General features: G+C 40.3%; 7 protein-coding genes across 18 annotated transcripts; 5 read left to right on the top strand and 2 right to left on the bottom strand.

Annotated features, from left to right (window-relative positions):
* Nucleotides 1-2,018: 2,018 nt before the first annotated feature.
* On the top strand, nucleotides 2,019-11,483 carry atxn1l (ataxin 1-like). The gene is made up of 3 exons (XM_029498947.1): nucleotides 2,019-2,131; nucleotides 3,653-4,856; nucleotides 5,400-11,483. The coding sequence occupies exons 2-3, from the start codon at nucleotides 3,771-3,773 to the stop codon at nucleotides 6,888-6,890; spliced, it is 2,577 nt and encodes an 858-aa protein (XP_029354807.1). The 5' UTR covers nucleotides 2,019-2,131; nucleotides 3,653-3,770; the 3' UTR covers nucleotides 6,891-11,483.
* Nucleotides 11,484-12,862: 1,379 nt separating this feature from the next.
* On the bottom strand, nucleotides 12,863-28,622 carry znf821 (zinc finger protein 821). Of its 4 annotated transcripts, none has more exons than XM_029497462.1 (6): nucleotides 28,519-28,622; nucleotides 20,695-20,826; nucleotides 20,434-20,552; nucleotides 19,265-19,363; nucleotides 18,093-18,259; nucleotides 12,863-16,521 (listed from the first exon to the last, which is right to left on the bottom strand). In XM_029497462.1, the coding sequence occupies exons 1-6, from the start codon at nucleotides 28,520-28,522 to the stop codon at nucleotides 15,531-15,533; spliced, it is 1,512 nt and encodes a 503-aa protein (XP_029353322.1). In that variant the 5' UTR covers nucleotides 28,523-28,622; the 3' UTR covers nucleotides 12,863-15,530. The 4 variants fall into 4 exon arrangements, with proteins under 4 accessions (XP_029353322.1, XP_029353321.1, XP_029353320.1 ...); XM_029497461.1 differs by lacking the exon at nucleotides 28,519-28,622 and adding an exon at nucleotides 25,940-26,112 and having other exon boundaries at nucleotides 20,434-20,549; XM_029497460.1 differs by lacking the exon at nucleotides 28,519-28,622 and adding an exon at nucleotides 25,940-26,112.
* ap1g1 (adaptor related protein complex 1 subunit gamma 1) lies at nucleotides 28,575-45,877 on the top strand. 3 transcript variants are annotated; one of them, XM_029497456.1, is made up of 23 exons: nucleotides 28,575-28,773; nucleotides 32,088-32,291; nucleotides 32,415-32,539; nucleotides 32,825-32,966; nucleotides 33,132-33,228; nucleotides 34,893-34,969; nucleotides 36,454-36,549; nucleotides 36,803-36,883; nucleotides 36,971-37,069; nucleotides 37,164-37,219; nucleotides 37,315-37,428; nucleotides 37,543-37,683; nucleotides 38,204-38,258; nucleotides 38,374-38,496; nucleotides 38,585-38,674; nucleotides 38,788-38,912; nucleotides 39,044-39,148; nucleotides 39,279-39,420; nucleotides 39,630-39,756; nucleotides 39,924-40,028; nucleotides 40,209-40,369; nucleotides 40,925-41,023; nucleotides 41,148-45,877. In XM_029497456.1, the coding sequence occupies exons 2-23, from the start codon at nucleotides 32,091-32,093 to the stop codon at nucleotides 41,247-41,249; spliced, it is 2,463 nt and encodes an 820-aa protein (XP_029353316.1). In that variant the 5' UTR covers nucleotides 28,575-28,773; nucleotides 32,088-32,090; the 3' UTR covers nucleotides 41,250-45,877. The 3 variants fall into 3 exon arrangements, with proteins under 3 accessions (XP_029353316.1, XP_029353317.1, XP_029353318.1); XM_029497457.1 differs by lacking the exon at nucleotides 28,575-28,773 and adding an exon at nucleotides 35,386-35,394 and having other exon boundaries at nucleotides 32,091-32,291; XM_029497458.1 differs by lacking the exons at nucleotides 28,575-28,773; nucleotides 39,924-40,028 and having other exon boundaries at nucleotides 32,091-32,291; nucleotides 41,148-41,245; nucleotides 45,469-45,877.
* A 1,996-nt stretch (nucleotides 45,878-47,873) lies between these two features.
* On the top strand, nucleotides 47,874-76,585 carry phlpp2 (PH domain and leucine rich repeat protein phosphatase 2). Its single transcript, XM_029498090.1, has 19 exons — nucleotides 47,874-48,119; nucleotides 49,576-49,868; nucleotides 53,008-53,141; nucleotides 59,711-59,901; nucleotides 60,799-60,924; nucleotides 62,765-62,919; nucleotides 64,584-64,730; nucleotides 65,082-65,312; nucleotides 66,887-67,089; nucleotides 67,201-67,261; nucleotides 68,164-68,259; nucleotides 68,906-69,061; nucleotides 70,032-70,232; nucleotides 70,592-70,754; nucleotides 70,855-70,985; nucleotides 71,221-71,334; nucleotides 71,916-72,110; nucleotides 72,225-72,456; nucleotides 72,562-76,585. The coding sequence occupies exons 1-19, from the start codon at nucleotides 47,913-47,915 to the stop codon at nucleotides 73,846-73,848; spliced, it is 4,323 nt and encodes a 1,440-aa protein (XP_029353950.1). The 5' UTR covers nucleotides 47,874-47,912; the 3' UTR covers nucleotides 73,849-76,585.
* A 2,851-nt stretch (nucleotides 76,586-79,436) lies between these two features.
* On the bottom strand, nucleotides 79,437-81,896 carry marveld3 (MARVEL domain containing 3). 3 transcript variants are annotated; one of them, XM_029498645.1, is made up of 4 exons: nucleotides 81,828-81,896; nucleotides 81,136-81,363; nucleotides 80,853-80,944; nucleotides 79,437-80,509 (listed from the first exon to the last, which is right to left on the bottom strand). In XM_029498645.1, exons 2-4 carry the CDS (start codon nucleotides 81,354-81,356, stop codon nucleotides 79,899-79,901), a joined length of 924 nt encoding a protein of 307 aa, XP_029354505.1. In that variant the 5' UTR covers nucleotides 81,357-81,363; nucleotides 81,828-81,896; the 3' UTR covers nucleotides 79,437-79,898. The 3 variants fall into 3 exon arrangements, with proteins under 3 accessions (XP_029354505.1, XP_029354506.1, XP_029354504.1); XM_029498646.1 differs by lacking the exon at nucleotides 81,828-81,896 and adding an exon at nucleotides 81,505-81,778; XM_029498644.1 differs by lacking the exon at nucleotides 81,828-81,896 and having other exon boundaries at nucleotides 81,136-81,778.
* Nucleotides 81,897-83,577: 1,681 nt separating this feature from the next.
* On the top strand, nucleotides 83,578-106,258 carry usp10 (ubiquitin specific peptidase 10). Of its 5 annotated transcripts, none has more exons than XM_029498659.1 (15): nucleotides 83,578-83,842; nucleotides 93,217-93,285; nucleotides 93,667-93,712; nucleotides 94,129-94,188; nucleotides 95,824-97,047; nucleotides 99,564-99,655; nucleotides 100,323-100,432; nucleotides 100,517-100,575; nucleotides 100,664-100,770; nucleotides 101,035-101,134; nucleotides 101,443-101,623; nucleotides 102,565-102,730; nucleotides 103,238-103,382; nucleotides 104,040-104,105; nucleotides 104,321-106,258. In XM_029498659.1, the coding sequence occupies exons 1-15, from the start codon at nucleotides 83,822-83,824 to the stop codon at nucleotides 104,506-104,508; spliced, it is 2,634 nt and encodes an 877-aa protein (XP_029354519.1). In that variant the 5' UTR covers nucleotides 83,578-83,821; the 3' UTR covers nucleotides 104,509-106,258. The 5 variants fall into 5 exon arrangements, with proteins under 5 accessions (XP_029354519.1, XP_029354520.1, XP_029354521.1 ...); XM_029498660.1 differs by having other exon boundaries at nucleotides 100,667-100,770; XM_029498661.1 differs by having other exon boundaries at nucleotides 95,827-97,047.
* Nucleotides 106,259-111,462: 5,204 nt separating this feature from the next.
* crispld2 (cysteine-rich secretory protein LCCL domain containing 2) lies at nucleotides 111,463-123,190 on the top strand. The gene is made up of 15 exons (XM_029498196.1): nucleotides 111,463-111,576; nucleotides 113,400-113,752; nucleotides 114,859-114,977; nucleotides 115,623-115,755; nucleotides 117,373-117,488; nucleotides 117,933-118,033; nucleotides 118,116-118,295; nucleotides 118,377-118,437; nucleotides 118,526-118,592; nucleotides 118,693-118,823; nucleotides 118,978-119,021; nucleotides 119,118-119,190; nucleotides 119,288-119,363; nucleotides 120,005-120,135; nucleotides 121,602-123,190. The coding sequence occupies exons 2-15, from the start codon at nucleotides 113,492-113,494 to the stop codon at nucleotides 121,651-121,653; spliced, it is 1,545 nt and encodes a 514-aa protein (XP_029354056.1). The 5' UTR covers nucleotides 111,463-111,576; nucleotides 113,400-113,491; the 3' UTR covers nucleotides 121,654-123,190.
* Nucleotides 123,191-142,861: the final 19,671 nt, after the last annotated feature.

Here is a 142,861-nt window from a genome sequence, read left to right on the forward strand (position 1 = left end):
ATTCCACCAAAGCACAGTTGGATATTGATTAGCAGCAGATGTATTTATTCAGTTATGCAAATGTTCTCTAAGAGGAATGCAGTTGCTACTGTACCTTCTCTGTGCCTTTTTGGGAATATTGACCATTTTGGTAACTATATTCTACATCTGATGATTTATTTCAGTTTTCTAAAATTGCTGACTTTTATCAATGCCGCAAAACTAGTTAAATATGGAGGGTACTACACTGAAGCTTTATTTCCTGACAGAAAATTGGGCTCAAATGTGTACCAGTAACCAATTATTACATTATTTTTCACATGAAATTGTGTTCTGGCTTTTATTTTACTGGGGTTTCTTGAAAATAACACACCCCATGACAAGAGATCTTTTTCTTTTCTTCTTTTCCGTCTGCAGCCAAAATAATTCACTTCTCAAAATCAAAGAAGGGCTGTGAATATCTGCCAAAAGTGGCTTGTGTGCTGAGTTGGTACAATGTGAAGTAGTGAGGGAAGCATTATTTACTGCCAAATAATATAAACATGGCTGTGTGATCATTATCACAGGAATAAAGGATTGCGATAAGAAGTAAAGGGAGAAGAAATTATGTCCACTCACTGAATGAACTCATTGGAACTGCTAATAACAAGGCAATTATTATCTTCCAATTTTCCAAATCTACAATGGAATTGGCTCTTCTGACACGAACTCAAGGGGAATTTAAGAAATTGCACAACTGGCATACAAAATGGTGAGCCATATATGAGTTTAAAAACAGCTGTTTTGGCCATGTACTCTTGTAGGACAGACGATTTCCCTTAAATACTGACTGGATGGTGACCGATGGAAATTAGTGATCACAACAGACAAGAAGGAGAAATAATTAAGTGAATGTATATTGCAACCCTGAGTCCTCACAAGAGCATCAATACTGCAAGCACTTCTCACAAACACGCCTGGCTTAAAACTTAAAACTATTAATTCTGCGATAGTTCAATTAGCCACTTTTGCTCCCTGAGATTAAGTGAAATGAATGAATTTGGGCAAGCAAGTTCAGACTAGAACAAAAAAAATGCCAGATACAGTTAAGCATGTTCAGATGAAATCGCACTAAATGGCAAGTTATGCTTTTGAATAAACTCGCTCATTACCACAAAGGTAGATGTAGATGCAGGATTTTCTCACGATATTACAACAGATGATACAACAGTGCGCTTCTCTGTACAACAGCAATGCTCATGGTAACTATAATAGTTTCTAACTCGACTCCAGTGTCACAGAGAAGATAATGACACAAGGAATATGAAGGTCTCATCAAGTCTTTTTTATTACAATACACTTTAGTGACTTCATGCAACCAATCAATAGACTTTTTGCCGCAGACATTTTGGTAGAGCCTTTTAATGGGATGTGATGAAATTTCATAAATTACAATTGTGATTTTCCTGTTTTGACATGTACAAAGGTCTAAGGCTTGATGCCTTCAGGGCTCTCTGCTTCTCAACTGGTTTGATTATTTTTCCTTGTAATTATCTTCATGTGAGTACAGGGCTTTTTTTTAAGACTTAATCGTTTTGGTTTATGTTGCATTCATGGTGCATAAAGGAATAAAACTATAGTATAGTGTATTCACTGAAGAAACAGCCCATTTACTGCAACAAATTATAATTAGACTGTAATGATTGTGAACCAGAAATGGTTAAATGGCCTGAAGGTGTGGTGAATACGCTTCGAACTGCCTTAAAGAAATCACTTCAACGCTTGTGGCTGCAGCGCCTCCTGCTGGGTTAAATATCACAATGGTGTTTTTTCAGCAAGCAGCATTGAATCAGGACTAATTTATCTACAGCATTGCGTTGTTGTTACTAATCATTCATTTCTGCAAGCGGCATTTCCGCTGTGTGGCCACACTTGGTGTTATACTGCTATATTATAGATGTAGTTAACAGCAAAACTGTACAGTTTTACTCCGGACTGACCGATCGCTTAAAAAAAAAAAAAACAGGAAATTAAATACACGTGGTGACGTCATTGGTGAGCGCCTCTGCTGGCCTTCGGAATGGGCTCGACTGCTTAGCCTCGATTTCTTCCAATTGTCCCCCCGCATATGGATATTTTACAAAGAAACGTGTGTCCGCGATGACATTTGGAGGTATGTCTACACGACGAGACGGCGCGGGGGCGTCTGCGGCGGGCTTCGCGCGCGGTGCCATGTCCGCTGTGAGCAGATGAGAGCCGTGTTCATGTAGCCAGGTGTAGCTGTGTTAGCCATGTAGCTAACCAGCCTGGACCTGCCCAGGGAAAAAGGCTTAGGGTTTAATGGTGGAAACTAACTGGGCTCGGTCAACAACAGCTATACTTTAAAGTCCCCGTCTTTGCGTAGTGCCAGTATACTGAGTGTCATGCTGTCACTTTGCTGAGTTCACGCTAAAATGTTGACTCTAAGTCGCTAGCTAACTTTAGCCAAGTCAGCCCTTAGCTAACGGTAAACAGTTTCCCTGTTGTAGTTGAATTGTGGCGGCAGCTGGAAGAAAACGGACTACAAGCGAACCAACTGACTCGTTACTTAATCTGCAACAACATTTGAAAAACAGGCGTCTGGTATTTAGTGCTTCTCAGGGGCATGATTCAGGAAGCAGATATTATAGTCGTCTGTGTGATCAACTGTTTGAGTGAAACCAGGAACCGCTCCAGGTCGTATCTCGATGTAAAGGGAAAGTCAGAGCTCTGCAAAGTTCCAGATCTGCGTTGAATAAGTTGCGTGAGAAAACCTCATGTCTCTGTGTATTTCTGCTCGGGGCATCTGAAAACAGGCCATGAGGACTGCACTAGATCAGCTCTGTCCCTGTGGTGTTATATCAGAAAGCATAAAATCACTGCAAGGCCAGTTGGCAGCACTGAGAGTGAAACCAGTCTTAGTCTTTGCTCATTTTAGAGTCAGTTATTTGTATTCTGGCTGCTTCGGCTCGCTACGTCGTGTTTTATATAAATTGCTCAATGAAAACACTTTAAAGAATTTCTGCCATGAACCTCTGGATAAACGTTTAGTTTTCTAATGCAACGTGGAAATTCAGACATGCAGGTGCAGTTACAGTAAATTTTAACAGCTCTCACTATATGCACAGAACTTGTCAGATTCTGTAGCCACCTGCACTTTTCAACAATATTCAAGGTATAAAAGCCCAGTAATGGACATATAGGGCACCTCAATCTAACTTTGATTGTTGTAGCTGTAGAAAATTATAGTGTCTCATGTGTTAAGGTGGGGAATGTGGGCCTGATGGGCAGATGGTGGTAATTATAAGGCACTTAACAAATATGCTTCCCTGCATTCCATTGATAACCCTGTGATTGATAAATTAGTGAAGTAATTACTTAATTTAAAATAAGATCCACTACATTTGATAATCGATTTACTGGTTTTAGCCTTTTTATGAATCAAATTGTATTACTTTTTAGAATTTCACAGTATGGAAACACAAAAGTCTCTGAAAGACATTAAACAGACCAACATGAACTGTTACTATTAATGGACATAGAAAATCCATCTACAATTTTTTTCACAATTGTTACCTCTAAATCATTATTTGGAAAAGCAGTAATAGGTCTAAAATTAAATTTCACATAATCTGACCTTTTTAATTATCTTTTTTTTTTTATTTTTTTTTTTTAGGTGAATTGGAAGACGAGGTCAGCCGGGTGATTTCAGAACTGGTTCCTATGCAGGCTGACTGGCTTGCAAATTTCAGTTCCTGTGCAGTGCAGTAAAACTACTTGGTCAGAGGATTGCAATGAAACCAGCTCAGGAGCGCAATCAGGAGTGCCTACCTCCTAAGAAGAGGGACCTTCCGATAAGCAACAGCAGTGGGGCTGGAGGAACCGGAGGGACTGGAGGAGGTGGGACTGTAGGAGCAGGTGGAGTAGGTGGCAATGTTGGCGGTGGCGGCGGCGGCGGTGGTGGTGTTGGAGAAGATGAAGTGTTGTCCATTCAGAACTCTGCAGCCAATAATGATGCTCAGGGGGGGACCCCATCTGGAGAGTGGCTGCGAGCTCAACCAGGACTTCACTACGGAGTGGACAACTCTGATGGCATACCAGCAGTGCCCATTGACCAATATAGTATGCTCTACAAAGTGGCTCTTCCATCTGCTACCTACTCACCTACCAGTCCTCACCCAGTGTTAAGCCACATCTCTCCAGCCTATACTGTTCATTCTCCTCTCCTGCAGCATCCAGGCCTTCCCTACCCTCCTCTTGGTTATGCGCAGATCCCTCACTCCTCTCTACAGTTTGTCAGTTCACCTTATGCAGCAGTACCTTATGCTCTGACCCCTGGCTTTGTTCCGGGTTCACTAATCTCTCCCTCAGGCACCATCCCTCAGCCCCACTCAGTGTCTCACCTCGTTCCCTATCCTTCCATCATCCAGGAAGGTGTTGTTTCTCCACCCCCCCAGGCCCAGGTTGCTGCTCATACCTTTGCCAAAGTTGCAGCATCCAGTGGGGTCCCACTAATGCTACCTTCAGAGCAAGCTGCTCCGCAGCACCTTAGTACAGTAGGAGTCCTGCCTGCAGCAGAGCTCAGCTCTCGAGGTATGTCAGTCTTCTACCACCCTCAGAGCACCAGGCCGGCCACTGCCTCCAGAGATCCCCACAATGCCCAGCAGGAAAACGAACCAGAGATGAATGGAGCAGACAAAGATCAAGGAACCAGAGAGGACATATCAGAATCTGCCTTTACAGCCAGAAATTCCCGTCTGCCACAGATGACACCCAGCTCTGGAGTGCTGGAGCATGGCCAGGACAGAGGCCTGGTGAACCGAAGGCTGGAGGAGAGGAGCTCACCTGGTCAGCGCAGCACTCCAGACAGTGACCTGGAGGTAAGACACACTCATGACCTTCTAATGTGACTTACGATTTTCTGTTTTTCAGAATACCCCCAATACCAACTGGCAGTGGCTTTCTGCTTGTCATTCAATTAATTTTCATTGCTTGTTTTCAATCTTAGCATGTGTATGTTTTTTTTTTGTTTTTTTTTTTGCGGATGTACAGCTTATTATTTTAGGTAAATTTCAGAATGCCCGCAAATACCCTCTGCATGGTTGACATTTAATTCCCTAATTGGGATATCTCCAAAAGTAATTGATATCTAAAATTTTTAGGCTCGTTTTCAGTGAAGAGCCTAAGACAAAGTCCTACTTTGACGGCAAAGATATTGCATTCTGTGTTGCAGTGACTTCAAGGCTTGACTGATGAGATTGCTAAAATGAAGTTATTCACAGTCCCACGTCGACATTTCATGTTAAAATGGTGTAATTCACACTAATGTGGGAAAGCAGTTGGATTGCAAATTGGAAATGGTGTTTTCTGATGTTTCAGAAAATGTTTTAATCTATCACTGAACTCCTTCATTCCACTTCCAGGTACAACAGGTGGTCGGTCGTTTGGCCTCTTCCAGCCAAGTGGGAAGTGCAGTGCGGAAAGAGGTCTCCTTTGCTCCATTGAACCTCTCTCAGGGTGCCCAGAGAGCCAGAGATGTTCATGGAGAGAATGCAGGTGAAATTTCCAGTCGGACCACTTACACAGTACAACCCGTGAGTTACAGTGACCCCAGAGTGACCAGTCTCCAGCAGCAAACAGGACAACCAGGGCATGCTGTTGTGCTTGCCAATGGACAACCAGTTCTTATTCCACTGGACTATCACCAACAGCATCAGTCCCAACCACAACAGCAACACTATCCAGGACAGGCTAATGATGTCACAGGCAGCCATGCCTCCACCACCTTGGCCTCTGTAAACCCAAGCTTTAAAGCCTCTGATTCTTCAGCCAGAGTGTGCCTCCCTGAAACAGTGGAACCAACCATAGCTCAGCAGCAGCTTCCCCAGCACCCTCCTGTCCAGCCCACAGCAGATGTGACTCAGGCCTTAGCTTCCAGTCTCGCTCCTGCCTCAGCTCCCTGCAACCCGTCACATTTCATGAAGGGAGCCATCATCCAGCTGGCTACTGGGGAACTGAAGCGTGTGGAGGACCTGCAGACTCAGGACTTTGTACGGAGCGCTGAGGTGAGTGGGGGGCTTAAGATCGACTCCAGTATGGTGGTGGACCTCCGTGCTAGCCAGCAGAGACCAGGTCTTGTGTCGCTTCACTTTACTGTTGGCGAGCAGCAGAGCAAGGTGGCCATTGATGTGCCCCCGGAACACCCCTTTTTTGTATTCGGGCAAGGTTGGTCTTCTTGCAGCCCGGAGCGCACGGCCCAGCTCTATGGCCTGGTGTGCCATCATCTGCAAATAGGAGATGTTTGTGTGTCCATTACCTTGCAGCAGCAGCTTCAGCCACAGCAGCAAAAACCACCACAGCACCATCATCCTCAGCAGCAGCAGCAGCAGCAACAGCAGCAGCAACAACAGCAGCAGCAGCAGCAGCAGAACCTTTCCAGGACTATGAGCAAAACCAAAGCTACATCAGGACCTGGTCACCAGCTAATGGGGCCTCCTGCCCCTCAGCAGTCAAGGTCTCAGTCTCACTTCAGGGTAGATCGCATTCACAGAGAAAGGCAGAGAGATGTGGACAAAGATGTGGTTGATAAGGAGGAAGCCACACATTTGGGGGTTGTTGGGCACACTGAGTTGCCCACCAGACCAAGCAGGACCTCAGCAGAGTATCCAAGGAGCCAGAGCAGTTACCACTTGCACACAGAGGGCTCTGCTCTTGCAGGAGTCGGGATAGGAGCAATGCATGCAGCACTCGGTGCTTCTCAGAGGCGCTGGTCCTCACCCGGCCTCCAAAGATACAGTATGAAAGGAGACGAAGGGCCACGCCCTCAGATTAGTACCTCCAGTCACACAAGGCCCTCTTTCATCCCGCAGGAGGTTAAACTGTCCATTGAGGGGCGCTCTAATGCAGGGAAGTAGCATCACATTTGGTAGCAACCACAGAAGAGGCTGCCGGGCGCAAGTAAGAATGAATCTGACAAGGAGAGAAAGAGGAAAAAATTGTGCGAATGTAGCCTCAGAATTTTTGAGATTTTGCACACCTAAAACATACAGAAATACAAGATCTATCTCGATCTGGTGAGAAGTTCTGGTTTGGTTTGGTTGTCACTCAGCCAAAGGATATGAGCCAATGCTTCCCCAGCCAGCTGAGGTCTGACAGGGACATGAAGAGCTGACTAGAAAGTATGTAGCTGATGAAATGCTTACCATAGTCCTTACACACTGCATTTCTCTTCCTCCCTCCTACATTGCCACTTCCTAATACCCCCACTTGAAGATTACCATCACATTCAGAAGACTCTTGCTTCCTTTTTGACTGAGATTTCTCTCTGGAACACCATAGACTATGACGAATGTGTTTGTAGCGCCATAAAGCTACCAACTCTGCAGGTTCTGATGTCTTTGAAAGATCACAGCCGGTGGTCTTTTATCTTCTCTATTCCTACAATACTGTTCCCTTCGAAAGCCTTTGCCCCAAAAAACCAGTTAAGTTGCTGACATCAGCTGCTCTTGCGACAATGTCTGCACTGTTGATGCTACCTGTCAGTGTATGTTACATTAGGGCTTCTCAGTCAGGAGTCTAAAACCTCTGATGTCAGCAGAGATACTTTCTCCCCTTCTTTCCCTTTCAGTAGGCCGGTCTGCAAGATATTGGATTCTCAGGCAGAATGAGGCACGTCCTGCTTGTCTTACAATCGAAACGGTGATAAATCAATCAGTCTGTCTGTTCAGCAATCAGTTTCCACTCCAAAAATAGTTTTGCCTTTTGTTACACACCATCTTGCCCGCTGGTTCAGGCTGTGGACCCTAACAGGTGTGTGTGTGTGTGTATGTGTGTTTGTTTGTTTGGGTAAATGCCATAAATTGGAATTTGTTTTTGTGACACAAAATATCTTGCATTCCAGTATCATCAGTGAGAATATCCTTAATTTAGTGTTTAACTTTTTTCCTTTGAGAGAATCATTTCCCATCTTGAGCGACTGCCTCCCTGCTTCCTATACCTCAAAACCTTTCTCAACCAGGCTGGTGACATTTGATGCAATTTTACACGGCTTCACTAACTGAGGATCACTGGCTGGTCATCGCCAAAGCCAAATGTGGGAATGGACCACTTTAGAGGAGTGGAAGGGCCCGGTGTTTGTGAGTGAGTTATTGATGAGGTATTTTCTTTGTCATCAACTTGTGTTATACTTTGCTAAATTACCAAATTGAAGCAATAGTTCTCTTTACAGCTTGTGGCTTCAATGCTCTTGTAATCTCTGAACTTTATCTGTGGGCTGTTTTTATTTCTCTGGTCATCTGTGGTCCGAGATCTGACCCAGATTTACGAAAATGAAGCACTAATTACTGGTTTCTTAGGAGTTTTCCGAAAGCAAAGCCTCTGACTGGTTTTTCAAGAAATCAGTGTTGGGGGGGAAAACCAGCTCCTGATTCTCCGTCTCACTGGTGATCTTTTGTTTTACATGAATTTATTCAAGTGCATCTCCAAGAGAGACTTGACTCTAATTAAGTTGTGATACTTATGAGGGTATCTTCTGTCTTTTGTTTGAACATATACTCTTGAGGATGTACTTTATCAAGTGGATGTGGTGATTGTCTCGTGTTGCACATATAAAATGTCACTCATTGATTTCACACTGACCTTGTTAATAAGAATCACAGTGCAGTCGGTCTTTTTCTAATGAAGGGAATATGTTTTAAGTATTGTTTTGGGGTTTGTGGAGAGAGGGAAAAAAACTGACTTGCATTTTTAACTCTGTTTACAAATTAGCCAAGGTGAATGCTGCAGGTTTCCTCCTCAGATTTTTATCCTTGTCACTTAAAAAAATAAAATCCAAAAGGGTGAAACTTAAAGTAAGTGCAATTAGACCACCCATAAAATCATTCAGAGGTTTATAATCAGATGGCATTCCTCATACAGACATTCCCATTACATAATGTAGATATCACAGCATCAACTTTCATTTTTTGTCAAATCTTTGGATTAACCAGACATTGGTTCGTATTTGATTATTTGTTGCATTCCCTATTTGTAATTTCCTCTCCCGGATAGTTACTTGGTTGTCTATTTTGTCCATCAACCTTAACACAGTTTTGTGTGTTTGTTTGTGTGTGAGACCTTAGCTGCTGTCAGCAGGTACAGGGCCCATGGAAGGAGTTTGAGACCTGAACTGGGCCCAGTGGACTTTTTTTTTTTTCCCCTCTGGTTCTGTCATTACAAACTGCTAAAAAAGATAGTCCACATTTTTCTAGCCTGCTTCTAAACTATTGTCAGGTTCCCAACACTTTGTGTTGGCTGTAATAATTCCTCCTGCTCATTCTGGCTGTTTAAGGATTCCTCCTGATCTTATTCCAGTGTGAGATATCAGGCAAAGTCAGCTGTTTTTGTTTTGTATTTTTGTTTGGGCAATAAAGCACTTCAAGTTAATATGAGCCTCCAGCAGCTATACACAAATCAAGTGGGTATCATCCAAAGTTATTTCATGGTACACAATTCACTCTTTATACTTCTGTCTGCTGCAGCCAGAAAACAAACGCCGTCCAGGGAGACACAAAGATGTAATTTCATCCTGAAATGAGCTTTTCAAAAACTCACTTGTGATTTGTCTAACTGTTGAAGCCTTTACACACAAAACATTGTCTACACCATCACTTAAACTGGAGTCACGGCCACTCTGTGCAGGAGGAACAGTTACAAGCGTAACTCAATGTTTGTGTGGACAAACTAGATTTTTTATTTATTTTTTTTTTTTAGCTAGGCCTTAAAAAGGTGAACTTCTTTGAAACTTTGTTAAATGGGAGATGCAGTCATTCAGAAATTAATTTTACTGCAGTACAAGCAGATCATGTCATCTGTAGCTCACCCAGTACAGTTAGTTTTCCATCAGGTAAGCAATATACATCATACCTGAAAACATTTCATAGTCTTGGCATTTTCTACACAGTAAACTCAGTATTGTGCCCTTTGTTGTCTTAAGTACTGCTCTATGCAGCTTTAGGCCGGGTTGGTCGATGCAGTCATTACAGTCATGTCAGGTTATAAGATTTTTATGAACTAATGCTTTGTTACTTTCTGTTTTTTGCTCACTGGTCTCCCCCTTCCTGAGTTAACACGCTGACAAATCAGTGCTCTTGTCTTCTTTTAATGCCGCGCAGTCGGAGCCAAATCACTCAAAACGAGTGTCACTCGCATGTTCTTGCGTATGTTCAGCATTATTTTGGCATAATTGCCATTGTATTTTAGGTCAAGATGCATTTGATGGAATCCAAAATGGTGCAAGCAGCCTCCTGTGATGTTACCTCCTGTTCATTTTCACAGCAAGACCATTCTGTGCAGCCACAAGTCTTTGTTTGCTTTTGCTCTCTGATTTTATTTTATTTTTTAGCAGTGTATGTCATGCCAAGCAGGAAAGTTCAGCTTTTAGCAACATGTCCATTCAATATTATTCACGTTTCCGATAGTCTGTTGCTGTACGTAATTGCACTAAATGCCCTCCTTTACAGTGTTTTAAAATGAAAACTGTTGGTAAATTGAAGAGTTTCAAAATGTAAAGCACACAAAGTCATGGTGTGCGTTTCTGTAGATAGATGTATTTTTTTGTATAGATAATTTTGATGATGCTTGTTGATAATGCCTTAAATTCTGCTTTGTACACTTTGTGAAATTGAAATAACAGAATAATGCTTCTGGTAGACTTGGTGTTCCCTATTCAGGCTGTACAAGAGCACATCATCAGAAATATCAAGTTTGCTTATGAGCAGAAATTCATGTCCAGATGTCTCAAAGGCCATCAGTGAATCTTCTATGCCTGAAACGACTGAACGGTGAAATCTGCAACACATAATTTGGTTTTCGGCTATACATATTTCTTAATATGCTCATATTTTTAAGGTTTGATTCCTACTTTTCTTGAGTCTGGAAGTGAAGTAAATGGAAGCTATTCTTTTAGTCAGGAGTGTCAGCAACAGAGGGCAAGCCATTAATTACACACACAGACACGCAGAGAGAGAGACCTCGCACACATCTGTTGTTTTTTTTATTGTTGCACAACCCCTTAGTGTTTTTGTTTTTGTTTTTATTCCTGGAATTATTGCATCGTGTTAGGTGTCTTGTGTGTGTCATCCTCCGGTCTCTGGACAGCAGGGGGTGAATATTTGATAAAGACAGAGACAGACTGCATCAATCAGATAGCTTTCAGTTGGTGGTCATGTAATGGTTTCTAGTGTTTGGTAACATTGGCAGTGGGGGGTTTACCTCCCTGTGTGAACTGCTTTCTGTGGTTTGATCCAGTGTTGAACTGCAAAGGTTAACTTAGGACAGTTTGGGTGTTGCTAATGTTGAATTTAATCAGGATACGTACGGTTTAAGTTTTAAAGAAGTCTGTGTATTTTCAGATTTGACCTTGTACTTTTTGGCACAGAGTGACAGTTTTTTTTATGTGACATGTAACTGTCTAAAAACAACAACAAACAAACAAAAAAAAAAAAAAAAACTGGGTCTTTTTTTAAAATGCCTAAATCTGCAAAATATATGCAATGATGTAAATGTAACATTCAATCCTTAAATATAATCCAGGTTGTATGATCTTTGTATAGTGAGTTTTAATATCATATGGCTGTACCAATATGTATTGATCTTTATCAGAAGCCTTAGACTTTTCAACCCAAAGTGCTCCCTTAGATTACCCTTCACCTACCTGACTTTAACAAAGCATTAATATCTCTATTTTGTTGCATTTTTATTTGTACCCTTTTTGAATAAAATAGATTTGTACTGTATATTTGTACCTCTCTGTGAACTACTTAGGATGTTTTTTTTTGTTTTGTTTTGTTTTGTTTTGTTTTGCTATTTTAATTCTATGTACTTTAAGGACACAAAGATATTGTATTTTTATTGTTACAGCTAACTTGGAAACATTGCATTTATGTTTAAGTAAACACAATATAATATATATATAAATATATATACAAATATAAATATAAACTATTATTCAACTGTTGTGCTGTTTCTTTTGATGTACTTTTTTTTGTGGGAGAAGACGTTTTGAAATCTTTTACTAAAGTGAAAGTAGCAACACTTCAGTGTAAAAGTTAGAAGTGCTGAAATCAGAACTTTAAACAAGAACAAATTCAAGTTTGTGGTTGAAGTATTAGACTTTATAAGGAAGCAGAATGAACCTTATCAGCATTTTAGAATCAATCAGTATCATTAAAATGACAGAACATTGAATATGTGGCTAATTAAATGGGAACTAATTTAGCTACATTGTTTGGTAGTTTAAGCACCAATCAGATCTACTAGGTGGTTTGAATTCTTTTCAGTTTAGTTTAAAAAAATTTAGATAGAAAATCCGAAACATGACAATCAAAAAATTGCAGTATCTTAATTAGAAAAAAATATAGATCGGCTTATTTTTGAAAGTATCACTTCTTTCTAAAAAGTATATTTACCACTTACAATTATTATCAAAATCCAGAACATAATAGATTTTTGATTCTCAGAACCATGTAAATGCTACAAATTTAGTGATACTGAAATTTCAACTATACTGTGCATATCACTTAAGTATTTCCAACATGTATGCATGCATTCACACATAACCTTCATTGCTAATATTTTCCTGTTTATGTATTAAATAAAACATTTTTGTGATAGAAGTATTCAAAGACAAAATAAAAAAAAAAACATGCCACAGTACAAGCGCCAGAAAAATGTGCCGGTTCACTTTCCACAACAGCCACCCTAACAGAGTACGCTGCCAGATCTGTGATGAACAACCACAACAAGTGGTGAACCTTCTTTTTTGTTGTGGCTTCTATTAGCGTGTCTGTTAAATCAGTGTAGACCAGCATGAATAGGAGGGAAAAGACGGAGGACTCTGCCATTATAGTAAAGTCAATGTTTATTTCCACATTCTTCACCGGGTTATGTCATCTGTACATCTGTTAATCCAGTAACAGAGCGTGTCTGAGGGCCATCCAGTCAGAATGCATCGATACCACAGCTAGCATGAATGTTCTAATTAGCAGTTCAGCTCATTCATTTGGCCTTTTTCAGAGAGACTTATTCTGTAAACATGGACATCGAGAGAGAATCCTGATAGAATTACTATAGAAAGGCCAACGTTAACAACATCTTTCTTTTGATTAAACTGTATCAAACAGGCAGGCATAAACTAACAGTAGAACACAAGCTCATATTGAACCATTCTAGGACAAGTGCAGTTTCATGACATGCAGTGCTTACCTAAGCCACACTGAAAGTACTGCTCATCAAGACCAACATCACCTCAGAGTTCATAGTACTTCAGTTTCCTGTCCCGTTATTCCACCGTAGGACAAAAGGGATCACAGCAATTTGAAAGAGCAACCTCTGAGAATACCCAGTATTCATAGTCTTAGAGAAGAGAGAAATGACACCTGAAGCCTTCGTGGAGAGCACTGATCTGCCCTTGGTGCAGAGTGTCGTGAGAAGGATGGCAGTGAGACCCTGTTGTTTTTGTGTGCTCAACTTGGAGGAGAAAACTGATTTCAGAAAACAAAGTCTCTTGAAAAGTCACACAACTGCCTCCAACTGTCCATATAGCATCGTGTGATAGCGCTATAAATGATTTTTATGGACCAGGGTGTCGTATCGTGGCTCTGAGCCCGCTCACTGAGTTAAATTGCCTGAGAAGCTAAACTCTAAACATTGAAGTCCGTTTAAATCAAAGTCGCATTCTGCATAGTTTCAGTGAAAAGTGAACTAATTTCCCTCACAATAAATAACTGAACTGTTGCATAGAGGTTTGATGCACTCCTAGAAAAGCCTCTGAGGATGTAACAAACAAAAACAAAATATATCCCGATGTTTTATTCTTTGTTACATCTGCTGGAACAGCCAGATGGATCGACTCTTGTCTAGGAGTGATTCAAACAGAACCAGTACTTGCCCATCTCTGATATTCTTTCAGGAATATTTCAGAAATGTGACACTGTAAATGTTTGCATCTGGAGAAGTAAAGTCAAGAAAAACTGGAGGTAACCTTACAGGCAGGAAATCAAAGAAGGGATATCCAAAGACGGCCTCTAATTTCAACATCTGAAACAATTTTATACTGCTGACAGAAATAAAGGAACCCAAACATTTTCACCAAAAAATATATATATTCACATCATATTGCATAAATATGTGCTGGAATGAGGTTAATGAATATAGATTAATAGAATCTCTCTCCCAGTGTGGGCTGTATGTGTCATGCAACTTGCCCCAGTGCTCAGTAACAGAAAAAACAAAAACACAGGGCATGAGTTAAAAATCATTTCCACCTGCTTTACCAAGCAATAAATTTGTTTATGCTGAGAAAAGTAATCAAAGTGGTTCAGTCAACACAATTTGAAGGTACCGCAGCTTATCAAAGCATGTGAATGCTACACAAATTCCTATGAAGCCGAGGTTGCATTAGCTGTGTAAGATGCCCATAATAACACATAATAACCAAACATATCGGTTAGAATTTACGCACAATCAGGAAAGCAAATTCATCTTTGCAGGCAAAATTCAAGTAATGTGACATGTGACTGTTTCATTGCAGCCACTTAACTGAACATTTTAGTGCGCTGAGCCAAAAAAATATACAAGAGGTAACGAATGTATTGTACAGTACAATAAACAGCAGCACAGACTGAGTTCCTATGAGCCAAAGAAACACTCTGAAACAGAGCAGAAAAATGAATGACATTGGCAAACATATTTGGAGTGTAAAGCATAAAGAAAATGGTTTTAAATATTAGCAAAAGGCGTGTAAAGATGCACAACTCAGGAGATGAGGGGGAATGTTGCTCGACAGCAGCCATGTTCAATAGGACAAAACATTCAGGTTTCACCTGTGGATATCCAAATCAAGTACTTGTACTGGTGCGTCTGCAAATCACGTGAATGTTTGTGTCCTATTAAAAAAGCCTGAGTGATAAATAAAAACAAAACAACCCGCATCCTCTGAAGTAGTGTTCAGTACACACAGAGCTTTGGAAGCTTGGCGTTGGAACACAGTTAAGCCACAGGACAGGGGGGGGGGGCTCAATCACGGCACCAGCTGAGGTAGTAATTTGACTGAATATGAACTTCCCAGGGACCCGCGGTGGCAGCTTGAAGAGAGGTGTAGCTACTGGTAAACCAGAGCCGCTGGGCTGGCAGAGTGGACCAGAGAGGAGGGGGCTGTGGCTACAGAGTACCCACTCCTGTCACTTAAGGTCCATGTGCAAAAGATCTTTTTTCCTCAAAGGAAGTTTAACTGCTCCTACGATAATGAACTGTGTTAAATCTCTTTACAACATGCTTTAATTTCATCATCCATACAATACGAAACATTCTCAACCCTGTTTCCAAGGTTTTCTATACTGTAATAAATTAAAAACGGGTTTAGTTTTTGTTGTATTTAACAAAGCAGTTAGTGTGACGCTGTTCCACACAGACTGTGCTGGGAGTGAACCAGCTGGGAATGGTTGGCTGGGACCACGGAGGAGCTTAATGATGCTGGCCAGAAGTTTGTCACCCCAGCTCCCTGCGGACCGGTCCAGTCAGGGCAGCTTCATGAACAGGCCGTTATCAATGGAAGGTACGGGCATCGGACAGGGAAACTGGAAGAGACTCATGTCTGCTGTGAGGGCGGCCATCGCAGCAGGATCATGCTCTATCTGTGTCCTTAGAGCAGGATCAATCTTCTCCAGCCGTCGCTTGATCCTCTTTGCCTCCCTCTCACGGATCAGCCTCGCCTGCCTCTTCTCGGGCGTCTCGTTGGCCCTCTTTAGACGCATGGCTTCTCTGTCCCGCTGCAGTCTGCGTGCCCGCTGCTCCTCCGTTTCCTGCATCCTCTGCATACGCTTGGCCTCACGATCCCGCAGCCTCCTCAGTTCCCTCTCCTCTTCAGTCTCACATGCCCGCTTGTTCTTCTTCGCTGTGCGCTCCCGCTCCAGACGCTGCAGTCGAGCCTCCAACGGTTCGTTCTTCCTACGCAGAGCCCATTTTCGCATCGGTGACTGGGCCACGACTAACTGCTGATAAGCCACACAGCTATTGCACACCAGCAGCACCCCAGCAGGATACACTGGCATCGGGCTCAGGATATCAGGAATGGGAGGAAGGCCTGAGGAAGAGGAGTTAAGAGCATCAGGGATAGATGCAAGCGATGGCCCTTCAGAGAGAAGGCTGTCAGGCAGTGAAGGAAAGGAGGGCCCTTGCTCAGAGCTTGTGCATGGTCCTGGACCCGAGCACGGTCCAGATCCTGGCCCCGTGCCATGACACGGCCGGGGGCCTTGACACTGGCTCGACATGTGGGCAGGTCCCTGGCAGGTGCGATGGCCTTGACATAAGCTGGGGCTGGGGTCAGGTGCTTGACATTGACGTGGACCCTGACAGGAACTGGGGCTGGGGCCTGGCCCCTGACAGGAGTGAGTGCCAGGCCCTGGGCTGTCCATGGGGCTGCTGGAGAGGGACTGGGGCATGGAACACGCATCCCTTTCACTGGTGACATCCATCCTGGTGGTGTCGAGGACTTCTTTAAGTTTCTCCCTATGACAGAACACAGAATGAATCACCTTTGTTTGCAGCTTTACATCTTAGTGCAACATCTAGATGGCAGAAGGTAAACTGTGATAAAGTGTTGTGGTGTTTGACACAAGCACTGATTGTACTTTTGTGAAAAACGAGTGCCAAAAACAACGATTATAACTGAAATCACAATATCAGCCAACACAACGCAGTATTTTCTTTCATCATGCAGCCCGGTCAAGCTGATTCTTTTAACTGCTACTAAATGTTATTACTTCATTGCACTTTCCATTTAAATCTCATTTAATTCTGGAAAAAAAAAAAAAAACATATCTGGCTTAAAGTGCCCCAAACTGCTACCTGCAATACTTTTTCATCATATATTTTTTTTTCCCAACTTCAACACTGATGATAAAATTAAACCACTCACACTTTGCACCTTGCGTCTTCTCTCCATGTTAAAGCTCATCACAGCAACCTGGCCCTCACATCTTTGTTGAACCATTTTAGCTGAACAGATGACTCATTTCATCCCATTCATGTAAATATATATTTAGAATTAATATATTTTTTACTGTCACAAGGTCTATGGTTAACCAAGAGAGCTGAATAGCACACCATCAACAGTCTTAAAGAAGAACAAAACATGTTCGCATGTATGACATGTTTTCAGAGAGTAGCAAGCTGTAAAAACATTAATATCCATTTTAGCCAAATATATAAATCATGATAAGACAATATTTTATTTTTTCCACTTTTTCTTATCACTCCAGTGAAAACTACATTAGTGTTTCTCACAATGTTTGTCCCACTATTTGTTCTGACCTTGTCGGTGCCATTTAAATCTGAGATGTATTAGTAGTTGCTAAGCAACATGCAAGTTTATTTCTATTGAATCTATCATTCCAAAACTAATTTTATTCCTCCCTCCTGTTATGCATCTGGCTAAATCTCACAAAAACTGGGAACCAAGTATGCTGCATTACAGACATATTTTCACCGTTTTTATCATGTCCAACATTTTATGAGCTGACCATGTTGTTTGAGGGGCAGAAAGAAAACGCCCTGCCAATCTAACTATTTGACTGATGAAGAATTAGTAAGAATGTATTTATTTATTTATTCACTCCTGCCAAAATAGGGCTTAGTGAATCTTATTTAATGAATCATATGTGCTGCCTTTGTTTTTTATTTTTTTGATAACAAATAGCTTTGTCAGTTATAGTATTTCTTTTTAATTCCAGTTTTACAATGTGCTTCAAAAAGGATTAGCGTAATATTTAAAAGAAATATGGATATGGCTATCTGCAGCACATCAACTGTCAAAATCTGATAAAAGACACTTTCGTTGACCTGAGGTTTAAGACCAGCTCAACGAAAAGAAAATCAAATGAAACATCTGACACAATGGGCAAGTGCTAAGTTTTCCTACGATGTAGTCTTGTTGTGTGTTTGGTGATGATCTGTCCAGTGTTCCACTGTTCCATGTGTTAGGCATCATGCCACATAAAGAGCACCACTCACGTTCTTGCAGCTTGATAGCATTTTGCATTAGTGACCAAGACTAGAGCTACAGAAAAGATGAGTCCAACCTGTTAAAGTTGTTGGTGTCTGTGAAGCGTGCGCCACAGACAGCGCAGTTGGAGAGGCGGTCCTCGGAGTGGATGAGAAGATGCCGTCCAAGTGAGCCAGGCGAACTCAGGGCCCGCCCACACACTGGGCACACATAGCTCTTGGTATTGCTCATCATAGTTGTGTGCTGTTAGAGACAGCAAAACAAGATAAGAACAAGAACATTGAAGGGAAGAAAGACCCTTTAAAATGGCGCCACCGATATTAAAAGAAAACAACGATCGCTGTCCTTATTTTAGGGGAACACATTTGGAACATAAAACTATTTGTATCAATAACATGACACTGTAGAATTGCCTTTGCACATCTATGTTAATATAGCCAATATACCCAATATAACATTTTAAATTGTAGATTATCAATGAATATATATATATATATATATAAACACTTCGTTGTTATCATGAAGGTATATCAGATTAAACAACTAAAAATTATAATCACAATTGATGATGGGGCATAATGTCTTTCATCAGAAGTGGAGAAAAGTTTAATAAAAAAACATCCTGCATCCAAATTTATTTTGTGTTTGCTCCTTAAATTGAAATAGCACAAAGATGTTGAGCTGTTTTGAAAATAAAGTATGACAGTTAATTTCACATATTACTAATAATTTGAGGAGCATCCCAATGTGTTACTGTGTGAACTACTAAGAGCCAAGAACAATTGCGCCTATTCATTAAGACTGTAACTGTGGAAATAGACCACTCTGTCTTGTAGCATCGCTCATATGGGTTATCAAGGCAGACACTGTGGTAATTTCTCAACATTAAAGTGACTGAGTGCACACTCAAGCTTCAGCAACTTCAAGACAAAAGTGCCTTGTTGACACTGCAAGTTCTGCAAATGCTGAGGTAAGGTATAAATCACCTAGTGAATGTGATATGAGAAATTGGTGAAGAGCCTCGAAGAAAAGGTGAAGCTACAACTCTCATATTCTAAGAGCACCAAAAATCTAAACGAATGAAAATAAAAAATAGTAAATAAAATGTAGGTTGTTTGTTTTTTTGCAGCCAATTTAAGATTGCATTAACTGGTAAACTGAGGGGCCTCATTAGAAACAAACCTGAAACCTGCTTTGTTTTCATGTTCTTGTTCTACGTAGGGACAAACAACCCAATGCTGGTCTCACCTGGTAGACATGAGAGATGAGCTTCTCGGGGCTGCTGAAATCCAGAGTGCAGAGAGGACAAACGAAGCTGTTGATGTGGTCTGCCCCTTCCTCGCTCTCCTGGTTGGGGGGGCACCATTAAAAACACATTTCAGGAACAAAAGCAGTGCTATAAGCAAGTCTAGACATAGCTACATCACAATACATCTGCAGCCTCAGTCCCACTTGCATCAAGTTTGATATTGTTTTATTGCCATTTGTAAAAGCAAATTCTACCATCTTGTTGTCTACAATCAGTTTAACTCTTATTAGTAGTGGATTCACTGTTTTGTATTCAAGTAGCAAACTAAAGCAGGCCTTTGTGGGGTTGCTACTTGCTTCAAACATTTCTAGTTGAACCATTTCTGTCTTGTGTGCTGATGGGTTCAGGGTATAACTGAGCAAAATTCTTGCAAGTCCTGGTGACTCAATTAGAGTGACATGACTGTGTAGTGTCACAGATGTGACTCACACACAAGCTGCAAGGCAGAACATTTTCAAACAGAAGGCCTGAACATAAAACATATTGGTTGCTGCCAGGACTGTTTTGTTGTATGTTGAATCCAATTAAGTGTTTTTTAATCTTTTAAAATTGCATAGCAGTTTATTGTTTTCATTGTGTTTGTGTGTGTATGTGTGGTAAAGTTGATGCATGTTTACTTTGGCAGGTGTTTATGTGTATCTCTGTGTGAGGCAATTTTTTGTGCACCACTCCCATTGCAAGATGGTCTCTATCTGAAATCAGTTTTGTTTTTTTTGTTTTTTTACAGATGAGGACATATCAGTACAACACATATCAGTTCGAATCATTGCTAATATTTCTTAAAACTTGGGCAATACATTGGCTATGAAAACAACACTTAAACTAAATCCATTGAAACTGCAGCAGATTCTACATTACTGCACTTTGATAACCAATATTACACACAGAATGAACATTTAGCTAAATTTACATTAACATCAGTTGCTACTTCATGGAATGGTGGTGGAGGACAAAGAAACAAACAAAAAACCCCCACCTCTGGCTAACCTTATCAATAATTTATCCTTCTGGAGTTGTTTATATGCTCCAGCCATATCGCTGTAGTGTAATACATGTAGGCAGAACTCAAACTCATGAAAAAATAAGTTTCATGAGTTTGATGGGATACCTCTTTGACTCCCGCTCCTTGTAGGCGGCACTGTGTTCTCTTGGTGGTCATGTGGTCGTCAGCTGAAGTGTTGGAGGATGAGTCTTCACCGTAGTTGTCAGGATCACTATCGCTGTCTTCTATGGAGGCAAACACAGCCCTATCAATACAGACAGACAACAAAACACAGAGCAGGGCTTACTCTCACTAAAAACCCTCGGTCTGAGGACGTTCCTAGAGAGTCCATCTGGTTATTCCCTGTCCCGTCCCTCTATCCTGTACCTGAGATGCTATCCTGCCCATGAACCTCCTGGGAGTTGTTGCTGCAGCATTCACTGTCTTCGGTAAATTCGTCCCTGCCATCCATGTTAATAGTGTGCTGAAGTCCTGCGATGCCTGAGGTATGGAATGGCCCTGGAAGTATAGATACAGGAACAAGATGAAGATAAAGATGTTCTGCCTAGAGAGAGAGTTAGGAGTACGTTGATGAGATTTTTTGAGTAACAAGTGAATTGTTACTGCTACATGAACACGTATGGTTAAAACACAAGGGGGAGCTATTTAAACGCAACACATACCATATATTATAGCTACAGGGATAAAAATCCATAAATGATCAGTATTTCAATGATTATTGCATCATAATGATACATTTATTGATGTTTTCCATGTGTGGTTATACAGGCTCTGTCAATTTTACAAAAAATCTATTGCATCAACCATTAATAATGTAAAACTTGATGTGTGGCAGTGAATTAATGCATCTTTCAAAGATTGATAAAATTACAAATGTAGCTCTAAATTAAACCGGTATACTGGGCTTTTGTTTGCAGTTGATTAGAAAGGTGTGAAGCAGAGGAATAGAAGACCAGGCTAATCTACGAAGTTATGCAACATAGCAGACTGTTTTTATATAGCAGCATACTGCAATTTCCTTCATTGTATAAAGCGCAGTGTAGTTGTCTACAGACAGATGCCACGATGACTGTGCACCATAGTGGCAGTTCTTCTCATTAGGAAATGATTTCACAATTATCCTGCTTCATGATATTTCTTATTGAACTAATGTCAATAAATGAGTCAGTGGAAAGCCTTTTTACCTGTACACTCTATCCCAAATTCGCTCCATAGTCTTTGCTACAGAAAGAGCATCTACTGTCAAAGCATAACACAAGAAGGTATGAATTTTTTAACACAAGTGCATTCACGTGTAACTGAGGGTTATTGTTCGCCAATCCTAACACTCTCTAAGATTTTTGAAAGCTGTAAAATGTGTCCAGGTCTCAGAACACGCTGCAATCTGGTTAATGATCTGTGGTTAATGCAACTAGGATGATTATTACAATAACACAAAATAAAACAAAAGTGAAACCTGCAATCAGAAAAGCAGCCAACCAAAAAAAAAAAAAAGAAGAGAGAGAGAGAGAGAGAGAGAGAGAGAGAGAGAGAAAGAAAAAAAAAAAACATGCTTCCACACCTTTCTAAATACTTCTGGGATTCACAAATGAGATGGATCATAATACTTTATTCAGTCATTGAATTGGCTGCTTTTGTATTAGATGTCCGACAGCGGAACATTACGCCAGCAAAGCGAGCTCAACATACGTGTGCACACATTAACTTCATTTGCATCCCAACCCCCATTATTTCACACACACACACACACAAACACACACCCTCAAAGATACATGCTAGCTCTTTTGAGCAGCTATGCTGCAGTCCCACGGGGCAAGCAGCCTGCACTATTTTCCTCTAGCTAACTGCCTTGCAACTCAGTGTGCTTCTATCTCTCTTGCTCACTATCTCAGTACCACCCACACACTGAACAGCCTGGCTCGCCCTCTGTCCTCCCTGCTTCTATGTAGCTCAAACTACCTCCATATCTATACAATCGGTACTGAGGGGGAGGATGAAGCTTCATACCATGACAGCCCATATGTGACTCATTTAACTCCTTGTGATGCTTTTCTTTGTTTCATAGTAGCCTTGGTGCTTGCAGGATTCGACAAAACACCTTCACTTGGCTTATTATTACACTTGGCCCCCAAGCCTACATTTAACTGCCAGACACTGCTTCAAGGCCATTTTGGTTAAACGCTCCTCAAGCATTCACACGAGAGAATGTCCTCACTTATAGATTACTAAAATTAATGATAACTTAAAATTGAATTTTCTTCCCTTGTTTCCTTTCTCCCCATTAACACAGAGCACAAATGGATGAGACAGACTTCAGTTACCTGAGTCTGTACTGAGTAAGTAATTATGGCCCTTGTCACAATCTAAAGGTATTGTGCACACACACAGGCTCTATTTTGTTGTATCCAAGGAAAAATAGAGGTGTAATCTTGAGGTTTGTCGATCTAATATTTCACAGGTATTAGCTACTATTAGCGAGAAGTTGGCATGCAAGCACAGTTTTGGCACTTTTCCCACAGAAACGCAAGGACTCATTTCACTAGTAGAGAGGGGTCCGAGTATTGAACTATTAACTACTACAACAACAAGCTGACTTCACAACACATAGCCAATGATTGATGCAAGAGAGATACCCATCCCCCCACAGCTAGGGCTCTGTCTGTACATCTGCCCCCCCCCCACCCCGTCTCTGCCACTGTGATGTTATCTCTGAGTCTGTGTGTCTGTAGGCAGGAGGTGACGCAGTGTCTGAGCCAGACAAAGAGACAAACTCATCAGCCAACAGACACACAGAAGAGAAGGAGGAGGGAGGGGAGGGAAGGTGGGGGGGGGGGTGGCAAAACAAAACAGACAAAAGATAGAATGCCAAAACTCTACTCAAACAACAAGAAATGGGGGCCCTGTTGAATTCAACCCCCTCCGTCCCCCCAACCCTCCCTTCTTCTTTTCAGCCAGTGTCCCCTCCAAAACACACACTCATGCAGACACACAACACTGTCTGAAACTGCAGGAAGTGCTGGGGCCCCTGTCTTCCATCCCACACACATGCAGAGGAAAAGAAGGATGGTGGACCAGATGTCTGATCAATTCTCTGTCTGATTAACTGATGGCCTAATATTACAAAGAGGAGGCTAAAGTGATTAACTGTTCTCAAAGAAGACTTTCTCTGATTAGTCTGGCACCTGATACTGCTTTCATTTCTCTGTGGTGAATAAGACGAAAAAAGTAATGTTTATGTACTTAAATTAGGCTTTGCAACAAGACTCAAATCACCATGAAAGCACTCAGCTATCACATTTCATCAAGAACTGTTTGTGTTGGGGAAGTACAGCACATGTTGGGGAAAACATCCTTTTTTATACTACACAGACCAAATGTAGATGCTTGAGAAAAACAGGTGTGTGGCACACTGTGCATTTCACCTTCAGTGAACTGCAATTAACAAAAAGTTCAGCGTGCACAGATGTCTCCATTTAGTTAAGAATCTGACATGTTATGAAATAACTTATATAGGAACTCTCATGACCATTTTATAGTCTACCATAGTTTTCCAGGCCTTTTACGGAAAACAGAGTAATACATCCTATGGCATTATACAAAAGTGAAATCTATTTACTGTCAACCTAGAGACTCATCCCACTCACTCCCGAAAGCATGCAACACTTCAAATCCGAACTTTAATACAATACTATTTCTCTCACTCTCTCCCAGTATTGCTGTACATCAAACTCAAGGAAGAAAACAAATAGCAAGAAATACAGTACTGCTATGTTATTGTCTGTAATTCCCTGGGAGGTGTGTGTGTGTGTTTGTTTCCCTGTCAGACTGTCTCCCTACCTGTCTGGGTTGTCAGTCTGTCTGGTCTGTAGCTCTCCGTGGGGACAGCTCTGTGCATGCAACCCAGACCTCACATGAAAAGACTAGGTAAAACAATCAAGGAAAGTCAGAGGGAAGTCATTGTGCACAACACGGTATCTGAACTCACACTCCAATCATATGGAGGGAGGTTTTTGTCAAGTCCAAAGAATGTTGTGTTATTTGTCACAACATGAAGTTCACCAACATATGGCAACATTGCACTGTACTGTAATAGAGCCTCCTGAGCAACATCAGGTCACACTCTTGTAGAAGTGTTGCAGAGCACCAAATGAGCTAATTAGCTGACAAGGATTACCATAGGTGCAAGTGTAAAATGTATTTCAACAGCACGTGAAGCAAACTATGTTTAGACAGGAGGGCTGCACCATACATAACTTGAGTAGATTACACCAACAAATCCCCATCTGCAGACTGAGATGTATTTAAGAGATCAACGAGGTCCAGCAACAAGAAGAGCTAGGTTTAGGGTAAGAAGAGCAGAAATAATATATCTGCATTACCAGATGATGTTAGGTGTTTTCACATAGAAAACTTCATTTTCAATTAACTATCTGTCAATCATCAGATAATTCAAATAAAAGAATAAGAATGAACAGATTAGCACAATGAGTTGTATCATAGGCATCTCATTGTATAAGCAAACACTGCAAGAATCAGCAAAAATTCCCTTCTTAGCCATAGCATATATTTTGTATAGAGCTTTAATCAGTTTTGCTGACTATGTGCTCTCGATTGCATTCCTGCAATCTTGTACTGAAACTGACATGTCAAAGCTGAACTGACATCAAGCAGATCTTCAGAGTGTAAAAATTGAAAGGCTTGTCCCCCTCTGATCACGGTTTACTGACATGCTGTCACAATGCCTGCTTCTTCAAAACACCTACGACACATTTGTGCCAAGCTAATGACAGACATGACAACAAAGCTAATAAATAGTAACATGGTTCACCACGCGGGCTGAAACACACTAACTCGAGGAAGAGGCTTTCAGAAGCCTTTTTGTGAATCAGTCTATTTAGCAAACAGAGAAAAGGTGACATGAATCAGGAAATCTCTCAGCATGGCACACAACATTTGCACAAATGATCAATTTGGAAGGAGAGACGTGTCCACAATTACAATGTAAAACCACACATTTCATGTTTGACATGAGCTCATATTGACAGAATTATTCTACACTACCCTCATTTGACTATTACTGAGTTTGTAAAAGTATTAAGCGCTGCTTTCAATTAAGTATTTAACATTTTATACATGCGGCCTTATTTGTATTTTTTAATCAACTTACTTGTCATTTTCTTTTCTATTATAATGTCTGGACTATTAGTTCAATGAACGTATCACGTATGTCACTCATACTGCATCCATTGAATTCGACAAAACAGGTTAACAATAATAAATAAATACTTTGTGCTCTCACAGTTCAAACCCACATGAAATTAAGATATCCATCACCATTCCTGATGCAGAAACGCTTTCATGCAAACCTATAGATTAAAAAAACCTACAAATGTACATTTCTGCTGGTAATATTATACAACTCAATATGAGACGGCATGTGATGATGATGATGAATGCATTTAGGAAAATATATACACAGTGGAAATAATTCAATACACTCCTATTGTCTAACAGGAGTAGAGACCAAATAATGAACGGATAATGGACGTGACAGGGATAAATAATCTAAATAAGTCAGTGAGGGGAAGAAGATGATTCCTGAAATACCTACAGTTAACTTTGAAGGGGTTGGTCTGTTTTCGCCTGGACATATTACTGCCCACTCCCGGTTAGAGAAAATAACCTGCTGTGTTCCTCAGCCCGGACAGGAAGGCAGAGATCAGTCCAGATGGAAGCCGCGCTGAGGGAGCCGACACTGATAGATAAATAAATAAATGAAAATAAAAAAATCCACTCTCCTCAGGTTAAAAAAAAAAAGATTTTCTAAAGCGTCACATTCTTGCAGCCGTGGAGAAAGCCCCCTCTTCGGTCGACCGAGGGGGTTAAGATCATGTCGGCAGACGCGCCGAGCAGCCCCGAGCCGCTCTGATACAGAGCCGTTGGCACCCGCGCGCTCACTGCAGAGGCGCACGAGCACAGCTGATCACTAACTTAAAGGCAGCGAAGCCACGCCGAAAAGGATTGTGGGATACGCAAGGGGGCAACGGTGGGGGAGTTCGTGTAAAACACAGTCTGCTGCGTTCAAATCTTGTGGGAGAAAAGACGACGACGCGGGCAAACTTCATTTTAAAGAGGCAAGTTATAGTGTGTACATATAAATACATGCTGGGCTACATATGCGTGTATGTATATGTGTGTACATATTTAAGATGTAAGGAGTTCATAAGTATACCATGGGATAAGGGTTGAAATAATCCCTTAGATTTGTAGTGAAAAAATAGCAGTCATACAGCACAAAAGAGTTAAAGCAAAATGAAAAAATAAAATAGTAAAAACGTATAAAACACAAGATTAAAATATACAAAGGACATTACTGTGCATACTTTTGGATGTAATAGCTTTGTGTAATAACTTTTAGATGTTGCTGTCTAAAATTAAATGAAATCATGCAAATGAAATGTCATTTAATTGGAATTTTTATCATAACTCTAAACATGTAAAAATATGATTGTTAAAGACAGAGGCTCTGTTAATCACTCCTGGTGAACTTGTATTGATTTGGAATGGTCTTTTTTTTTTTTTTTTTTGCTGTATGTTTCATGCTTTCCAAAATAACTTTTGAATTACAAATATTCATTGAAGTATATAGAGAAAGCCATGCACACCACAAATATATTTTTGACATATTGACATACTGTAATTTTTGTTACTGGTTTGGCAAAATATGGAATATATATTAATATGTTGTATCCATAAAAGAGATAGTGCTTAATAGTAATAATATATAGTAAAAATATGTAATTGTCTGGGGATCCAATGAAAACAGAAAGCTAAGGTGCAAATTTCTAAAAACCTGGTCATATAAAAACAAAAACATCAACATGCCTATATGCTTCATACTTCATATTATGAAACCTGACTGGTAATGTGCAGGTTCCAAATATGATGCAATTTGCAGCATCAGCATATCTTATTGTTATATTTTTCAATAAACTTGCTTTGTAGTTTGGATAAACAGACCCTTTCCACCTAAGGCACTGTTTTTCAACAGGTTTTGAATTTTACACAGGAAAATGATTCCTACTGCATGAAATATTTCTTCATGCGAGTGAGTGCTGTTGTTTAATCACTCAGATGACAAGCTTATGGAAAAGCAGGTGAACTGTGTAAAAAGTGACTGAATAGGTGTGGGTTTGTATAAACAGTATTTCAAAGTGTTGATTCACACATTCCAAACACATGAGGACTGACAATGGTGCTGGCACTCAAAAAAAAAAAAAAAGCCCTTGCAAGAGCAAGCCCACAATCAGGAAGGACACAGTAACTAATCATGTGATGTTCCTTTTTTGCCCCAACTGGAGCAGGTGAACAACAGGTTCAAGTTGTCACACCAGAACAAAAATCACTTCATCTAAGTCTTGGACTGTCTCTAAATCTCTAAAACCTGGGATCATTTTCATACGTGACACAAACATTGTTTTTTGTTACACCAGCTTGAGGGTTGTCACTTTATCATTATATATATCATACAGCCAGTTGTACGCTATTTCAATCTGACTTTACCTCTGATCGCAGTGACTTGCAATACCATCCCCAACTTGACTGGCTTTATTTTAAGACAACTTTTGTCATCTCACTTACTCATATTTAAAACCACTATCTGTTGAGTCAGTAAAACGTTCATCAGGTCCAACCTGGAGCACACTTTCTTGGGCAGCAGATTATAAACACTAGAGGGCGCAGCAAACCACCGGACAGCTAATGTCATAACATCACATGCAGTCGTCATCACTGACTGCCACGAGTAAACGGACCTCAGCACGACTTTGAAACGGTAAAAAATGTATTCCTCCGCAAGGTTAAGAGAAAATATGCCGTCTCAACAAAACAATCTCTTCGTGCCATGAAATTTACGACATTTGCATGACAAGCGACGGGTGATATACTTAAACGCCAAACCCGAAAGCCATGTTTCCCGCATTTATATGCGGGGCCGATCTGTGGATGAGATCATAAGATAACGTTACCCTTAGCCCACTGGCTAACGTTACCAAGCCTAGACGTTAGCCCTATATTGACAAATCTGACGGTGGAAGATCAGCAGCTTACGAGCCAGGCGGCAGCTAGCAAATAACACACGGTCGTCTAGCTATATCTCTCATGAGCATGAAGACACAATTCGGCTATTACCCATGTTGTCCAGTGGACATATCAGGTGGCAATCCCGGGCTGAGGCGCCGTGTTTCGGGCTGAGCTTGGTGGACGTTGGTGATGAGTCTGAGAGTCCGCGCTTCTTCCACAAACCTCTGGGACATGTCAGTGTAACCCTCCGCCTGCGGTAGATGTGCTGAGGCTGGAGTAGCCACCATTTTGCATGTCTAGTGTGTTCCTCCCTCCATTGCTAATAGAGACGATTCCAGTCATTTTCTGGCGTTACCACGTCTCGTAAGTATCCTCTTAGAGCAATACATCGAGCGGAAATTAATGCTAAATGTCTTAAGGTGCGAGTTGTGGGCCGTGGTTTGATCGTATCTACGCTGACAACTCACTGTGGCGCTGCATAGGAAGTCGCAGCCCTCAGTTCACCGGGGTTGTGCCTGTCAGCAGCTAAGTTGGCTAGCATGATTAGCGTACTCGTTTAGCTTTAGCCCGGCTAACTACTTGCTGTGCTAGGGATGTTAAACTCCAAAGCCATCTATGTTGTCTGGTTGTCTACTTAGTCATTATCATTGTGACAACGCGTAATGCTGAATTTGTGTTTTATATCTTCTTACCGAGGTTAAAACAAGTGTTATTTCCCCATTAGAATTTCATATAGTGATAGGATTAAGGCATAAAGAAACAATCGAGTGGTCAGGTAGCTAGCTAACGCCACAGAGGACTCGCTAGCTTCATAATCCAAATGCTTCAAGAAGGCCTGAACTGCATCATGTCCCGATCAGTCGGCGATCAGATTCAGGTGTCATGCTCAGCCAGTAATGGCCTCTGATTTCGTTGGACAATACAGCACAACAGTGCTCACATTAACTCCAGTTTCACGAATTAGTGTCAGCCGAGGTGAGGCAACTGCTGTAGTGTCATCCAGCTATCCTGTCCTTTCTCTGAAAATACAAGTGTGTGCCACCGTTAGCTCGTCGTTAGCTGGCTTTTGCTAGGTGTCATATGCGTTAGCAAAGTAACATTAAACAGTGGATGTTTGGCACAAAGCCTCGTAATGACGTCGGACTTTGCTAAAATTGGCATTTTGTAAACATTTTGGTCATCAGTCAACCTAACGTGAATAGAGCCGGTAGCTTATCGTGCTCACGACGTTGGTTCATTTTTTCGCTAGTTTCCCCAACTTATCTTCTCAGCACTTTATTCAAGATGGCAACAAATATATTCATGTTTTAATGAAGCATATATCCCTTCTCAGCAACAGCTGTTATTATGGTACATCTAGTAGATCAATGCTAAGGAAGCTAGCTGTATGTAGGAAGTTAGCAAATGAGTGTGACGTGCAGGTTAGGTTAGCAAGATTCCTGAACACCTTTATCAGATCTCTGAATGAGGGGAATTTAAGAGTTTTCAGTATTAGTTGATATTCCAAGACATCAGCTGCCTCACCTCTGGTCTCTGTTTGATGTGTAACAGTTAGCTATAACATATTTACGCATGTTGACGAGATATTCAAGTTTCAACAGAAGGCAGGGTTGTCCTTAGGATTTAATACAGTCAGTTCAGGTGACTTGTTATGGCAATATGGCTGTGACCTTAGAGAAAACCACTTCCCCATTACCTCTGCTGACAGAGACATTGTTATTCACTTTCTGGCACAAGGGCCGGTGCACCAAGTAGAGCCTTACTCTTACTGAGTGATTATTATTTAGGTTGGGTTTTTACAATTATATCTCCACTTTGCTCCGGTCATAGTGCCATTGATGTCGACCCTAGTGGCAGAAGCACCATGTTGTCTGTAGGGGTTAGCATCAATTGTACAGTTGGTTGTTTCGCAACTTACTGGGAAATTTGCAGCCCAACAAAGTCAAATGAGTAACTATTGCTTTAGGTTGGCTCAACCAATATCAACAGCCTGTCAAATTCATTTGGAAAAAATGTTAAGTCCTGTGGTTCCTCTGCATATTTTTCATATTAGAGCCATCCGATGGTCTTTTTTTTTTTTTTTTTTTTTTTTAATTGTTTAACTGTGTAAAACATGACAAACAGCAGTGGCTGTGACATCAATCCAATATAAAATCCTTTTTGATAGTTTTATTTTTTTTTATGTCTCTAGTATGCTGTCTTTGGGTCAACAAGTGTGCTGCTCCCTGTTGGGGGTGGGAGGTGGAATAACCTTGTTGGTGGTTGTCAAGCACTGAAGGCTAATCTAGACTGAGTCACCAAATCTCATGAGAGGAAAAGCTTGTTATCAATATTTCAGGATACATGGAAAGTTAAAAGAAATGTTTTTGTAATTATATTGAAGTACAGTACAGGCCAAACATTTGAACACACTTTCCTATTCATTTGAATGAGAAGGTGTGTCCAAGCTTTTAGCCTGTACCGTAAGTGTTTTATTTTCAATCAATCTTTTTGGTGTGGGATGTGGATCTGCACATATTGCTGTTGTTGCACTTAGGTCAGATATATGTAGCAGAAAGGTTGCTTTTTGTCATTAATGTAAAGCTTAACTTGGTTTTTGCAAATGATAATATTTTTGCCCATTTATTGAATAATTCATGGCTTGTCCATCCTAAATTCCATTAGTCTTTTCCAGTAATGTTGCTGCCACTGTAGTCCCTCGATCTCTGTCTTAAGACCTATGAAATTCTTACTAGGTTTTGAGCTGGCTAATTGCCAGGGCCTCTTACATGGAAAAAGCAACTTGAGCCCCACCATTCCAACATGAGACAAACTCTTAACATTGAATAGCCTTAAGGTAAATGTGACCAGCCAACTTTAAATTAAGCTAATGTCAACTTTGACATACCTGGTGGTACCAATTCCTTTTCCAAACCTATAAACTGTAGAGGTTAAAGAGTTTCCACCTGAATGCCCAATGGAAATGTCTCCTTTTTCTTATCACGCACTCCTGCTGACAGGTTCAAATAAAATCTTTGAAACCACTGTACCAATCTACTGAGGAAAGTAAGGATCCACATCTAAAGAGAATGATGTCATCCTTTCTTGCATGAAGTATTGGTTTGCAGAGAATGTAAGAATTCGTTTGATCTAAGAGGAATCGGGCATGTGGTCAAACAAGGCAACACTTTAATAAAGCTAGCGATCTACTGCCTGTCTTACCACAATTTAAATAACCTGAGCTGAATGGACCTGGTGTTGGGCTCAATGAATCAAGGCTCCTGGTCTGTTGGTGTGCTCATAATCAAATGTGCACACATCAAAGAAAGTAAATTCAGCTTCTACTGAGAGCTGATTACATTGCAGTTCCCTGTTCTTCTAGTATAATGGCACATTCATCAACAATTAGAATGGAACACTTTTGTTATCCATAATTGGCACAAATTTTATTTCTATTCGTCATAGGGTAAATCCCTAGTGAAAGTTAGGAAAAACTGTGACATCCACACATCGTAGGATGGTTTGTTAGATAGGGTTATTGAGTTATAGACATTTTTATTTTAACAGCGCTGGCCCACCATTGCAAGAAACACATTAATCATCAGAAAGGTTATCACAATTGCCTTTATTAGCAGTAAAGCTAATTTTGTTCCTGTGATAGGTGCCAGCCTGCCTAAACTATGCTTTGTGTTCTCCAGAGAATGCCAGCTCCGATCAGACTGCGGGAGCTGATCCGGACTATCCGGACAGCACGGACCCAAGCAGAGGAGCGTGAGATGATCCAGAAAGAGTGTGCTGCTATTCGCTCATCCTTTAGAGAGGAAGACAATACATACCGATGCAGAAATGTGGCAAAGCTACTTTATATGCACATGCTGGGCTACCCAGCACACTTTGGGCAGGTATGACGGAGGTGATGTTGGAGGGAAGAATATTTAGGAAACGCTTTTTAGATGTTCCCATATATATTACTATTGTGGTTATTGTACCATAAACAGTGTTATGACATGAGACTTGTTTTCCAGCTGGAGTGTCTGAAGTTGATTGCGTCCCAGAAGTTCACTGACAAGCGGATAGGTTATTTGGGAGCTATGCTGCTGTTGGATGAGAGGCAGGACGTCCATCTATTAATGACAAATTGCATCAAGAAGTAAGTGGAGGCGCATGTGATATTCTTCACTTGCTTGTTTGCAAGTCATTGCAAACATTTGTTACTGATAGTGAATTGATAACTGAAACTGTATCATAAGCCTTCATATAAGTTATCATTTATAATAATATAATATATATATATATATATATGTATGTGTGTGTGTGTGTGTGTGTGTGTATATATGTCTTAAAGAATCCTTGTGTATTGTAGCTTTCAAAGTTATTCCTTGTATGTATTCCTGTCTGTGTCCATGCCTTATTTGATTCTTCTCTCCCATGCCAGTGACTTGAATCACAGCACACAATACGTGCAGGGCCTGGCCTTGTGCACTTTAGGCTGCATGGGTTCTTCAGAAATGTGTCGTGATTTAGCAGGGGAAGTAGAGAAACTCCTCAAAACATCTAACTCCTACTTGCGGAAAAAAGTAAGCCACATTGATGTCACATTTATATAGTATGTTACTAAAATCTGTGGTTGTGTCTGTGTGGTCGTAGACAAGTACGCCACTGTTTTGAACTATTGAGATAAGATATTGTGGTAATATTGAACCGTTTCTTATTAATTACCCTTGTGTACATATATTTGACAGGCAGCGTTGTGTGCAGTTCATGTCATCAGGAAGGTTCCTGAACTCATGGAAATGTTCCTCCCAGCCACAAAAAACCTGCTGAGTGAGAAGAATCATGGCAAGTGTAAACTCTTTTTTTTAAGTGCTTGCTCCTGGGGAAATGTGCTTGTCCCACACAAATGTAGACTTTGTCCTATTTCCTGCCACTCTCTGTGCTTTTACAACAGCTGGACAGTGTGTGTCCTTTGCAGAGGAGGTTTGAATTAATGGGTTTTTGTCCCCCCTACATGTGAGAAAAATACTACAGGAAAAAGTATGTGTAATTGTGCTTATTTTTGTTATTAATTCACAGTCAAACACTGAACGAGCTAAGTGATAGGAACAGTTTCTTTTACACATTGTATATGTGGAAATGTCAGTCATGTTTAAGTACTGTAGGAGGCAGACAGATATTTACATTGCCTTATCATTTGGTGATGTAGAGCACTCTGGGGAGAAAGTTAAACCTTGCTCATTTTCTGAAACAATTGATCACTTTTTTCACAAATTTTTGTTCTAAAATCACAGTGCAAATACACCTTCAAAATAAGTTAGATGAGCCTCCTTATCAGCTATGACAAAGAGCCAGAATGGGTTTCTCCTTATGTGCATGTCCAGGTGATTTTGAGTACTTTGGTAGGTGTTTGTCGGGGGAAGATATGTTCATATCCTTGTGAGATAAAGTAACAAAACTGTGTTACTGAGGAAAAAAATTAAAGGCAAGTTCATAGATGGGTGTGGTCTGACCTATGACAACTGAGTACATGCAATGTAGTAATGGCATTGTCTACCATTGTGTCTGTGGCAGAAATATTGTTTTTTGCTTTTATAATGTGAAGCACTTTCTGTTACTTCTTTGTATGAAAAGTGCTATGTAAATAAAGTTTGATTGCTTGATAGATAATCTCTGCATAATCTCGGCCTCTAGTTTTGAGTGTATCTAAAATAATGGCACTTCTCATAAATCCCATGTGCAGGAATGACTGACTCACTGACAATTATCAAATTTTGACCATAGGTCAGATGAATTCAACGTCACTCAGCTGGAGTTTGTAGGTGGTAATGAATGGGCAATGAATAAAAGGGAGAGAGCGTGAGACTCTACATGCAGCTTTATTCTGTGTGAGAGACCAAAAGAAAGAGATGCTGTTGCTTCTAACTAAGATTTACTGTAATATTAGACTTCTGAGCCATCATCTTGCAGCAAATATTAGAATTAGGCCGATGTGCAATGATCTGATGAACAACTCATCAGAGCAACTACCAATAGCTTGTGTTTTTGTTGATGTCAAGATATTTGACTTGTTTTCCCATGCAATTTTTTTCCTCAATTAATACTAACTTAAATTTTCCCCAATTCAATTTTATGTAGCCCTAGATACCCGATGCTCCAACTATGACTTGTGTACAAACTCATGGTGTCTCCTGATTTTCACCAAAGAGCTGCTTACTGTACAGTATGTATATACTACAAGATAATTGAACCAAAGAAATCAATCAGTAGACACAACACATCCCTGAGTTTTTTTGCTGCCATGTTTTTAAAAAGAATTTTTAGACAGTCAGAGAGGGAGAACCATGAACAGCTGCTTCTCTTATCATAATATCAATGAGAGTGAAGAAAGTGGCCTCATGCTCTCAGATCACTCTTTTCTCAGCACCCAGTAACAATGAGTGATCTAGAGTACAAAATGAGGGAAACGCAACATAATCATTGATAATAAATTCTGTGTACCCCCCCAGGTGTTCTCCATACATCAGTTGTCCTCCTCACTGAAATGTGTGAAAGAAGTCCTGATATGCTGGCCCACTTCAGAAAGGTAAAAACGGATATTCTTCTCAAAAATGACCATGATTAAATTTCTTATGCATTTGTCTTAAGCTCATGTCACATTTCATTCTCCCTTTGCGTACACATTTCTTTTGACATAGATAAGTTAGTCAAACATATTAAGCTTTTGAGGTTTCGATTGCACTACAGGTGTCTTCTACATTCAAAGTATGTCTCAGTCTTTGATCTCCTTCCACTGTCTTTTCTTCTTGTAATTCAACTGCTGCTCTACCTCTCCTTCTCTAGGTGTAACAAAACTGTGCCTGAAGCACTACTCCTCATGTTCATGATCTAAACATTATTTTGAGCTCTATGAAAGTGAACGATTTCCAGTTTCCCCTCCCTAACATCTACCTCATATTTTTTCTGTCATTTGTCTTTGTTACAATTCCTGCATTGTGTTAGAATGAGAAGGTAAGAGTATATTCTGATCTCATAGCTGGTGCATGCTGTAAATAGTCAATCACTCTACACAGTCACCTCAAATGTAACCAAAGTTTGTGTTGAGTAATGTCATGTGTTTAATTTATAATTTTGATTTCTTTAACTTGCACAGTGATCATTACTATGTCAATGTTTTGAATATTATAAAATTGTTTTTGGTCCATTTGTCAGACACATTTATCACAATTGTTTTCAGTGTCATGCTTAGCCTAATAAGCAGCTCGTTTGATCACTGTCTTTCTACAAGCAGTTGGGTGGGTGTCTTTTCACGATTGCCACAGGCTTGTTCACCAATGTCAGATGATTTTCACTGTCTGTAATCTGTCTTGAGCAAGCGTTAAAGGTTTGGCAGATGTAATACTAGAGTGCCACCTTAAGACAGATGAGTTCACAGGATAAGATTCCTTTTTTTTTTTTTTTCCTCTCTCTGGCATTCTGGGTCGCTTCTTCTGCGTCACCCACATCAGAGTAGAATATTTATCTGTGTTTCATCTCTCAACTTTTCAGACCGGATCACTATGCAGAATATCTGTAATAGCTAAGAAACTGAAAGTTAGCCCACAGAAAATTAGAAAGGCTGCTGACAGCTCAAAATTTCAGTAAGGAAACTAATGTCTGAGAATTCCAAGTGTGCTACCTTTCTTTTCTGCAGATGAACATATCCAAAACCCTGCTAAGTCAGTACGCGGTGCAAACTATTGAAACAATACCAAACAGCCCCCCCCCCCCCCCCCTTTTTTTTTTTTTTGGCACTGAAACATTCTTTGGATTTCAGAGCCAAATGTTTTGATAGTTTTGTATGTTCAAGGGTTTTGTATAAAACCTAAAAATTTTTAATAACTTGAGTTATTTAACTGCTATAGAAATCTGTGTAGCTGGCTATAACTGTAAATGACAAATCACTAGCTTTAACATTTTATTATGAACCAGTTTATACAAGTGATTTAAGAGATTTTAAAAAGTGGAAAACTTGTGAGATCCACACAAATATTTTGACACTTCTTTTGTCCTATGTTGTTCTTTTTGTAGCTGGTTCCACAGTTAGTGAGAATCCTGAAGAACCTTATCATGTCTGGATACTCTCCTGAGCATGATGTGTCAGGCATAAGCGACCCTTTCCTGCAGGTAAATCTTATTCTTTCCTGATGCAGATATTTTCTACTTAAAGTGTAGATTTTAATTTGGCCTAATGCTTGTGCAGTGCTATGGAATGAGAAATCAGATTTCCTGAGGTATGAACGCTAACATTTTCTAACTTTTTTCCAATTATTATTTTTATGTAGTGGTAGGATAACCATTACCACTTATTTAAAGTCCAATAACTTAGGTGTGGGAATGAATACAGAACATCACAACTGGACCTTTTCTTTCTTCCTAGGTGCGAATATTGAGACTACTGCGAATTTTAGGCAAGAGTGATGATGACTCCAGTGAAGCGATGAATGACATTCTTGCACAGGTTAGGTTGAAGCTTAGTCATTGCTTTCACTTAAAAGCTCATGTTATTTTTTTTATTCTGTAGCATTAATTGCGTATGCACTTGCAGGTTGCAACAAACACAGAGACGAGTAAAAATGTAGGTAATGCAATCCTGTATGAGACTGTACTGACAATAATGGACATCAAGTCTGAAAGTGGACTGAGGGTGAGTTAATTTATTCTACGATCAAAAACCTTTCAAGAGTATTTGCATTTTTATTTATTTATTTTTTCCTTGCCTAACTGACTTCTCTTCTCAGGTCTTGGCCATTAACATACTAGGTCGCTTCCTTCTTAACAATGACAAAAATATAAGGTAGTTAATTCACAAAAGTACTTGATCTTGCAGAAAATTATTCATCCTTAATGTTCTTATGAATTCCTGTTGACACTTAAAACTCACTATTCCAGATACGTGGCACTGACATCCCTACTAAAGACAGTACAGACAGACCACAATGCAGTGCAGCGGCATCGGAGCACTATTGTGGATTGTTTAAAAGACCTTGATGTCTCCATCAAGAGGTTATTCAACATTTGGAATGAGTGCATTCCTTTAATTAGAGTGTTACATATTTCTTATTATTCAACCACATGGTTTGTGACCTTGGTGTATTTTTTTTTTCTATTACTATCTAGACGTGCAATGGAACTGAGCTTTGCCCTGGTGAATGGCAACAACATTCGAGGCATGATGAAAGAGCTGCTCTACTTCCTCGACTCCTGTGACCCAGAATTCAAAGCAGACTGTGCATCGGGGGTCTTTCTAGCCGCAGAGAAGTATGGCACTGGCACAGAGACATTGCCACACATTGTAACTGTGCTTAGCTGCTTTGTGGTAATTTTATAGCACATCCTGTGCGACTTTGTCATGTGCAAGGTCGTGACATGTTTTCTAGCTTTTGATTTTACTTCTTAGTACTACAAGCGCAAAGGTCAATGTTGAAAGAACCCCTTAGAAGTAACTGTTTAATCAACTGCATGCTGCCAAATGTGGTTTCTGTCTTTAAATAGGGAAACAAAGGCATCTGTTGAAACTCAAAAAAAGAGTTTAGAACATACTATAATATGCCTCAAACTAAAAGTTTGTACTTGTCCCATCACAGTAGACTGGGGATGGCTTAAACTGAAATGCTGTATGATGATAAAATGAGTGATCCATCGTCTGATAGACCATGTTGTTACCATTTCATTTCTGACAGCATTTGTCCCCTGGTTCCTTAAAGCTAAGATAACTTCACATGTCGATGATTCCTCTGCCATCTTTCTTGAACTAATCAATATGTTCTTTGTGGTGCAGGTATGCCCCTTCAAAAAGATGGCACATAGACACCATAATGAGAGTCCTGACAACGGTACTTACAAAAATACATCTTACAACATATGAATATGTCTTAGTAATGGATTAGTTTTACTGCTAAAATACATCTAAAATTTAGTTTTTGTTGCCATCTCTGTTCATCCTTACAGGCAGGGAGCTATGTGCGAGACGATTCTGTTCCCAACCTTATCCAGCTTATCACCAACAGTGTGGAGATGCATGCCTATACAGTACAGAGACTTTACAAAGCACTGCTTGATGACATCTCGCAGGTCAGAACAATTTTGAATTGCGTCATAATTAGACTTGGGAAATATCCATCTTTAAAGCGTGCTTGACATGTGTTTCCCTGTCCTGTAGCAACCTCTAGTGCAGGTGGCATCCTGGTGTATAGGAGAGTACGGGGACCTGCTAGTATCTGGACAGTGTGAGGAGGAGGAACCCATCCAGGTACAGCTGGAAGATTCCTACATTAGACACATGCACACAGGAGTTGATGACGTAACTCAAACCTGATAGAAACACTAAGTCGAGAAATGTGTTTTATTTCTTTTTAAATCAAGGTGACTGAGGATGAAGTTCTGGATGTGTTGGAAGGCCTATTGGTGTCCAATCTCTCCACACCTGTGACCCGGGGTTATGCGCTGACTGCCATCATGAAGCTGTCTACTCGTTTCAGCAGTGTTAAGTGAGTAATGACCTTTACACTTATTCTTTTCATTGAAGTGTTGCAAACATTGGGTGATGAGCCATAATTAGCAATAATCAAAACGGTTTTTCATTTTTACTCTTCCTATTTTTTTTTTTTTTTTTTTTTAGCCGAATTAAGAAGGTGGTTTCAATATATGGCAGCAGCATTGATGTGGAACTTCAGCAGAGAGCTGTGGAGTACAATGCGCTTTTCAAGAAATATGACCACATGAGGTGAGACTGCAATACTTTGTAGCATAAATTGTCATCACAACCCTGTTGTGCCAGTTAATGAATTTGGGAAAATCCTCAAATGGTTAAGTTTGGTCTCCCTTTGGCTTCATTGCGTGTTCCTTGACAATAGGCCAGCTCTCCTTGAGCGAATGCCCATAATGGAGAAAACTGCTACTAATGGCCCCACAGAGATTGTACAGACAAATGGGGAGACGGAGCCCTCTGTCGTGGAAGCAAAACATCCACCACCTGTCACACAGCCAGCCAACCAGGTGGGGGCATTGCTCTTTGGTTTCATATAAGTAATTTCAAGTAGCAAAATTAAGCTCTTTGATTTAGTTTGTGGATAAGCATTTAGCAGAACACATTTTCCCGACATACGATCTTAAGTGGAATTAGATCAGATTAATGTTAAAAATGGGGTTGAATTTAAATATATGTAATGTAATTTATTTATCGTGTTTTTATGTTGCCCCCCCAGGCCAATGATTTGTTAGACTTGCTGGGTGGTAATGATGTCGTGCCAGTAATCCAGACCACAATGCCCACCAAGCCTGCCTCAGCTGGAGGAGAGCTCCTTGATCTACTGGGCGACCTCTCACTAAGTGGTAGGATGAGCTCTTAAAAGTTCACTAATACCCCATTTAAAGAAAAGCAGGGACTGATGGGAATGCGATGTTACTTGTACAGCTACTTGTATGAGAAGATGCATAAAAGACTGCATATTGAGTGTATCCATGTGTTGTGAAAAAGTGTGTTGCTTTTCCCTTTCCAGGAGCTCCCGCCCCTGCTCCAGCTCCCTCTGTGCCCACTTCCCAACCTTCTTTCCTCTTGGATGGCCTCTCCTCACAGCCCTTGTTTAATGACATTGCAGCTGCAGGTGGGAGTGTGATGCTCTTGTAGACCATAAACTGTGAAATTAGCAGTAGTTTGTGGTTGTAGTGAACTTGTGTTTTTGAGCACTTAGTCATTTATCTTGGATTACCATGACAGGCCAAATGGAATGGGAACAAGAATGTGTCTAAATCTATTGATCTGCTCTTCTGAAATCCTTATAAAGGTATTCCTCCTATGACGGCATACAGCAAGAATGGCCTGAAAATAGACTTTACATTTGAGAGAGCTAACCCCAATCCAAACATCGCAGTCATCACCATCCATGCTTCCAACTCAACAGAGGCAGACATGACAGACTTTGTTTTTCAGGCCGCAGTACCAAAGGTAAGCACACGCGGCCAGGTTTTACACATTCTATTGCACAATAGTGTTTATTACTGTAGTTACTTGAGGTACCACCTGTGTAATTTTCAAACTTATATTAGCTCAAAAATATTACTATTTTTCTATAGCTATATATTTTAAAAGTAGTGGGCTGTTATATTGGGAAATGCTGTTGTTGAAACGACCTAACTGTGTTAGTAAGCCATGATGGGCCTTCCAAATTCAGCAGGTAGCACAAACACCCAGCATTTGTTTGGTGCCTATTTGTCTAGGTAGAAAGACAAGCCAGAAATGTGTCTTGAAGATCGGGCTGTCATGATGGATCGTGCAACAAACTGTTGTTTGTGTTGTTCCTTTTGCTGTATCACCTCTTTTCCCTGATCAGATCATTTAACTTGCAACAGTGTAACTTGAACTGAAAATCTGTGTTTAGTTACCAATCAATAGGTGATTCTTTTTAAATCCTGCTATAATGACCTCATGTCTCCAATGGGAACGTTAGATTATTATTTTTTTTTTTTTCATCTAACATACCATCCAATATCTACTTCTCAGACATTCCAGCTGCAGCTCCTCTCCCCTAGCAGTAATGTTGTCCCAGCACTCAACCAGGGAACTGTCACACAGGTCATCAGAGTCCTCAACCTACAGAAGGTGAGTTTTTCCATTCACAAATTGCCTTTGTTATGAAGCACAAAGAACAAAAAGACATGTGCAACCTTAAATGATTTTATTTTATTTTTTTTTTTTTAACACAATCATCATCATAACATTTCAGCAACAGCTACGAATGAGGATCAAGCTGACGTACACCCACAAAGGTTCACCTGTGCAAGACCTAGCTGAGGTTAACAACTTCCCGCCTCAGTCCTGGCAGTGATGAGCTGCTTCTTTTGCTCTTAAAAGCCCCACGAGGGAACTATGAAAACGATTTTCCTTTCACCTCCCTCCTTTCTTCCAATGGATCCCCCTGTGACGTCATTGCAGGCCGCTGCCCTCAAGTTGCATGGGAAGCAGCAGAGCATCTAAACACAGGAGAAAAATACAGATGTTATGAAGACCCTGTTGACTATTGACATCACCAGAATAATTGGGATGACATATCAATTAATGAACTATCTCTTTTCTTTCTTAATTGGTTTCCACAATCTCTTTGCTTAGTAGTCCTGTTTACCAAACACACCCTCCACCCAGCACCGTTAGCACCCACGATAGCACATGTGCACACTTTCACCATGGTACACTCAGCCACTCCAGTCACAGTAGAGAGAAAGCGTGGCCCACTATGAGCACTGCAGTAACCATTATTCTATTTTTAATTCATAATACATTCAAATACAGTTGAGAACATTTTACTCTAATGATAGTTATGATTGGCTTTGCATTCAAATTTTTTATATGAACCCTTAAGTCTGGTAACGGCAACAGAAAAAGTTTTGAAGGTCTGTTTAGTGCATTCATAAGCTTCTTGGCCTTTTTGGACCCTCCATATCTTGAGTGATATAACTTGTAAGAGAGTTGTATTCATTTTGAATTACATTAATTTGCTTAAAGCATGTTTGAGCATTGTTAGAATCACAGTGACACTTTGATTCAAGTTTAGAGGGGATTTTCTGGTTCTGGTAGTAGATGTCTTTATCCTATGTTTCTATAGGAAGTAGTCTACATTTGTTTTTTTCACGGTGATAAGAGCACGAACAGATCCAAGATTCCCAGTTTGATCACCTGTGGATACCTTCAGAGAACATGCTCAGCCTTTCTTACACAGCTCTCCCTAAATCATCTCATTTGTAGCTTTAGTTTTAAATTTGTATTTTAAATTCAGTAGTTATGTGCTTTGCATAGTTTGAGGATGTTCATTCATTAAGATGGATATAATCCAAGCCTGAAATTTATCTGAAGACAAGTTGATTGCATTTATGTCGGGGATCTATGTTTAAACTTCTGCATCTGAGTCCTCGCAGCCTAGCTTGCCATTTTAGATACATTTCAGATTTGTTTAACCTGGTTAGTCACCATGCACATACATGTAAATGAAGCTTGTTATGAATGTAGTTACATGCACTGAATGCTCCCCTCTCAACTCTTTTTCATGGCTGTCTAATTTGATGGGGACACTCATCTTATTGGCACTATTTTTGTGAAACTCTTTTATTTCTGCAGTAATTTTACTTAATTATTTATGCCTGATATCAAAGTGATGTGCCTTTCTGACTTAGCTAGATAAAAGCCCCTGAACTATCGAGTTCTTTGTTTGTAAGTCTGCTTGTGTGCTGACTGTGTTTTCAATCTGAGAGAAATGGTCCTGATGGAATAGACTTGGTATGTCACTTCAGCTTTTACTTTTTAAATTCTGTAACTCATGCAGTCACAGATTACCTCCACAGGTGTCTATTTGTCTGGTTTTTGACAAAAAGTAAAATTATATCTACATGATCCTGATTTCCCCCCCCCCCCCCCCCAATACTGTGTGGCACACTGTCCATTAAAAATGCCTGTTGGATGTTCGTGATAACATAAAAAAAAAAAATTGTCCTAAAAACAAAGTAAAAGAATATGGCAGCTAATAGATGTAAACTTTTTGTAAGCTGGCATCAGAGTTCAAAGCGTTTTTAAAGGGTATACATGTTCAACTGAAGAGAAATGTCATTAAGATTTCCCTCCCATCAACAGACATTGAAGTGTGTTTCGATTGCTTGGTGAGCTAATGGGACAGGTTGTTCTATGGTGACTGTTAGTTTGGTTTCTTGGCTCTCGTCTTCTCCAAATCAGAATTGTTACCATGCTTTTGGGGACAGTAACCTTAATACCTCACAATATTCTCTCTTTCTGTTTAACTTTAACTTTTAGTGGCAGTAGATTGACAGCTTTGTTTAGTCATGAATTGCAATCAAGGGGAGTGTCTGCATGAGCGAGACTAATGATAGTTTGTACATCTTATTACTTAACAAGCTCAGCAGCCTTATGATGTGGTGAGATCCTCAGATGTTCCAATCGGGCTGTATACTTCTTTTCACTATGCTTCACTATCTTCTAACTTCTGTGACCAAATCAGAGAGACTATTAGCTTTGGAAATATTTTTGAGCTATGATATGTGTATATGGAGAAAATTATTTCAGTTTTTTTCTGTTGTTGACAAATGCTATATTGGCTTTTTCTGTACATATTGAGGGCTTTGACAATTTTTGTCTCTTGTACTATCTTTCATCCTTTTTTTTTTTTTTTTTTTTTTTTTTTTTTTTAGATACCATTTTCTAAAAAAATCCAGTTATTCACAATGTATATTGTCTAAATAGATCTAGTCAACATCAGTCTTGAAGACTTTCCTGTACCATCGCTCATTAATTGTAAAAGGTATATGATCTGCTGCCTGTACATTGTATATAGTTGTAAAACAAACGAAAGCTGATCAGATTAAATAAAACCCACATGAAGAATTAAGTGATTAGCTAGGCCGTATAATTGTATGCATATATGTACAAAACAGAATCTTAAAAGGATGCAACTGAGCTGCATTAGATTTACTATTCATACTTCATGATCAGATGTGTCCTCTTTATTTCTCTTGCAAATATAGTTGGTGAGTCAGAAGATAACTTGTTGGGGTTCCTTTGGATGTTGAGATAAGGGTTGAATCTGTCTGAACAAACGCTGTTAGAAGAATGTACTGCACTACTGAGAAACCTAAGCACAGTGTTGCACAGCAGCACGAGTGGCACCTTACTTCATCTGCTTCCCTGGCCCACAAATGTCTTGCCTATCAATGCCCTCCTTTAAAGAGGAGCAGGTTTCTTGCTAAGCAGTTACGCTACCTTTTGGCCTTTATGGTGTGTTTAGTGTACCGCTCTTTTGGCAAGTCATATCAGAGACCTTCTACATACAAATTGATTAATGAGATGATGCCCCCTGGTCTTGGCGATTTCACTCTCAGCGGTCCCTTGTTTCTCTGCAGTGTAGTACCTACCAAAAGGAGTCGTGTCTCAAACAAATAAGGCTGCTACTAGAACCACACGAGGAGATTTATAACTGCCCTGTGATATATTTTTTTTTCCTCCCTTAAGGCTAGTATCTTTAAATCAGAAATGAGATTTATCAGGACAAGAAAAGATACTAGTACTGTGTGTCCTGTGGTTCCAGATGTGTACATTGGAGCAGTGGTGTCCTTTGAAGGTCTGAACAGTGCAGGGATTTCTATTGGCCTCCTTTCTTTACTTTTGTCCCTTATCACTCATGTTATTTGCCTCTGCATGGCACAGCTTCCAGCTTCACTTTGTAATCTCTGATATGAAAGAGGGGTTGTAACATATTCAGCATAATCTGAGACCTTGCTATTTGGCAGGACGAGGGACGGAGGCAATGGACTATTCTTACTCTGTTAGGGTCCTTTTGATTATATCTTTTATGGAGTGCTGCCTCATCCCTAAATCAAACTTAGGACAAGCTGGTGCTACAAGCTAAGAACCACATGGGGGAGCTGTGCAAAACGGAAGGCTGACGGGAAGGGAAAGGAAGTTTCATACATCTATTCCTGAATGTTTTGTTGGTGTTGTTTGTATTGTCCTATTCAACCAGTGTGTACCCTTGTTAATCAGATCTGATCAGTTCTATCAACGATACTGTGATTCATGCAGTTTTAAATGTATAGATTGAAATGAACCCAACACAAGTGCTTTGGACAGTGTAGCTTAAAAAGGATGAAGAAAAGAAATGGAAACTAGTACCCATCAGCAGTTGAAGATATATTACTGTGTGTGATTGGATGAGTGAGAGAGTGAGTGAGAAAGAAGGAATCATATTTGACAGATGGTGTGTGACATGTCTTTTATCTAGGTAGGACATATTTTTTTCTGTTTGTTTTTTGTTTGTTTTCTGGGCTGCAATTTCAACCTTCAGCTTCTGAGCTGCATGTGAAAACCAGTGTAAATAATGTCATTTCTACTCTTGACCTGAAATTCTTTTTTGAAATGCAAGAAAAATTCAAATGATACAGTCTGTCTCACCACGTTCCTGGGTCAGGATTAACATGTACAATAGGACATTGTTCAGATAGTGCTCACATCTGTCACCACTGTTGATGATTTTTAAGAGGGTTTGAAAGTGCACATCCATCATTAGGATTAATTGGATAGTTGATTTCTTGATTTCTTTTGCCTTTTTGTTGGTTTGAATTCAGACTTGGAAAAGTATCTGAATTGCTACCATGTTCATGTTCCCTGTTTAATCAGAATGTGCATCCATTGTATTTTGAAAACAATCTGTTTGTAACCCCCAGGCCTGTCCTGACTGTAAAAAAAAGAAAAAAAGAAAAAAAAAAAGAAAAAGCCCCACACAATATGGTATCTGATTTGTTGGGGGGAGGGTGAAGGCATAAGGTTCACTTTTTCCAGTCATATTTGACATGTTGAACCCCAGCTCCATGGCTTCAAGGTGAGTGTGAATGTCAGACTGAAAGTATGAAATGATTAAAGATGAGAAGTTGTAAACTATTAAATGGGATATTTTCAGTTTATGCTGTGTATTCTTGTCTTTGGGTTGGCGAAAATGATCAAGCAAATAAAAAGTTAAAAATCTAGTTGAATTATGGTAGTTTCTTTTCTTGGTTTGGGGCTGTTGTGTAATAATTATTTGGGCTTTTCCTAGTGTGAATATGAGGACACACACAATATGAAGACTTGAAACATACACACACACACACACACACACACACCATCCGTAGGGAAGTGGCTGTCCCTTTCAGCCTTTTCAGTGGAACAGACTGTTGTCTGCTTTGGCCAGAAGATCAGTTGGCTTCTTAATTCTCTTTTTGGATTTCTACTGATTTATTTTATTTAAATTTTTTATGTACTAGGTTTAGATAAAAACTAATTTTATAGAGCTTTAATCCACATTACCCACCCCAAATTCAGCTGAAATTATTCCTTGGTAGGAGGGACCCTAAAACCCTTTGATGAGCAAATTGTTTGCACACCACAATTAAAAGTTGTGATACTGATTTATTTTAAAATTAATTGGTCATGAAGTGTCAAAGAGTAAGAGGGTACCTCTTACTGAACATCTAACATCTATGTAACTGAAATCAGCAGTGGAGTGAAGGGTGAGGACAAAACGCATGAACAGCTCCCTGCAGGAATCGAACTGTTATCACCTAGAAAGTGGGGCCATGTGAAGATTTAAAGATTTCAGATAAGAGTCATTTGGATATTTTCACAGAAGAAATTTAAACGCATTGTACAGAAAACATGGGTCAATAACGAATGAATTCTCCAGGCTCCTGTCATTATTGAATACTTGAAGAGAGCAAAGCTATCATTCATCTTCAAGAAAAAGTGCACTAACTGTGACAAGTCAGATGGAAAAAGCCTCTTCCTTTCTGGGAATTCAGAGTTAAAATGGATCATGAACAGGTGTGGTCCTTTTCCTGTCAGGCCTCATTGAGTGACCTCAGTTCATCCCAATGATGCAGCTGACTCACTGAAATAGAGACTAACATTTGTCAGTGTAAGTGTCACTACTGCTGTTGATTATTTTCATTATTAACTTGTCTGTCATCTCCATTTTCTTTCATCCTTTAGTTTACGAAATATCTTAAGAACTGGGATGGATATTTGTCACTATTTTCTGGGTAACATTTTCAAACGTTTTTTGGTTCATCTAAAACCAAACTGATCTTCTGATCAACATTATATATGTCAGAGAAAAGCAGGAAAAGGCAGAAAAGAGCTTTAAGGTGTACAAGTTACGTTAGATTTTCCCATACTCTACATTAGCATTAGATGTTGGTCGTTAATTTCAGAATTATAATATACAATATACACCGTCTAATTATAAAATCAATAGAGTTGTGAAAGATGTTTCGGTTTTAGCACAGGGTCAAGACACTTACCAATTACCTATTTAGTTCATAACTTGGGATTTGGTGTTAATTTAACCAAACAAATGTGCAATTATTCAATGAACGAAAATGAAATGAAAATACAGCTGAGCATTTTCCCCTTTTCTTAGAGCTCTAATGTGCTCTCTGCAGAGAGAAATTTAACCAGAAATCAGATTTCCCCCTCTGGATTCAGAAAATAACAGAACACGAACTAGGTTCATTATTTGCTGAGATGATTTTTGTTGGCTGGCGAATAAAACATTTCACTAATCCGTTATAGTTCCATTTTAATCTATGAGAACTAGTTAACCAATATGTTCATGTATTTAAAAAAAATCCCTCTAGAGACAAATATCATATAAAGCATATAGATATTAATCGCGTTTCTGGCTTAATAGAACAATTTCTTCTTTTTTCCCACGGTGAGCCGCATCCGGTGGTCCGGAATGCTCTGAGGGGGCGGCACCCTCTGAATAATTCATGATGGCCCCGCCCCCTCATGTTTATTGATGGGTGCCCACCCGGCCTCCCTGACAGCAGGCACACTCAGTCTGGATATGGCGTCGCTGCAATGACACAGGATGCGTTTTCACCTCTCCGCGGGAATTTGCCAGTCACGTACGGGGACGGCACCTCCAGCTTTCCGTCGCTGGTAGTCGGGATCATCCATGGCGATGGAGGACGAGGGCATTAACACGGCGGCCGCCGTGATTAACAGCCAAACAGGCATCAAGAAAGGAGGCGATGTCGGAGGGAGCGGGGCTTGCATGCACAGGCAGCCGGACACGGTGGTCCACCAAGCGGGGCTGAACCAGACTGCAGGTCGCGGCAGCCGCGGTGGAGCTCGAGCAGCCACCGGGATCCGCGTGCTGAAGGCGAGTCATGAACCCGGGATTGATTTAATTTAATCTAATTTAATTTAATTTAATTTGATTTAACGTTGTATCCATCGGACAGAGACGGGACAAAGCGCCCCACCAATGCTGTGTTGCATGTCGGGGCTTTTCTGACGCCGCAGCTGGACATGAGAATTAAAAGACGTCCTGGTGATGTTATGTAACGGCCTTAATGTCAGCTGATTGGTAATGTCTGTTTTATGATTGATCTGTTGATGACTGCTATTCAGAGAGGAATGTACCAGAGCCAATTAGACCAGCCACAAGACACACACACACACACACACACACACACACACACAACAGGCAGCAAAAGCTGGTAGAGCTTTTATAGGAAGGCCCACCTCTTAACATTTTAGGGGAAGAGAAATAATATTGGCATGTCAGTCCATTTGGACACCGTGAGACTGACATGATCACAGTTTTTTCAACAGGTTTGGGATTAAAACTAACTTCTGTCCAGTTACATACTGGCCCCTCTATCTACTTATTTAAGCAGTGAAAGTGAAAAGGTATTCCCAGCCTTGACAGAATAAGGACTTGTCACATATTTAAAAGGACAATAATTGATATCTGTTGTGACTGTCTGTCTGTTTTGGCATTGTGAGGTTTTAACCAGGATCCCTCATTGTTTTTTTTTTTTTCGTATGTGACAACTTATTTTCAACACGTTCATGAGCTCACTGAATATCACGATTAAAGATAAAAAGTATTGATGGCATCTTGAAGCCATTAAACTGGATACTATCTAGACGTGTTTTTTATATTGCGTCTAGGATTATTCTGAGTGGGTAGGAGTTCAAGGTGCATCCTTGACAAACTAAAAGCAGTGTACAAGAGATGCAGAGTCACAATAGTAGATTAATATTATTTTCCCTTGAAACAAGTACTGTACTTCCGTGAATCCAATTCATTTGCCCATCCTGTGAATGGTAGAGTTTCAGGAGTGGACAGTGTTATTGCTATTTCATCAATGTGGTGTGACATTTGTCTTTGTGAATGTCAAATTTACATAGATGGATAGATAGAATTTGAATATTAAAGGCAAAACATTAGGCTGCTACACATCCGGCTAAGTAACTAGAGCTAGTGAGAACAGCTATTGTGGCTCGTATCAATAATGCAATCGCATAGCCCACCCTTGCTGAGCAGCCTAATAGAATGGCAAAATGTTTTGTTAAAGAAGGAAGATTGTAGGGCAAAGAATGCAATTGCAAGTGTATGACAGAAATTTCTAGTTACATCGCTGCTAATAAGTGAATATGGATTGCAGATCATTGATTGCTTCTATCCGTCATGTTGAAAAGGGCGTTCCTTCACCACTCATTTTTAACGCTGTATGGAGATGGGGGAAACCCACAGCTATAAGACATGTTGATATATGCAGTATGTATCTGGTGTTGATCTGTGTTTAAAATGACTCTTTCTCTGTCAGCAGCGCAACATAAAGCGGAATGGGAGTCGTGGCTGTGTTGCAAGAAAGACCAGATTTGGCTCACGAGAGCGGGACTGGCTAAAGGGTGATACCCAGCGGGGCTGTGTGTGTCTCTATGGGGCGACAGTGGATCCTCAGCCTCCCGCCACCGGCCCACAGGCCTCCTCCACCCTCAGCCCTCCTCAGACGGACCTACAGTTGGTGCTCTGCTCCACCAGTACCACTGTGGAGGAGCTTTGTGCTCAGAGAAATGGACAGGGACTTTATGTTCAGCTGCATGGAGACTTAATCAGGTAAACACACGTTAAGCCAGCAAAGTGAACTTACACTTTATTTCCAATGCGTTTTAGCCACGCTAACAATTTTGCATAGAACATCCTCAAAAGTAGAAATGGTCATCCAGAAACCAGCTGTAGCTTCCACAGTATGACTTCACTCGTGAATGGCAATGGAAGGAGTGCACCAAATACCCTGTGATGTGGGTTATACCTGCACCAGATACTATGATGGAGTAAATGCATGCCCCCAGTAGCCAACAGCCACAGTCCACAGTCATCACTGTACCTCATCACACAGTACTAATGTGCACTCTAAACCATCTGTATGTATAGTCAGTTTGAATATGGAAAATGGAAACAAGTTAAATTGATGCGTAAAACGATATTCTGGCTTGTTAGTTATGCTAGTATAGTGCAAGTGAAGCATGTGATGCAGCAGATTTAGACAGATGCGCTGGTTCATCTCTTCTGTGAATATACCGGGACACAATGAATAAAGCTGCAATGGGAATAAAACAGGATAGTAGTATTTTATATACACTCTGAATCTGCAAGCATTGCATTTATATAGACATGTCCACATTTCTTTCTCCTTTATATAACATAAGAACCCCTCTCAACCATTGCACTTGCTCCATGTCCTGTCCATGAAGACCACCCAAAAAACAAATAAGCAAAGAAAAAAAAAACCAAAAACCCAGTATGTCACCTTGAGGAAGTCTGTGTTCACAGATGGCAAACAGTACTGAAGACCTACTGCAGCTTTGTTACGATTCCATAGAGTGAAATCCCAGAGGATCTGTTGGTGTGATCCTGGATAACCTCAGGGAGAAGCCTGTTTTCTTCTCTCAGCCACAGAAACACACTGTATGCAGGCAGAAACCCTTTCATTATCTATGAAAGGGAAAAAAAAAAAAAGGCTGGTTCACTGATCTGTGACAGGAAGGAATCTGGACTGTTCCTCCTTCACTCTCACAGGAAGCCTGTGAAGTGAAATTTAGAGTGAAAAAACAATAAATTACGTCTTAAATCAATGTAGTTTATAGAGTATTCCATCAGATGTCACTGGCTGCTCAGTTTTTTCAGATGATGAAGGAAATTAACATAAAAGAACATCTCAAAATCTTCTAAGATGTGAAGACTTGTAAACAGCCTTGTTTTCACACATTGAAGACTAGAAAGTTGTGCTGGAAAGAGAATGAATTGTTAATCTCTTTGGAGGCTGATGGACAACTGTATGTTCAACTAACAGTGTATGAACCATCATCATATCTTTCCTGATTAAAAGCCCTGGGCATTGCAGAGTTATGGTGAATTTTAATAAAGAAAAGGCTTTTGTTAAGCCCGTGGATAGACTGTGTTGGTCCAGTTTATATTCCAGCGGCACGGCTCTTAAATTGCTGTCTACCAGTGAGAAGGACTGGGTGGATTTAAATTCAATATCAAAGTCTTCACCATTCAAAAACAGACTGCTGGAGACTTAAGGATAATATGATTTCTGTTTATTCAAAAGAAATTTCCATTCCCACAGACAGCATATATGGTGAAAGATAAGTCAAGGTGGTATTAAATGCATTAAATTTCCTGCTCATGGAAAATACATGGACCAGAACTTTTGTATTTCACTATAAAAGAACTATTCTCAAGACGTCTTTTAGTAAAATAGTTTTTATTTTCTTTAATAGCTTGAAGTAATGAACTGCTGCGAGGTGACTTGGTTTGGGTTCCTCCCTGCTTAGGGAATGTTTTTTTTTTTCCTTCCCCCTCAGTCAAACAAACTCCCTTTTAGCATGGCTATGGATTGATGGAGGACATCCATCCTTCCATTCATCCAACTGGATGAGCAGAGAGTCCAGTCTTTTCTTTCCCTGCAAAAGGCTGTTCCAAGGGGACCCCTAATTGCCCCCTGGACAGATAGATGGCATGCCCGGGGTTTGCCACACCAAGAACACTTCCAGAGGGAGGTTCCCAGAGACCATGCCTGGCTCCTCTCAGATGAGCCAATACCACGGGCCTCCCAAATCACTGAGCTCCTCACACTGAAATGTGTAATGAAACCAAGTACCCAGTGGAGAAATCTCACTTATATTCTCTCCTGTACATTCTGCATGGCGTTGAACCGGATCAGTTAAAATTCAAGGGGTACTATTTTGGTGCTTCTGAAAGATCAGTCAGAGAAGAATTATGAACATTTGAATGTCTGGTGTCCCCCATAGCCTGTTCAAGTAAAACTAATGTGATGTGTAATGTGGTGATGCAAGGCCTCTTTCTCAAGTGCTCACCACGGACAAGACAAAAGGGAGACACTCAGTATAATATAGAGAGATTATAGATTATACACTGAACATTCGGGAGAGAAAAGAATTGTTTGTTTGGTAAGATTGCATTCACTGCTATGTGACTATAATTGGCAAAGTTCAGATTTGGCAGCACTGCCCACTTACACCAAACATGGATTTATATTGTGTAGTGCGGGTTTTCCTTGATTATAGCATGATCGTTGATGTATAATAGCCTGAGCAGTACAAGGATAGCAGTTCATTATCTTTGGGAATCTTCCGTTTCCTTTGCTTGATTTGTTACCAACTCCCCTTTTTATCTGTTTGCTCCCTATGGTAAGACACTGAGACCTGACTAAATGATCAATGGTATCACTGAGGCAACATATTTTTCCAGCTAATGTAAAATATGTAAAATATACCCTGAGGATAATAAAACACTCTTCTCCAGTCTGTTTTATACCTACAAACCAAGTTTGCACGCCCATTCCCATTTTGATGTATTTTGGATGATCATATTTCTATTCATGTTGCACTTAAGTGAAACTATGTGCAAGCCTGAGGTTTCCCATCTCTCACTTTGAAAACAAAATGTGAGTTGCATTTACTTTCATGTTTTCAAGACTTCAATGATGCAACAGACAGTAAGCAATTCACGCTGCTTCGATGGAGCTGGAGGAACTGGATTTCAGATGTGACAGTCATTGAATTGTAGTGATTACTCTTGAACTGAGATCTCCCTCCGTCAGTTTGTAGCATTGACACAGTGTTGAAAGTTGTAGCTACTTTTACAGGTTGACATTAATGCGTTGTATGAGAAACTGGTGGAAATTATTTGTGGTGGATGTCACACATGCTCTTCTTTTGTCGTTTAGGAGGCTGGACCCTTCTGAGCGTCCGCTCCAGATTCTCTATGACTACCTAGCAGCGATGGGCTATGCAGACCCTGTTCGAGTGCAGCAAGAAGCAGCCAACTCAGACCTCAGCTGTCTGATCCGTTTCTATAGTGGTGAGTATCGATGCGCAGGCGCCATATTCTCCAATTGTCAGTCTCTGCCGCTGTGCAGTGGAATGTGGTAGGAATCAAGCATCTTCCTCTGAAAGCAAAGTTGAAGAGGCTAAAATTAGGTGATATTCGGTCAATGGTTTCAAAACTCCTTTTATCACAAACCTTTTTGAGCTTCTTCCAAGATTGCCTTCAGTATTGAGCGCAGCCTGGCAGACCACAATCTCATCATGTCCTCATCTTGATCCTTCATCCTGTGGTGTTTCTCCTTTCCCATGTGTGCTTCCATTCATCTGCTGCTGTCATCATGTTCCCATGACCACAAATTAATTCAGTCACAGAATGAATTTCTTTGTAGAAACCACTGGCAGTTGGCTACGAACAGTTCACAAGACCTCAAGGGCTGTCCATTAAAGCCTGCATGCATCATAATACAGCTCATGTAAATATACATACATCTCTGGCTGTCCTTGTTTGTTGGTGTGATGATGCTCTTATTGTAGACTTACAGTGCAGGAGAAGCAATTAGGAGATTTGCCACTGAGCGTAGTGAAACATGCGCTGCAATATGTTTCCATTTAATTAACCCACGGATGTTTCTGCTGAGTCAGTGGAATATCTTGTGTTTTGGGTTAATAAGGAAAGAGAAAGAGGACGAGTGACTAGAGAGTCCACATGTTATTTCTCCCACAAAAGTACATAACCCCTTTTACTGAGTGTAGCAGCACTCGAGTGCTGCCGCATCGACTACAAGTTCATGTTCGACACAAACCAGTGGAGTTGTTTTGAGAGTATGGTTAAATGGGCAAACACAGGGAGACCTTAAAAACTTGCGAAAATCGATTTAATTGCTTTGCTCGTTATCACTGTGTAACCCTATGAAGCATCAAGATCACACTCAGACGTTTCTAGTAGTGAAAATTATATAACTGTGAGGAGTCCATTTGTTTCTTCATTAGGGAACACAATTATCTTGGTGTTACAAGATGCTGCAGTGTCCCTCTTTATACTACATTAAATATAAGGAGTTGGGTCATATGAAGCTTTCTTTGTGTTTAGTTTTTCTGACTTTCTTTTGCTAGGCTCTCCAGAGTTAATGCAACTTTGTCTTTTTACTTGCTTGGTAATACAATGTATGTTTGTTTAGCTATCAGATCTCAAGTTCCCTGTGGCCTCAATCTGATTTGTATTCTTTATGTGCCAACTGGACTTGTTGTTTCCCTCTTGCTAACATAAGAACTGATCGGATCTTGGCTACTATCAGTAGTCAGGCCACATTGACCGGAGTCTAGCCAAGCCCCTTAGAGACTTCCTGCCTTCTTTTGTCAACTCATGGGAAAAGACGCGCATGGACCAGGCCGGACTGGTACTCAGGAACTCTTAACTCCCAGCTAAGGCCAAGAAGACAACTTGATTGGCCCAGTGATTCCCACAGAACCAGCTAAGATCTTGCAGCTTGTTGTGGTTTTGTTGAATTAGCTCTGTATGTTCACCCAATTGGCCAATCATTCAGTTTCACCAGTCAGCCTCATGTTTCGGCTGGCACAAGATTACCCTGCTTTTTCATCCCCACCTACCATGCTGCTGTAGCTGTCGAAACACACAACAGAAGCCTTACTCTGAAATCCCTCCTCCAGCTAGTTCCAACAGTAGGCTGTAGTTTATTAGTAAGGACTATATAAACCTGTGGGTATTGTGTGGGCGTTTGGATATCTATCTCTATCTAAACCAGTTGCCCCTGAAACACAGTGGACGTGAATTGGTTTGATCTTTTCCCCTCAGTTTCAGTTACTCTGTGTGTTTAGATTATTATTATTTTTTAAATATTCCCGAAAGAAAGTGAGAAATCTGTTTTTTGCAAATAGCCTGAGCTAAGCTGAGCTACCAATATTTCAGAAGAAAAATAACCCAACACATTTTTGCAATGTATATGCTACATTTCTTTTCTTATTTATTTATTTATTTATTTATTTATTTATTTATTTATTTATTTATTCATTCATTCATTCATTCATTCATAATGAAATAATAGTTTACATCTCTGGGTGTCTAAGACATGAAATTACATCAGTCTGAAGAGGAAATGTGCTCGTTCATTAATCCTTTCAAACGCACTGGCTTCTAAACAGACATTGGCTTGCTTTAATAACTCGGTGGTCTAAAGGCAAATGAGAGGGTGTCGCCTTTGTTTTGTAGGCTGATGTGCTCATTTCTATATTTATTTGTTTGAATGGAAAATTTTAACCAAGTTAGTTTTAATCTTAGAAGCCATTTACAAGTTTCAAAGTGCAAACCAGGTAATTTATTAAACTTCACCATCGCCTGATGTGTTCAGGAAACTCATCTTGAACTTCTCCACCCTCTGCCCTGCTTCCCACAAACACACCCTCCTGCTGTGGTGCACAGATGAGATCAAAACAAACACGTACGAGGGAGTAAACATTTCTAAATGCTGACTTAATAGAAAACACTCCTAGTGAAAACAACTGCAGAGACCAGATGACCGGCGGTTCTTTGTGTCAGCGTATTCAGCTGCAGCGTGGACAACGTTTGCTGTCCGCCGGGCCCTGATCCATCTTTGCCATTGTGATTTCTGTCTTACATCTCAGTCTCTTAGCTTCAAGACCTGAAGCTGCTGTGTTTAGCTTGTGTCAGGCTCACTTTCAGTGTCAGAGCTGAAGGAAATAAGTCATCTCTCAGCAGTGGGAACTCCAGGGAACCTGAAAAGTTATTGATTTGGCTGGTGGTGATTGGAAATGAAATCTAAATGGAGGAGTTTGGAAGCCCCAAGCTGTTGTTGACTAATGTCTTAGGTCCAATGATTTATCATAATAATCATAACCTGGAGGAATTCATGACAAACGTCTCAGTGAGTAATCAAGCACAAGTTTGCATCTTCATTTTATGATTTTAAAGGGAGAAAGTTTTTGTTTAGAGGGACAAAAACTAGAGAAGCAGTCTGACCGAGATTTAAGAGAAAAATAAAATTCTATTCAACTCTGGGTTCTCACAGAAATGCCCCTGAGCTACAGAGCTCTGCAGAGAGTGGGCTCTCCTGGTTTCCTGCCAACTCCTTGCTGTTTCTGTGATGGAGTTCTGTTTTTCCTGAGGATTTCCTCTTTGCCATCTAAAAACCTGCAGACTTTTTTTTTTCTTTTTTTTTTTTTTCTCTCTAGATTTGTGGTTAGCTTTCAAGTCAGAAGGCTGAAAAATATCCAACATTTTCATGGTCTGTTTTTAATGACATCTGTATTCAATAGCAGTTTTGAGTTGTGTATTTTAAATCAGACCTCAGAGTTGTATCTCTTACGCAAAGTTTAAACAGAGGTATAACGTATAACACGGAGAGGAGGCATCTGGGTGGTGGGTTGAATTTCAATTTGTTGCCAAAAAGAACTTGCTGTTCTGAGTCAAATCAGAGTGTGTTTCCGCCTCATCTGACCCTCTACTGCATGCTAACACAATCTATGTGATCTTGAGCAAAGCAAAAAAGCTCTGGCATACAGGGAATTGTGTCTCCGACCGAGTGTTCAACAACTTAAAATGACCTAATATATGTTTGAAATTCATCAAATGTACAAATGCCATCCACTCTTTAGCCCATAATAGACAAAGAATGACAATTTTGTCTGTTGTGGGGTGGATGTAATTTTTCTTATCCCTCCCACATTGATGAATCATTTTTAAACGAAGAGGTTTGCACTGCTCACTTACGCTTGAGAGGTCTGCAGGAGAACAGATGCTTTGTTTGGTGCCGAGTCTTTCTTGTAACCGATGAAGCGCAATGTGACAGTGAATTCTCTGACATCCATACGTGTATCCTGTTAGACAGTTAATCAACAACAGGGAATCAGCAGCTGTTCTGAATGAGCCACCCATTCTCAGATTAAGACTGCAACTACCAATTACATCGGATCATCATCATCATCATCATCATTACGTCGATATCACAACTATTAATGCCCAGAATATTTTCTTGATTCATTGTTCAGTCAATAAAACATAATCGTTTTCCCATGATGTCATTGTTTTGTCCGGCCAATAAAAACAAAAGTTCGGTTTAAAGATATTTTTAAAGATTATTATTTTAGATATTGCCATGTTTGACTGTGAACATCAAATGTTTAGCAGGTTTGCTTGCAAAATAACCTTTATGATAACATAATTTTCATAAAAGTTGCAATTAATTTCAGTTTACATCAAACGATTGACTAAGAAGAATAATCAAAAAAAGTTATAAAAAGTTAAAAATAAGCATGCAAAGAAACACAATTTATGCACACAGCAACAAGGATGGATTACTAAAGTTTATATGCCTGTCTAAATAAATGGGTTTTGAGGAAGAAATATGTTTGTTTTTTTTTCTTTTGTTTTTTTTTAATTGTCCAAACTAAGCTTGTAATAAGCCTCGGAGTGGAATCGAGTCTTTAGGATGACAGGAAGTTCCTGGTTTGATGATCAAAGACATGGAGTGTTATTTTGCCTTTGAAATCTAGAAAATTTTAAGAAAAATTGGCTTGTGAAATGAAACATTACTGGAGATAAAATTTAATGTTATTGTGTATATGCACGCACTGCTTAATATTTCTTTAAATTAATATGATGGCAGTAATAATGAAATATAATTTTGAAATAATTTTTACTATGGCAGGGTATCCTTTGAAATGTGTATTCATGCCAATAAAATTCTCCCAAATTTGGTAACAAGACCAAAATATTTTTTTAGAACTCTAATATAAATGCTATTCTACAAATCTTTTCTTGAATCTTAAATTATAAGGACAACCATCCAAGAAATTTGCCCAAATGCCGATACATTATAATTTAAGAAACTGTAGAGTATGAGCAACTATCCAGTGTCAGCTTTTGGTACTTGTTAGTTTTCTGATATTTAGCTTGATACCAAAAAAGCACTGACCTGTTTTCCTTTTCTGAGATAGTGCTGTACTAGAGAGCACAGATTCTGTGTGCAGGTTGTGTCTGTAGTTTTCTTTCTGAGTGAAAGGACACACAGGGATCAGCCACTGCTATTGATCTGCTTGCCAGCCAGTTTGTTGTCAAAAGCACTTGGCTTGTTCATTATCACTTTCCTTAGTGAGGGAAAAACACGAAGAGGCTTTTGCTTCATTTGGATGCCCTTGTGAAGTGAACAGTAAGGTGGAGGGAAGGAGCGAGTCACAGAGAGAGAGAGAGCAGATTGCCAGCGAGTGGGAGGCAGTATAAACTGGGTTGAGGAAAATGTAACAACAGAGGACAAGAGGCTGAGGCTCTCTCTGCTCTGTGCTTATTTGACCTCTCATTAACCTGGGTGCACATGAAGCCTGGAAAAGACAGCATCTCTCCCATTTGTTGCTTTGCTATGCAGAGGACCCCCTGCTGTGCAAGTTGGCATAATTTCATTGAAAAGATTGAAATTTAATGTGACAAAAGCCTGACTCATTCAACAATATGGCCGATGCTTCCTCTGGATTTGGAGAGCAGAGAAAGGTGAAGGAAAGAGACGGATATATTTTCATGCAGCATTCACAGGACACCTTGGCAGAGTGCCTGCTGTTCTCCTTAGCTTTCTGTCGACTGCGATTTCCCAAATCCCCCAACTCTCATCTGTTAAGACCTGTGAGGCGGGGGGGGGGGGTTTTGTCCTTGAAGCACAAAAAAATCTTGCGTCTTTAATTGCAATAATCCTGTGAGATGTAATAGTTCAGACGACTGACACCTAAAAGCGGATTAAAAGTTCATATGAAAAGCCTGACTGAACCTGATAGAGTGCCACATAAAACGCGATGCCCGGCCAGAAGAAGTAAGCCATAGCTATAGTTTATGACATTCATTACGAACCATTATCTTCTTATCTTCAGTGCTTCAACTACAGTACCTGCTTGGCCCATGCATGACGACCTGTGTGTTCACTGCTTTGTTCTAGTGCTCGGGCTGCTCAGTTGTCACTGACAGGGTTGTTTGAGGATTGTTGATTGTGATTGTTTTGTTGTTCTCTACAGGGATAAATGAAGTCGTACAATCAGAGTCAGAATTATGTTGAATTATGAATTATGTACTACACTATTTCTATTTTTCGCTCTTTGTGAACCTTTTCCAATGTATGACTTGCTGGAGGCAGATCGTTGGAGCATTTTCTCATAGAAAGCTAAAAAAGAAACAGACTTGAACCTGAGCTTTATACAAAAATTACCCACGTGTTGGTTAGCAGCTATATATGCTGACTGCTTTCCTTACTGTAAGATCAAACTTATTTGAAAGCATATATTAGTGTGGGATCTATCAAGACGTACAGCATATGAAATAGCAGGGCAGTGTCCGTCCTAAGGGCTGATGTAAGACCATTTCCAGGAATTACCATGCTGTGGAGTTGACTGCTCCTTGGGTAATATCATGGTGACCTACGAGTATCTATATGACTTCATCTTCTGGAAAACTCCATCTTTAACTGCGCAACATTTGTTGTTCATTAGCTGAATTTGCTCATGAAAGAAGGGGTGGATGCTCTCATGCATTAGACTGATGCTTGTTAATCCTCACTGACCTCTTGTGTGTGGGATTTTTTTTTTTTCCAGAGCATCCAGTGAATGCAGACCAGCAAGAGCGGACTTTGCTGAAAGGCATATTCAGTGTAAGGAAGGGAAAGACGCAGCTGCACAAGTGGGCCGAGCGGCAGGTCATTCTCTGTGGCACCTGTCTAATTGTGGCCTCTGTGAAAGACAGCCTGACCGGGAAAATGCATATCTTACCCCTGGTGGGGGGAAAGGTGAGAGCTCAGCGTTTTGTGGTGAAACAAACTCAAACCGTGTTTGCCTTTCACTTCTCCCTGAGCAGAGGCTGTTACAGACTGAGTGTAGCTGCAACAACACAGCTGTGTTGAAGAGCTGGATAGAGTGAAAAAGATGATGTAAAACTGCACATTCAGAATTGTGTCATCTGATACATCTCAGTCCTTTAGGCTGTTGGTCATTTCTATTGTTTTCACTTTTTGTGAACCGTTTCCAACATATGACAAATTGGAGGCAGGCCATTGGAACATTTTCTCATACAAAGCTAAAAAAAAAAAAGGAAACTGACTTCAACCTGAGCTTCATAAAAAACGTATAAATATTTACAGTTGCTTTATATTTATGTTTTGTAAATTCAATGCACATTCTATATGAGTTGGACAAAAGTACAGTACAGGCCAAAAGTTTGGACACACTTTCTTCTTCATCTGAATGAGAAGGTGTGTCCAAACTTTTGGCCTGTACTATATAATCATATAGTTCAACAAAAAATATTATTGTTAATCATGCTGCTACTTCTGCAAAATGGTTTTTGTTTTTTTTTACTTTTTCACTGATATGTCAGACACCAAACACAATGTTTTTGATGAAGGGGGAACTTTTTTCCTGGAAACAAAATAAAAATGACAGCTGCTAGTTGTTTTCCTGTCGGCCTCATGCTCTCCAGCTGCTATTATATCACACAGGTGAAGTGAACTGTGCGTTTCTTCTTTAAGGGATCTTTGAATTCAGCCATGTAGTGATTACATCTAAAATGAGATAAATGAGATGTGTATAAACTTGGTAATAGCGAATCATGATTCTCATCATTTTGCCTTTGTGTTGTCTCTCCTGGTGCTCATTGTCATCATTTGTATATTGTCTTTTTTATTGAGGTGGAGGAGGTGAAGCGGAGGCAACACTGTCTGATGTTCAGCTCAGCCGGATCACAGGCCCAGACTTACTTTGTTAACTTTGACACACTTGCAGACTACCAGCGATGGCATCGGCAGGCATCAAAAGTAAGTGTGTGTTACTGTCTGTTCAACAGACAATATGTGCCTCCTGTGTTTTCTCTCAACGGTTGTTTGTTTCCCTCACAGCTTGCCCGCGAATCTGAGATTTGACGTTGTGATCACAGTTGCCTTTTGACTTTTGTGTTGTCCTTTCAGAAGCCACCTGTTTGAGTGCGTCTGATTGGCTCAGCGGGGGAAGACTCTGGCAGTGTTTTGTACTGATTAAATAGTGTCAATTCACGTAGTTGATCTTTTTTACTTTTGTTGAGTACACAACATACGTTTTTACAATGGCTCTAAGCAATAGAGAGTTTGTTGTTGTGTCACTGTGTAAACACATTTTTTGTATTTGTGTTGTATACTGTTTATTTGTCAAGTAATCATGCCAGTTTTACTCAGCTGCTCCTCAAAAAATTCATTGTTTCTGTTCTGCTTAGCCCGCTTTGCCTCTAATATCCTAAATAATAATGATTGTGCTGCAGGTCCTTCTTGGAGCTGAACGGCCTCCATGAGAGGTTCTGCTGAGGTAGAGCCAGCATACAATTAGCCTTGGAAGGAGAAAGCCAACAAAACAAATGAAAATCCAATTATTTGCAGTTTCATGCGAAGGTCGGGACCTTTCTCTACAATGGTGGTATGGATTACTGGGTTAGAGCTGCCTGTTAGTGCATTGTGTTTAGGCTGAGGATAGGTTTCTATGGAGATCAGGGATGGTAATGACAAGGGTTTTTTGGTGGATATGGGCCAATGTTTATGCTAGATTTCATAAATTGTAAGAGAGAGGGAGAGAAAGTATTTTTCTATTTTTTTCTGTATGTGAACGCAAATCAACAAGTACATTGGTGCTTGTAAAGTGAGCATGCAGGATAAGACTGAATACTGGAGGTCTGAATATGTGAAATATATCCCCACAGATTAGTTGCTTTTTTAAAACGTATTATGTTATGTTGGTCTTATGGATAATTAGCAATTAGTGCAGTAAAATGAGAGGGAGAAGAAAAATAAATGTTGTTTCCCAAATGACAGTCACTGCATGGGAGAGATGTGGGAAAAGTGACCAGTTGCTCAATTTAAAAAGTCATTATCTTCTCATGTAATTATCTCCCTTATTAGCTGTTCATGTACAAATGGGATTTAAAAGCTGACTCAGAAAAGCTACAGTGTTGACAGGATCTCAGAAAAAAAAAAAAAAAAAATCACACCTCACATGTTTTATCTTCTCTGCATTGAGTCTAAATAAAATCCACAGAATTCTCCTCTTCACACATGAAACCATTAATGCTTTACAGAAGAGGATTAGGGCCTGTATTTGACTTCTGACTTTAATCTTGGATTTCTGACTTTAAACTCAGATGTGTATTTTAAGGAGCTCATAGCTCCCTATTACGCCAACAGCAGTCTGCTCCCTGAATTCAGACTCTCCTATGTTAATTACTAATAGTGAGGATGGAGAGGAGTTGCCTTTTTAAAATTGCTGCTAGGTGAGTTGTTTTGTGGGAGATGAACTGTTTTGTTTTTGACATCTCTAAAAGCAGTAACATGATGTCACGCTCTGCTGAGCAACCGTCCCATTTTCTGGTTTGCTGCACAGTCCGCAGCCCTGTATTTGTAGTCAGGGGTTACATCGGGCCGTGTCTGTCTGGGGCTCAGCCCCAGCCCATAACCATAAACCTGCTCTTCTTATTCCCCAATCTCCTTAAAAGCAGCATGAGCAGATGAGTGCCATCGTTCCCGACACCTCTCATGGCATAGAAATGTATTGAAATTGTGTCCTTCTGTTCTTATTGTTGTTTTTTTTTTTTTTTGGGTATTCATTTCTTTGGCATGTGCTTGTATACATCCATAGGTGGTGTCTCAGACAGTCAGCATGGTGGATCTGTCCTGCTACAGTCTGGAAGCAGTGCCTGAATATCTGTTCTACAGCCAGGACATCACCCATCTTAACCTGCGGCACAACTTCATGAGCCTGCAGGGCCCTGGAGGCCTGCTTCACCTGCCCAGGTAATCCGACACCCTGTGCCTGCAGAATTTAGACTTGGGATGGAACAAAGGAAATGATCATTCAGTTCAAGACAGGAAGTTGTTGGAGTTGTTGTTGTAGAAATTTTCCGTCTTACTGAAATTTTTTTCAATGTTTAAAAAAAAAAAAAAAAAAATCTGCAGTTTGGTAGTGCTTCACCAATGAACTTTACCAACTTTACCAGAAAAAAGCTCAGCAGTGTTTTTATTTATTTATTTTAGTTACTATCGTAGGAAGAAAACATAGCTTCAGATAATAAACAATGAGTTAAAACTCGATGGTAATATTGGATTTCTTCATTACGACAGTGCTGAGTTGTAAATGCGGCTGTTAAGCTGCAGTATGTTTCTCACATGTATTCTTCCATAATCACCAACCAATATTCCAGCTCCTTAGCTGCTTCAGGGCGACACGGTGACATGATTTTTCTGATGGTCTTTATGTAATCATCACATCTCTTGCCCATCACACAGCTTTTGATCCTCTTTGGTTTATGCCAGATACATTTATACAGATTTAAGCTTCATGTCCACTCCTGCCCAGGAAACTTAAGCTTATTCAAACAAGCTGGATTTATTGGTAGATGCAGTGCTTTTAAGTATTAATCATTATCATTAATAATCCCCAAGCCCTAAAGTTCAAGCGTTAATGGTTGGCTAGTTGTGTGTGCTATGGTATTACTGAATATATTACTTTATGTAATAGCCAGTTGTACTGCTTGCTAAGAAGAAAATTTCCATTTTTGTGTGTTGCGTTCCTTTGTCTTTGGTGCTCTTTCCTTTTTGCTTGTTTATTTAGTAAGAGGAAGTATAGATTAAAACAAATGGCCTGTGTAAAGGTCGAGGACAGTGCACGTTGAGGACAGTCTCATAGGTAGAGGACAATGTAAGTTGAAGACAATGTCATAGGTTGAAGACGGTGTAAGTGGCAGACAGTGTAGCTAGTGGACAGTGCCACAGGTGAAGGACTTTGTAAGTGGAGGATGGTGTCGTAGGTCGAGTACGCTGTAAGTCGCACAGCTAGACATCAGGCGGACAGGAAGTGAGTGATCTTCATCACACACAGTGAAGCAATCCATGACAACGCGAACACAATCGTTTCTTATCTTCTGTTTTGTTTTTGTTTTTTTTGAGGTGCTTTTTAAAATGTCTGGTGTGACTCATGTCAACACTTAGAAGTCCAAATCCCAAATAAAAGCACACATTTCCCACTGTGGACCTGCAGGGAATGGATCTACAGTATCTGTTCACCTTCAGTTATTTATGATTGCATCTTCTTTTCTGTTCATACTTTATTCTCATACATTATCCAGCTGTGTCTCCTGAGGCTTAAAGACTGCTGCGCAGCTGAATGAAGCTAAATTGCTAGTGCTCTTCTGCCTAACTGAATATTCTACCGAGATATATAAAGAAACCTATTTACCTTTTCTTTGATACAGGCACAGTGCCACATCAATCAATTGTTGTCGGATATCAGAAGACTCATTCTATAACATCAGACTAAGTTATATCACAGATATTATACTGTCAGTTGTCGTAAATAACATGGGTTGAAAAAAACAAACCAAAAAACATGTTTCTATTTTTTGATTTTTCAGACTATTTTAGGCGCTGCAAACCCATCGAGCTGTTCTCTCTTTGTTTAGGTTTTCCCAGCTGAGGAGCCTGAACCTATCTCACAACCGTCTGGGAGTCTTTCCTGAATGTGTGTGTGAGATCCTCACATTGACTGAGCTCAACCTCTCCTGTAATAATCTCCACACTGTCCCGGTGCAAATAGGCAACCTTCAAAGGTGCGGCACAGTGACACTCAGTATGCATCCACAACATGCACGTTTAACACAGCGCTTAGAAGCCCCCTTGATGTTGTGTCTGCACAAAGTAGATAATTATAGCAGCGCATGAAAAATAATGAGTTCTTGAAACAAACCAGACAACATGAGAAATGAACAAAAAAATAGATAATTTGAGAAGAGTGATATTCGAAGATAAGTTCAATGAGAAATAATAACATTTTATGTTTTGGAATAAGATTTATTCAGGAAGCTAAATAAACTGCAGAATGTTGCTCAGGAGACAATGGCCACAAATGCCAATAGACACAAGCTCTTTGAAGTAAAGAAATCCAAACTTTCATCCTGCAGCTTGCAGACTCTGTCCTTGGATGGGAACCATCTCACCTCACTGCCTGAAGAGCTGGGTGGCCTGTCCCAGCTCAACAGCTTAGGCTTCTCCTTCAACAACTTCTCTCACATCCCTGCTGTCCTGGAGAGTTTGAGTGCAGTGGAAAAACTGGCCATGGCTGGGAACAGACTGGAGAGTCTGGAGTTGTCCATTCTGGCCAGAATGAGTCACCTGAAAAACATTGACCTCCGGTAAGACGCCAGTCAGCTCTCAGACCCTACATTCTTCTTCTTTTTGATCTCTCCTCTTTGTCTTTGTCCGCTCTCTATATCAATATATTGGTCATTTTGTGGATAAGGCTGGCTTTTCATGTGGAATCTGAAACGGGGTCCCTAATGCTGTCAGTTATTTAGTAAATAGAGGCCCAGGTGGGAAATATTCCTGCACTTCCATCTTTCTGTATGTAGGTCTTTTTTTGTTTCTTTTTCCATCAGTGACAGAAAAATAAATGTCCTGACTCAAAGACCAGTCTGAACCTCATTCTGCAGAGTCCTCTTACTGTATCATTTGACATTTATCTATAGATGCCAGGTGTGCTAAACCCAAGCCTAGCTTGCTTCACAGCTCCACAGAAATACAGTTATACATAGATGTTGTTTTCTTAGTAGCTCCACGGGTACATCTGGGGGTTTAAGTGTCTTGCTCAAGGGGGCCTCTCTCTGATGTGGGAGGGAAAATATCTACTCATTGATTTTCCAATCAGTCTGAGGGTCAAACCAGCAACCACTACTCCACCCACAGCCAGCGAATAATTCAAGTTTGGGAATTGAAGCTGTGGTTTGGCAGTGGCAAACTGTATTTATGAGGGCAAGGTGCATCTGTGGTGGATCAGTGGGGTTTGCAGCTCTCGTAAAAGAAAAGTTGTTGTTTATTAACAGGATGGATGAGATCAGAGAGAGAGTCTGGGGTTCAGCACAGTGTCTTTTCTGACAGTCACGAACCCTGAATCTCTTAAGTTTTTATTCATGAGAACTTTTTTATAAAACGAACACAAAAACTTAAACAGATGCTGCAACCAGGCTCTATTGTTTAACATATTAAATATCTTGGTTGCTGAGCAATTGGTGCAATGTTTTTGATGTCTGCATTTTCAGACACACACAGACCTCCATGTTATTTTTTCCACATGGACCTCACAGTTGAATTGAATAGGAGAACAAGTTATTTCCTCTGGCTGCTTTTGTACTTCCAAGCTCCTAAATGACACGCAAACACTAATTAGATTTTCATCCACCATCCAGATTGCTTATCCGTCAGGATCCCAGCATTGGGTGAGGGTGGGGAAACCCTGCATATGCCCCTGCACACTCACACCTATGCCAATTTAGAGTCACCAAATCACTTTATTTGCATGCTGGGAGAAAACTAAAGGACCTTCAGAGAACCCAGGCTGGCACAGGGTGAACATGCAAACATGAACCCACAACCTTCCAGCTGAGACAACAGTACTAACCACTTCTATACATATATAATACACTAAACTGTGTTTAATAGCGTACATTCTCCATTAACATGTTTATTACTAATCAGCCCATACTCAAAGTCTGTATTGTGAGTTGTCTCAAAGTGGATGGAACACTTAACCAACTCATATAATTTGAAATTACAAAAACCACAGTACTTTTTTGGCTGATTTTAGCAAATGTGGCATACAACAGTTTGCTCATTATACTGACTATGACCATAACTTTCATCCTAAAGGCTTGTTCATCTCCTCCAATGGGAACAACCAGTAATATTTACTTGTACTGTTTGATCAATGTAGGCTGAATGGGCTGCAGTGGGTGAAAAGTGAGAGTCTAGATGCAGTGAGCCAAGTGACCCACCTAGACTTGCGGGATAACTGCTTGGACGCACTGGACCTGAGCCCCATCTGCAACCTGGAAACCCTGCACTGCCAGCGCAACCAGCTGGGGACACTCACGCTCAGCGGTTTCACACTGCGCATGCTTCATGCCAGCAACAACCGTGAGTCAAAGAGTGTCTGACTTAACCAGCAGCTATTAGTCCCTGGTGACATGTTCATGTGTAAATGGACCAGATGTTTAGCTGCTTATTTCTGCTTTTATCTGCCCACAGGCCTTACAACAGTCAATATCTATCCTGTTCCCAACCAACTGACACACATGGATATCTCACAGTGAGTTATGGCTTGGAATAAGAAGGAGCTGTTGTTGTCTAAAAAAAACATGGTTTAACATTATTTGCAGAAATTTGATATTCTCAAAACCCTAAAATACATGTTATTGTGTTGAAGGGAGTGAAAGGGAGTGAAAGATGAGACCCTCATCTGTCTGAGACTTCTGTCTCTAACTATAACTAGATGGACTTTCTATCAACTTTTGACCCATACATAATATTTAATGCTAATGCTTTATTTCTGTGTTTATAACTGGGTGGCTATAGGCCTTTTTATATGCTCAGAGTGAAATGCTAAGTATGCCCGGATTATTTAGATTTTTGCCTTAAGCAATTTTTCCTCTTCTGAACAAAATGTCAAGAACTGGAAAGATCTGAAAAACGCCCCTCTCCTTACTATCATTACTTTTGCTAAAATGCAGGAAACTACCTTTCCTTCCAATTAATTCATTCATCTTCTAGTGCTTATCCGTTTCCGGGTCGTGGGGGGTGCTGGAGCCAATCCCAGCTCACACTGGGTGTTGGTGGGGTTCACCCTGGACCAGTCACCAGTCCATCACAGGACCAACACACAGAGACAGACAGAGACCAACAACCACTCACACCTACAGACAGTTTAGACTCACCCATTAACCAAAACATGATGTTTTTGGACAGTGGGCGGAAACCCACGCAGGCACGGAGAGAACATGTAAACTCCTCACAAGAGGCCGTGAACGGAACCCCCAACCTTCTCATTGTGGGGCGACAGCTCTAACCACTTTGCCGTCATGCTGCCTGCTTTCCAATTCACAATAGTTTTCTCATCCGAACAGTTAAAAGCAAAAATGACAATTCTGTTCATCTTGACTGTTTGTGTATGTCTCTCCATGTGCGTGACTGTGTGTGTATGTGTTGAGACAGGAACCTTTTGGAGTACCTTCCAGACTGGGTGTGTGACTGCAGAAAAATTGAGATGCTGGACATCACGCATAACCTCCTGTCTGAGCTTCCTTCCAGGTTATTGGCCTTTTCTGTCACTAATCCTGAGCCTTTCCTGCTGAGACTTTATTTTTTCATGCTGCATATTATGAAATTATTCACCCCGCTGTAGTAAACAGTTGGCTGTTTCTATGCAGATTTAGAAAATATTGATTTACACACGGTTAGGCTATTTAACTGCTTACTCTCATGCCAAATTGCTTTTCAAAATGCTCATTTAAAGGTGTTGTTTTGGTTGTGGAACAATGAAAACAACAGTTGAAGTAGAAGCAATATCTATGTCTTGTGGTTCACACAGTCAAACGTTGCCATCCCAAATGACAACATTGATTGATTGAACTATGAGCCTTCGGCGTTGTAATTTACATTTGAATGCGACATCACAAAAGCTTTTTGCAAATGAGATAATATTCCTCTATCCCATGTACTCACTTATACCTTCTTTCAGGGCAGAATAATAATCTGCTCAACTAATCTGTTTTGGAAGCTGTAAATGTCATCAATAGATTAGTTAGCATAGTTTGCCACATCTAACAACTCACCCTCCAGACCCCTAGTGGTCAAGTCTGCTCAGGGAGAAGATGGCCTGAGATTCCTTGGCTTTTTGTTCAATTGTTGTTGTTTTTTTTTTTCTTCTTCTTCTTTTTCTTCTGGCCTCTGACAGACTGCTCAACAGCTTGAGTTTGCGAAAGCTGCTGTCGGGGAACAATCGTTTGCAGAGAGTGCCAGACCTACTTGACCATGTCCCTCTGGAAGCCCTGGACCTCCAGCACAACAACCTTGCTGAGCTCCCTGAGAGTCTCTTTTACAAAGCCTTAAAGTGAGTCACTCAGCCCCTTTTGTGTCTGTGTTTCCTTAGCTGTTCTGTCCTCAAAACCATTTACGCTCTTTTATGAGAGTATAATTAGTCTTTTATCAGCTCTCTTCCCTGCTTAGAAACTTTTACTTGTTTTGTGTTCATTATTATGCTTCAGTAGATAGTGACCAAATTGCAGCTGATTGTTTTGGGAATGAAGTATAGATTGTATGATGGGACTGTGGATTGTAATTGGAGCTTCATTTGCCCTCCTGTTTCCTGTGTGGTAAATCACTTAACACCCATTAGCAGTTCAAAAGCCCTAATGCACTTTACTGCTTCTAATGCTGCATAATGGCAGTAACTACTTTGTGTCTGATGGTTTTTCTGATGTTTCTCAGAGCTGTAAGGGAAAGCAGCCATACTCCAGACCAGTGCAAACTCCATGTCTGATAATAAGTCAGTAACTTAGATAGATAATATTTGTGTGGACACAATGTCTGCAGTCAGAGATATCCTGGACTGACTCTAGTGGAAAAGTAAAATTACCGTCTGGTCATAGTAGGCCTCCCCCAACCAGCCAAGTTACAGGAAATATGGTCACAGGTTCTCCCTCTGAAGTTACAGCATCCAGATCTGATATCGGACGCATCAACCATATACATTTTATTATTGCATTTACATTATTTATGTTTTTACTTGAGCAACTGGAGCCAAGTTCGCTAATATTAAATGTCTAATCAACGCATTTGCTGCTTGTACATACAGTTTGTCGCTCAATCTCAGTGACTAAATACACAGTTTTAAGTAACATTTTACTCTGGTCTTTTCTAAACACCAGCAGTCTGAGCCGTCTTGTGCGTAATACCTCCTGCCCAATATTTTGGAGGTGAAAGTCGCTGTTCATGCAATCTTATGTACATAAGCATAGGAACCTCAGAGTTTTAACTTTATCTCATACTGATCTCTTGTTATTATTTGTCTTTTCCTACAGCTTAAAATACTTAAATATGTCGGCCAATGCACTGGAAAGTATTCCTCCCAGCAGTCAATCAGAAGAGAGTCTCAGCACCCTCCAGGAGCTCTACTTGACTGGGAACAACTTAAATGAGAACTGTGGCGCCCTGCTGGTTGGACACCAGAACCTGCGAGTGCTTCATATCGCTTACAACCAATTACTTTCCTTCCCTGCCAGGTGTGTTATGTTGGCATTATTTATCAACACCAAACTAACTTAAATACCACCTGCCAAACATTTTCTATCACTGATCATGGAAACTGGTGATGATACGGCGGTATTGCTCATTTGTAACCTTTGATTTGCATTGGTGCATTTATTTTCTGTTCTGTGCTTCTGCCCACCACAAAGCCCTTCTTTAGCTCCAGTCAAATTTTGACATTTCTTCTTATTATATATTGCTATTAGTAAGAACCACTGCTTAAAAGGCTACTTCTGTATGCTTGTACTCCACAGGGAAATAATGTAATGATAATTATAATATTCTACTTGTTCTGCCAGCTGGCGTTTTCACTGACATTTTAATGTCTCTTTAGTAAACTGAGTAAGCTGGAGCTGTTGGAGGAGTTAAATCTTAGTGGCAACAAGTTGAAGACTATCCCCTCCACTGTGTCCAGCTGTAAGAGACTGCATACTCTCATAGCGCACTCCAACCACATTACTGTCTTCCCAGAGATCCTAAACCTACCTGAGATCAAGGTCAGACTTGCTTTGATTTTTATTTGCCTAACTGCTGTATATATGTATGTATGGGCACATTCTGGTTGTTTTAGCTCGTATGTGTTTTGCACATTTCTAGCTTGTTGATCTAAGCTGTAATGAGCTAACTGAGATCCAGCTGCCTGACTCGTTGCCTGCTACGCTGCAAGAGCTGGACCTGACTGGCAATAGCAGCCTGATACTAGAACACAAAACGCTCAACCTTTTCAGGTGATTCACAAAAGCCAGACACATTCAGGAAGGTTGCTGGTAACACACTGAAATTGAATGTGAAGTGAATTAACCAGCAACCAACACCTTAGATTTAATTCTATGCTTGTCTGGACACATACTGGAGGGATATGGCACCACTCTTATTTGTGAAACATGTATTGTGCATTGTGCATTCATGCTGTACGTATACCTGTTTCTATGATGTACTCTACTATATTTTTCTCCTTTTTAGTCACATCCCCACCCTAAAATTAGACCAGAAGCCTATCATGACAACAGGGGACTCACAGAGTGCCTCCACTCCATGGAACCATGCTTACTCTGAAATGAGTGGCCAGAGGAACAAGTGAGCACTGCTTTTTCTGCTTTTCCTTGTCTGATATTAGTATTTCCCTAAACTGGTGTAAATGAAACGACTTCACGTCCGCAGCGTCTTCATAAATATGTTTTGCCCAAATAAAACACACAAATATTTATTCAGTATCTTTCCAAGTTACTCTTCTTATTCTATATTCAAGTATGTAAGTTTGCCATTCTCACTTCTGTTATTGTTGATTGGTACATTGGATATACTGTAAATCCAAATAGGATGTTGCTGTACAGACACAAAGTAAGTGTCTACTGCTACGTCAGTATATGAATCACTACGTGATACTTGCCTTGCACTGATGTTAGGCCAGTGAGGGAATCTTTTTTTGTAAGAGTAGCTTTGCTGCAGGTAATGCTATTTGATGCTTGCAACAATATTAAGAGCATTGCTGTTGAGAGCCAGGTAAGCCTGGCTGCTTCTTCAGGGGCCCAGACAACAGTGCCTTTTATTACTTCCTGGCATCTAGCTGCAATGTTGCATGCTGAAGTATGTATGAGGTTTACTTCTGTATGTGTGTCACTGGGTCATCATTAATGTGGGTCTCTTCTTGGGGACAGGTTGTGTGTGTCTGTGCTGACTGTAGACCAGTTTGGAGACAGTGGTGAGGCATGTTATGGAATCTTTGATGGAGACCGTAATGAGGAAGTGCCTCGGCTGCTGCAGTGCACAATGGGAGACGTGCTGTGCGAGGAACTGCAGCACTCCAGTAATGATAATGTTTATATGTGCAACACATTCCTCACCTCACACAGGTAAGACAGACTTTTTAAATTTTAATCCTTATGGGAACCTGTTTTCTGGAGTTATTTCTGTTTTCAAGCTGCAACCTGTTTCTCAGCAGCTTTACTTGTTTTTTAATTTTAAAGGAAACTAGGCATGGCCGGCCAGAAACTGGGTGCATCTGCTTTATTGTGTTATATCCATCATGAGACTTCGGATGCTGGAGGCTACCTCAGCCTCACTGTGGCCAATGTGGGCACCTGCCAGGCAGTGCTGTGCCGGGATGGCAGACCTGTGCCCATCTCTAAGGTTTACAGTTTGGAGAGCTGCACCGAGGAGATGGAGAGAGTTAAACTCAGTAAAGCCATTATCACTGAGGTAAGACACAGCTTTCATGTATGTTGGATTTATTCATATTCAGAGGTGGAAATATTATTAGGCCATAATCTCATCTGCAATTCTAAGGGCTGTTCTTTTTTATAGGATAACAAAGTGAGTGGAGTGACATGCTGCTCTCGCCTGCTGGGATGCTCTTACCTGTCTCCCTGGGTGCTTCCAAAGCCCTGGGTCCACACTAAGCCTCTCTGTTCCCAGGATGAGTTCTTGATTCTTGGGAACCTAGCACTTTTTAAACGCATCTCCTACCAGGAGGCTGTTTGTACTGTGCAGGCTGTGCGAGACCCGCGCGCTGCTGCCAAGAAGTTATGTTCTCTCGCTCAGAGTTACGGTTGCAAAGACAACATTGGGGCTGTGGTAGTGTCCCTGCATATCGGTGTGGACAGCTGTACCTGTGAGCCACCAATCTCCACCACTGAACCCCGAAGTCTCCCTCCTGTCCCTATGCCTGTTTCTCTGACACCAGGGCCAACTGACTCAGCCACCCTTTCATCGAGCAGTGGTATTGTCTCTGAATTCAACAGCGAGACATCGGCCTCTGAGGTGGGCAGCGAGGCAGGATCCACCGCTTCGGATGAGCACCATTCCTCTGGCCTTGTGTTGCGCCCAGAGAGACGTTGTAGCCTGCACCCCGCTACGACACTTTGTGGCATCATGGTGCCTGGCTCAGCTGGTCCAGCAACACACCCAGGCCTATTCCAGCGTCAACCCTCCTGTGCTACTTTCTCAAGTAACCAGTCTGACAACGGCTTAGATAGTGATGATGAAGCTCCAGTTGAGGGTGTTATTTCCAATGGCAGCAAGTTAGAAGTGGAGGTGGACATTCACTGCTGTGCTTTTCAGATACGGTCAGGGGTCCCTGAGAGCCATAAAGACTCGAATCTTGAAAAGCGAGGCTCTGATTATACAAATGGCAAAATGCGCAGGCAGAACAGTGTGGTTGTTTCAGCTACAAATGGCTGCCTGCTGGCTGTATGTGGAAGAGAGATTGCAGACCTTAAGAAATCTCCTTCCACATCCAGCCTGTTCGGGAAGAAGCTGTCCAATGGCTCTGTGGTAGCCCCGGAGGACAGCCATAATCTTATTGAGGTGGCCCTTGAGGCTCCTAAGAAGAAATCTGGATATTTTACTGCCCCAGCACAGCCAGACCCTGAGGATCAGCTGATTGTGCCTCCAAGTCTGGAGCAGGAAGTCAGGGAGCAGCTAAGAGGTCAGAGCCCTCTTATGTCTGGCTCCTCTGCAATATCCACCATCCCCTCCTTAAAAGACCCTGTGTGGGATCATCCACACGCTCCTTCATTTACCTCTAACCATTGCCCAGGTCCAGGCTCAGCCCCCATCCTACAGCAGGAAGTCTACGATACTGCCCTCTAGCCGGAGAACACAGCAGAGCGGCAGGCGGCTGCAATTACGTGCCAGTCCAGAGAAGAAGAAGAGATTTTTCTCGTCCATGAGCAATTTTCTAATTCAAGTTGCCATAAAGATCCTTTGTTAGGACAAGACAAACCTGCTTGACCTTGACAGTTGTCATCAGTGATGCTAAAACATTAATTCAAGGTAAAAAGGGGTTGTGCATGGTCTGAGAGTCCAAAAAAAATAGTGCTGACCAAGTAAGTTCATAATATGATGTTATGAAAAGGATGTCTTGCTATCATGGAGCAAAAAAATCCTGACCTGAAATGGGTTACCTCATGTGTTTAAACATGTCAGCAACTTTTCCCTTTACTTGGAAGTCAAGCTGTCTGGCGGTTCTATATAGGATGATGTTCAGTGAGGTTGGATCTCCTCTCCGGGGGCTTTGTGGTCTCTCAGGTCTTGAGGAGAGACCCTCTAACTGCAACTTTAAAAAGTGCCTACTTTGGAAGAATCCGCCTAGAGGTCCTTAGCATCCAGGCTGCATTTGGGGATGTGAGCTTGTTAGTTAAATTTACAGGAGGGGCTGTACACCCACGAGACCAGCACTGGCACAGCTTTTGCTCTCCTCCTCCTCCTGTGGCTTACAAAGGAAATTAGATAAAAGAAAGGAGCATATAATATATTAGACTAGGTGTGAAGACAAAATGCATTATGGTTATGTTTATGTGTGCCATTCCCCCACGCTATGTATGAATCTTCTTTATAGGATAGATTACACTGATCAGCCATGGGACTATGACCATTGACAGGTGAAGTGAGCGACACTGATCATCTCTTCATTGTGTCACCTGTGAGTGGGATATATTAGGCACCAAGTGAACATTTTATCCTCAAAGTTGATGTGTTAGAAGCCGAATAAATGGGCAAGCATGAGGAGCAGGTTTGCGGGGGGTTCCCGGTTGCAACGGTCAGCATCTATCAAAGTGGTGCAAGGAAGGAAAAGAGGTGAACCAACCAAGGCTCACTGATGCACATGGGGAGCGAAGACTGGCCCGTTTGGTCTGCCTCTATCAGCAGGATAATGTGCCTTGTCACAAACCAAAAATGGTTCAGGAATGGTTTGAGGAGCACAACAAGAAGTTTGAGATGTTGAGGTGGCCTCCTAACTCCCCAGATCTCATTCCAATCGAGCGTCTGTGGGATGGGCTGGACAAATAAGGTGACTTAGAAGACTTTGTGTTGGGTTGTCTAACATCTTGGCACCATATACCACAGCAGACCTACAGGGGTTTTCAAGGAGTCCAGGCCTCATGGGGTCAGGGCTGTTTTGCCAGCAAAAGGGCAACCAAAACAATATTAGGTCATAATGTTATGCCTGATCAGTGTATTTCTATACAGCATAGAACAGACTCGCAACTAGCAACCAAATGATGCAGTCTATTTGATCTGCTAACATAAAACTGTTACTGTTTAAAACAATTTCTTTCTAATAGCTGCCAAAAACGATGATGTTGAAGTCATTCAACTCTATCTCTATCATGTATCAGGAATTCAAAAGTCCTTACAAAAGTATAATCTGTGACAGTGCATGATCAAACAATACTGCAGACCTAAATAAAACTACATAGGAAAATAAAATATTAATCTAAATTTAGTCAGATTTATTGTCACTAGATAGTGGAGTGAAGGACATAATTTAATTCAAGTCATTTGAGGAAACCAGTCAAGGCACAAAAGTGAAGTCAAAGGGTACACACAGAATGTGTATGTACTGCAGATTATAACATTTTTACTTTCCATTTGAAATTTTTATTTGAACTGCTCTGCAAGATGTGGTCTGGGCACACAAACTGTCACAAAGGTTGGAACTAAACCCACTGTTTAGAAATGAGCGCACAAAGTATGCCTTGCTAAAGTTTCATATCGCTTTCCTTCTCACTCACACATATTGCATTTGTGCTTATTCCAAATTGGGGCAGTAGTTCTGGAGGACTCGACTCAGAGTGGGCAGCACTGTGAATTGGGGTAATGATATGCCGATTCAGAGGATGTAATCTTTTTCTCAATCTACTTACATGGTGTGATCCCAAGTGTTTTTATTGTCTCTAAATGTAAGCTGTCAAAAATGACATTATTATTTTAATGGTGTGTTAAATGGAAAATGTCACATTGGCCACTTTTGAACCTCCCCACATTGTGCCAAAAGAGCAGGCAGCTTTGCTGGAGCTCCTGCAGTGATAAGAAGGCCAAAGTTGGGTATTTGCTTATTTCAGTGTTTACTACATTAGATGTTTATTTTTTGTTCACATTCCAAATTAGCATTGGTACAGTGCTGGTATTACATAGCATTTGCATAGCTGGACTTTTAAGTGTACCCTTTTAGCCTTAAAGTAACACTACTCATTATTTTTGACAGCAGGAGCTCTTTGTTTCATTCCACTTGTGTTCTGTTTGTGACCAAGGACTTTAGCTCTTGGGGTGTTTTTTATGAAAACAATCCCTGCATCCTTGCATCACAGGAATGAGTGACAAGGTGCTGACTAAGCCTTAAGTGATTGTGAGTGATGTGAGTCTGAATATTATGTTGTGATTTGGAAGTTTCCCCAAGTCCAATAAACACTGTTAAAAGCACTTTGTATATAGAAAATCAAAATTTTCAGAGTAATGTGTATTTGAGTTTAATATATGATTGAGTGTGCAGCCCAACATATCACCTCTTGTCTAAGAATGCATAGCCATTAGAAATGATGATGATGTAAAGTCCCATGGTGTAGTATGAATTAATTCACATTTACTTTTTAGTATATTTTAATATGATGAACATTTCTTATTTTTTTTTTTTTTTTTATATGTGTTTGGTTTTTGATTTTTTTCATATGAAGCTTACTGGGATTACCAATATCCACACCACAAAGAAAGTAATGTGTGTGTAGAACAACTCTATAGCACTATTTGCCAACAGTACCACTACACTATATTTTTAATTATTGTCCCAGGCTGGCTAAAAATCAAGACGTACAGTTATGTTTTTCTATTACTAGATCTGTTATGGCTCTTTGGTTAACACTGCACTAATTGATATCTAACCATCTGGCAAAGCTGAATTATTATTATTATTTGAATAATGATACATTTGGAAGTTTGGGATGTTTTACCTACCTACCTACCAATGAAAAACCATATTTTGTGATAAGGCTAATAATTTATTCTATTCACTTTATTGATGAGACATCTGAAATGCCAAACCCAGGGACACTGCGGCTCTGACTGTAGCCTGTAATCCACACATGGCATCTGCGATCTGGACTGATGAGTGTGAAACACTGATTGCCACTGCAGATGTACCTGCCACAGTAGGAGCTAGAAAAGCTGTAAGACAAATGATTGTGAATAATATTAGTACACATGTGAAACAAGCAAGGAGGCTGAGCTCTTTAGCAAGTGCAGAGGGGGAACTGGAACTTCCCTTAAGGTTTCCTACAATATAGTGTTTTGTTTGCAACAAATATTGGGAATTCCCTCATACAAATATGCAATGTGCTAAATGTATTCAACTTTATATATATACATGTGTATGAGTGAGAGTGTGTGTGTGTGTGTGTATGTATATATACGTATACATATACACACACAATATATACATATATTTGTGTCAGTGCGTGCTTGTGTATATGTATATATGTATGAAGATGCATACATACATGTACACACGTGCTTCTTTTTTTTTTAAATCATGTAACACTACAACAATCCTTTTTCTCAATCTCTTAAAACACATATTAACTGATGTGTGGGTGTGTGTGCATGTGTGTGTGTTGTACTCCCTTGGATTGCGTCTCCAACATCCATAGCTCTTTTATTGTGTATGTCTTTTCCTTGTGCTCATTTGCAGTGTAATTCTATTATTCTGGTCCCAGAATTGCCAAGTCAGGCTCAGACTGTATTGTAGTGCCACACTTAAAGCTCTGCACCTTGGTGAATTTTTCCACAGCTGTTAATGTGCTAATTGTGTCTCTCTTGGTTTTTCCATATATTGATCTACTGCCCTGTCCTTCCAGTATGAAGTGTATCATATTCCACTACCAGACTAATTAGTGCGCATGTACATATGCCAACTGTGTGGGTAGGAACAGGGGGAGGGGGGACCGGGTACAGTGCAATGTATTAAAATATTCCCTTTAATTCTTCAGTGTGGGGGGGGGCAGTAGTATAATGTTAATAACGCCTCTCTACACCAAAAGATGGGATATGTGCATTTGAGTACAGTGTCAATGTTTGTGTTTTTTATTTTTTTTTTCCTTACTGCTGATCATTTACTAACCGTAAAATTTCCTCTGCGCAATTTCTCAAGCTCCCTACACAACAGGTATGTTGCAAATGTCTGTATGTGTAAAATGAAGCTTGAGTGCACACGTCCAGTAAGTGCATGCATGTTAGTGTGAATAATGGATTGACTGTAATTTTGTGTGAATATGGTGAATGAAACTGATTGAAGATGCTCCAGTTGTTTAACATGTGACCAAAGTAGCTATTGTTTAATCTCCCGTTTTCCTTTCTGTACATTATTTTCTAGAAATGCTTTGAATATTTTTTTTCTCTCAATGCCAAGATGCTGATGTTTATTTTTGTACCTCATCGTTTCATGCAAATCTATATTTCCTTCTCCACTACAGAATTTAAGTGGGATTCTACAGAATACTATGTCTCATTATGGTACTCTATTTGAAGGTACTAATTATATCTGTCATCAATGTTGAAAGCATGTCCTAAATATTAGCCAACTTAAAAACATAAGAGTGCATACAAAATGTGATTTATTTGTACAAACTGGAGCATATCTAATTTTTGAGGTTTCTATTTGAGCATGCAGATTGCTGCTGAAATGTAGTTTTATGTTTAATAAATTTCAAGATTTATGTTTAGCAAGAGGACTAACAATGAGCACTTTTGCCATTTATCGGACAGAACTGTACTCCCCTGAACGTTGAGAGTGAAGGCTAGCTGTTATTTTATTTGAAATGCTGCTATCATTAGTTTTGAGCAGACACGCTGTTTTTAAATTAACTTTAAGCCAAGTAGCAATAAAACTTTTTACTGTGATTATTTTTTGTCCATTGTCCATTTTGCCCACCATTTTTATTCGGACTTCATGCCAATGAAGATTTTTTAAAAACAAAGCTTATAAGGTAAGTGTAAAATGCTGACAATTTATTCTGTCATTAATTTTAAAATCCCCAAATATGATGTTAACGGTATTTGCTCTGGTCTCTATTTATGCTTTATTCTATTTATGATTTCAAAACTGCTTCTTAACATAAATCCACAGAAAAAAGTTATGAGGTATAGAACTAATTAGAAGTGAGAAAATTAATAAGAAAAAACAAGATACTGTGAATATATGTATATTCAAAATTCATGTTGAAGTCGTAAGGAAACAGTAAATCTGCCATCTGTTGGCAACATTCAGAATGACATCTCTATTATAATAGATCTATAACAAAAAAATATGGTAAAATGTTATAAGACTCCTGGTATCCATGTTTTTTGTGTGTGGTGGGAAATCTTTAGACAAAACAAAATAGGAACTTTTAATTTACAAGACAAAATTCAAATTGGAAGATGCTTTACTGCTATGTTTTGGAATTCACAATGATTTAGCGCTAAGAAATAGATAATCTTTCCTGAACTATGGAGCTGTACCGGATTAACATCCTGCAAAGGAAAAGAATTACTAAAAAATGAAACAACCAGCTCTTTGTTTTGCTGTTTTTGTCATGACAATGTTTTCAAAGTATTTTCACAAATATTATGCAGTAAAACAAGCTGTTTATTTTTAATAGATTTTATAGCTACAAGTCTATACAAAATGTAACAGACAGCATATCCAGGTATATAAACCCTATCCCTCAAATACAAAAACTCCATCAAAAAAATAAAAGTATACTACAAAAGATGTAATAAAAATATTCATTCTACAGTTACACATAATGTGATAAAAACTTTCCACATTTTTGTCACAGGAATTTCAAATCGATCTCACTTTTACTGTATAATGAGGAAAAGGCAGTTTAAAGATTATTGTCAGCATTTGTCCTTTCCTTCTTTAGCACCTGCACTGACCTGAAGGCTTTGACAGCTAAGACTGCACCAAGGATAAAAACAATCACCCCCAACACTCCAAAGATGCCCCCTGCAATATCAGCACCATGGAACTGACAGTCAAAGCCTTTGTGGCCTTTGCTCTTATACATCTGCTCTCTCTCTATACAGACAGGATTGTTGTAGGTTTCCTGCAGCTTAATGAAGTAGAAGGCCAGGGCAGGGATATAACCCAGGCCAATAAGGAAGTTCAACAGTGCCTCCCCAAGCAGCACACGGGGCCAGTGGTAAGGGACTCTGAAAATCCCCAGGGTGAACATGGTAGCAGCGTATATCATCAAAACCCCCGCGCAGGCCATAGTGAAGATATATGGCGGCTGCTTGATCTGATGGAACAACTCGTCCAGCTCCTTCACCCTGTCAGCATCAGCTCCAGTGAAAGCAGTGGCTCCGCCATAGTAATAATAGTAGAGACCGCCAAGGCTGGCCAGGTCACGGTAACCCCCCTTGTTGCTGAATGGCACCCCAGCACAAATGATGATAAGCAGATTCACAAAAAGCTCCATAACCTGGCACAGACCTAAGAGATAAACCATTAAAATAAAGAAACATGACGCAATTAGGAGAGTTGAAACAGTGATAAATGATAATGAACTGAATCTCTGGATTTTGGCCCTTCACAAAACAAGACATTTTATGTAACCAAGAACCTGCAAATTTTATCATACTACTCATTTTCCTCTATAGATTTTGAGTGTGTGCTTTGTGAAGCTGAGAGCTGAAGGAAAACGCTGTTCTTCCTGCAGATTGAAAATGTACTGACTGACTGAATGTGCACCATCCACCAACCTGTCCATCAATGTGCAGTAATAATTTGAACTTGTAACTGACATTTCCCAGAAGGACCCTAAAATAATGCTTACCTCTGGTGGTTAAAATGTATCTGAGATTGTAAAGAGCTTGTCTGTTTTGTGGCTCATAATACTCAGAGTGATACAGTGATGTCTCTCTGGACCTACAAAGACAATACATTATGTTTCTGTGGGAAAGAATTGTTTTTTCTCAAAACAAAAAAAAAAAACAACAACAACAAACAAAACATAATGTTACATAAACACAAAACTGTGGTGCATAGTTCTGAGAGAGATGGTCTTGGTATGGATAACAGTGGGTGGAAGGCTTTGTTGATAGAGAGTGCTGCCTTACAGTCTTGAGGGTCCTTCATGGACATGGTCCCTGTAGACAGGTGGCTCCTTTTGAGAGGCAGTTGTCATCTCCCTCTGTCTGTATTGTTTGGCTCTCCTGTCACCAGAACCTCTCTTGTCCTCGTCTCTCGGCTTTGGCTTTTGGTTGCGACCTCTGCCCTCTCTGCTTTCATAGTCATCATACTCATCGCTTCTCTGATGGTGTCTTCCCTCCCTGGGCATATTCTGCCTACAAAAGGATTTTATGGACATGAATCCTATTATAGAGTAATGAACTAAGTGGATGGTTCGCTTGTGTCTCTGCTATCTTTACTATGGACAGAAAAGCAGCTTAAACTATTTCATGAAGTTTAATGGTGAGGAAAATTACTTGAGATTGAGGGGTTTTCAATCTTTAATGGACCTGATGCGGAAAATCTGATTTGAGGGCCCAAATACCTATGAGAGAGGTACTTTAGCCATAATTTTGTAAGTATATAGCAAAACAAACAAACAAAAAAGAAACATTCGGCTCGTGAAATCTGACTTTTCACATTACAGTTTTTTTTTCCAACACGTACGTCTAAAGGATATTCTCTAAAAAGGCTCATAAATCAAAGCAGAGCCCTAGTCTTCAAGTTCTTCTGTGTTTCGATGTCTTTACCTGAAGGATGTCAGGAAATAAACCAAAGACAAAACATGTAAATGTCTTACTATCTGACTCTGTCCGCCGTTTGGTCCCTGTTCAGATCATACCGAGAACATAACAATCAACCATTTCCACTTCCTGGTTCTGAGATCTCTCACCTGTGCCACGCCCACTAGTTTGCAGGCAATTTCAGGAAATTTACAACGAAATATAAACTGCTAATTTGGTTTTAGAGCTGAAAATTATAGCAGCACCGTGTGTATACTGCATTATTGCATCATTTGAAGCACTTTGTTTTGTGTTGTTCAGCATAAAACTGAAAAAAAAATCGAAGCAATCGATTCGCTTTTATTTTGATTTCGCAACACTCAAGCTTCTTTGTTGAACTCAGTTAAAACCTTAAGGTGTAAAATTATATATATGAAGAAGTGACTGCAACTGTTCTGAACTTCCAAAAGCAAAAATGTGCGACTCATGCCTCAACCCGGACGTGAACGCACACAGCTCACGCGGTCACGTTTGAATCATGAAGCTCGTGACAAAAATCCTGTTTCACCTTCCGACCACGTGCGGTGACATTTCAGAATAAAGGTCACTTAAAAAGAGCGTGACGATTCAATGTCAGTGAGTTCATGCTCGTTTCTAACCGTACAGAGGTCAGATACTTGTTTGTATAAATTAATCTCGTTCTCTGAAGAAAAATATGGATTTTCCATTTCAAGCAAGCTAAATCTTAATAACTAGGCGTTGCAATCCATTCAAAGAAATGGGTGGACGGACATGGACAAATGATCAGTGAATGTGGCAGTGACATTTAAATCATATGCACTATTCTTCTCCCAAGTTCACTACAAGATCAGAATTACAGCCATTGGAAGCAATGGACCATTGGCCTCCAGACTTCCAAATGGCATCCAATTAATCACCAATTAACAATATTAACTGTTATGATCAGTCAGCTGAAAGAGAAAGGTGCTTCTTGTAAAGTCCTCCATAGGCAGTTCAAACAACAATTTTGAGGTGAGGCTGTTGATTCAGGAGAATCAAACATTGAGGAGAAACTTTGGATTTTGGCCATTTAAAATACATTCATATTCTTTTTTAAAATTAATTTTTTAAATGATTTTCAATTATTCAAACATTATCTATAATACTTATCCACCAGGGAGGTGGTGGTGGGAAAGGGTACACCCTTGACAGGGCACCAGTCAATCATAGGGGCAACTTATAGAGGCATAAAGGGATAAATAAGTATTCACACTCACTTGCCTACAGGTAATAAAGAGTCACCAATTAACCCATAACATGCACTTTTGGACTGTGGGAGGAAGCTGCGGTACCTGTAGAGAATCTATTTAGACTCAGAGAACATTCAAGCTTAACACAGAAAGGGCGGAGAATTGAACCCAGAACCTTCTTGCAGTAGCACTAACCACCATCACACTATGCTGCACTGCACTGCCCTTTATTTAAACATCTTCAGTCGAATAATGATAGACTTTTCCTTCTTATAATGCTCCTAATTATTTTTGGTCGATTTCAGTAACTGACAGACTTACTTATTGAAACAACCTTTTCATTGCAGGGCCTTTCACTGATAATATATTTTTGATCTTTTAAGTGTGTGTTAGTTTTCTTTTTTTTTTTTTTTTTTTTTTTTATTTTGCCCTCAAATAGAAGGTCTTAAATTTTTGAATAACATACAAGAAGGCTTCTGTCTAGGATTCAAAACTTTTATTTTGAGATCCTAGAGCAAACCACCACCGGAAGTGATTGTGGTTATTCCTGAAGCTCACGCTGCCACTATCACCGACCCCGCGCTGCCTCGGTTAGCATGCGAGGAAGATGCTAGACAGAAATGGCGGTGACGGCAAGGCGAGCAGCATGAAGTGCTGATGCATTACACGGACCGAAACCTACGGCTGCCAGGACAAAGTTGGGAAAATGACAATGGCGTCGAAGTAGGACATCTCTCGTAACTGTCATCACAAACCTTACGACTCCTTCCCGGGAGAGTTTTCATCTTATCAGCAGAGGAGAAGAGGAGCTGACCGGGAGCATGGCTTCTCACAGCAACCAGGTAGCTAAGCTAGCTAGCTAGCTAGCTAACTAACGCTAGCTTGCAAAACACCTCCTGTTGCACGCCGAGTTAATATTATTTAGAGACCCGCGACAGCCCTGCATTTGTACAACAATCATAGATGAAACAGTGTCGTACTACAGTAGTAATTCATGCAAGTGCGTGTTGTTTCATTTTGAAAGATCTGCCTTGTCGTGTCATTGAAAGTAAGTACCAAAAAGTGCTTGCTAATGCCCCCCCCCCCTCCCGTAAGCCTCATTGAAACACCACCAGCTTGGAAGCTAACAGGCCCCAGGTCGTCTCCATTCAAATCAGCCAACGGCACCTATTCACTGCAGTTTTTAGGACCTGAAAGATCCGTTTAGCTCAAAGACACGAAAACGTGCCGGATTTTAATCGGGTGACGCTTTTGCGTGAAATTCCACAAGTGTCATGTTCCATTTCCCAGATAAAAGTGACACAGAAAACTGCTGCGTGTGTGCCTGGCCCACCTGCTCAGTGCAGAGACGGGCCTCGCCTCGGCGTATATTTCTATGACTGGAAATACCTGCTTTCATTTTGGCTTTGGGCTTTTCGCGAGCTTAGCGACGGATTTCAGGAATGTTTTGCATGCGGTCGTTTCCCGTTTCCGTGCAGCAGTGAGATGGGACCCAGCAATTGCCTGCTGCTCGCTTAGCTTTTAGCAGGCTAACAGCTTTACACAGGTGGTGTGGTTCTACTTTGTAGGCAGTCCACTAGCTTGTTAGCTAAATGGAAATGCGACAGTGTGGGCCCTCGTTCATAGAAAATATTTATTTTGGTATGGAAACTATTTGAAGCACGGTTGACCTTGTACGCTACAGGGCAGATCTGTAGTCACACTGCTGGTGATTTGTGTGTATCAGATTGTGGATGATTTAGCAATTTAGCTGTTATTTCTGAGGGAGATAGCTGTCATGTGGGAAGGCCCATTTTGAAGTCTAGCATTGCATGCAGAGACATGCCATGTCCGAAGTTCCTTGTGGCTGATTGAAGTAAAGTTGAATTTATCACTAAAATCGGTGCAATTATAAAACCAGCATTTCAATTAGGATTTTTTTTTTTTTTTTTTTTTATAGATTGAGCAGTTAAAAATTGCCAACGACCCTTGTGAGGGGAAACCCTAACTCTCTTCCAAGAGACAAAATTCTGCATGGCTTCTCACTTCCTGAATCCACTATTTCTATTGGCCAACTGTTCAAAAAAGTAAAAGTGCAAGAACACTGTAGTCAAAGAACGTGTCCACTCTTATCATAATGCTGTCAATGAAAATCCCAACATGATGTAGCATTGTTATTATACAGATGTGTTCACTTGGAAATAAGAAGAATGAGTTCTGACATTTGTACTGTCTAGTTTAACTTTTAACAAGGAAAATTCTACATTATGAGCTGCCCAATTCCTACAGGCTACTGGATTTGGCTTCAGCGTTGGGGCTTTTTTTAAGCTGCCACTGTTGGCAGCTTCTTTACCAGTATAATAAATACAACTTTAAAAACACTCTGTGGACCAATAATGGGCTTTGCTGTCTTGTTGGTTTAACTTAAGGAATGAGCATGAGCGATAAAGCCAATCAAATCAGAACAAATGCAAAACAAAAGTTGTCATACAGTTGGAGCTGCCAAATAATCGGACACCACCAGCGAGAAAGATACTTATCTGCTCAGAACAAACTTAATTCTGGAAATGCTTGTCAGTACTGTTCTGTGGCTGCACCCACAGATGTCTCTTGAAAAATAAGATTTAATCTGGAATTCTTCCAATTCTATGCATAAAATACAGGATCATTTATTGCATGCAAAGGACATTTTTGTCATTTTGACTATTTCCCACAAAGCAATAGTTCTATGCCACTCTAAGACAGTAACCAATACACAATTTTGTGCTATGCAGCCACTAAAAATTACAGTTTCAGAGTAAGAAGTTTGATCAGTGAGAAATAGTTACATGTTATCAAATGGTAAGCAGTTTGACTCCACTTTAGTTTGGAGAGTCTCACTAATAAAAAAAAAAAAATTAAGGCTGTAACTCGTATGAGTGGAGTTACTCCTGTTACACATTTCAACAACTGTAGTCTCATAAAGCATTTGAAGACACAACATGCAAAACAACAAGATGAGCACATCAATATGGGGCAAGAAAAAGGACAAACTGCATCAGTAAATGCTCAAAACCGCATTACACATGATATCATAAATAAAGATTGTCTTTTTAGAATTTGTCCCGTCAACACATTATCTTGAAAATTTACCTTAAAAAAAAAATGTGTGTGTGTAAATATAGTAATAAGTAAGACTAATTAGTAAAGCTCAGCTCTTGGTAATGAAGGTGAATTTAAAAATAAGTGTTTTGTGATATAAAAAGCTATTATGCAATCTTATAAATATTGAAATTAAGCTTATTGGCTCCAAGCCCACTGAAAAGTCTAAACTGCTTGGTTTAAAGTGCATGGTGGAAGGGCATTTAGGACATGTCCATATCTTTTTTCTTTTTTTTACATGGTGGAAAAAACTGCCAGGTGCCTGTTTCAAAAGGGTTGTATTTGTCCCCTTAAGCTAGTTTTGGGCATGCATTTCATTAAACTACTGCATCATCACCTGTACACTTGGGGGGGGGAAGAAAAAAGTAATGTTTCCACCTTGGTAAGTTTCAATTCAGTGTTACCCCAGAAGTTGATTATATTTGTTGATTACATATTTTGACTGACAAATTAGTGTCTTGCACAGAAGCAATAAAATCTAACTGTGTAACTAACAAATCCAACAACTTCATGGATAATGAAATTACTGTGGAAAAAACTATATAGATTTATTATCAAACATTGATTGGGGAAAAACTAGCAGGTTTATAAGGTGGTAAGAAATGTAGTGCTGCAGAGTCTCATTCAAGTCCAGAAAACATCCAACATTGTGACACAAAAAATGGTCTTACCTGTTTAAGGCTGTATTGTAATGTTTTACCTCACTTAACCATGTACCTTTTAATATTTTGATATTATTAAATTACTGCACCACTGACTTCAGACCACATTATTATTATTATTATTATTATTATTACAGACATGCAATTGCCTTCAACTTATATATCATCCACATATATCGTGCTTTGTGCTAGGTGTTAGCATGTGTGCCTGATTGTGGCTAAAATCCTACTATTTAGATTAACCCTTCTAAACTGAGTGTGCCGCTGCTGGTCACCACACTTCGGATTACTGTAAATTTGCTCAAGTTTGAGGTTTCTGAAAGCTGAGAATTTGCGCTTCACAGCCAATATAGGGTCATTACGGTAATTCCGCTTGTGCTGTTGCCGGAAATTCCCAATTCTGTTACTTCGTTATTAACCGTTAATACACTTGTTCGACATACAGTAAACTGCCAGATATGGAAGACTCTCAGTGTTGTGGAAAAATGGGCAAGAGCACTTACTCACAGAACACTTTCTGGTCCGTCTATAGTTAGAATAAGCAAAAATTCCTTGGGCTGAATTTAGAAGGGTTAATATTGACATCACAGTTATAAACCAAGATTATACATTGACTGATATGGTTTTCTTTGTGTGTGTTTGTGTGTGTGTTTTAAAGTTGGACTTCAACACATTTTAACATAAACACATAAAAAAATCATATACACAAAATGAATAAAAACGAAAGCATTGCACCTCTAAAATCATACAGAATATAGCACCAGATTTATTCAAGGATTGTTGTATTAAACTATACATAAAAAAAAAATACAGCTCTCAATCACCTAGCTCTAGGTGTAAAATAGGATCCTATTTACCTCTTTGGTTGTTAAGGTTTAACAAATTGGATTAGTTAGACTAGTTTAGCTTGTTCAGTGTGGATGTTAAGTTGTCTCGGTCTACTTCAAAAATAACCATTACCCATACTTAACTGTCAGTAGTAAAATGCAGAGTTATTGATTTAGTTCAGTTTGATACATATGGTATTTGTCATCTGTCCATGATTTTGTTGTCGTGAAACACATACGGGAATCATATTTTTCCATGGGGTAAATAGTTCACTGAACATGACTGTTTATTTCTTTTAACTTGTCAAACTAGTAAAGCAATGTAAACTGGAGACTTTCACACACACAGATTATTGCATGTTTATAGATCTTCTCTCTTGATAGAGAAAATTCTGTCATGTGGGAGTACAGACCATGTTTCAGGCTATGTTCATTATATTGGAGTGAGCCACCTATTCCAATGGAATGACTCATTGAAACATATTCTTATTTTTATGCCTAATTTTTTATTCAACCCTATAAGCATAAACAAACAGACTATCATCCAAATTGCCAAAACATTTCTGCTTAGTCATTCCAAGTACATACAAGTACAACCCCCCCCCCCCCCCCCCCCCCCAACCTGGTCTAAGGTCAGTTTGCTTCTTCTTTAGATAAACTTGTCAATGTCAGAACATTTGAAGAATTTTTATTTAGACTGACTTAGAAATAAGCATGTGACCCGTATAATGTGATAACAACAGGCTAAATGTTTGCATGCTGCTCTGTATTGCATAAAAAATTGACTGTACACAAAATTAGGGCTGCAAATAAAAATGTTAATTACTTAATCAATTGTCTCCAAATTGATTATCCATCACAATTTACTGCTAGACTGCATTAAATCTTATTTAAATTTTTAGTAGTTGTAGAAACATATTCATTGGCAGGTTATTGTGTGAAGTAATTAATGGGGAATGGTGAGGGGTTGATGAGGGAGCAGCTGAAAGGGGCTTAACCAATCAGTATAATTTGTACACAACAGCACTGATTGTCCTCTGGTTAATTAATATCACGGGGTTTGGGAAGAAATTGGCATGCATCCTATGAAAATGAAAGAGTACTGGGCATCAAAAGCTCAGATTAACAAACTTATTTTTTAATATTCAATAAGGGAAAACAGCAATTGTTATACATGTATACTATATACTATACTACATTTAGAACCTTCTATATCTGGCAGTTAACAGTTTGAAAGAATGTAACGAAGTAGTGGATTCGTCAACTACCGGCGACAGCACTTGCTGGATTACCATTATGTCGCTATTGGCTGTGAAGCATAACTGCTGGAGTTTCTCTGATAGAGCAAACATTAGCAAACTTGCGGTAATTTGAAGTGTGGCTGCACGAATGCGCTGCCAGCAGCACACTCAGTTACGAGTTCCTCATTATATCCCCTGTTATGGTTTGCTCACTGATTGTCTAAGAGATAAACCCTTTTGGGGGGATTTTCTAGGTATATGTCTTAAATAAATCGAGAAGAGCTTATGATTTTATTTTATTTATTTATTTATTTTTTAAATAGTCCAATGGCCATTCATCTTTTACTGCTTATCCATTTCCGGGTCACGGGGGGCGTTCATGTTGGGCGAGAGCAGGGTACACGCTGTGCCCAGCTTTCTAGTCCATCGCATGGTAAACAACCCCTCAGACCCACAGGCAATTTAGAGGCACCAGTTAACCTAAACATGCATGTCTTTGGACGCTGGGAGGAAACCAGAGCATTGGGAGAACATGCAGGCTCTGCCCAGGCCTGGGAATCAAACACACAACTTTCTTGTTGTGGGGCAAAAGCGCTAACCACTACACAGCCGTGTTTGCCACATTTCCCATATTAAAAAAATTTTGTTGCTTTGATATTCACAGCGATGAAATGCAGATGATTGCAGAACTGGGCTAAAGTTTGGGATTTATATTTTGTTAGTGTTTCATTGGTATTATGGAACAAACTAAGAACAGCAAGTTCTCACTATAAAAAAGAGTGTTATTGTATTGGCGCACATTCACTATATACACACACTAATCCAACAGACCTACTCTCTGTTGGGCTATACCTTCCTACATCCCTATTTTGTGTGGCTATATGCACATGTGTGCGCTTTCAACACTAAACTGTGTTGAAATCATACAGATGGCTAATTTGTTGTAATCCTCAGTCCAAACGAACAGCAAGGGAAGCTTAGTGTGGTACGTGTGGCACGCCTGCAGAAATAAGCAAAGGGACATTCTTTCTGTTGTGATTGTGTTAGCCATCCTGAGGCCACTGGATTACGGCTGGCTGTTTGTCGCTTGTAGTGCCGTTTCAGCATTGTGGTTCCTTGTGTGGGGCTTTGCTGCCAAAGAGTTACATATGCCTAAGCTGCATTTTCTTTTCTTTGTGCCTCCTCTTTCATGTTCCTCGTTATATTGCATTGAGAGGATTAACGGTGTGCCTAGTGAGTTCCTGTCACCTTTACTCAGTGGCTTTGTGTCTTCGTGCTCATGTGGACACTTGGTGCACTGATTCAGTGTTTGTGATATTGACCCCACCCCCAAAGCAAAACATTGGACTAAACGTGGGATAATTGGGACAGCAGGAATGGGGACATTCTGCTATCCAGTAATTTACTTGATGAAATCTGCCTGGAAAATATCCATCTTCCTCCCTTCCATGCTAGTAATTACAGTGCCAATACCTGTTAAATGGTTTTCCAGTAGTTAAGCTTGTCTCTTGAGGGCAAATTGACTTCTTTGTAGCAGTTACAGAAGTTTTGGTTAACCTGACGGACATGAACATTTAAATGTGAAAATACAATTTGATGTCCACAGGTATGGTAGGGAGATAAGGTGTAAGGGGATTAAGCGTGTGCAATTTATATTTTATCGTTCACTGTATTTTCAGTATAGACGCCACAGCCAATACAGTGCGGACATAGCAGCGTTCCAAAACTCAAATAGGGATGGCAGAGGGTGCCAGCGGCTCTCCTCTGATAGAGCTAATAGCCAAAGTAAGATTAAAATTAAATCCATCCACAAATACTGTATAAGTATGATGATGACCAAGATCAATGACAAGATAAATGAATAGAAAAGCCAAAAATTTTCTGAAAGATATAATTTATGTTTTGCAATCTGGCTTATTCGTCATATGATTGACAATTTACTGCCCCAGATTTCTAAATCTCATAAGTGTGCACACAAAGTAAACCACCTGTGAACAGCAATCATTCAGAATTTGTTGTAACACCCAGCAAGGAGAATATAGTAGCCAACGTCAGGTAGGGATACTCCGATCAACTCTTTGGGGGGCAATTATTGATATCAATCCTGCATTTAAACTGTTGTATGCTGTCTAGCGTTGTGCACCACCTATAGACATAAAATTAACTCTTGAATCACAGTTAAGAGCTTTGATTATCATTAACAATGGATGGATGAGTTAACAAGCTTTGACTGGGCTTTTTTCTCATACTTGCTGTATTGGGTGATGGGTTCTATGTCTGAGGTTGGTGGTATTAAAATGTTGACTTCCGCTACAAGGAATTTCAGTGTTGCATTCATTGCAAATAACAAGTTTGCCTTTTTCAGACATCATGAAAAATTGCCAGACCAAAGAATGTATTGTTGCAAGCTGGTTTCGCAGTGCTGTGGTCATAGATAGGTGCACAAGGAGAGTAACAATCAAAATATTTTGAGAAAAAATCGGCAGATCGGAGTGCTAGGGACAAGATGCAAAAGGATGGAGAGGAGAAAGGAAGGAGGTGGTGCCATGTCCTGTTCCTGTCACCCCACTCAGGATTAAGAGAGTCCAGAGGGTTTCTGTGTAGCTCTATAGAGAGATGAGAGTCCAGGTAGGTGAAGGTGTCCCAACAGAGGAACTAAGTCAAAGACGGGGTACGTAGTGATGGAATGAAAGAAGAGCTCAGCCCATTTTTGGGAGGGTTCATCAGTTCTTCATGATATGACCCAACGGAGCTGGCAAGTGAAACCACACATGCATGTGGGCATCCCATAAATATGAGTGAGACCATCACCGGGGCCCAGGCTGCCCAGGCCTGCCACTCTGTGTGTGGGAGCAAGTGAGGCACCAAACTCAAAGAGCCCCTGCAGCCGCACAGCACGCGGTGCGTGAGTGTGTTGGCGGGGTGCATCAAATAAAACAGTCAGCACACACTCGCTGACTGCGACTAAAATCAGTCGTTCTTATACATCCCGAACAAAATGAGAATACAAGACTGCCAACTTAACTTTCACGTTACAATAGTGTCAACAGATTAGCTTGCGATGCTAATGCTAACGGCTGCATCGTCAACCATTCCGTGCTGTAATAAACAAACGCCTGAACAGATATCTCCAGGTTCTGCTAGCAGAGTAACAAACCAACATGTGCTTCAGTACTGCCAAACTCACCTTAAATACAGTTTAAACAATGTTTTAATGCAGGTTTCTGCACACAGTCATTACACACTCTTCTCTTGCTGACTCCAACTAAAATCAGTCAAGGAGAAGATGTTGACTATGCGGTGGACAACCCTCCTAGTTGTGAGATGGCACCACCCGTTGTCCCTTTCCAGTACTGCGCCCATATTTAACTGAAATCAGTTAACCAGGAAAAATAGGCAAAAGCAAGAAAGAAACAGAGATAAAATGGATATACGGCTGTTTACAACTGCCTTTAATACAGATTTATGAACTGTTTTTTTTTTTTTTTTTTTTTTTTTTTAATCTCAGACGAACTCTTATATAACTATTTTTAATCCATATTGATTCAGAACTGTTTTTCATTCATCTCACACGCCGCAGCCCCCGGTGCTCCAGGCGGGTAACGGCAAGCACTGCTGAACCACCCTAGCAAGCGCACTTCAAAGTGACTTCAGCACTATTTAAATATTCAAGGAATTGTCTTCTATTAGTTGCCCAGTTGTTGCATTATTTGTTTATTTATTTTGTAAAAATGCAGAAGTCATTGCTGCTATTCATCACGTCTATCTCTGTACTATTTATTATTTTATAACTAAATATACCCAGTGAGGTGAACCCAGTCGTTTGGTTTAAGTAAAATCTAACAACCACAGAGACCAGCTATGAACAAAATGTGTGTTTGTGACAGTGAGCATCTCAATTTCCAGTGGTAATTTTAGTTAAGGCACAGCAGATTGAATGCAGAACAAAAATGAAAAATAACACTGCCTACTCAGGGTAGCCCTAATGTTTCACTTGCTTTCGCTTGTTTTTAAGATAAGGTGTTTTGGTTTTTGCTATTTTAACCAGTGTTACCAAATGTAAAACTTTCCTTCAAGTCCTGGAATCCAATCAGAGCCATTTGTAATCATGGTTTATCTACGACGCTGCATGACTCATCATTTCATGTGGTGCTCCACCTTTGGACTGACTGACTAGATCATGGAAGTTTCCAATGTGGATGTTTTTTTTTTTTTTTTTTTGTTCCCCCCCCCCCCAGGTCAGTTTAAGCTATGGGGAGGAAGGTCCTGTTATTCAGCATCTACATTATATCATTTTTCCCTTGAATTTTTCTCCAGCTTAATAATAATGCTTACAACTAATGGCTTTATTGACTTCTTCCCACAGTACATCTTCGGGGAATTCAGCCCTGATGAGATCAATCAATTTTTTGTGACTCCACGATGTTATGTCGAGGTGAGCAGATGAATTACAATATGTTTCTTTATTTGACAGTAATAATTCATTTTTACGTGGGCAGACAATGATGGTTGATAATTTACAGCTTTTGAGATGCATTTAGAGCCTGGAGTTGACAAGTGCCTAAAATTACAATTACGGTGCATGATAAATATTTTTGTTTCAGTCCATTTCAAATAGATTGATAATTAATCTTTACTTAATCATCTATGTTTATGTTTAATACATACATTTTTAATTGTTTGAAAAAGTGATGGTGGCATAGACTTGTTGAAAATGTAATTTGTAATTTAATATAATTTCCCAGTACTGATGAAGTTTTGTACCAATGATTTTTCCTCTAATTTCTAATTTACTTCATTTTATTTGTTTCCTCAGCTTCCTCCGTTCAATGACAAAGTCCCGTGCATCAGTCAGTCTTCTGGTATGTACATTTCATCCAAAGTATTTGCTAGATTATGTTTTCTTCATTTATTTATTGGCATGAAAATATCTTATACCCTCTGTACCTTATTTAACATGCTCTTAGTTGATATCTGTGTAGGTTAATAGAGCAGGTCTTTTGTAAGCTTGAAGCCCAGGCTGAACCAACCTGATTTGACTGGATGGGAAAGGCTTTTCATATCATTTTTTTGCCATATTTATAATTGCAGTTCTGTATGTTTTTGGGTTTTTTTTTTTTTTTTTTTTTTTTTTTTTTTTACAAACCCCAGATATTGACAGCAGGTCATGAAATTATCGGCCACCAAAATGAAAAATGTAAAACCAGCCACCTGTCTTTGAAATGGTACTCATTTGCACATGATATCTGCCTTACCTTGATTTGTATTGATTATTTAGGAGGTTACTGCACTCCTGGTGTACCTTATATTATGGAGTCTATGGGACTGCAGGTTTGCGGTGAGTTGAGGAGACACCCTGTGGCTTGACTAGCTGTTGTGCGTTTGCTCTAAAACTCAAAATCCAGGTTTCAAAAACTGGTGGCTTCCTAAACCTTGCGCCTGTTCTTCCTCTTGCCTGTTGGTAAAATCTGTAGAGCTTTGCATGCTCAAGATACTGCTAAGTATCTTATCTTCTCTTGCATACAATGCATTTTCACTGCGCTGACCGCAGGACTCCCAAGTTCAAGTAAAATTTTGTTACATTTTTTGTATGGTTTAACAAAATAGCTTATTTACCAGGGACATAGGGATGATTTTTGTGTGGTTGCTAACATAGTAACAGATTTATACTTACATGGAGGTTTTATTGCTAAATTCATTTTAGTGTCATTTTTACAGTAAAATTTGACTTCAGTAACACTAACAGAAGGCCTTCTAAAAGCAGTAGAGGAAGTAACTGCTGTTTTCATACCCTATTAACGCCTGTACAATATCAGGGTTTACAGTTGGGGTGGCCGGAGTAGCTCTGTCATGGACAACTTGGATGATTTTTCTAATTTGCACTTACTAATGTTTCCAGCTTGTTTACCTTTTGACTTTGCACTTCTCACCAAAAAATTTATGATTTTAAGATGTTAATCAACATAGTTTAACTAAATATTGAGGTACAATTTGTTTTGTGTAGATTTTTTTTTTTTTTAATTGATTTGTGTGTTGTGTGTTGTTCTTCATTGCTGTAGCAGCTAGTTGCACTTAGGTAATGTAAAAGTACTCAGTTTCTAGGAGAGAAGTCATACCGATATAGAGCACAGATGGGCAGTCCATTATGAAACTTGTGATTTAACCATATGTTCAAACATTCTAGATATTTTAAAATGCAGTATTTTCATTCCAACTTCATTTCACATCATACTGCTTCTAAAAATTAGAATTAGATTCAAATGGCAACATTTTTTAAAATCCTGTGTTGATTAGATGTCATCATAATAGATTAACTGCTTGGAGGTTTATGGTTCAGTTCATTTATATGGTTCGTAGTTCTCAAATTGATGACTATTAGACTTTGTATCTGAAGGTGAGTATTGGGAAGCATAAGGTAGGCTTATTTGTGTTTTCTAATGTGCTTTTGTATTGTACGTTGCTACATTGCATCATTCAATCAATGATTATAAGTTACTTTTTTTTTTTCTCCTTTCAGTATTTATGAAGTGATGTCGCAGTTGACATCAGGATTTTGTAAAGTGACACAGCCTTAGCATTTGTAAAGCCAATTAAGCACACCTACAATCATACCAGCGGTTGGCACTACTGAATACAAATTTCGTGACAGATTAAAATTTATTTTATACAAATAAAATAAAGCTGAATTTGTAAAGCATATTAAGTACACTTACAGTCAAACCATCAGTTAGCATTACTGAATACAAATTCTGTGACGGTTCATCAGTATATAATTTCAGTGCATAAATTTGTTTCTAGTTTAGGCCAAAAGGTAGAATGTATTTGACTACTGCTACTTTTTTATTATTATTGAATTTAGTTGAAATTACTAAACATTTCACCGAAACATACTAAAAGTGTACCTACTTTCAGCATTTAGGCTTCATTTAAAAAAGAAAAAAAAAATTCTAATTGATTGAAATGTCATCTGCAGCAGAAGACTATCAGCACATTGAGTTTGGCGTTGATGAGGTGATGGATTCCAAGGCTGTTGGATTGAATGATCCTCTGTACAAGGTGTCGAGCACCCTCAACCCCCAGGCTCCAGAGTTCATCCTGGGCTGCCAGTCAACCCAGAAGACCCAACAGACAGCCCCTCCAGCAGCTGATGTCCCTGATGGAACCCATTTCAACTCACTGGATGGCCCTGATTCTGAGGCCTCAACCTTGGACAATCATCAGGCCTGCCAGGACATGGATGGACTCCCTGGTAGCCTGGGACAGCGAGAGAGGAAGAAGAAGAAAAAGCGACCACCTGGGTACTACAACTACCTGGACCCATCAACTGGCAGTAATAACAGCAGTGCAGCAGATGGGACGCCTGTAACAGCACTGCTAAATGGACATGCACTCAGTGGTCCACATAACGCTGTGGATGTAAAGGTATTGTCAGGGGCAGAACTTTCCACCCTTGGACCTGTCTCCACTACAACATCAACAGCTGATGTGGCCGCAGCCAAGTTTGTTCCATCGTCCACTTCAAATCAGAGGACTTGTGATAGCCCTGATGACTCTTGTTTTGACTTAACAAGTGGAGCTGCCTCTTTATCAGATGGCAATAATGCAACTTCCTCCTCTTCATCTTCCTCTCAAAGCAGAGGGATGACAGAGGGACCAAGGACTGCAGATGAGCAGCCAGATCATTTGGCTCCACAGAGCCCCAAACTTTCTGATTCTCCCCCCAGCCCCCGTTCCAAATCACCTCTTCCTGCCTCAGCTGCTTTGGCCACCCCCTCTGTCGCCACTTCCATGACAACTACTGAACTGGAGGGAAGGGAGGAAGCAGACAGTGGGGTGGCCAATGGGCTAGCAGAACGTGAAACTCCCGTTAGTGCAGATGGACACAAAGAAGACTGTGAGAGTGGGGAGCATACTCCACAGGCATCCCCAGACTCTGATGCCCAGCTGGCGGTGACAGAGCAGGGCCATTCGCCTGTGATTTCAGCAGCACCTACTGCCAACCTCCCCAAGTCCTGGGCTAGCCTCTTCCACAACTCCAAGCCTCTGCCTGGGGGTCCTCAGGCTTTTGTGGAGGTAAAGAATGTTGTGGAAGTTGTATCTCCCTCCCTTGCTACACCAGAGCAGCCTGAGAAAGTTGGGGAGGTCAAAGATGGACCTATCCATGTTTCAGAGGATCCAGTGGCCCCCAAACTTGCAGGTATTATATGAAGAAGCTCATTATGTACATTTGGTAACTACACTTCATGTCTGTTTTTTATGTTGTTTAAGCTTCACATGTTGGGCTGCAGGAACAATGTGCATTACAACTAATGTTTACTTCCCCTCCACTTGGTGGCAATGTTGAGACAGTTATGTTCCCTCTTCTGCTATGTATGTTTGGGAAGAGTAGGCTGATAAGTGACTAAATTTATGTTCTGCAGTTTATTTTCTTGTATGCTATGAAAAGTATATTACGTCACAGCAGGTCACCACTGGAAAGCGTTTGTAGCCATGTTACGTTCATATTCAGGGAATGAACACTAGATGGTGTTACTACATCTACCCATAGCTGTTAGTCTTGTAAAGCTTAACATCATGATCCAACACATTAGTAGGCAAAGAATACCTTGCAAGCCTTAAGAGAAAAGGGTGTCAAATGGCTTCTTCTTTTTATTTATTTATTTATTTAATTAAAATCATGGATTACCATGAAAAATGGTTTTAGGTTAACGCACGGCCACACATTCACTTAAAACATTCAAATGTTTAACTCAAGAACAAGAGAAATAATTCTCAATAAATAATTTATTTTTATTAGAGACATAACACCACATTGATCAGGTCAGGCAAGGAAATAAACGATTGGGGAATGGTGTCAAATGTTGAGATCTTTTACACAGTTTAGTCTGCATCTTTTATCTTTTTGCAAGTTCTTAAATAAGTGAACCCAAAAGTCAAAGTATTTAGCTGTGCCCAGTCATTCTGAACTGTGTTTTACAGATTCTCTCAAAGGCAGTGTACAGTATTTGAGAGCTTTCTATTCATCAAAACGTAGATGTGTAGCATGTGGGCACATTTATTTCTTCACTCAGAATTCAGAACATCTCATCGTCTCATCAAGTTACTTACCGAGCACTCACTGAGGATACCTTGAGATTAAAAATGTTTCATGATAAGGTATGGAAGTGTTGGCTTCTGTGAAGAAAATATTACTTCTCAGAAAATCTTTTAGTTGTATTTGTCTTCTGCACATTACTGTCATATCTAGGCACCAGTTGCAGAATTTTCTTAAAAATACAATAATTATAATTGCATTTATCGAAAAACACTAATGGGTCATGTTGGCTTTGTAGAATCTATCCTTTGGGGGAACAATGTGACATATTGAGACAATACACTATCTTGAGCAATGCGAATAGGGGGGGGGTGGAAATTTGCAGGTGTTGTGTATTACAGAGTTTGTCAGCATCAATTAAAATTATATTAAACATAGAGCTGGAGGATAGGCACAATACATGAGATTTATTTTGGCAGGTATTGCAAACATTTATTTGAATCGATTTGAGTTAATTGTGCAGCCCTAATGTAGAATTAAACAATTACAAAATGTAATTGTTGAGAGTTCCCAGCTGGAAATTTGTTCTCAGTTCACTTCTTGTTCTCCCTTGTGATTCTGTCCCTCTAAACACTCACCTCACCCATCCAGTAAAAATCCTTGGTGTGTGTTGCTGTAAAAAGAAGGGTGGGAACGGAGCTGGCGAGAGTGAAGGTGCCAAAGCAAAACAAATGATTATTAAGCAAAAAAAAAAAAAAACAAAAAACCTTAACATGCCTGTCTTGTAACTATAGTCCAGATAGCTGATTAATTTAAACAAGATGAATGTCCTAGTATTGTAGCAAATGTTTAGTTGTGTTAGAGATTGCCACAGGTATGTAAAATTGCAAATTGAAGCAAACAGATGTAGTTATATGCAGAAAAATTTACTGACCCCTGTCACCTGTGTGTTTCCTCTATAAAATCACACACAGGGAATAGAAATTCACTTCTGTTTTATTGCCTAACATTGTATGTGTCTCAATATTTAACATCCTTGTCATGCATTAGAAATAGTCAATCAAATTGTCAGTGTGACCCAGTGGCACGTCTCGGTTTAAATACTGAACACAGTTATGCTGTTTCAGAAAGTTCTTCAGTTTCTGATATCTTCAGTTTAAATTAGCAAAACATCCATTCACAAAAAGAAAAATGGGTTTTCAACTGTGGTTGTTACAGTGTGAGCTAATTAATCACCATGCCACTAACTGACTTATTGTCATGAAACTGCATTTTTGTATTGTATATTATGTCATTGTTCTTATGATCAAAGCCATAAGGAGTGCACTAATGTTTTTTTTCTTTTTAAATCAATGTGTGAATGTCCACGTTACCATGGGAGTTGTTTTATAATGACAGTATCCCTTCCTAGGCGTGGTAAAGAAATTTCTTGCCCTTACTCTGACAGTCTCTTGTGCTGTTGTCACAAGAGGTAGGAGAAGGAGAAGAAACATTTTTATTTGTTTATTTTTTTTTAAGGAAGATTCGCTTTTATTTAAAATCTGTTGTAAATTTCACCATATCACATTTCTACAGACTGGAATTATTTGCTCACAAAATCGCATTTGATGTGCCTTTTGATGATTGGAAGTTGTAAAAGGGTTCCTGTTTATGAACATTGTGTTTGTTTGAATCCCCAGAACTTATTGAGAATGTGAAGTTGATACATAAACCAGTGTCTTTGCAGCCGAGAGGACTGATCAACAAGGGAAACTGGTGCTATATCAACGCTGTATCCTTTAACTCAATTCTTTACACCTATAACTTTTTACCTCTCTGTGTCTCCACATTTCTACAGTTAGCTCTTGGGAACATGACTTGCTTACATTGGTGCTGTGCCAAATAGCAAAAAGGGAAAATGGACTCGAGCCCCAAAGAAAACTGATTGATGCTTTTGAAAACAGTATGCCATTGTGAAATATAGTTGTTTGGCTGACACTTACTAAAGGTTGACTTTCTGCTCTATCAGCAAAACTCCTAGAATTTTCATGTTTCATCTAGGCCCCTTTAGAGAACATGTTATCAATAACCAATCTTTTCATTTTATTAAGTCTTTTTTCCTTTTTTTATTTTGCAAGATGATGATTTTCACCCTCTCAAAGGGGAAGAAATGATAATGATTTTTCTTTTTAATACCCCATAAAAATAAATGGCTCCTTGGGCTGCAGGAAATAATAATGGTGACTGTTTTTGAGACAGTGAACAATAATGAGAAAATAATCTTAAGTTTCAAATCTAATGAAAATTCATAAACAATTATTGGAGACATTTTCCTCCTGAACATTGCTAGAATTAACAAAACTAAGAAAACAAAATTTATTTGTTAACTTATATCAAATTAGAGATTAAAGAAACCTGTCAATGTTGTATATGCATGGTTTCCCTAACTCTGGACACAGACCCTACAGGCCCTGATTGCATGCCCTCCCATGTATCACCTGATGAAGTCCTTTCCTCTGCATAATGAAATGCAAAGACCATGTACTTCCACACCCATGCTCGATAACTTGTAAGCACTTTTTCTGCATCCCAATTTTAAATTGTTGAAATGTATTTTGCACAGACACATTGGCATGATTTCTTTGTTTCTCAGTGTAAGACTGGTGAACGAGTTCAACAACATGCCTGTGCCATCAAAAGCCAAACAGCAAGGTAAGATATGACATTATGCAGCACTGTGATAAGTTGACATAGTTTTCTGTTGGTGTCACTGATGATGTGGAATTTCTAACTCTGTCAGCAGCTGTTGGTGATAAGGTCATGAAAGATATTCGACCTGGTGTACCATTTGAACCGACTTACATTTATCGACTCCTCACACTCATCAAGTCAAGTCTCTCTGAGAAGGTAGGCTATTTTACTTTTGGATCTCATGCATGATATAGTCATAGCAGAGCAGCATCATGTTGGATTGTGATCAGACACCTTTTATACAACTCTCTGGAAAATGCATTAGACCCAATGAGTCAAATTTGATGCAGTTTTCATGAGTGAATTCCTTGTCTGTGTTTACTTTAGTAAATGACTGTCTATGCACATTCATATGTACATGCTGGTGTTTTTGTTTGTCAGTGTTTTAATTGGTGTTGATGTCTGTGCTTCTGCTCTCAGGGCCGACAAGAGGATGCGGAGGAGTATCTTGGCTTCACTCTGAATGGATTGCATGAAGAGATGCTGGCATTGAAAAAACTAATCACGCCTCAGGAAGAGAGTAGGATATTTTTTTAATTCATTTTTACCTCTGTTAAATTTGTTTTGTTTTTTTCTCTGCTACTTATGTATTTTAAATAGAGAGCCATGTATTATTTAGTAACTGAAAGGATGAAGGGAGACAAACCCAAGATTTCTCAGCAGAAATAATCTTCATGATGATCTGCTTGACCAATGATAAATTGAAATTATGTTGACTTGCTTACAAGTTTTAACCTAACAAGGGATTCAAGCGAAGAGTCAATTTTACTTATTTAAAGGCACTTGAATTTTGTTAACATTTGAGTGTTGTTTTTGTTGCCTAAACAGAAGCTCCCACACCCAATGGGCCCGAATCCCAGTCAGGTGTGGATGAATACGTTGCTGAGAAAGAGGAGGATGGTAGCGAGGATGAGTGGGAGCAAGTGGGCCCTCGAAATAAGACTTCAATCACTCGCCAAGCTGACTTCGTCCGCACACCTATCACTGACATCTTTGGTGGCCACATCAGGTACATTGATAGATGATTTGAAAATGCATTTCAAAAACACTTTGGAGGTAAAAAAAAATGTAATGGACCATATGTTAAATATATGAATTGGAAATGGCTGCTGAACATTTGCACAGTTTTTGTTCGTATGCAGTTTTTAAAATTTCATGACACAGCTTTATCCTTGGTGATGGCTCTTTTTCCCTAGTTAATATGCCAAACTCGAGCAAGAGTTGCCTTAACTTTTTGTGCATACTGGGATAGCTGTAAAATTTTTGACCTCTGTTCATGGTCATCACAAATGGGTCTGCCACCAACCATCTCTGTCTTTTCACCAAACATCCTTCAGAATAACAGCTACTGTGGTTTGATTGTGGTCAGAAGTCTCGTCAGCAAGACGTAGGGCACTCATCCACAAACAAAGGTCTTAGCTTTCAGACAAATAGGAAAGTTTAGAACCTGTGCGGGTGTAGCTTGCCTAAATAATATGTTCTAAGAGGTCCTGGTCTGGCACAGTCCTGGTCCACAGTGGTTACACAGTTTCTTAAAGGATTATTTTCTCAGAAATGGTTGTAACCAAAGAGAAATGGAATACAGAAGTGTGTGTTTATGTAGGGCAATGTGTATGCACACTAAGCTTGGCTATAGCCCACAGTTTTCTTCAGACACTGGTCAGAAAAATGGGGTTGCCTTGAGGGAATCACTGTAGCATATTGAAAATTATTTTTGTTTCAACATAATTTAACCCTTTTGACCAATGGGAGCAGCTTCCAGTAGACCTATTCCGTATTTATTTCATCTGATGTTGCATTCATGATGAGCCTGCAAAGTTGAATCTTTTGAATTTGAAGTTGAATGTTTTTTTTATTGGATTTTAGTCCTGAATCTTTCTGTTGCAAAAAATGTATGAATTATAATTTTATATTTGTTCAGGATTTCTAACTCAGATTTTTCTTTGTCAGATCGGTGGTATATCAACAAAACTCAAAAGAGTCAGCCACTCTGCAGCCTTTTTTCACCCTTCAGCTTGACATTCAGTCAGAGAAGATCCGCACTGTCCAGGAGGCTCTCGAAACTTTGGTGGCACGGGAGTCTGTCCAGGGCTACACTTCTAAAACCAAGCAGGAGGTGTGTGTAAAACCAACATTTTAATCAAGTTTCTGTTTCACACGTGAAAAAAAAAATAAAAAAAATCATATAGTTCTTTTTTTAGTCTAAGTAAACAAGAAGTAGTTGAAAACGGCACAGACTGTGACCATTAAACTGGGACAACTAGTGCAGGGAACATCTGCTCTACAGCTGCATAATGGGCACACGCTTAAGTGTGTGTGTGTGTGTGTGTGTGGGGGGGGGGGTTTATTTTATTTTTTTTGGCGACAAAGCATCAATCATTCTAATCTTTATCGTTTTAGTGATGGTTAAAATTGGTCCACAGCCTGACAAACTAAAGCCCTGAAATGTAGTGACTCATCACTTTTTCCCTACGCTTCTTTTGTTCTTGTCTCTGTTTTGCAAAGAAGTATTTTATTGGATTTTAGTCCTGAAACTACAAATGAACTTTAATGAGTAGTTGATTATTATGCTTGAAAAATGTTTTGATTTCCTCTGACCTTTCTTCTTTGTCCTTATTTCTAGATTGAGATCAGTCGGCGAGTGACTCTGGAAGAGCTGCCACCTGTACTGGTGCTCCATCTTAAGAGATTTGTTTTTGAAAAGACTGGAGGCTGCCAGAAACTGACCAAGAACATTGAGTACCCCGTTGACCTGGAAATCAGCAAAGGTAGTGATCCCAGGATCCTTTATCTGCACTGAGCAGAGATGCAACACTATGGTATTTTGCTGTTGTAAAATTACTTTTATAACTTGATGATAATTGGGTTCTTCAAGTTTACATCACTGAATCATCAACTTTAAGATGTGCTCAATTAGTATCTTATCGGGGGATGATTCTACAAGCTGGTCAAAAAATAAATAAATAAAATAAAACCCCTGTCATATGTTCTACAGTGATCCCCAACCCCAGACAGACATTTATCTTTTGGACATTCAACAGTGATGAATCATGTGGAGGGGGAAGAGATGTGCCCAGTTTGGACTGACACATTAAAATGCCACACATTGTAGACTGATTAAAAATGCAATGCAAAACCATAATAAAGCTTGGCTTAAGCACGGTGGCTGACACTTTTTAATACATTTTTAAACTACATATTCTTTCAAGTAACATTTGAGGAAAGATGTTAAACTTAGAAAAGATTGTAAAATCTCAGGACAATATTTGATGCCTCAACATGACACTTGTCACTTCACCTCCAAACCTTCTGTTTTTAGTGCATTTTGTGTTGACTTCATTTACGCCATTCATTAGTTGTTATAATTTAATTCAGTTTGTAACTTCCTAGTGTAATCAGTCAATTATCCTGTCACTTGCTTTCAGATCTCTTGTCTTCTGGAGTGCGGAGCAAAGTTGTGAAAGGCCAAAGAACTTACAGGCTCTTTGCAGGTATGATTGAATTGACTTGTTTCCACGACACATCAAAATAACAATCCAAGAAGTTCTCCTTGAAATGATAATTTGTCCTGTTGAATCCTTAAAGGACTACCTTTTGTAAGTGATGGTGTTAAATAATTTTGTGTTGCACATAGTTAAGTCAGATATGAACAATGACTCTCGAATACCGTAAAACATCAAAACATTTCTCCTTTTTGTCCTGACAGTTGTCTATCACCATGGGAACAGCGCGACAGGCGGTCATTACACCACGGATGTCTTCCACATTGGTCTTAATGGCTGGCTGCGCATTGACGACCAAACAGTAAAGGTCATCAACCAGTACCAGGTGGTGAAGCAGACTGCAGAGCGCACCGCCTACCTGCTGTACTACCGCCGTGTCGACCTGCTGTAGACACAAACAACACACGCCCAACACAATATCCGTATATATTAAACACAAACACCAACACACACGCTCAAAATGCACTCGTTGACAACACAGTAAATGACAATGCACATGACTCAAACATACAGCAAACTAATGAACAGGAACACTGCCCAACTTCTCTCGCAAGATTTTCCTCTTCCCTTCTGTCCCTGCTTTCCTGACAACCAGCTTTTCCAACGCCCTTTTACCTTGCCCCTTTTTTCTTTTCGGAAGAAGAGAAACAAGCTGCATTCACAAAGATTCCCGTGTGACTGCTCTTCCTTCTCTGTGCATCACTGCTGTGTTTTTGTTTTTTTGTTCTTTTTACTTTGACTCTTGTTTCACATGTAAAGCATCAAGGAAGGACTGTTGAGTAGACAGTGGTTGAGTTGAGGTTACAGGTTAGGACCTGAGACTCACCTGACTGAGCCCACAGCTTGGTTCAGATAGCAAATAGTGGACTCACTCACACAGGAAGAACTATCTACCACAGGCTGCAAGTGGATTGTGGGGGTAACTTCTCTTGTTTGAATGACCTTTTTTTTAGGAAATGACTCAAATATCAGTGTTTGCCTTTTTAATAAAAGAACTGTTGGCCTGAAAAGTTTGCCACAGTGTAAAAAGCCTATTTAAATTTGCCCTAGTGGATTGAAAAGGCCCAGCACCAGCATTATCATAAGTTTCTCCTCCCAAAGGACAGATTGTCTTCTCCGCTGCCACCAAGTCCTACGCCACCATTTCCTCACTTTTACGATGCTTTCAAATGTTATTACTTGTGCCATCAACGACATGAATAAGAAAATGGGTGGTATGGGATTGGGAACCGAAAAGCTTCTGAATTTGAGAGATCATTGTTATGGTATCTGGGTTTAGATGTAGAAAGTTTATCTAAAAATATTAATGTGCTTTAGAATTTAATAACAAATAAGCTTATGTGTGCAAAGTATAAACTGATTATGATATGACAGGCAAATGCATATTTTGCAGATATTTAGATTAAAATCTAAAAAATAAACAAAAAACCCCCTAAAAATGTCAAATCAAGCTGACTGAAAACTTGCTAGTTTTTAGACTCAGTTATTATACTGGAGAGATGGTAACCAATCACTTCCACTTCCAGCTTCCACTGCAAAACCTGCCCTAGTTTACTTTTTTACATTTCCGTCTCAATCAGTTTTCTTTATTTCTTTCTTTTGTCTTATCTAATGGTTCCACCTGTGGATCGGTGGCTTAAAAGTGTAGTTCTGAGCCACACCACCTGCCTTAGGTCCAATGTGTGAAGTTTTTCCACTCAATGTACAAGTCTAACCCTAATCAGGCGGCAACGGCAAGTCTATTGTCTGAAGAGTTAGGGGAATGTACTGGACACCTCTGTATTTGACTCTTTTGTGGTCCAGCGTGCCCTTGTAATGAAGGGGAACAAAGTGTTTAGAGGAAACCGAACTACATTTGTGATACGAGCCGCTCTGCATAAACCCCCGGACATGCACACAAAAGGAGATAGTTTGCTTTTGTTGATATATTGATTTTGGGATCATTCATGATTGTGATATTTTGTTTGAGTTTCTTGATAATGTTAGTTTTATTTTCTTTTTGTCATTGATCATTTATTGGCTGTCCCTTTGCTCTCGCTCCCTTCAGAAAAATATGCTTGCATTTGAATTGGTGTTTGAAAAGAAACTACACAGGCTAAAGCACAACAATGAATAAAATTGATCTAGTTCTTTGCTTGATATTTATTTCCATTTGTCATTTTCTCTTTCCTTTTTCTTTTTTTTTTTTTGGGGGGGTGGGTTCTTTTTCACAAGACCTGAGCTATTTCTATGTGACTTAGGGTTTCACTCTTGGACTTTAATCAAAAAATCACAGTTCTCACTATAAAAAAAAGGAACATAGGTCAGAAGGCAGTTGTCCCACACTAAAGTGCTTCAGATCAAAACAAAACAGTGTGCAAAATTTTTCTTGTTTAAGAGCAGCAGTTAATGTAAAATGTCCCTTATTCGGCTAAGTCAATTTAATGTATTTTCAAAATGACATAGTTAATCTTTGAAATAATTTTTTGCAATGTAATGCCAGTATGTGGTGCATAGACTCCTCATGGATTTCAAAATCAGAAACCTTTCCCAGGTTAACTAAAGGAAAAGAAATAAGCCCTCCTGCCTTTCCTTCAAACTTTTTGCCTTCTCCATTTGACGTCTTGTCATGCCTTGTCACAGCCTACATCTCATTTCACACACGAAACCGCATGCTGTTTAGACAGTTCTTACAACTTTAATGACAGTTCAGTTGTGCTGCAGGCTTTGTAATCATTTCTGCACAAATTGACAGTGTTAATTTGCATATTTCCTTTTTTGAAAAATTTTCAACAATGTCTGGAAGTTGGGGCTTTGAAATGGACACCTTGAGCTTTCTGTTGTACAGTTTTATCTCAGTCTCTCTTGGCTGGTCAGGAAATGTGCTGGTGAAATGCTTCAACAATGTCTCTCTTTTCAATATGTGCTCCTAACACTATTGTCTGCTGGGAATTGTTAGGATAAGGAACTAAAAACTAAATCTATTCTGTCTTAATTTTGAGCCGCCAGCGTTATATTTTGTTTATTGTTCAAATAAAGGATTGTGCAAAAAGCAGCAGTAGTGAGGTGTAGTCAGAAGACTACTGGGCTTTCTTATAATTCAGTAAATACTGAAAACATCTGCAGTCTCTGGATGGTAGACTGGCCTACAGAACAATGTGCACAATAAACAATAACAAAAAGGAACAATCTTGGTCATGTTATACAACACATGGTTAAATGGTCTCTTGTACCCGTATGTCAACGTATACTTTGTACAGTATTTGTAGTGTCATCCCTCTCCTGTGGTCTAACTGGCTGCCTCTTCACCCACAGCACTCTCTTTAGGACTGTGGCTGTTTGTTGAAATGGGAAACAGACCCATCATTGAAAATTTGCCATGTAAGGTTTTCCTTCTCTTTTCTACCCGGTACTATTTATTCCCTCTTTACTATAGCTCAGCAGTCCACTGAAATGTGGCTTTGCCCTGAAACTATCAATTAAATGTAGTATTTTCCTTGTTAATGTCACAAGGCACCTAAAAGCTCCTTTTTACAGGCCCACAGCCTGTAAAGAAAATGACTTCTTTAAACACCCACTGATAGACCACCTATACTCAGATGTCTCATCCTGCCATTCTTAAGGAATGATGGTGTGTATATGTTTCCCTGCTTCTCATGCTCTTTCAAAATCTGAGCAGTTTGTTGAAACTGAGTTTTTTTTGTTGTTCACCCCCCCCCCCTTTTTCCCGGCACTGCTCATGTTAGTGTTTATAACATCGCAGATCTCAGTGGAGGCATAGAAGAGCCAGAGCAATTGCCCATGGAATGATGCAACAAGGCTTCTTTTTTGTGGTAATTTAAATGGCTACAACCAAAATAATATATCAGAGTAGAGATGAGTAACACAAAATGCTTCTCTTGAACGCAACTTGACCTCTTTTAGTAGCCAGGTGTGAGCTGCAACTGAAAGAAGCAGAAAAAACAGCGCATTAATAAAGTACATTGATAATGCCTTAACATCTGCTTCTGCAACATGTAAGGCAGTGCTTCTCAATTATTTTCTGTTACGGCCCCCCCTAGGAAGAAGAAAAATCCCACCCCACTCTCTGCCATGACTATAAAAAGTATCATTTGTCTATAAAATTGTTCACCTCTGCGTAACATTGTATTCTTATTAAAGAAAACAAAAGAAAGGAATATAGATCACACTTTATTCTAATACAGCAAAAAAGCATGTTCCGCGGGGTCACACACGCCCCCTCGGCATCGCGCCGCACCCCCATATTTGAGAGGCACTGATGTAAGCTGACATTTTGAGCACGAGATCAAGTCTGATTCTGATGCCATGGTTAGAACATTGAACATACAACATATTTTAGCAACAGTTCAAGCTTTTGCTCAATAGGTATTTTTGTCTACTGGTTAAACATTCACGTTCTGAAACAAACTCATACTATCGCTATTTAAGGATTCATCTAACCAAGTATCTAATGGTTTTGTAATCATTGCCAACCATCTTATGCAATGGCCTCCATCCAATGGTGCCAGTACCTCATGCAGGATGAAGTATGACAAGAAAACTACAGTCAAAGTTTTCTCATTTTATATTCCGAGTGATTAATAATCCAGTCTTCCATCACATTGTGTTCATGAGTGGGTTTTTTTTTTGTTTTGTTTAATTTTTTTTTTTTGGTACGTTTCATGTTTGATTACAGTCCTCTCCCTGGCTTGTTTTTATAATCAGCCTCATCCACCAGCCAGACAAAAATGAGATGCAGACAGTTTTCCCCCGTCTGCATCTCATTTTTGTTTAGAGGATCTCTGTCTTTCCATGTTTGTAAAGGAAAGTAAACAATGCCAGCTGGAGCTTCCAGGACCTCCACAAAAAAACCTCTCAGTTTTGTGTATGGAGAACAGTCATACATTGTGTGCGCGTTAAAATAGAGGACGGCTCCCCTTCAACGCAAAAAAAAACAAAAAAAGAAAAAACTAGGGATTCCACCTGCTGAAGATTATGTAACATCAAAAAGTAAACGAGAAGGATTTTTGAATGTTATCTCTACGTCGTGTTCTGCTGAGACTACTGAAGAGTTGTAAGTTTCCGGTTTTTGCTTGGTCATGAATTATGTATCTGGGTTCATGCAACCAAGTAATGAATAACACCTTCAGGGAGAAAAACACTTGTCTCTTGGTGATTTGAATATACGTATCATCTGCAAAAACATGATTCCAAATATTTGTCTCCGGATCCTCTGAGGACCTGAAAGTGGGGAATGAGCTTTTGTGTGAGTTGCAGTGAGGGTGGAAGCCGTTAAGTGAGATATCAGATTTGTATTTTGAAAAGTCTGAGAGTAGTCCTTGCAAAGAAACATGATTTAATAGCAGTTTCTCGCTGCACAGGGGATTGGTAGCATGATGATCAAAATGCATAAATAAGAGTCTGGCACTTGTATTACTCTTTAGCCAGAGTCAGACTGTTTTAATCCATAACTGCTGAGGCAACAACAACAAAAAAAAATTGATTACGCCTGTATCATTTAAAAGTCACATCCCCAATATGATTAAAGCCAGAACAATTTGTATGTAAAGACACAGACACAGACTTTATTTTTAACTAAACGTGAGCCATTATGGAGCAAAATAAGACCGTTCTTCGCTGTTTTCTTCCAAACAATCAATTCTGAAGAGGGGAAATCACTTGCTCAGTGTTTCAGACTGCTAGAAGGAAATAACCACTGTATTAGACATCTGGATGGGTCTAAATGTCATATCCATCATATCCATTATGGCTCCACTAGTTGTCTTTCAAATGAGGGAAACCAAGACCAGATGATTAAATATTTTCCTGCCGTTATCTCGGTAAATGGAGATGCAGCCCATCAGGTCCCACTATGAGCTTGATTTTTAGGTTCTTTTTTTCATGCATTATCTCTCCTCTACATTTAGGAAAGAGCAGCTGCATGATGAGCCAGACTTCCTGTTAAATATATATTTTGACTGAGTGCAATGACCAAACAGGCAGGAGTCCTTGTGGGAAGAAACTCGGTCTAGCGCTTTACTTTGCTGGCTTTCCTCCTGAGTAACCTTGTTCTTGTAAATATCTGAAATTGAGCTCATGATGGAATAAAATGTGAACTATGTGGGTCACAACAGAGCTGAGGAAGGCGACCCAACCCTGACACATGATGATGGTTGTCTGAGTGTAGCAGATCCTTGTTTGTCCCAGCTGTACCAGCTCTCTTCACCAGGTTACCAGAGGGAGAAAATCATGATTCAATCTGAGCTGAGCTGACATATTTTCAGGTAATTCCACATGAGAAGAATATGTTTTTGTTCCAGACAGACCACAGAGTGGGATTCCTCTTTATTATTATTATTCAAATTAATATGAATGGTCTAACACATCACTGCTAATACACAAAAACACAACTCAGTGTATTTTACAGTTAGTGATATGAGCGAAGTGTTTTTCTCTCCTAACTCTGGATGGACTCATGTTTGTGATTTTTGATCTCTAACTGCAGCTGCAACTTATTCAAAAACCACAGGGATCTGATTCATTGTTGTGTGTGAGGCTGTAAACATGAATTGGCACCGTAACTTTTGTACCCACAATTATACTGAAAGATTAGACAGATTCATAGTGAATAAAGCCAACAGCACAACCCACTAAGAAAACTACGTATTATTTTGACAGATTTTTTTTTTTTTTTTTTTTTAGTTCATTCCTACAGGCATTTTGAAATAAGTCAGCCCACGGTGTGTAAGTTGTCACTAAGTGATTTTTCATAGATCACTTATAATCTCACCAGGACTTTACAAGAAATGAGTACAACTGTTATGAATAACTTTATGTCAACTATGTCATTATGTCATTATGTCAACTTACAAGCAATACATTTTTTTTGGCTGGAACCAAAAATATTTTGTATTATAATCGCCTGACACATTATTATGGCATTATTACATAATAATATGCATAATGTGCAATAATATAGAATAACAATTTAATTTGTTTGTAAACCAAATTTATAAATAATCATTTATTCATTTGAATGTATTGATCACTTTTCCCTTCTTTGGGTCAGTTGTGTGTCTTCCTGCTGGTGATCATGTTTAAAATGTTTGTCCAGCTGCTTGCAACGATGGATATCTGTGTAATAACTGACAGTGTGACTCAGAGATGCTGATCTGCAGCTGATTTATAATATTTGCAGTTTTCCTGATGACATTAAACTCGCACTCCGTGCGCTCTGTGCCAGGAACTTACTGGAGGGCAGCCGGCAGCTGAGGGAGTGAGAAGAGCACACAGTCATTTTTTCCTCTGGTCCTGAGGGGTCTCCTTCTCTATATAAGGCTTTCTGAGCTGCACAGGACTCACTCAGTTCCTCTGAGCTCAGGAACAGCACCAACTGGCTGCAGCCGGCTACTCTCAACAGGGAATAATTCTGTCCTTCTCTGGCACAAATAACATCCAATATCTGGGCTCTGCAGCAGAGGTGAGCAAAAGTCAGGCTTCACTTCCATTATTTTGTCCTGTTGGTTTTAGTTTGGCTCTGTCTTGATTAGCACTGGTCTGATTTCCAGAGGATGCACTTTCTGGTGGAGGTAACGTTGTTATTGTTTCAGATTAACTGTTTGTGGTCAAAATGACTGACTTTGGTAACTGGGACATTACAGTTGTAGAAGTCTGACCATGCCACTTTAAGGGAGGCTGCTGACGGTACAGTGCCATTCATTGTAAGTCTGCTTCCTCACCAAGTAAATGTCAATGGAAAAGCAGCCGCCAGCAAGATGGAAAATAACATACAGGCAGAAGGCAGGAAAGTATCTCTAATCTAATGAGAGATTTTAAGTTTTCTATATAAAAAACTGAGAGAGGAAAAAAGTAAACAAACATGAATGGAAATGCATTTAAATCATTGAATGAATATATTATGTAATAAGTTGTGTTTACATTCAGCCTGATGTTGGGGTGGAGAGAAGGTCAGATCAGAAACAAGCCAATCAGATAGACAAGGTGTGTACATGCCGGCCTGTGTGAGTCTGACTCTTCGGGTTTGTCTGTCACTCGGGTATAAAATTTGTGAGCGCCATGAGAACGGCCAAGACGTAGGAGCCGGTAGAAGTTCAGTGTGAAAAAGGGGCACAGGCAGGAGAAGGGTGTGGTGCCTGGGCTGCCCGCTGGCTCACTGTGCCCAGAGCTGGCACAGCATGTTGACACAGAGCCGGTGCCAGACCTCAAGCCAGAGGGAGAGAGGCGAAGGGATTCAGGGATAAGTGCAAGCAGTGCATACAAGGGCTTGGTTTATTTTTTCTCTTTCTTCGCTGATCACACTGACTGACTGCTCTTCTCCTTAGTTTGTGATTTGGATCTCTTTAGTTTTAGATTCAATCTTCCCTCTTGCTTGTTTCCCTCCAGAGGGGAGGTCACATGCAGGGTCAGAAACTGAATGCATTCCTGACACATGCAAGAGCACCAGTGTTTTGTGCTTGACGACAGATCCGATCCCTCTTCAGTCTATCACCCTGCTGCTCGGCATGATTAGGAAATAGTCTGTCAGGCAAAGAGGATGAATTGTTACACAATATTTCTCAGCAGCAGTATGAGTGCAGAGTAAAGTCAGTGTCATATTTACTGAGAAAGCTCAAGTAACTTTTCAGCATCAGACAGTAAAAAATGCTTTTAGGATACTTTTCAGATTGCATCATTTGATTATATACTCTGATGTGTAGTCAGCAGATTATTAGGTGCAGTCTATACAACATAGTATACAACACTGCTGGAAGCTCAAAATGATCTGCCTTCGTTCACATTGTATCACAGCAGGTCAATGATGTTATTTTAAGCCTGGAGTTACTGTGAGTTGAACTTATATTGGTGTTTCAAATGTTCGGCCCATCTCCATTCAATCACACAGCGGCACCTGTGCAGCCTCAAACTGATGGAGCACACTACATCATCTGAAGCAGACACTCATCAAACCTCCCAGAAGGCAGAGTTACTGCGGGAAAAGTTGCACTGGATTGCATCAGATTCTATTAGTGCACCAAATAAAGCAGTGAAGGTTTAATGAAACAGCCTAAACTGGCCAAAAAAAAATTAAAAATTATTGCTGCTGGGCAATACTTTCTGCTCTGATTCATTTTTAAAACTGCGGAAAAAAACAGGTTCTTTTTGTGTCTGTGTGTGCAATAGATTTCTAACTTCTCCTCTGTCTCCTGCAATAGTTGAGAAATCACTTTGCTCATGTTTTAGTAATTTGTACTCTACTTTGTTGCCTCACAGTGGGGAGACTCATTAAACATTTCCTCTCTGCAGGTTGTGTCTGGCACTCGCAGGAACAGCTTCCACACTAAATCTGGTGTCTACCACAGTCTCTCCCAGTGCAACCCAGGACAGGAGACGCTGCCATGACCTGGCTCACTGTCCTCTCCTCCTCGCTCCTACTGCTGTGCATCAGGGACTCAGGTTCCCTCTTCCTGCCTGACTCCAAGGAGCTCAGGCAGCTGCTGAGCCGCTACGAGAAGGAAATAGACCGGAACAGCACCGGCAACACAGCTGGCAACAGGACTCGACGAGCCATCCGCTGGTCGGACCGTGAGGAGATCATCCAGCTACACAACAAGCTGAGGGGTGGTGTCTACCCAACTGCCTCAAACATGGAGTACATGGTCAGTTGTGCCCCATTGCCCCAATTATTCTTCATTTAAAAAGTTATCAATGCCAATTTTTGCCTTTACCTCACAGAGAACTTAATTTAATGTGTCAGCAACATTGAGCTCTGAAGTCAGGCTGGTAATTAGAGTTTAAAGTTATATTTTGCTGAGAAAAGTGGTGTTAGTGTAATAAAAACAGCTTTTTCCCTCTGCTGGAAACATACAGTCATGTTGGTGAGTTATTGCCAGCCTGCTGTGCTGTTCTTTTACAAGGAGGATAATAATGCTGACTCTGTCCTACCTGCAAACAGCTCGCCTCTGGAGGAGATGGGGGGGGGGCACAAATGGAGGACAAATGGAATAAGGCTCAATGGGAAATTATGGGACAGCATGGCATGTCGACGGATGAAAAAGAAGCAGGATTGTTGTTGAGACACAAAAAGTTATTGAAAACCACAAAGTCCATAAACTTCAGAGAAGCAATGGTGGCCTGTGTGTCTCTGAAGTGTGGTAAATTCCTGGGAGGGAAGTGTCTGTAGATTTACTCTGCCCAGTGCCCTCTCAAATTCCAGTGAACAGGCAGTGTGTGTGTTTGTGTGCATGTGTTGGTGTATGACTGTTTGGGGTTACAGCGGTGTCTGTGTGTGCATGTTTTAGTGACCACCAAAAGGCTGGAAATTTACTGAGGAGATGTTCTTTGAGGACCCACGCTGTACGCACTCCTCCTTCCATTCACTATAACCCCTCCATGGTGGGAGTCAGGTGTCTTGTCCACTTTCCACCCTCCCCTCCAATGCCATAAAGAAACGCTCTCAGGAAATGTGGATAATTCAGCTGTGATTGCTGGAGATTTGTAGTGGACCAGGGCCAGGTGCCAGCTTCTCCACTCCAGTTTCACTGTCTGAAGTTAATGTCGTACTGGTTTACAGCTCAGTTTCACTTCACTGAGAAGGAGGGAAGTGCAAGAATAGAAGCCCCGAACAAGTGTTGGTTCGGTATCTACTGAGAACAAAAAGTGTATCATGCTTGTCTATATCGTAGCAGATAGTGGAGCTTTCAATGTTCCAAAGTCTGCAGCATTGTTATAAATTCACTCTAGAACACAAACTTGATGTGTGCAGGTTTGGGATGATGATCTGGAGCGATCTGCCACTCACTGGTCCGAGGCATGCATATGGGATCACGGACCTCAGGACCTGTTGATGTCCATTGGACAAAACCTGGCTGTCCACTGGGGCAGGTGAGATACGACACAGTGTGTCAGTGTGCTATGCTATTTATCGTTTGTTGTGACCTTGAGCTTGAGCATTGGTGGTGTTAGTCAGTGCTAGCATATTGAGGTGGATATGTATGAATGGCTGTGTGTCCAAGTAGCGGGGCTATCGCAGCAGGTGCCCTTCCAGGAATCTGCTCTCATTCTCACAGCGCCTTTCCTCCCTCATCCCTCCTTCTTCCTTTTATTCCTGTGCCAACAAAGCCCCCATTTTCCACTCCCTGTCAACCCTCCACTTATAAGCTCAGCATTTTTCAATACCCTAAAAAGAGATGTTTATAAAACGAAGTAGAACTGATTTGTTAGGCAGTGGAGTCATGTTTAGATGTGCTCTGATTGTTTTTTTTTTTTAAACCTGATGTGATTTCCCCTGTTATGGAGGGGTACGGACTGCTGGTCCGTGTGCCAGGTCAAACTCTGACGCATCTCTTGAGGCCTGAAGTGAGGGAAAAGGCAGGGAGGTTCAAACAGTGTGTCTCATTTCCAGCCAAAGCACTTGGCAGCTCCCTCAGTTATTTCCCTTTTTACCCCCCAGTACCTGGATGGCCTGTGACTGAGCCTACTGTTTGTCTGTCTCTGTGTGTTTTTTTTTTTGCTTGTGTGTCTGTGCAGATACCGCTCTCCTGCCTTCCATGTCCAGGCCTGGTATGACGAGGTGAAAGACTACACCTTCCCCTACCCCCATGAGTGCAACCCCTGGTGTCCAGATCGCTGCACGGGGCCCATGTGCACCCATTACACCCAGGTGAGATGACGAAAAAGAAAATGAAGGTCAGAGAACTGAGGTGAAAGAGTTCAGGACAAACCCTGACAGATAAAAAAATAAAAAAAAAAGGTTAAAGTGAGCTCCACTGACCTCATACATCAAAGCTTTTTGTGGCTCCAGAGAAACTGTGTGAAGTCTGATAAAGTGCCTAACATAACAGTGCTGAATCTCCTACTTCTAGAGTTGGACTTGCATTGAAGGTAACGTAGAAGGTAACGTAACGTATCAGATTCTGATGAGAATGAAGAATGCGCAGGATAAAAGCTCTGATTCTGTTGCATGGACTTAGATTGCCCATAATGAGTCTGAAAAGTTTTACATCAAGCTCAGTAAATGTCATTTTAGGTTGAGCCACATTTTTATCATTTCCACATAGACCCGGTACTGGAACCTCTGCTATCAGGTCATGTGTCTCCTTTTATCTGTAAGGCAAAATCGGACTACAACATGTGGTGAACACTCTGTATGATATTTCACCACTTTAATGGATTCATGGCTTTATGACTTATGGTGCGACTGACAGGCACTGACAGACACACACAAAAGAAAGTTGTAGACGGAGATCGAGATAAACAGATAAACAGGGGTGACTAATGGAACGAAAGAGAGTGTGAGACAGAAGTTTGAGAAGTTTGAGATGAAATGAGAGGATTGAAATATCAATCAAAAGTAAGCCGCAACGGGTGAGCTGGCCTGTTCTTCCCCCAGACTTTACTTTGCAGCTGCTGCGATGAGTTTACAGAAACATCCAGACTCCTCCCTCTGCATTCACCCTGAAACCTGATCACTGTCATCTGGTAGTCATTTCCAGACACGCCAGACATCCTTTGCTGACTGACCTGGATTCTTTTGAAGATGCTGCAGAGTGGGGACAGTGCCAAATTTGAGCATCATCACCTTACGGCTGTCTCTCATTTGTTGGAAATGCTGATGTATCATCAGTCCAGACGATCATATTCCATTACTGCCTTTACAGACAAATGGTTGACCCTACTGACTTAGAAACTGCATTATGCTTAGCTGCCATGGCCCAGCGCACATCAGTCTACGTGCTGACTCACTGCTTCCAGTGATCTCTCGCTCTACCAGGAAAAAGATGAACATTCCTGAGGAGGGAGAGCGCACATGTTTCAGAGTTTGGGAGGAAAGTGAAGCAGAGTTATGGAACACGCTGTGTTGTATTTGCTGTCAAATGGTGCATCGTTCATCTGTAACACTGCTGCAGCAGCTTTCTGTTTCATAAAACATTTCATTTTACCTTGAACTGAGTCGGGACTATGCAGGCCATTGTTTTTCCCGCTGATAACTGGAGGATGAAAATGATCATGATCGTGTCACAGAGGGCAGACTCGGTTCACACATCATGTGCGTCTGACTGGGCAGAATAACAGACCAGGCACTCCTGGACATCCCAGTGGTCTCATTAATTGTGGCCGCCAGTCAAGTTTCTTTCTCTGGAATGATCAGCTTGACCCACGACTGTGAGAAACAGGACATCTAGGCTATAAGCTTATAGTTTACTCTGTCAGAAAATGTCTGATCTCTCACTTAGCACTTGTGCTAACTTTGGACATTCTTTTATTTCCTTCTTCACAGCTGGTCTGGGCAACCACAAGCCGAGTGGGCTGCGCTGTGCACGTGTGTCCGAGGATGGACGTGTGGGGAGAAATATGGGAGAACGCCGTCTACCTTGTGTGCAACTATTCCCCAAAGTAAGATCTGTAGTGCGTCATGTTTCACTTTTCGCCAACACTTCAGCTCTTTTTTGTTTACATTCCTCCTTCTGAACAGTGTTGACAAAAGCTACGCCGCTTGCTCCTAATATAGTTGTAGTGCAGATAGTTAGCCCGTTGTTTGAATGTATGTGAGGTTTGGGTGACATATTGGCGCAATTAAAATTTCTCCATAAATCAGAATGGAAAAATAATGAAGAAGCACACGGAAAGAAAAGTAAAAGCACAACAGCCGTTTGTTTTCCAGACATCCCACAGGATGTAATTGCATGAAAGACAACAAGGAGTGCGGGACTAATGACTACTCGCAGTGTTGACCATGAGCAAAGAGTGAAGTAATTACACAGCCATGAGCCCAGTGATGCCTGACTGATGATTAAGTTCCACCTTAGTCAGGCTGTCCATTGTACGCTACTTCTGCAGAGGCAACTGGATTGGAGAGGCTCCCTACCAACATGGACGCCCTTGTTCCCAGTGCCCTCCCAGCTATGGAGGAGGATGTCGAAATAACTTGTGTTACAAAGGTGAGAAAAAAGTGTTTTTTATTCAGAGGTATTCGATTCGAAAACAAAAATAACACCAACTTGAACTCCACCTGCTCTGTAGACTCTTGGCGGTCAGAGACTGAGGACATGAATGAGGTAGAGAAGCCTCAGGTTCCACTGCTGCCTCGTACCACTGCTAAACCTGCCCTACCCAAACCTAAACCCTCCACTCCAAAGAAACCAGCATCCAAGCCGTCCACAGCAAGGCCGTCTTCAAAGACTACCAGTGACAGCTACTTAGGTATCTACTGAGATGATGCGTAAGGACCCCAAGCCTCAATGCTTGTGTGCATCTTTTCACTTATTTCTTTTTGTCTTGCAGCTCAAAATATCAAGTGTGACACGAGACTGCGAGATAAGTGCAAAGGAGCAACCTGCAACAGGTCAGGATATCTTAACGCACTGCTATAGAATGCACTCTGTGTATGTCTGCTGTGTACAAACTGACTCTCTCCAACCTGTTGACCGCAGATACGTTTGTCCAGCCAACTGCATTAATAAGAAAGGCAAAGTCTGGGGAACTCTCTATTATGATGTGGTGAGTCTTGCCAGTGTAAACAGCAACCACACACTGCAGAACAGTAAACACTGTAAATTATTATTTTTATCATCATCATCATCATCATCATTCATTTTAGCAATCAAGTATTTGCCGAGCTGCTATTCATCACGGTGCAACTGACAACAATGGAGGACTGGTTGACGTCACAAGAATGGACAAGCTTCCTTTCTTTGTCAAAGCCACGAAAAATGGCGTTGAATCTCTGAGGTAGATTGCTCTGTTTTGCTGAATTTCATCAAATGAGGTGAAACTCTGTTTAAGATGCAGCACTTATGAAACATATTTCACATTTTGCACAATAAGGCATTATTCCCTCATCATTTGTTTTCCTGATTTCTCAACAATGTGATGACCTTTACAGTAAATATAAACATGGCAACGCCTTTGTGGTGGCCAAAGTGGAGGGTAAGTGAATCAGGCTTTGAGTCACGATTGTACAAAAATTCACACTCTCCATCTGCACATATTAACTATGTTACATTTTTTCTTTGCCTGTGACAGAAACAACTGCTGATTGCTACACCACAGTGGCTGAAATCTGCCCTTTCAAAAAGCCTTACTCACACTGCCCAAGGTTCCTTTTCACATCCTCCATGTTATTATTGATTCAAGCATCAAATCTATTGTCAGTTAATATTTCCTAATTTCTTGGAAAATGATCTGTTCCCCAGAATCTTCTGTCCAGCTAACTGCCAGTCTCAACCCTCTTACTGGTCACCTGTTATTGGAAACAACATTTATTCAGATGTAAGTAATGAACAGTTTCTATCTTTCTGTTCAGGCCTCCCAGCTTTCTACGATAATAAAAAAAATTAAAAAATATAAAAAAATGGGAAAACGGATTTACAGCCAAGCACAAAGCAATCGATCTGTATTGTGGTCGTATCTTGGTCTGAATTTGGCTGATAGAAGTTGGGAGTAATGGTGAGGTAAGCGATATAATGCGCTGCATGGGGCCTGACCATTCAGAGGCTGACTAACATGTTATCTGAGATTGAGTGCACATCTCTCAGATGGAAGGGAGGCCAACATGACTGAGAATGTTTTCTACAGTGTAGAAGCGGGATCTTGGTTAAACTTGAGACATAAACTGTCTGGTTAGAAATAGTGGAGGAGTGGACTTGGAATGAATGATTCTGCTCCAGGCTGTTGATAAGAGGTAATGGTCTGCTGTGCTGCAGCCAGACTTCTGGCTGAGATTGTGAAACAAATTGTTGACAGTGTGTGTGCGTGTAAATCACTGCATTATATTTCGTGTATTGTGTATGTGTGTGCGTTGTGTTATATATGTAATAGAGGAATTACAAAGACACTCATGTAGTGATGTAGTGAAAACTCATTTTCCATTTTCTTTTTTGTCTTGTTTGTCACAATTTTTCTCTTCACAGAGCTCCAGTATTTGTAAAGCAGCCATCCATGCAGGGGTAATCAAAGCAGATGGTGGTTTTGTTGATGTTCTTCCACTGGACAAGAGAAAGAGCTATATTGGAACCTTTAAAAATGGCATCCAGTCTGAAAGGTACTGCTCAAATCTTTTAGGGCTACAATTTTTACTGAAATGATCTTCCCAGACACGAACTGTTAGCAACAATATTAGGTGCAGAAACAGAGGGGCTGTGCAGCTTCAGGAACTTTAATGAGGAGCCTGAATACAAAAAAAAAAAAAAAAAAAAATCGGTTTTTAGATTCGGCTCAGTCTATCTTCATTTAAGAGAAGCTCTGACTAGAAATGGGAACAACCACGTTAAGACATGCCGTGTGACAACTTCCATGAAAAAGCAACCATTTGCTGTGAAACCGTTTATTTTAATGGAATGGAATATAGCCTCCGGCACTATAATTAAAAACAAGAAGTTTTTAAAGTAGATCTGACAAGAAAATGTGAAATATGCCTAAGAAATGTGATTCTATTCACTTTACCATCAGTTGATTTATGTGTTGTGTAATACTGCTTGTAGTGGGTTCCCTGCATGCACACCATGTTTCTCACATCACTCCCATGTCTGTGGCTGGCTCCAGTGGGCTAAGCTTGGGCAAAGAAGCCTTGTGGCCAGTTCTGCTGGCATGTGGGGTTGTAAGAGTGATGGTGTGGTTTGGTGTGTGGATGGGCCACACATGGGATCTGTGCTTACTTTGCCTAGGCAAATTCAATTGAGCTAGCAAAGTGCTGACTGGCCAAAAATAATCCAAGTCTGATTCTATGAAATCTAATGCAAAACTGCAAAGGCCCCACTCATGGCACGAGGATGGGAGGTCAAAGTGCTGGGTGAGGGCCTGGACCGTGTGCCAGCATCATGCCATGGCGGGAAGGTTGGACTGGACTGTTGCTGGGGAAGTAATCACAGCCTATCCAATTACCCAAGGATGGAAATGCTGTCAGCCACTTAGTCAGTGCTTTCCTGTACGGATAATTTTCTGTGATGTGATACCAGCCACGCTGGCTTATCCCCATTATTGATCATGGCAGAGCTTCAAGGTTTCCCCGCTGATGGACTAATTACAAAGTCATTAAGTTCACACATGTGGTAGCTGGATAGGTCATTTTCAGAAACACGGCAACAATGAGTCATACTGCCAGTGTGTCACTGGAAGGATGTTTTCTTAAAAGATGCTGCGGAAAGCACAACTGTCTGATTTTTAATAGATTTGGCTGCAGGTAGGATTTGGGCCGTACCAATAAGAACTAATAGTATATTAATAAGAATGGCTACATTTTGCAAACACTTTTTTTCATTTGAACTACAACACCTTTGCTTTGGGTTTATTAATCAAAGGCCAGAAGGTGTGCAGCCTGAGAGAAGCTAGCTTTTCAGAGGCACAGTAGGAGTATTTAAAGATGCTATTGGCTGCTTTAAGGATCCATTTGTGTTGGAGCTGAACCCTACAGGGCATAGAACTCAGGATAACCTCTGCTGCTTCGCTTTTGGCTTTTCGCTATTTTCCAGTTCCCAGAAGTAACATATTTTCTGCATGATCTGTTTGCAGCAAGAGCAACGTATTGGGCTGCTCCTTCCGAGTCTTCGCCGTGCGGGAGTGAAACTTCAGTTCAGAAATCCCAACACCAACAGAGTCACCGCGCTGTTCTCGGAGGGCAGGAGGTCCCTGCAGGTTGGCTGTCAAGGCAGTTCATCTGTCTGTGTGCCTTCAGTGGAAATAAAGCATCCCAGCTGACTGAGCAACACTTTACTCTATTAGTTATCAAACAGTAGTTACCCAGTAACTGTCCAATATTTTTTTTTCCTCATCTTTTAACTCCAACGGTGAATAATCCTTCGATGTACTCAATATGTGAATACAGAATATTTTTATATATAATGATACAGCTGGTGCTGGGAGTTATGAGTTCGCCATCTTTTACACAAAGTGCTGTGTTTACATTGATCCTATTACAAATATAAGTTGGTTTTCATACACAGGAATGTATAATGATCACACTGTATTTAATCATTGTGTACAGAATATATGATATTTTGTTTGTTTTAAAAATGGAGTACCATATATTAACAATTTAATGTTGTATTCTGTTTTATTATTATTATTATTGCCATTCCCTTCTTCTTCATCTGGATGATATTTGCTTTTCTGCTCCTGAAAGTTTAGACTGTGAAGCCAAATCTAAGTTTAAATTGTATTTATATTTGAACCTGTGAACACTGAACACTTTGCTGCAGTGTTTTGCTGGCTGGCAAGAGCAGAACTCATCAGACAGACTTAAAAGCAGAGTAAACGTTATTGTACATGGAAAATGTATGCAGGTAGCAGGGACAAAGGGAAATAATGTGGCTGGGGTCACTTCGGTGCCATACGTATAGTGAGGCCTAAGTTGTTGGGTTAAGCTCAGTATGATAGTTATAGAAGTTGGGCCTTCATGGTGATATTCTGGACAGTCCCAGACAGGATATATGTTTATAATAATAAGCAGGTATATGACATTGTATTTATTGTTGCTCGGTGCTTTCCTTGAGGCTTAATACCTCTGGCTACTCTAACATAGATGAAAATGCTAAATTTGTCCCATCCCCATTACACTGATGAATGAGTCATGTTTTCTTTTTTTGTTTGGTTGTTTTGTTTGTGTGTAAAGTCCAGACTGTAATCATCTGACTTTAGTGTATGCACTCTGGAACAAACTTCACTACAGTATGCAGGAGACAGCGCCTCTGATATTCTGGACTGGATTTATACATTGTCCATTTGTACAGCCCTGATTTGAATTCTCTTTCTCCGTAAACATAGGTCTCTAAAATGTAAATAGACAAAAAGTAATTTTATGCTGCAGGACTATGGTGTCCTTACAATATCCTTAAATTTTGCCTCTCCACCTAATGGTTGCCCCAAGGTTACGATAGTAAAAGCCAAAATAAAATGGCTAACTCTAATCTTTCCTTCAAGCATGTTTAAACTTTATCTCTTTATTCTACCTCAGTCCTGTCGCTGTGCTCAGCAAGTCTGTTCTATTTGGGATTTTTATTGGAAATTTTAAATTTTTTGTAAAATTATGCTTATACTGTAAATAATATGATTCTTGTTTTTAAATCATCTTCTCTGCAATAAGTTTATAATTAAATTGAGTGATTTTATTTCAGTTGTCTTGGTCATCATTTTTATGTACATGTAGTATTAGGTAATATATTTTTAATGATTTGAAAATGAAAAGGTAATTTAAGAAAACACCGTTGACATTTGTAGGTTGTTGAGAACATTTCATGTTTTAGAAATCTGAAGAATCAAGTAATTTTTTATGAATAAGAGTATTTTCTTTATTTATGCTCATATCACGTTTACCAGATGTGACATCATGGACAATAATAACAAGATTCCCTTTTGTACTATCAGGAAACAAACTATTTCCAAATGGACATGTGGATAATTGTATCAGACATGTTATAACTTTATTACTGTAAATACACTTTGACCAGAGCATCGTGTTAATGCATGTTGAATTAAACTCAGACCAGGGCCACCCAGTGTTTGCTGATTGTCTTTGGAAAAATATCACTGACCACGTTTGTAATCTGGCTCTTTTGCTTGCAGTGGAACAATAAATTGAAGCAGTTGTTCAAGGACAGTGCACATAATAGCCCAATATTAAAGGGCTTTAGCTTAGAGGAAAAGAATCTCCATGGACATGGATAAAATTGCAAAACCCTGATTGCCCATTTCCCACACTGGGTCAGGCAAATGTAAGGTGATCATATCATAATAGACTTGCAATTAAAAACTGCCTCATTAAAAAAAAAAAAAAAAAAAGAACCTATGCAGGTGGGAGAAGCTTGTAAGTACCATTAATTTTTCATACCTTCTTGGAGTTTTATTGAAGGCAGATATTCAGTTTTGGTTAAACCCAAGTTGGACGGGGCCCTTGCCATCATATTCATAAAACGCTGCAACTGGTTTGTGTGATGACCATTTTACTGATATTGTCCATTGGGGATCAAAAATTTGTATTAGCATTGTAAATCCAATGACAGCTTGGAGAAAAAGTTCTGGTATTTGGTCGAATTGGGATTTTTCTTGTCCTCAAATGCACCTTCCAACAGATTGAGCTGCTTCAATCATATGGCACTTCAGGGGAACATTAGTCCAGGAGTGGGCAATTATTTTTGGGGGCCACATGAGAACCAAAAAATATTATGGAGGGCCGGACCAAAAGGCTGAACTAAATTCTACATCATTTAGAAAAAACAAGAAACTTGTGCAACAGAGGGGGGGAAAAAAAAAAAAAAAAAGGACCAGACTCAGTGATCACCTTCTTAGCAGCAAACTTTCGCCCTGCTCTATGACCGTGAACACTGCCGTCCCAGAGTCACCCCCTAATGCCAGCCATCACCGCTCCTCACACAAAGACAACTATCTCTGAAACAGCACGACTGTCAACTACTGACCTCTCACCAACTGGACCAGTGAAAGCGGGGTGGGGATACAGGCCCTGGTTTGGGTGGGGGGCATGAAAGAAGTATAGAGGGTGCAGGAGGTGGAGGACAAGCTACATTAGCAGATTCAGCAAACAAAGTCACCTGAACAGTCCTATAATCAAACAAAACCAACACGCCAACACAGGCCAACTCACCTGGACTAACCGCATGGTGGCAAAGAGGCTCAAACAGGCCACACCCTCCACTTAAATACACTTCCTCTTCCTGGATTTCTTCCTCTGCTTCTCCCTAGAATCTGTCTATCTTAAGAGCTCCCCCTGCTGGGCCCCCAGCTACTATTACTTCTTCTAACCCAAATCCACTGACTGGATCTGACTGCCTCATCCAACATTTCCTTCACTATCTTCCTCACCCTCTGTCCGCTTCCTCCTAACTCCTTCAACAAAGCAACAACAGATCTGGCTAAAAACCCTCTACATCCTACTTCCACTGGACAAATCCTAACCACTTCCATCCTCACTGCTCAGCATCTTTACCTAGATCTGCATACCTGAGCTTTTTCCTTTCATATGCTTCTTCAACTGAATCCTCCCACGGCACAGTCAGCTCTATGAAATATACTCTCATTCTACTCCTAGACCACAAAATTATATCAGGCCTTAGCTTTGTACAGGCTATTTCCTGGGGAATAAAAAGCTTTCCTCCTAAATCTACCTGCATCTCCCAGTCACTAGCATCATCTGAGCTACCTTGCTTCCTTATTATCTTATTAACTTTCCCTCCTTCCTGAACAAACTGTATTGCAACTCTCTTTGTCTTAGACCCTCCTAAAATTGCCTGCCTCCGCATATCTTCAATGCCTGCAGCTAAGCTTTTTAAAACCTGGTTATGTCGCCACGTATATTGGCCTTGTGAGAGACTAACCTTACAACCTGACAAGATGTGCTTTAGAGTTGCAGTACCTGAACACAACGAACATAGGTCTCCATTTACCCAAAGTTTTAGGTTCTGGGTAGTTGGCAACACATTATATGTTGCCCCTATCAAAAATCTAATCCTACTTTCCTCCATACTCCAGAGCTCTTTCCAACTAAGCTTTTTCTTCTCTACACCTTCCCAGTGCAACCACTGTCCCTACTTAGCCTGAGCCACTGCCCTCGCACTCCTTAATATTTCCTCCTGTCTATGAACCTGCCTGGACCAAGCCCCAAGCCTCCCTGGCCTATTTGTACATTACATACAATCTCTGTATGCCTAAGAGTTGCTTTGGTGTCCTGCACTGTCATTCTTGGATTCCATTTTCTCCCCTTGGTTGGGTTTGGAACCACCTTACTAACTACCACATCTTTACTCCCAGATAACAGGAGCTCTGTCCTAATCTTAGTACATTTAAACTCCTCCACTAGACTAGATACTGGGAGCTGAAGTATGCCTTCCCCATACAGTGGCACAGTGCTTAAACATCCCGGAACCCCAAGCCACTTCCTAATGTAAAAACTTACTAGTCTTTTCATTTTCTCTGCAGCAGATATTGGAATCTCAGATACTGACAGTGGCCACATCAACCTAGGAAATAATCCAAACTACAAACACTAATACTATTAATATTAAAAGTATTTATTTATTTAAAAAAAGCATTAAATAGCATTTTTTGATATGTCGGTAAGACTGGCAAGAGAATATGTTATGAGGGTTAGGGTTTTCTTAGGAAAAACGGCATTTACTCAATAAAATTTCCCAAAACAACGGTTAACAAAATGTGAACGTTTGTACCATTTTTCATTATATTATTGATAATTTTCAGTCACATTCACCCGAAAAGGCATGTTGAGTTTCATATATTGCTGGAAAGAGGTTCTTAGCTTTCTGAAGACATTATATTATAAAAGTGCTCCTCCGTAATCCTGAAGTCCGTCAAACATAAGTAACTGGACTCTTGTCCAAAGCCAAGGAGAAAAAGTCAAAATTTGCCACTTCACGTTGCAGCTGAAGCTCCAGATTTCCCGCAATGTCCTTGATCCTTCTCGTCACGGTTCGCCTGGATGGTGAATTATAACTCTCTGCATGTTTTTTCTCGTAATGCCAACTCAAACTGTAACCGCTTTACCTCTGACTTCAGTAAATAAATACCTGGCAGTCGATGTTTTGTTGAAAGCCCTGCATTCGGCATCAACCTTTCTTTTTAGTAGACATTTTGGGGGCTAAAGTCGTTGTGTGAACTGCTTGCGACAACGTCTATTCAGTAACGCGCATTGCCTTACGTACCTTTACGTGCCGTAAATAAAAACACAACTTCAAAATGAAAGCAATGCACATTCAGTCCATGCATGAGGTAAAATAAGAAAATATGTTTATTTTATAATTTCCCATTAACCTTACGTGGGGCGGTCAGAGTCAACCAAAGGGCCGTGAAATGCCCAGGTCTGCATCAGGCCTATGAAAGCCTAACGTCACAGTTCAGATTCAGGAAAATATTTCTGTTATCTCATCAGCGTCAGCGATTGTTTTTAAAAGTCACGTGCATTCTGGTGGGCAGCACAGTGGTATAGCGGTTAATACTGTTGCCCCACAACAGGCCTGGGGCCTTTCTGTTTGGATGTTATCCCCATGCCTGCGTGGGCTTGCTCCCTGTTTAGGTTAACTGGTGACTGGTCTCTGCCTGTCTCTGTGTGTTGGCCCTGTGATGGACTGGTGACCTGTCCAGGGTGAGCTGGGATTGGCTCCAGCATCCGGAAATGGTTAAGCGGTTCAAGATGAATGAATGAATGTACATTCAGTTGTTTTGAAGAACATGATCCATTGTTTGACAATAATGAGGGATTTCATGATCAAGATGAATCTGGAAGACTACAAACATCACAGGTCTTCTGAATGAACACATGGCAGGCTTTTAAGTTATTGGCTGAAGTGTGCTGATGCTCCATGACATGACTTATGGAGGAGTACAACACGGCAGTTTGATTGACCTGCTGCCCCATTTATGAGTTCTGAAGTTCAAAGAGACATTAAAAGACTGTCTGACAGACGTTTGGTGAGTAAAGGCTCTCTACTATCTCTGCGGCAGATTACTATTGTAGTGTACTTGTAAATATTAGGAATTTGAGTTTGATGAAAACAGGAGGACAGACACAGCAGAAGCATTGCTATTGTCTAAATCTGAACCCTGTGGAAGCCTTCTCTGTGATCAGGTACTGAAGCTGATTAGAAAGTACTCATACTCCGGATGTGGGGCTTTTCACTGTGGCTTTCCTGTCTGCATGTTGTCCTGTGCCTGCATGTGTTCCCTCCTGGTGCTCCGGCTTCCTTCCACAGTCCAAACATGTTTACGCTAACTGGTGACTTTAAATTGCCTGTAGGTGGGAGTGTGAGTGGTTTGTCTCTGTATGTACATTACCCCGGCGTAGTTTTTCTGGCCAGAGAAGCCTTCTAGTCCTGCACATAATTTTTTTATTTTACAGAAATCTAGTTTGGATCAGACAATTTGTACAAAGGAATTTCAGACTTGGAGAGACTGAAATGACAGACTTCATCTTCCAAAAGCAATGAAGTGGCTTTTGTTATGACAGGTTGTTTTTCACTTGCTTGTTCATCATAAGAATTTGATAAGCTTTTTAGGTGCAGCAGGGGGAAACTTTAGCAAAGCCATCTATCTAAAGGGACCATGTGGAATCCATCTGGAATGAGGAGGTTATGTTTACCTCCTCTGTCTCTGACTCAAGACTAAAAGGGAAAATCCCCTTTGACACATGATCACTCAATAGTTTTTTGGGATTTTCAGGTCATTGTAAATGCCACTGTATACTAGCAGGTAGAACTTGATCTATATAGTCTCTCTGTACTTAATATCCTACATTTAGTTGAACATTAACTCATGTATGTTCACATTAGATGTTCTGAAATTTGGCTGATATAGCACCAACATTCAGACCTTGAATGAACCTTCAAATGAATCACACTTTAAATAAAAAAATGATCTTGCATTGAATTATCTGTGATGATATATGTGAGAATATAATTTCATGTTGTTTTAACTTTTGACTTCAGTGTTAATTGGTCGATATGTTGGCTGACTGAAAAAGCTTGAGAACTGGATGGTTTGCCATGAAATGTCATTTAGACACTTAAGGTATCTTAAACTTCCATTTGAAATGACTTTCTTTATTCATAAAATTATTAGATATATTGACATGTGATTTGCATGTCTGGTTGCCTTATTTTGGGTAATTATTGATTTTTTTTGTGTGAGCATGAATCATTGTTTCTCTGTCACTATTGCCTCTATGTGTTCTCAACAAGCTAACATGCTAAAAATAAACAAGGTAAACATTTTATGAGCCAGATTTCTTATGGTTAATATATTAGCATTTAGTGCTGCTGTTGGTTTTAGGATACATCACTATGTTGCGCTAAGATGCATCTTCAGTGATGTTCCTGGACTTATTGAGGGTTTCGGTCTTTCAATATCATACCCCTCCTCCAGGTGACCCAGCTGGGATGATCAAGTGTTAGCTTGCATTCCTGAAGCAATAATCCAAGGGTCTCCCTTCTTTATCCAAAGCCATGTTTTGGCTTCCCTGGAAGAACCCCTTTTTTTATGGTTCCGTCCCACCCAGCTATGCCAAAGCTTTGGGGAGGGAGCTGCCCAGGAGCCCTCATCAGCTAACTTCAATGGCAGTGGGAGTTGGCAGTGTGCCCACCAACCATGGTTCCTGCACTCCTCCACAAGTCGCACTTACTCATCTTCCTCTTGTGAGCCTTGTCCAAGTCCCTCCCAAGGCACAGTGAGTTCCCACAAGATGACATTCTTGGTGCAGTCTGAGAAGATGACCAGGTCAGGATGGAGTGTTGCGTGGGTGATGTGCTCTGGACATTTCAGCAGTTTGCCAAGGTCCACTCTCAGCTGTCAGCCAATGAGCGGTGGAGAGCAGGGATGGTCTAACCTGTCTTAGAGGGGGGTTCTTCCCAGGGTGGAATTTACTGGCTTCTTCCAGCAGGAGTTGTTGCTTCTCCTATGGCCTTGCTTACATGGTAACCTGGAAAATAGGCCTGCTCGCCCAGTTGCAGTGATTCCAACTAGGGTCTTCTGCCTCAGTTTGGAATCTGCCAGCAGTAGCTTCTTTGTGGCACTCCACTTCCTGCTGTACTGCTGGACCTCAATTCCAGCCTCTGCTATGTTGGCATCGCTGGAGTCCCTATACTGGATGGCCTCTCTTGTTCCTAGGACCACAAATTCTTCTGTGAGGTCTCTGACAAGAAGGTATACAGTGTTGGATGCGCAATACATTGCAGCCCTGCTCAGGCTTCTGGGGAAGCCAAGGCATCTTCGCAAGAAGCTCCAGGACTTCCATGTACAACAATGGAATCTCGGATGAGCCGCTCCACTCCTCGCAAAATCCACCTGCTGCCGGAGACAATGATGTTGGCACAGTCAAGTTGACCAAGAAGGTTTGAATTCAGTGTCCTTGACACTCCACCTCTGCTGACCTGACTGTCAAGACAGGGTGAAAAGGATGACTGAGATGGTGCAGCCAGTTGTAATCCCCTTCTCAAACCTGTGCTGGTCTGATACAACACACCCATAAGTGTTCTCCAGAACACCAATGGATCTTCCATATGTGTGGAAAAGCCTTGGGCAGCATTTATACACACTATAACGAATCCTGGTGCAGGGGCTGATCTTGCTGCTCAGATGACATCTTGGATCTCTTTCCAGCTTGGCTCCCTTAGTTGGAACTCAGCTGATGGCAGGTCAGGATCTATCAGGGCCTTGTTTGGGTCGTTCTCTGTCAGGATCACTAAAGACATTCTAGGTGACTACTCTGCTTACCACCAAGTAACTTCCTGGTAAAGGCTTCTTTCTTAATGTTCTCAATGAACAGTGCCTTTTTTATGGCAATCTCCGTTATGGCCCTTCACAGAGCTGAAGCCTGAAGGATGCAAGTGGCTGTCGTTCCTGTTCACCTGCCACCTCAAACTGCTTTTTGAGGGTTTTCAGCTCCTTCCACAGTTCCCGTACCTTCATGGTTCTGCAGTTTATGGCAAAGGGTTTCTTTCTAGATCCCTGCTCAAGGTGGCCAAATCTCTTTGCTGCATAGCTGACAATAGTTGCCATCGTCTGCAGCCGCTCTTTGTCATTTGCAAGATCCCACAGACATTCTCTTATAATTGCTGCCACTCTCTTTTGTTTTTAGCTGAGGGCCACTTGATCTGCTGTTGGACAACTCTTCCTGGTTCAAGTACTGTCAGATCATGGTGGGGCTGACCACTGTGGGGAGCTTCCTGGTGGTAGTCCTGTGCACTGTGCCTTACTTATTGTCTGGTTGTTAGCATGGATCGTAAACTGTTAAGTACAGTGTCATGTTTTTGCATTACTTAGTCTTTTACCCCATTTTGTCTGTATTTCATAACTTTACTCTTACATATAAAGTGTGCGTAGGATCTCAGGTCAGTTTATATAGTGCTTTATAGTAAAGGGGTCAGGTAAGACTGAATATTCCCTTTTGGAACACCATAAAACATAAAACTTTAATTAAGATCTTCCAGGATTGAAACTGCCAAAACATGCAGTGAAATTCATGCAATGACGCTCTAATGCATCACTGTAGTTTTTTTATTTGGTTTGGACATCATTATTTTTTCACCTCCCAAGAGCAACCACAGTGAATCCCTGGCTGTGTTTCTGCAGGACTGGGTTTGAATTCAGGCCCATGAGGAGTCACACCCAAGGGAGAGAACAAAGCCAGTTTGTCAGATGGATGATGAGGAATCTATGCTGATGGTGTGTAGTCAGCCAATGTGGCAGGAATGGTTAAAGCCATGTTGTCTTGCTTACAGATCTAAAGGTTCCATGTGTTTTTGAAACGATTAGACCTCAGTGATCTTGGTGTTGACAGCCACAGCTATTTTATTCCTCTCGGGTGACACTATTCTGGGAAGGGTGTGTTGACGAGTCAGAACAAAATGGTCAAACACAGAGTATGTGCACTTACACTACTCAGCAATTGGTGTTTTGTGGTATAAACCATAATTCAGGTAGTTTTGCAGACCTCTGTTATTTGGTTGATGATTGGGGAAAACATAATTTTGAGGTTTTCTCTTTGTAAGTGATGAGATAGCCGTTGTCTTGCTTCAACCATGACTGAAATCCCCGATTTCGGGATAGCGCCAAATACTAATTCAGAGTATCTACCCTTTTTGGAGTCCCTGTGATGGGTGCTGGAATCAAATCAAGTCAGTCTGGTTAGTCAGGCTGTTCTTCAACCACCACCTCAGGCAGGTTGGAGACTTGGAATCGCAATGGTCCACGGTCCACGCTGCCATTGCTGAGGCAGCTGTTTGGAGTTGCAGGACTGCCAGCGCTGGTGATAATGTTTTTTGCTGAACCTGCTGTTGGACACCAGAGGTGAGGGACGCTGTCAGGCTGAAGAAGGAGATCTTGTGCAGCATTGGTGATGGCCGAAGTGAAAACCTTGGCATGGGGGAAGTTTTTTGAAGCCATGGAACAATTGGGACTGTCATTTGGCTTCAAAGTTCTGGCAAATGACGTCTTAGAAAGATAAGTGGCACTCTGTCCACACAGTCTACGGGGTAACTGGGCCTCTGCTGACTTCGACTGAGAAAAAAGAAAGATGTTGTGGAAAGAACACTTTGAGGATCTTCTCAATTCCACTACCAAGTATACTGAGGGCGCAGAGCCGGGTGCCTCAGAGGTGGGGCCGCTCATTTCTGGGGTTGAGGTTGTCTGGGCTTCCCTCCCCCCCCCATGACAAGAACTGGATAAGTGGATGAAAACACAAAGAAGAGCTGCATGAAACTAATATTGTTTCCATCATCCCTTTTCACAATGACCAAAATAATGAGGTCCACTAAAAGCCCTCATTCACTCCACCACATGACCTTTCCTCAAAGGGTTCCCATTAGTCCGGTAATTGGCTTCATGATCAGACATGGGGTCACTGTTACATAAATCTCTATCTAAATATAAAGAACCTTGTTATAGACCTTAAAACAAAGAGCACACTGACAGTCCAGTTTTGTTTTCCAGCATCAAAGAGAGGAGCCAGCACTTAATAACCAAATGCTGGTAATGATTGGGTGTTGCTATTTTAGCTGCTTTGCTGACAACTACCCTGCTGGGAGAACATTGGAATCCGATGGGTTAGTCACCACTTCATCCTGAGTGGAGCAGTGGAAAGTTACAACAAAGCAAACAAGGGACAATGTTATTGTCTGTTTAAATAATTCTAACTCTAGAGAGTTCGTATCAGCTCACAACTAGGAGACCACAGAAGAAGAAGCAATAAGCTGCAACGACAGATGTCTAGTTTGTTGATTTCTTTCCTTCGAGTGCCTCTGAGAGTTTAGATGAAGCTTGCCCTGGCCTTGTACGGGCTCTTTGCCTTGCCAATCAGTCTAATGTTTTGACAGCAAGGATCAAAACAATCCATGTGCATTTCCCCACAGCAAGTATAAAAGGGTGCAGGAGCAGTTGTGCATAATCTGAATGTGTAAAAATTTCTGATTGCCTGTGTAGGACCTAAACACCAATCTCCAGAAGTTATATAATACTGATGAGGTATTTATGTCAATACAGAAAATCCTGGGCTGTGAGATGAATTCTCAGGCCACAAACAGTAAGTATAACTTTCACTTGCAAAATAATGATGATCTCTTGTGTTGTATTTCCTTTGTATTCTTTGGGTTGTTTATATAATCAGCCACAGTACAATAAACTTTGGAAAAACACAACTACACCATGATGATAAAAATAAAAGTTAACGCTAAAAAAAAAAAAGAAAAAAAAAAGAAAAAGAAAATCAGCGTGTCATTTCAAGTACAATATTTATTAGTGTCACACTTTTGAAATGTGATTGTTGCTCCCATGGCTTGCCAGTGAACAGATGTGAATAGGTTTGTTTTTGTATGTTACATAACTCTGCTGCCTCCTACTCTGTGTGTCACTCACTGCAGACCACAATATGTGTTAGATTGAGGAGGAGGTCATAAATTACCCCCTTAGCAGCCCTTGTCTCTGTCAGGCCATTTTCAGCAGTGGAAAACAACATGAAGATCTCCAGTAACCCTGTCTCCACCAGGTATGGAAACAAACTTCAGAATTATTATTCTTTCCCATTTCTTAGAAAAAAAGATTACTTTACCTGTAAATGCTAACTTCAGTTTATCATGGCAATTAATTATAGTGTACTCAACGGAGTGCACAGCACAGATGGGATGCATCCATTAAGCTCGTAGCAGTAGATCTCCAAAGTATGAGTTTTGAGCAGGTAGTAGGTTGTGTTGCATACAGTATGTTCACTGAACCTCTTTTAAGTCACAAATTCAACAAATTCAAACCAAGTTTCCACTCCCAATATGGTTTAAGCTGTGGTGCAGTGAATGAACAGCTCCCACCTCCTCTGTGGATCTATTCCCTGCAGAGTTTCTTCATAAAATCACATTTTCATTTGCCAACAGAGTTAGGGACATCTGCCACCATCTGATCTTTTGGTGATCACAGTCAGCATTTGCAATAAAATGAAGTGGTGAGACAGACAGAGACGGAACTGACTGTTTCACGCAATTGTAATTATAAAGTTAACAAACCATCATGAGTTCTGTTTTTCTTCATCAGACTGGATCAGGTTGGAGCTCAAGACCAGTGTCACTGAACATCACTCAGTCATTTGCAGGGATTATAATCACTTCACATTTTTAAATCTTTGAACATGTGTCTCATTTGTAGGTGATAGATAGATAGGGTTAGGGATTGTTTGCATGATATGGTTTATATTCAATTTAGAAATAACTATACGTGGCGGCATCTTTTTGCTAATTGATGAGTCAGTTATGAAATTGCTGTGTCTGATTTTACACAAATCCTCATTGTATAACACTGTAAATAATTATTATATGGGCTCTCATAGGATCAGCAAAATACATCACTGAATCTCAATGAAGGCTGAGAATACTTTTCCCACATTACTGATGTCACTGGGACATCTGCATTAACGCTGGCACTGACTGCTCATGCCAAGACAAATGTCAGCCTGGGCGTCACTGCTAGGTCCCAGCTTGGGGTCGAGAGTTTATTTTATTAGACTATACCAGACTGAAAACGACTTGCCTGCTGCCTCCTGGGCAGTGGTACTGTTGGGGCTCTGGGAAAGGTTTGGTTCCCAGACAAAAAACGGGAAAAGGTCACCAACAAGTAGAACAGCTGACTGGTGGGAGATGCAAAGAGACTACTTTCATTTTTCTAACAATTTATTTTGCAATTCCCACATTGTTGAATAATTAGGTCAGTTCTCCTGTTTAAGGCCGATAGTGACTTGTGCGTAGGTTTACACAAAAGGTTCAGACAGCTGTGATAAATGTATGTCGTGTTTACTTTTGTCTGTGTAATTATGCCTGATTTTCTACGACCAGCCTTCACTATAAAGGAATGTTTCTCTAGCTGTATCTGGACTTCATTTGACATGCACTGTTTCTTGTTACGAGAGCCATACAGTATGTTATCGTGGTATAAAACACAAACCAGAAGTGTTTCTTTTATTTCGTTCTGTAATTTAGAGTCACTAATTATGATAGTGGGTGGATGGCTGTATTTACAATTGCAGTTATATTTGAAATCAGGTTCAGACCAGTCTAAAAGGGGAGAATAAAGAATAAAGAAAAAAAAAAAAACTTTTTCTGACTCTATCAGAGCTATATGTTATGTTTTGGGAGTGGTGGTTTGAGTTTGACGTCTGAGCTGACCAACTTACTCACTGATTGTGGCGTCGTCTCTGTCCAATGAGTAGTAAGTGGTAACAGGAGCTCAAGCTATACTGGCACGAGTGCACATCCATCCCAACAGGCCTGCTGACGCACATCAACTTCAAGCAGACCAGTGTACACTGCTTCAGCCAAGATGCTTTCCTGATGATATCCTCGAAGTCGTGATTCGCGTTTGACTGACATACAGGTTTCATAATACTCTTGCCAGATCGTAGATGATTTGTCCAGACTGCTATGCTCCTCACCATCGACCTTTGTGACTGATTGATTCCTTCAAACTGAAAAAAAGCTACACACAACAAAATAAGGTTTCAGTTTCTCCAGCCAGTATTTTGATTATTGTAATATTTGTCTCTATTTTTTCATTTTATGTACAGTTGCAATCTCAAATATTCAACTCTGTCACCTAAAAAGATGATGTGAATCATGGTTAATGAAAATATCAGACAAAAGCTTCCTTAAACAGCAATGAATATATATTCACAAATATTTGAGTCATTTGGGGAGCTCGAAAATGAAGCTCTTTTCACAAATGTTCATATTATTCAGTCCCCAGCCTCAGTACTTTATGGAACATAATTTTACCATTATTAATGTCCTCCATGTGGGTCCTGTGACCACCACGATTACATTTTTCAACAGAAGGTATCATGTTCCTTTTTAAAACGGCCCACTTAAAAAAAAAAAAAAAAAAAAGGACTTAAATGAACGTCGTCATTTATATAATCCTCTGATGACAGAGAAAACGTCGTGGACAGAAATTGTGTGTGACAATGGCTGATATGCACACTGAAAACATTTTTATGGCCTTCATCCTGATTATCTCCCTGTTTTCCAGTGTCCATCAACACCTTCCAGCATTTGTCTTTCCTTTGCTCCACAGCTGCAAATCCATCCTAGGAAAAAGAGCATAACTTTTAATTAGCACTGGCAGCTCCTGTGCACTTGTGGATTTTGCTGTCCTGGATGTACTCTCTCACAATACCATATATCATTGCCCCCTTTGTGATTATATAACACAGCAGTGAGACTGCGAACACTTCTGTGTTCTCTTTTTGCTGAAGATAACAAAACGCTTTATTTTTCCCCCATTCCCCCAATTATTGTTTTCATGTTTCTGTATCTACTCTGCCCTACATAAAAGATCTCTGCTGCTGTTACTGTTATTTATGGTACTTTTACTACTACTACTACTGCCACAGATGCTTTTTATAGTACTGGTGCTACTGCCTCCACAGATTCTTTATAACCATTTAAAACAAAAAACAAAACAAAGTTAAAGCAGTGTTAATTAAACTTCTAAAATGAATTCCCTATGAAACCTAAAAGTAATGTGAAAAAACTAAAAGTAACAAGCAATCCAAATACAGTAGTTATAAAACTAAAGGGTTTCACCGCATAAGTTTCCAATCTGTTTGAGGATGAGACCAAGAAGATGACTCATTGTGACAGACTAAGCTACCGGATGGTCCTGGCCTTGATGGCAATGTGGAGAAACGTCTGATTGACAATTAAGATTCAGCTACGTGGAAAGTTTAGTTTCAGTCTCGAGACAAAGATGTCAAGTTAAATTCAGTGCGAACCAGCCTGAGGAAGACAGATGACTTACAGATGGTATATCCCCCATCTGCATCACAATCTATACTGAATTGTTAAATCGTAAACAATAATATACAATATAATTTCCCCAGTTAAAGTTACAGCTTTTAATGATGTAAATCCAGTCAGGTCAATAAATCGGGCTTTTTTGTTTTCGATTATAAAACCCACCGTCCTGCATGTTCTTAGCTGGATGACAACGAAATGACGGATAGGATTGGGTTGATGTGCTGTAGCTGAAGCTGTGCTTTCCTACTATTTCCCTTAAGGATCCAAGAATCAAGTCTGACAGTCTAACGTTGGCAATGGTTTGTGTTGAAAGGAGGTGCGTAGTGCAGTTGGATCATTCACTGTGTGTGTGTTTTTAAGAACAGAGTTAACAGAGGTGAGCCACTTCTGAAACCTCTGTCCTCAAAACAAAACTCTAAAACTAGAGGTGTGTATGGAGTCGAAGCCTTGGTGCATATGGGTTTTTCGGAAACCTGTCTGTGAGTGAGTGTCACAATGACACGCTCACAATAATGCTGAAAATTAATTAGGAAATTAACTATGTGGACAAAAACCACAGAATTAACATGTTTATAGGAGTCTGTAGGATACACTGGTTTTTGGACATTGTCATTCAAACATCTACAGTCTTTGGTACTTTTGTGGTGCTTTAATTTCTCTACTTTGTAGGTTGCCAATTTTTGTTATCACCCATCCTCAGTCAGTTTTCCTTAATTAAGCAGCAACAACCTGAAAACTGTTGAAAAGACACTTTGCTACTATCCCTATTAACCATTCCTGTTTTATTTGTGGCTCAAGAGACTTTACAATCGTCTGTTTGAGGTGATGAAAAGATCAATAGCTACCCTGCCTGTTGAACTTCATGTCTGCAGTCTCCAGCTGTATCCCTGAAGGGGTCCAAACTGCAACATTTCAATACTGTAACAGAAAGAAAACCACTGCCAGTGACCAGACAGGAGACCTTTCACCATCATATAAATATACATAACATATTGATTTGGGGAAATCTAATGCATATGTTGGACTTTACGTGCCAAAGAACACAATTTATTGTCCAAAAGCTTTGCTTGTCACAGTGTGTTCCTCTCCAGTGGAAAAAACCCAAACTGTGAGGGGTAGTGTTGAGGTTTGGCCCCCCCCAGAGCGTCTCTGTGCGTCTATGAAAGCAGGTGCTTTCAGGGCTGCTCTGCATCGCGGTGGCCAACAACCCTAAAAGTCGACAGCCTTTCTTCCAACCTCCATTTGTGTTGCTCTTCTTTGTTTGCATGTGTGTGTAGATTGGCCTCTTTTGGAACTCATTCGGAAGTGGTCCAAATAATCTGGCTACGAGTAAGCATTGTGGGGATGTTGGTCAACAAGGGAGAAACTCAACACACTTCTCTACCTTGTACTAGCAAACACAGCTGTTCCTGCATCCTGACGTTACCCCTCTCTGTCTCCTTTGCCCAGAATTCCCTTGGCCAAACAAACTATGCAGGTCAACACAGCAGCGGCGGGTTTATGCTGAGGTGTGTTAAACAAGTATTAGTTTCTAACTCAAATGTTACTGCTGTGAGAGCTGACTGGGCCTGATATGCTTTTGGCAGAGACATTTGTGTTGTATAATAAAATTAACTGCCTACTGTATAACCACACTTATTAGAGGACGGAATTGTGGTGGATCATGAACTTGTGTTCAATCACCATAACAATATAAGTAAATTTCAATTTAAATATCAACTTGATCAGGTTCCACCAGTCTATCAGCCTGCAGTAAAGTCAAGCTTTCATTGCAATTGTTCGCATATGGGTTTATTTTTATGTGTGCATTTGATGACAAAGCATTTGGGGTGCTCCGAGAGATTCAGCTATAAACTAACTGTTGTGTTTCATTAAGGGTTTTCTGCAAACTAAATTTCAATGCTTCAGCCAAACAACAACAACAGTTTTGGAAACAATTATGACGAAGGGAAAAATGAATAAAGCGACACGCCACACACACAAGCACTACATTAAAACTGAATTCCCACTATGTGACTGTGAAGACAGATTCCTGTTTCACATTTCCTGTCTGAGCTTGGTATTTTTTGCACTAATGCGTCCCTCTGTCCACAGGATGTCCCCGGGCTGTTCTCTCTGCCTTGTCAGTCACCTGGCTGTCCTCGCCTGCTTGTTCACCTGTGTCTCATTCCCTAATCACCAACTCTTCACAACCAGATCAGACCCCAGTCCATTTGCCTGTTGTCTTCTCACAGGCATTTGCCAGATTGTTGTCAGTCATGAGTGGCAGTTTGTTGTTTACCAGTTACCTGTAGTTGTTGTTAGTACCGTAGTGTGAATGTGTGTTGTTGTGCTGCAAACAATTAAACTTGGTTAGACTCAGGAAGAAAAGCTGCTGCCATGCAAAGGAAGGGATAATAAGCAAACAAGCAAATCTGCAAATCTGTTACCCACATTCCCACCTGCCATTCCAGTTTGATGTTGCAAGGTTCCAGATTTGAGACATTTATATCCCAAAAGGGAAGTACAACAACACACATACACTCAGCTCAAAAAGAAAATTCAGAGAAATCCGCTGATGCAACTTTTCCTCCTTCTGGAGCACGACTGTGAGATTATGAATAAAATGCCATGCTGATTAGCTTTAGTGGTGTGGTTATAACGTCTCTAACCTTCCTTTCCAGAAAAAATTGTGTGCCCAGGATCTTTCAGCCCTGATGTCTGACAGTAATCTTTTTGAACCTTTTCAGTCTGCTCTTACTCCCCTGATACGGCACTTTATAAAATGGTAAATGATCACCAGCTTTCTATGGACTCAGATATCGCCCCACAGCTTCTCTTAATTGACTTCAATTCAGCTTTTGAGATCATAGATCACTACATACTAGACCATTTGGCATCTCTGGCCTACCTTATGTGGTTTGAGTCTTATTTAACTTGAAAGGAGACTCTACTCTTTCTATGATAATGCTACACTGTTTTCTGCTGAGATATGTAGGGTACCCAAGGGCTATGCTTTTACCGCCTCATATTTCATCTCTTGGCCAAATTATATTCTGTCATGGTCTTATTTTCAACTGCAACACTGATACTCAGACTTATCCTCCTTGAAAAGCCGATGAGCCTCTTCAAATGATTGCACTGGGGGCGTCCTTTTCTACTGTGAAAAGCTGGATGTCAAAGAAAGATCATTGTGCTGACTAAACATGAACAATAATTTGATCCATTAACAGTAAACCTCAATAACTTTTGGATTTTTCAGAGTAGGAAAGCAAGAACTTTGAGATCACAACTACTCCTCCTTCTGATGGCCTTTCACCTAAAGCACATCCCTAAATTGTCTCTGATATAGTTGAGCCCAGTTCAGGTTTTAGGGTTAAAATTAAAATCCAAACTTTGTTGTTAACTACAATGTATGTATAAACCTAAATGTACATTATAGTCCATGTGATCCCGCAAACACGATTAATCTTTTTTGACATTTATCTCACCACATGTGTGTCCAGTGCATATCTTTCTTTGTCTTTTTTTTTTTTTTTTTTTATTCGGGGCTATATAAATAAAATTTATTCAATGTTGTTGTATAATTTGCTCTTGTGAGAGCCTTTTGTAAGACTTTATATACCCAGAGCAGAAACCTGGCCATCTCATAAAATAGAGCTTAGAGCTTTGCTTGGGTCCTGTAGACACAAGATAGGATGGCTTTTAAAACATCAGTTGCATTTGCCCGACAAAGGGCTTTTGTAGCTTTAGTAAGACTCGCTTTATGGTTACACTTTATAGTTGACTGATGTAAAAGCGGAGTGCTGTTTCAAGCCTGAATTTGTTTGTCTCCATCACTTAAGTGATACAAAATTTTCTGGGCAGTACTGTGCACTTGAGTTTTTGTTCTTGTCCCGTTGAAGTCTACAGGTCTGTGAATCCAATTCATTTCCAAAGTTAAATGCACTTTTATCTAGGCCTACTTTCAAAATTGAAAATATGCCACATTTACTCTTGCCGGGGATAATCTTTAGGGGCTTGACAGATCTTATCTTGCCCAAATGCTCAAGTTGACTATTTTTACTATAACAAGCAACTTATTTTGAAAAGCATTTTTCTCAACGTTGAAGTGTAACCTCTCCGTACAGGGTTCCTGATTGAAATTCAGACCATGGTGAGAGCAGCTCTCTGTGCAGCTATATTTAGGTGGAGCGTTTTCCAGTCATAAATCCATATTACAAAGAAGACTGCTGTCTGTCTCTGCTACCCAACAGGGCAGAGAAAACATCTGGATAGTAGACCTCATACCCTGACTTACCACCTAATGTGGTAAGTTTTTAACTCAATGGTCAATAATGGTCTATAATGTAGCGATTCTAATATATATTTTTTCATATATGTATATATATATATATATGTTTGGACACACTTGGACACACTTCTCATTCAAATGAATAGGAAAGTGTGTCAAAACTTTTGGCCTGTACTGTGTGTACATATATATATATATATATATATATATATATATGTAGTGTGGAAATTTGTGTTTGGTACATTATTTCTTTGTTATAACAATGCTCTCAGGCAATAAATCTCATACCATTGGAAAGTGTATTTTTTCCATTTTAAATGGTGCCACATTTGTAAGGAACATGCATTTGTGGGATGAGCAGCAGGGCTGAGTATGTGGGTTGTGACCATGGCAGGGCAATGCCAGAGACAGGCCACAAAGTGGGAGTCACATGAAGACAACGCCCTAAGAAGACCGTCTTCTCACCCTGTCAGCATTTGGGTACCATAACCTGTCTTCTACAGATTTGCAGTCAAGGTTTACAGCCGATGGCTCCCTGACCAGACAGTCTGTAACAGATAAAAACCAATCTCCAGTCTCATAGGGCTGCCAGGAAGCCTGCCATCACTGCCCTTCAGTGTCAGGCCCCTTTGCACTGGTGTTGGCAACACATGCACTGGAACCTGAACATGTGGAGGAATGTTATGTTCAGCGATGAGTCTAAACTTGGCCTACAGCAGTGGGATCATAGGGTCAAAGTGTGGAGAAGACACAGAGAACGCTATGCTGATTGCCGCACCAATAGTGTAACATCTTTTGGATGCAATCTCAATGCAGAGAGATATCAAGATGAGATTCTGCAACCAGTGGCAATATCTCCATTTCTCCACAGTCTGGGACTGAACTCTGTCCTCCAACATGACAACACAGAGCGGTTTATGAGAGACTACCTCCAGAATTTGAGAGTGGAGACGATGGAATGGCCTGCCGGCATTCCTGACCTCAACCCCATTGAACACTTGTGGGATCAACTTGGGCATGCTGTTCATGCCAGAGTGACCAACGCAACCATGTTGGCTGACTTGCGACAAATACTGGTTGAAGAACGGGATGCCATCCCACAGCAGTGTGTGACCAGGCTGGTGAACGGCATGAGGAGGAGGTGCAAGGCTGTTGTGGCTGTGTACGGTTCTTCCAGATGCTACTGAGGCTCCTGTTTGTTAAATGAATAGATTGCCAATATCTATGAAATTGCCAATATGTCTTGTTCTTCAAACTTCAGTCATCCAGTCCACCAAACACCAAACAAGAGTCAACGGCAAAATAAGCTGCTTGGCTTTGGCAGAGGAGATTTGTGGGCGTAACCCACATATGCTCTGCTGCTCATTCCCACAAATGCATGTTCCTTACAGATGTGGCACCATTTAAAAGGGCAAAAAACCGGCTTTCCAAATGTATAAGATTTAGAAGCATTGTTACAATATAGAAATAATCTACAAAACACAAATTCCCATATATATATATATATATATATATGTGTATACACTATATCGCCAAAGTAATCGCTCATCTGCCTTTACTCGTATATGAACTTAAGTGACATCCCATTTTCCAAACTCTCTTAGAGTTTGGACAATTCCATGCTCCCAACTTTGTGGGAACAGTTTGGAGAATGCACCTTCCTGTTCCAACATGACTGTGCACCAGTCCACCATGCAAGGTCCAAAAAGACA

This window comes from Echeneis naucrates, chromosome 3 (assembly GCF_900963305.1).
Source record: "Echeneis naucrates chromosome 3, fEcheNa1.1, whole genome shotgun sequence".
Lineage (NCBI taxonomy): Eukaryota > Metazoa > Chordata > Actinopteri > Carangiformes > Echeneidae > Echeneis > Echeneis naucrates.

Coding starts and splice junctions, on each gene's coding strand:
- phlpp2 (XM_029498090.1), top strand. CDS start 47,913: ATGGCGATGGAGGACGAGGGCATTAACACGGCGGCCGCCGTGATTAAC. Junction 60,925..62,764: donor GGCATCGGCAGGCATCAAAA/GTAAGTGTGTGT, acceptor ATACATCCATAG/GTGGTGTCTCAGACAGTCAG. Junction 68,260..68,905: donor CTGTCTGAGCTTCCTTCCAG/GTTATTGGCCTT, acceptor GGCCTCTGACAG/ACTGCTCAACAGCTTGAGTT.
- znf821 (XM_029497460.1), bottom strand. CDS start 25,979: ATGTCCAGGCGAAAACAGACCAACCCCTTCAAAGTTAACT. Junction 20,553..20,694: donor TGGGCAGGATAGCATCTCAG/GTACAGGATAGA, acceptor TTGCCTCCATAG/AAGACAGCGATAGTGATCCT. Junction 18,260..19,264: donor TCATCTCTCATGTCTACCAG/GTGAGACCAGCA, acceptor TGTCTCTAACAG/CACACAACTATGATGAGCAA.
- atxn1l (XM_029498947.1), top strand. CDS start 3,771: ATGAAACCAGCTCAGGAGCGCAATCAGGAGTGCCTACCTCCTAAGAAG. Junction 4,857..5,399: donor CTCCAGACAGTGACCTGGAG/GTAAGACACACT, acceptor TTCCACTTCCAG/GTACAACAGGTGGTCGGTCG.
- ap1g1 (XM_029497457.1), top strand. CDS start 32,091: ATGCCAGCTCCGATCAGACTGCGGGAGCTGATCCGGACTATCCGGACA. Junction 40,370..40,924: donor TTCAGGCCGCAGTACCAAAG/GTAAGCACACGC, acceptor TCTACTTCTCAG/ACATTCCAGCTGCAGCTCCT. Junction 41,024..41,147: donor GAGTCCTCAACCTACAGAAG/GTGAGTTTTTCC, acceptor ATAACATTTCAG/CAACAGCTACGAATGAGGAT.
- crispld2 (XM_029498196.1), top strand. CDS start 113,492: ATGACCTGGCTCACTGTCCTCTCCTCCTCGCTCCTACTGCTGTGCATC. Junction 119,191..119,287: donor CCTTACTCACACTGCCCAAG/GTTCCTTTTCAC, acceptor TCTGTTCCCCAG/AATCTTCTGTCCAGCTAACT. Junction 119,364..120,004: donor GAAACAACATTTATTCAGAT/GTAAGTAATGAA, acceptor TTCTCTTCACAG/AGCTCCAGTATTTGTAAAGC.
- usp10 (XM_029498659.1), top strand. CDS start 83,822: ATGGCTTCTCACAGCAACCAG. Junction 100,433..100,516: donor ACACCCATGCTCGATAACTT/GTAAGCACTTTT, acceptor TTTGTTTCTCAG/TGTAAGACTGGTGAACGAGT. Junction 100,771..101,034: donor AGTCAAGTCTCTCTGAGAAG/GTAGGCTATTTT, acceptor TTCTGCTCTCAG/GGCCGACAAGAGGATGCGGA.
- marveld3 (XM_029498644.1), bottom strand. CDS start 81,386: ATGTCCATAAAATCCTTTTGTAGGCAGAATATGCCCAGGGAGGGAAGA. Junction 80,945..81,135: donor CATGAAGGACCCTCAAGACT/GTAAGGCAGCAC, acceptor TTGTCTTTGTAG/GTCCAGAGAGACATCACTGT. Junction 80,510..80,852: donor ATACATTTTAACCACCAGAG/GTAAGCATTATT, acceptor TTTATCTCTTAG/GTCTGTGCCAGGTTATGGAG.